Consider the following 137679-nt stretch of genomic DNA (forward strand, 5'->3'; position numbering starts at 1 on the left):
GGAGGAAGACTTAAATATTACTATATGTCTCATCCCAAGTATCAATTGTTATTCAAATTTTGTATCTGTACCTTGATTTACTGCTACAGTAATTTAAAAAAAGAAGTAGGGGAGATAACTGTCAACTCTTATTAAATAATAAATTAGAATGTTTGACAAAATACACTGTATAGTAATTTGTAATTTTTTCATGGACACATTTCTTTTCAACTGTATGTTTGTATCACATTAATCGGAGATATGTTTGAAATTAAATTTATGTCTTGATTTGTTGAAAATACAGTTATATTTTATTATGATTTGTTAATATTTTGTATATTTTAAAGTTAGATAATGATATATCTATACATGTATAAAAAACTTACAGAGAACTAATATGGCTGTGACAATTTACCCTCCATGAGGGTAAGAATGGTTACCACATACACACAACCAGTTTGTATTCATTTTATAATAAAAATATTTTCTATGTGATGGTCAGTGCGAATGAAAGTTGTTTTATTGCTGGAAGTAAATGTTGATTTTGTAAATCATTTTCATTGGTCATTCTTTCACAGGGTCAATTTCTATTATTTTTCTTTGTATATGTTGGACTCAGATCAATATCCAGTCTCTAATTGATGTCTGTTCTTCAAATTGAAGTCCACACTTAAGTTTGGTAAAGTAAGATTCCAATATGGCAGTTAATGATACCTCTGCTCCAAAAATATCCTATCAAAATTTGGTTGCTCTTTTCTGTAACTAAATATACCAGTTTCATGAATTATATCATCAAACTTTGTGTAGGAATGTTGTACTGTGATATATTGCATCATATTGACAATTCATACTGATCTCTTTTCACTTTGTATTCTAAATACTTGTTAAATTCTAATTCATAAACTCAAAAGAATATAAATTATTAATCATTAGGCAAAATGCTACTGTACACATTGCAATGGCTAGAATGACTTTAAACCACCTGAGTTCACTCATGCATGAACTCAATATTCCAATCGAACCAACCTTCCTATAACTAACCAAACATGTGTCAACTATAAACAAACCACATTTTACATGTTCAATTTTCATGAATTTGTGCAACTTTGATAATACAAAAATTTATTCCAAGAAACTACACATCCAGTCTTTCTCAAATTTTGAATTAACCTTCATATGAGTATCATATATTCTTTAGGCTTTCATTTGGTGTATTCAGCCTATTCAGGCAGAATAAAACAAGATAACAAAAACTACTTTAGATGTATTAAGATACAACTGTCACACTTTATTCTTTTATGATGTTAAGGTAGGACTCAGATTTGAAGAAGGGACGTTTACAGTTAAATTGTTGATCTGAGTCTAACACTTTTGATTATTATAAGTTTTTGTCGAGCCTGCAACTTTTGTTTCCAGCGGCGGCTACGGCGGCGGCGGTGTTAGCTCACTTCTTAAAAGCTATATATTTAAGGTGTACATGTCTAGCGGGCAGATGTCATCTGACCTTGACCTCATTTTCACGGTTCAGTGGTTATAGTTAAGTTTTTGAGTTTTGGTCTTTTTATCTAATACTTTATGTCATAGGTCAACTATATTTGGGGTATGGAAATATTTTATGATCTATATGTCAGTCGTGCAGGTTTTATTTGACCTTGACCTCATTTTCATGGTTCATGTTAAGTTTATGTGACAGTCGTAATAAGTATCAACATAATATCAATGATTAGTAAAGAAGGCGAGACATTTCAGTGTGTGCACTCTTGTTAAAATCAAAAGATGGAGCTTATTTTTTTAGAATTGGTACCAAGTTATTCCTAAATGGAAAAAACAGTAAATTATGTTAGTAGTGGACATAAAATATTAGGAAGTTGTTTTACTAGCACGCCTCTGAAGTCTAAAGTATGCCATTTTAGATCTATAAGGAATATTTATAGATATACTTTTTGTAGTATTCAATATCTACATACTTTTATTTTCTGAATTTTTTTAATGTGGCAGTCGGGGAAATAACATCACTTTTTTCATTTATCTCATCCGAAATTGATGTCAGTAATAATTGGATTAAAATAAATCAAATACAAGTGTTATTTTCATGTCAGTCATTGAAACAAGCACCTGCCATGAAAGTTTAAATAATTTAGGGCATCATTTAAACTAGAAACACTTCTGCTGCTAGGCCACCATGGACATTTGTTATTTACTGAAAGTGAGGCTTAGTTTCTAAGAGTATCAGTCTTACCTTCTGCATTAAATTTAATCATGCTAAAATCTGGTGTATAGAAGGAAAGATGAATGTTTATGTCAGTTCAGATTTTTTTTTTTTTTTATCTCCTATGATGTTTATAAATAAGTTGCAAAACAGGAAGAACTTCATTTAGTTACAGCGGATTCCATTGAGTGTGTAGCCAACGGTAATATCTGTGGTTAGCTTCCTTGTTAGCTGAACCGTGAAGTCATTGTTAGGTTAGGTAAATTACCCTACTTTAAGAATAGACTAGTCCGACAGAAAACCAATTGTTCTGTCTGTTGGACTATGCTACTTTGATAGGAGGGTAGTATACCTGACCTAATAATGACTTCACGGCTCAGCTAACAAGCAAGTAACCAAAGATATTACCTTTCACTACACACTCGATGGAATCCACTGTAAATTTTACTTGTGATACATGTCCATGTTGAATACATTTCTTGTGTATTTCTCGATTTTGCCCAACAATATTTAAAGTGTGAGTTGTGCCATTTTGTTTTTCAACAATTCCTAAAAATTTGAAATTTAACTCATTATTTCAATTTAGAAAGGTCAAAAAAAGATATATTTTTCTCTTCATGGCACTTGAAATTATTTTAAAGCACATTTTAAAATATTCTATAAATTCAATCGTTCCTGATGATGTTGAAAGCACAAAATGTAATTGTATCTTGACAATATTTAACCACCTTTTTAACATCTTTGTTCTAATAACCACAATAGGTCAATTCCAATTGCACAGAAAGACAGTGAAACAAAAAAAAACTAAAAACCAAAATACTTTAAAAATCTATTCTTTTGAAAATGTCATTATATTTGTTCAAGTCTCAGGAGTAATAGTAGATATTAAGAACAAAAGTTATTCTATGTTTATGTTTGCTAGTGCTATAATGTCTGGTGCAGGATATATGTATATGATGTTGCTATGTTGTATTTGTTATCCTATTGTTGTAATAAAATCTAAAAATCTAAAGAAAATAAAAGGATAGAAATTTATCTTGTCATTTAATGTATAGTGTATATGCATTTGTTTATTGGTCTGTAACCTATGGGTGACTTGACCTTGGGTACATAAACTGGAAAATGTTTTTCACACTCATATTGCATATTCAAGTCCTTTTTGTCCCTTTGATGCTTGTGTATAATTCAGTCGACAGGATTCAGATATTTACCAAGTTTTAAAGGATCTCCTTCAAAAATGCCTAAGATAAACTCCCTTTTGGATATTTCAGTTGACATGCTATTGTGACTGTCTAAGATTAACTCCCTTTTGGATATTTCAGTTGACATGCTATTGTGACTGTCTAAGATTAACTCCCTTTTGGATATTTCAGTTGACATGCTATTGTGACTGTCTAAGATTTACTCCCTTTTGGATATTTCAGTTGACATCCTATTGTGACTGTCTAATTTTAACTCTCTTTTGGATATTTCAGTTGACATGCTATTGTGACTGTCTAAGATTAACTCCCTTTTGGATATTTCAGTTGACATGCTATTGTGACTGTCCAAGATTAACTCCATTTTGGATATTTCAGTTTACATGCTATTGTGGCTGTCTAAGATTAACTCCCTTTTGGATATTTCAGTTGACATCCTATTGTGACTGTCTAAGATTTACTCCCTTTTAGATATTTCAGTTGACATGCTATTGTGACTGTCTAAGATTAACTCCCTTTTGGATATTTCAGTTGACATGCTATTGTCACTGTCTAAGATTTACTCCCTTTTGGATATTTCAGTTGACATCCTATTGTGACTGTCTAAGATTAACTCCATTTTGGATATTTCAGTTGACATGCTATTGTGACTGTCTAAGATAAACTCCCTTTTGGATATTTCAGTTGACATGCTATTGTCACTGTCTAATTTTAACTCCCTTTTGGATATTTCAGTTGACATGCTATTGTCACTGTCTAATTTTAACTCCCTTTTGGATATTTCAGTTGACATGCTATTGTGACTGTCTAAGATTAACTCCATTTTGGATATTTCAGTTGACATGCTATTGTGGCTGTCTAAGATTAACTCCCTTTTGGATATTTCAGTTGACATCCTATTGTGACTGTCTAAGATTTACTCCCTTTTGGATATTTCAGTTGACATCCTATTGTGACTGTCTTAGATTAACTCCCTTTTAGATATTTCAGTTGACATGCTATTGTGACTGTCTAAGATTAACTCCCTTTTGGATATTTCAGTTGACATGCTATTGTGACTGTCTTAGATTAACTCCCTTTTGGATATTTCAGTTGACATGCTATTGTGACTGTCTTAGATTAACTCCCTTTTAGATATTTCAGTTTACATGCTATTGTGACTGTCTAAAATTAATAGTATGACACATGGTAAGTTTCATAACATTGAAAACAAACATTTATTGATTCAAATTATTGCAAACTTTAAGCAAGTTAACACTATGAGTTTGACACTTTTCTGTGTGTTGGGGTGAAGAATAATACATGTGTGTTTAAGACTCAAAATACCCACACCACAATGTTATTTTGTTAAGCCTGCGACTTTTGTCGCAGAAAACTCAACATAGTGATCCAACAGCAGCGTAAGTGAACTTAAAAGCTTTATATTTTAGAAGACCTCGATGCTTCACACTTTGTATATAGATGCCTAATTTTAAGAAGTTTCTGTCTATCACATGTTCATTGTCCTTGACCTCATTTCCATTATTCTTTGAGTAAAAGGATTAACAAATTTAGTATGTGCAAACATTGCAAGGTTTTCATGCCCATCATGTAATTTTCGCTTGACATCAACCTTACTTCATGGATCATTGAACAAAGTTAATTTTGGTGGTCAAGTCCATTTCTCAGATACTATAAGCAATAGGTCCAGTATATTTGGTGTATGGAAGGATTGTAAGGTGTACATGTCCAGCTAGCAGGTGTCATTGACCTCGTATAATTTTAGTGGCTAAGTGGTTATAGTTAATTTTTTGTGTTTTAGTCTGTTTTTCTTATACTGTATGCACAATTCGTAGGTCTACTATATATTTGGTGTGTAAATTGATTGTTAGGTGTACATGTCCAACTGGCAGGTGTTATCCAACCTCAACCAATTTTAATGGTTTAGTGGTTATAGTTAATTTTTTGTGTTTTAGTCTACTTTTCTTATACGGTATGCAATAGGTCTACTACATTTGGTGTGTGCATTGTTTGTAAGGTGAACATGTTCAAGTGGCAGGGGTCATGCGACCCTGACCTCATTTTTATGGTTATATGGTCAGTGTTAAGTTTTTGTGTCTTGGTATGTTTTTCTTAAACTATAAGCAATATGTCAACTATATTTGTTGCATGGAAGGATTGTAAGCTGTACATGTCTGCCTGGCATGGTTCATGTGACCATGACCTCATTTTGATGGTTCATTAGTCAATGTTGAGTTTTCTTAGTTAAGTCTATTTCTTAGAAACCCTAAGCAATAGGTTTACTATATTTAGTGTATTGAATGAGTAAGGTGTACATGTATTTCTCATTTGGTTTATATGACCATGACCTCATCTTCTTTGATCATGTTCACTTTTATATGAGACAGTTGTAATAAAGCTTTATATTTAGGGCCATCAACATAATATCAATGGTTAGTAAAGAAGGCCAGACATTTCAGCGTGTGCACTCTTGTTTTATAAAAATCTTTCAAAAATAAGGTTTTGAGGAACAAGACAGAAATATTGGTCATATTAATTTAATAATCTATAAACAGCACTCCAGTATAAACAATGAATTTAAATGTCTTATTCCATGGCTTTTTGTACAGCTGCATAACAATCTATAGCTACTTGTGCTTCAGCTTTACCCATCTCTGTTGATGCTGCTGCTAAATCGGCCTGAGCTTTATTTAATCCATCTCTTACAGCCTACAAAATATACAAGGTTTAATTTCAAAATTTCAAAACATTTAAAAGTGCTTTAAATCTATTTCAGAAACGAGTATTCAAGAAGTTGTATAAATGTTTAAAAAAATTACTGGTCTATGAACATTTTACATCAACTCTGGGAAATATTTTTGTATCCCATTGTATGATGAACTGTCAACCTCATTTAACAATCTATCTTTTAAATAGCAAAAATGTCCGCTTCATCTGAACATTAATATTAAATTTCACAGTTGTGAACAAAAGAGAAGTTTAGTGTATCAATAGACAAACTAAAAATCTATGTTGTTTGTCTCTGGTGGAGCATTGTCTAGTTGGCAATCATACCACATCAATTATATTTATATTAAAAGATATATATGTCCCAACTTACAATCTCAAACAAAGGTTAAAATCTACATCCCTAGTGTTGACAAATCAAATTAGGTCCTTTTCTTGATAAAGAAAAATGAACAATGTTTTTTTTGTTCGTTTATTTTTTCATTTAAAGATGAAAACGAATCAAGAAAAGATTTTTATAAGACGGTACATGAACACGATCCTATAATGATTACTCACATCTCTATCAAATCTATCTATAGGATGAGCTTCTTCAGCTAGAACCTGTACTGATGAGTCTTTGTTTACAGTCACTGAACCACTACTCACTGTAAATATAACCAAAACAACATGTTTTTACAGCTAATCATTGTAAATATAACAAAAAAAAAACATTTTATATAACAAAACTCATCATGTACCAGGTAATTGTTATAAAAATAAATAAGAGACTTGGATCAATGTGCATTTCAACTATTTTGTCTAACTGAATTTATAGTTCTCTACTTTATATTTGGAAGGAATATTAACACACAGAGTACTTGATGACAAGGTTCAAAGGTAAGAATTCACTTACAGAACCAAGACCCAGATATTCCAACTTTGATATTGCTCGAGTACAAATGTCCTTGGAAGCTATATCATGTATATGAAATTTATATGAAAGTTGCATGTGACTATTGCCAGTAAAAAAATCAACAAACCAAAGAATTTCTTTTTCTCTCCATTTTCCTCTGTGACAATAACAACTCCTGGTTGAAGTACTGCTATTGTTGGTACATGGTTTGCAAGAATTCCAAAACTTTGGTTAGTAGCTGGTACATCTACTTGTTGTATAGTGGCATTGGCATAGAACACCTGAAACGCATAAATGTAATCAATACTTTGGATTTGTTGGATTTTTTTAAATTTTATTTGAATACAATTTTATATACACTGATACTTGGGAACTGGTCAAGGTGGTGAGTGGTATTTAATATAAAGTAAATTTTACCATTCCACTTCAATGAAGAAAAAAGGCTGATATAATTTAATATGGTTTTTGTATGCAGATTGTGATTTATATAAAAAGAAGTGTTTGGGATATGGATATTTTATTGTATAGCAGCATTGAGATTGCACAAAAAATGTAACTTTCTTGATTTTTTTTGTTCCCTCAGAAGGTGCCAAAATAAAGTAACATTGGAATTTTTTTTTAAAGATGTTACCCTATATGAAATAATATTAAAACTATAAATTCATTTATTTTCCTGGGTACCAATTTTCATGGATTGCAGAAAACTATTATTTTCCTTGATATTTGATTTCGTGGTTTTCCAAAAGTCTGCTTTTAATACTACAGCAAATTTGCAATTGGTTGAACATTTTAATTTGTGGTTTCCCTGTACCAATTAAATCCACAAAAATTGGTAACCGACGAATAATAATGAATCCACATGTACAGTAGTGAAGATTTTTTTTATTGACATGTGCAATATATGGATATCTTCACAACCTATGAATGGGGATTTAAACTGTGTTAAAATGAGGACCCTGTCAACTGGTCAAATGAAGTTGAATGTTTGTTAATTTTGATACCTTACAATTAAATGTAATGTATTTAAGAATTGAATGCTTTTTTTTGTAACTTCACTGTGGTGTAAAAGCGTTGACCCAAGTAGATTTGGGATGAAGCGCTTCATTTTTAAAATGTGTGCAGTCAATGCATTTACAACCCTATGAAGTTACAAAAAGAAGCATTCAATACTTATAATTTTTTTAGCTAGGATCATGAAAACTCTTTTTTATAAGTTTTTATTTAAATTACCTGTGCACTTGAATGTTGGACATCGTGTCATCATAAATGATATATTTTATTGTGTAATGAAGTTGATTAAGGAATAGCTCAAGATTGCAGTTAGCCAATCAGAATAACGTAGTATAATGAAACATACATCATATGTAATTATAAGCAAATGAAACAAGTCTCAAAAACACAGTAAACACAGTAAATATTTAAATTTCTGAGACATAAAATGCATTTCAAACTTGTTTATCTAATTCCTGTAATGCCTTAAAAATTAAACTGAACATTAAATAATCAGATTTGCTATCTGTAATCTACAATGTTTAGGTGGAATAGGTGTGGCTTTAATCCTACTAATTTTTTTTTTTTTTTTCAAATTAGAAAACTTCACAGGCCAGAGACAAAACAATATGACCGTCTACGGAATGATAAAACTATACTTTTAACAAAATAATCTAATCACCTTTAATATCACTATTTGGAAATCTGTCCTTCTTGGCCCAAGAATCAGTTTCTTGAACTTTTAACGTCATACAACAATCATTTTTACATTGTGGTGTCAGATATTTTCTTTTATGCTGTCAAAATTTTACAGGAACTTTTGTGATGTACCATAATATTGGACAAATAGTTTAAAGGTGTAATCATTAAATTAATGTAAGGTATTTTCAAATTTTACATGTGACAAACATCATTCAGTGCAGTCTGTGCCAAACTGTTTTAGGGTTTGTCTGACCGAATGATTTTTTGTTTGACATTTTGTCGGTCAGACAGAGATTGGGATATACTGCAGTGGTTGTAGTTTGTTGCTGTCTTACATATTTTTATTTCATCATTATTTTGTACATAAATTAGGCCGTTAGTTTTTTCATTTAATTTTTTTTTTTTACAATAATCATTTGGAAGCCTTTTATAGCCGACTATGCGGTATGGGCTTTGCACATTGTTGAAGGCAGTACAGTGACATATAGTTGTTAATTTCTAGTCTCTTGTGGAGAGTTGTCTATATGGTAATCATATCAAATTTTGGTTTGATTAGGTGGCAGTTTGAACAGGTTCTGCAGTCTGCACCATTAGCCACTAGTCCGATACCCCAGACTTGTAAATATTGATTTGGACTAGTGAAAATTTTCAAAATTTTATTTAGTCATATAGCATGTATAGGGACCAGTTTTGATATTTAGTGTCTGGACTAGTAGACAAATTTTTTTTTTGGCGCAGACTGTTTCCAAAATGAATATAATTTACTCAGAAAGTCAGAATACCAAAACTTGGCAAAACTTCAAAGGGATAAATTATGACTGTGTAACTCTTGTCATAGACACTGCTTGTGTATTTTGAATAGTCTAGCGTGTAAAAAAACCCCATATTTTCTCACTTGCAATTTCCACACATGTATTTATAGGTGGCAACAGTATGTAAAATTGATTAAACCATATTTACTGACATTTATGATTTACTTTAGCCGGTTCAAGGTTAAAAATTTAGTGTTCGATTTCATTGAATACTTACATCAGACGGGCATGCAAAAGTGAATGCCATTTCAGCATATCCTCTGTGTTGTTGTGGGACAGCAGCAACTCTGCTACACTGTCTTAGTAAGTTGGTACTTCTGAAAACTTGCCGAAACAGTGCCATGGTTGTAGAAAGTATGGGCGGAAGCTGACCAAGGGGGAGACAACGACGTTTGGTTGATCAAAATACCGTAAAAATAGTTTATTTTTCATAGGAGAGAACGGACGTAAATTTTATTTATAATACCTGACATACCTAGATTGGTTACGGGATTTTTTGTTAGATATTCATGATGCAACAAAAGACTTAAAAAAATATATTTTAGTTTACAAAATTTAAACTAATTTGAATGACACCTGTTATTCTATCATAAGGTTGTCACAGTGAAGTTATTCCGTACATATGAGACTACTATAACGCTGTTATAGTAGTCTCAGCGTACATGTATCAAAGAAAACTGAAAAAATGTATTTCAAATATTGTAAAGAACAAGGTAAGTTTTTGTGAGTAGAGGAACACTACTAGACTGTAGTCGAACATGTGAGATTCGCACTCACTATCTTGTATTGACAGGCTTGTGTTACAATAGAAAGACTACTTAGACCACTCGACTACACGGAAACTATCTTGATATGTTAAAAACAAAGATTAGATATTTTATTATTTAATACTTACAATATTACAATTAAATTACATTACATTTGTTCATGTAGCAGTGTGATGATCATGATCATCATATTTTAATTATATAGTAAAACTTATTTATCTAATCACTATATTAAGTATAGTTTAGTTTATAATTGAGTTCAGGAACATATATATTGTTCCAAGTTTAGTTTAATAACAGAACACTTGAGATTACTTATGACTATTGTTTCTTTCGTCGTCTTCTACAGTGGTTTTGTCGGCCTCTCTTCGGTTTCTTCTTCCGCAGTTTTTTTTAACAAATAGATTAGAATGCCAGAAAACATTTAATAATGATTGTGTTCATGGATACACATATCATGAGATAGCTGAATTCAAGTAACCATGGTAACATGTGTAACGAGGTAATGTTATCATTTCATTTAGTAAAAACAGAAAAGCAGGGACTTTGTGTAACAATCTTCGAATTGAACAAAGTGCTATAATGAACCAGATGGATGTGCTTTTAAGAAGCTATATATTCTCAGATCCGGACATCCTGGCATTTAAATAAACTAAAGAGATCGTAAACATATCCGAGTAAGTATGCAATAATAGCGACAGCCTGTTTGGTAACTTAAGAAAGTAAAAAAACATTTAACGAATAATCATGTTTCTTAATTATTTTCCTTTCATTTTTCAAAAGAAATATATGTAAATATATATCTCTGGGTTTTCAAAAAGATGGCCGTTACATTTACACACTGTCGGACAGAAAACCAAACTTATATCCGATAAACAGGACTCAGTTTCTTTGACAATGAGCGAACAGACATAGTTTGTTGAAAAGGGATAGTTTCGGGTTTGATCGGACTATAGAATACTGTTATTTTTGTTTAAAAAGAGTGCTCCGGTATGCGAGTAAGCAGATAGGGCATCCGTCGTGTTACTCTTTCAAAATATGTGTAAATAATATCAAGTGAATAGGTATCCAATAATCAGGTGTTTTCGATTGTTTAGTATCCAAAACTCAGCTATTACAACATATGGGGTGATCTCAGATGCCGTGGAAGGGTTAGCATACCCTGTTCAACGTTTTGCTCATCGGGAAGTTAAGACTCCACAACAAGTCTTATATATGTCCCCTTCGCGGAAAAACGAAAATGATTACTACAATTCAGGGCCGTAACAAGGGTTCTAATTCAGGAGAGGCAGGGGTTTGGGGCCGCTGACTGAGGCCCCCAAGAGAGGGGGTTGGGGGCACAGCCCCTCGCCATTTTTTTTCTCTCAGTAATATGCCTAAAAATCACCCTTTTTCCTTTGATTTCCTTACTTTAAGGATTGCTTGAACCTGGAAGCAAATTTTATGCAAAAACAAGCTGAGATTGCTGAGAGTGTTGTTCGGGGTGAGCCAAGGCTTCGTCTTGAAGGCCGTACTTTGACCTATAATTATTAACATTAAATACATTGTGACAGCGGATTTTTTCTCTCAATAGAATCAGTGGCTAAAAATGACTGTTTTCCTTCGATTTCCTTACTTTAAGAAACATCAGTATTGCTGGATCCTCAGGAAGCAATTTTTATGCAAACAATTATTATCTGTATTTAAAGATATTTTAGTTAGCAATCAAACTGGTAAGTTAAAAAAAAAAACATATAAAGCAAGATCATAGAACGCAAGATATTTTTTTTTATCGAGGACCTTGAATTTCAATATTGTTGACAGCTGAACAGACATGTATGTAACTACAACCAGGGACTTTCTATACTAGTATATACTTAGTATAGAAAGTCCCTGCTACAACGAATGGGAGTGTTTAACTACTAAGGCATTGACCACAATGTTCTCGTACGATCTGGAGACGTTAAAATAAAGAAACTGGCTACGGTTACATGGAAATGTAACAATAATAAAAATATTATTGTTACATTGGAGACTAAATGCCGGAATGCATGGTTGGGTAAGGACCTGTTTAATTACGAATGTAACAATAATTATTGAGGCTACGGTTACATTGCGTTATTGTTACATGAAAAAAAAGCAATGTACGATGGGACTAGTAATATGTACTAAATAATAAAAGTTGAGGACATTTATAACATACATTTATAACATACAATTTATTTACTGTAATTTTTTATTTACAATGACAATTTCTACAAATCCAGTAAGTTGTTTTTAAAGTCCGACACATTTTTGATGAACGAATTTACGTCCTCCCAGATACGTGTACATACAGAATTTCTTAGTATTTAACTTACAGTTAGCAAACTTTGCTTTTGATTATCAATTTGCGTCAAGTTATAAAGCTGTATGAAATGTATGTCTTGATATTGTTTCAGTTTCGTTTAAAACGCATCCTAAGTTTTATTTTTTTCGCCATAAACAAAATTGGTCCAAAGTATAATGACAGTAATAAGAGTAGGTGTGCAGTTAAATACTTTAAAAAAGTGAAACCATTGAACTATATGTTTCGCCTTTGACAGTCACACTCCTAATCTTGAGTAGTATCTTTAAGAACATCAAAACCATTAATACGTAGTAAAACTATTCAAGTTATACACCATTTGTTGAATAATAATATTTTATTATTTATCAGTATTAAATTACTAGTATTATTTAGTACATATGAAAGAATGAAGCAATACAACTATAGAAGATTTAAGTTTAATCAATCTAGCGTACATTGCTGTTTTTCATGTAACAATAACGTAATGTAACCGTAGCCTCAGTAATTATTGTTACATTTGCAATTAATCGGTTCTTCACCCAACTTTGCATTCCGGCAATTAGTCTCCAATGTAACAATAATATTTTTATTATTGTTACATTTCCATGTAACCGTAGCCAGTGCCTAAAATAAATGATCCAACAGCTGATTCAGTCGGTAACGAATTTCTGATATCATAAAAGATTCAAAATACAAAGGGAACTTCCTCTGCTTAATTGAGCCCCTAAAGAAATGTGAACAGTTAAGTTTTATTCAAAATTGTAGAAAGCAAAGTTTCATATGTGTTCTCGTACAAATACTGAATAACAGACGGACGGCCACACGAAAAAAACCAACAAATACTGAAACGTTTCACTATCGATCAAAAATCCGGAAAATGACATATATCACGTATCATGATAACACTGTTAAAACTGTAAACTTGTATTGTTTATAATACAAATTCAAGTTCTTCGTGTATATATTGTCAATATTTCATTTTATTACTTAAAAAAAAAAATTGGTGTAGAAAATTCAGGGGAGGCCTCCCCTGCCTCATAGGTAGTTACGGCCCTGCAATTGGAACATATCCGCCGTCATCTGCAAAACAGATATATTCCAAATCAAAGGGATGGCTTAAACTTCAACACTTGGAGTCCGTTGTTAATCCTCTATCACAGATCATTTCAGGAAATGCAAGGTCTGGAATATCGTATTTACTAAATATGCGTGTGGTGCTAGAATGTTGCTGCATAGAAAGGACCGGAAAGTCCACAATTAGGAAGCTGAAATCATCTGCTTTGTCGTAAATTTTTGTTCTCAACCAACACTCATTTTCAATTTCTAGATGCAAGTCAAGTAAGTATGAGACAGACCAAACTATTTTTGTTGCATTCTTTATTTCAAGTTTGATGGAACAGCATCTACATGTGTTCGCCGATCATCCAACTTTGAATTATTTAGTGAGAGGACATCAGCTGTAGATGATTCTAGATCCTGTATAAAGTCCGTCTCATGTGAATAAAAGACTGACAAATCAACAAGAAAAGGAGCACAGTTATAATTCCAATGGGAATGCCGAATGTTTACAGAATAAACCGTCCTCCAAACGCATGTAAAAATATGTTGTCAATTAAGAAATCATTCATCTGGGTTTTGTCAGTTTCAGAGTACTTTTTGTTTGTACCAGAGCTCTGGTAACGCATGCCTTTTTACAAAGTACGATTGGTTCCTCTCTGAAACAAGATCTTTGTATTTGCAGTTCGCCGTTCTTTTTATTCGGTAGCAAGAGTGCATGTTCATGGACCTGTTCAGTTTTTTTAAATTCGAATTTGGCATACGTTTTCCGTTTCAAGTTTAACACATTGTCTTGCCATTTCAAACTGCTATTTGTCATTTTTTTTTTATCAAATATGTTCTATTTTTTCATTTTTTGAAACAGAAAAACTTACAAAATAAAGATTCCTCTAAAAACAGTAGTTCCTATATATTCTTGGGGTTAACAGAAAAGCAAGTAATTTTGCTGCTATGTCTGAATTAGGAAGATTTCCTGTATATTTTTATGCAGTTAAGTATTATTCTGACCTTGATATGGTGAAAAAAGCAGGACGAAATCTAAGAGGTACATTTTACGGTGTAAACGAGCAGTTTCCACCAGAAATAGAAGAACAACGACGAAAGCTATACCCAATAGCGAAACAGGCGAAAAAAGAGAAATTAAAAGTTGTAATGAAAAGAGACAAACTTTACATTAACGACAAACTTGTTAAGCCAGATGAAATCGCAGACGATACCGAGCATAAAGAGCCTCAAAGATCAACCACCAGACCGAATAAACGTCCACGGGTGAACTCTACTCCTGAACGAGACGGTTCATAGGACAACCATGGAAGACATAAGTGTATTAATAAACCAATCGATAATGATTTGTATAATGTAAATAAATGTTTAGTAGACAATACAGTTATAAATATAATTACCCTTAATGTTTGTGGTTTAAAGAGGCGTATACAATACCCAGAATTTTTAGAATTGTTAAATGAATTTAGTATTTTGTGTTTTGTAGAAACAAAAACTGATGATTTAGACGTTATAGATCTGCCAGGTTATAAATTTGTAATGAAAAATAGATCTCACTTAAACAGAGTAAAATCAGGTGGAATTGTACTTGGTTTTAAAGAATCATTATCTGATCATATTTCTGTTGTTGAAACAGACAGTAAATATATTTTATGGTTTAAAATTGACAAACATGTAGTTAAACTAAAACAAGATATTTTGTGTGGTATTGTGTATATTCCGCCTGAAAATTCTGTATATTGTGTTGGTGATCCATTTAGCGAAATTGAAAGTGAATTTTTGAATTTTAGTACAAGTCATGACATTATATGTCTTTTTGGAGATTTTAATGCTCGAACTGCAGAAGAGTCAGACTTTGACGTCGTAAATTTTGAAGAATTTTCAGGAATGTTAGACATTGAAAATGAGGGTGTTTGTACTTTAGATGAGTTAAATATAAATCGATTAAGGAAAAGTATGGATCACAAAAAAAACAATTTTGGCAACTTGCTTCTTGAATTTTGTAAGAATAACAATATGTTTATCCTAAATGGAAGAATGTGTGAAGACAAAGGTCTGGGTAGTTTTACATGTAAAAACACTAGTGTAGTGGATTACAATATTGCTTCCCCAAATTTTCTTAAGCTGGTTCAAAATTTTTCAGTATTAAATTCTAGCGTTTTATTTTCGGATATTCATAATCCACTGTCGTTAAAGATTACTTGTTATGAAAAACAAAACGACGTCAGTCATGATGATGAAATGCCTGAGGAGAAGATTAAGAGATGGGAAAATGAGCAATTAGACACCTTTATTAGTAACATTGATAGACTTAAAGTAAATGAAATACTAGCTCAATTAACGGAAATGGTTGAAAATACAAGTGAAAACTCAATTATTAATAAAGTTGTTGAGGATGTATGTCATTTACTTACAAATGCGGCAAAGTCTACATTCGGCACATTTACTAAAAGACGTAAGCATACACAAAATATAAAAAAATCAAAACCATGGTTCGATAGCGAATGTAAGGAAGCTAGAAAAAAGTTTCGGTCTAGTAGACGAAAACTTAAGCGAAACCATACTGACGACAGAGTGAATGAAACAAAGAAACTAGAAAAGAGTTATAAGCGAGTAATGGATAAGAGCATTCGTAAACATAGAAAGAAAATTAGACACAAGATAGAAAACTTAAGATCGATTAACCCGAAAGAATACTGGAAGATTTTGAACGGTGGTAAAAGGGGAAACAATCCATGTGTACCTATTAATATTTTGTTTGATTATTTTAAGAACTTAAATTTAGGAAATTCTGAAGATGAAGAGATTGTTTTAGAAAATCAGAACAATGTAAAAGATTTAAATGTTATATTAAATTCACCTATTACAGAAGAGGAAATTGAAAAATCTTTGAGAAAGTTAAAAAATAATAAATCCTCTGGTGATGATATGATTGTAAATGAATATTTAAAACACTCTTTTAGTGTTATGTCACAGGTGTTTGTGAAACTTTTTAATATTATATTTGACAGTGGAACTATCCCTGAAAATTGGCTTTCTGGAAATATTATACCTTTATTTAAGAATAAAGGTAACAAACATGATCCTAGCAATTTTAGACCTATAACAGTTATAAGCTGCTTTGGGAAATTATTTACTTCTATTTTGAATTCACGTTTGAATAAATTTTCTGATGATTTTTGTTTACTATGTCAGAATCAAGCTGGTTTCAGAGAAGGTTATTCTACTACAGATAATTTATTTGTTATCTACATGCTTATTAGTATCATGAAAAATAAGAAAAAGAAACTATTCTGTGCATTCGTAGATTTTGCTAAAGCCTTTGATACTGTTTGGAGAAAGGGTCTTTGGCATAAATTACTTGTGAATGATATTAACGGTAAAATGTATAATGTAATTTTTAATATGTACACTGGTATTAAATCTCGTATTATGTATAATGGTGAAATGTCAGAATACTTTTCATGCAATATCGGTGTAAGACAGGGTGAAAATATGTCTCCTTTTTTATTTTCATTGTATTTGAACGACCTTCAACAGTTTATTCAAGAAAAAAATGTATGTGGTTTAAATTGTATTACTGATGAAATAGAGAATGAGTTTGATATCTACTTAAAACTGTTTGTGTTATTATACGCAGATGATACAGTGTTATTTTCGGATAATGCATCCGATCTGCAGTTGCAATTAGATATATTCTTTGAATATTGCAGTACCTGGAAATTAAAAGTTAACACAAGTAAAACTAAGATTATAATTTTTTCTGGTGGTAGATTACCCCAAAATATTAACTTTATATATGACGGAAATGCATTGGAGATAGTCAATGAATTGACATATCTTGGGTTGAATTTTTCAAGAACAGGTAGCTTTATGAGTGCTAAGAAGATTTTAGTTAGAAAAGCAAATAAAGCAATGTATGAAGTATTGAAAAAGGGGAGGTTGCACAACTTGTCAGTGAAATCACAATATGATCTTTTTGATAAAATTGTGAAGCCAATTCTCCTGTATGGGTGTGAGATTTGGGGTTTCAGTAATACTGATATTATAGAAAAAGTGCACCTAAAATTTTGTAAATTATTATTAAACCTTAAGAAGTCGACACCCAATTTTATGATTTATGGTGAACTTGGTATTTATCCCATGTCTTTATATATACAGCTGCGTATGGTTAATTTTTGGTCAAAAATGGTTAATGGGGATGATAACAGGATTGCTAAAATACTATACAAATACGTGTTCTTGAAAAATTCGGACAACCAATTTAGGTCAGATTGGTTGAAATGCATTAAAGATATATTAGATAAATGTGGATACAGCAATATATGGTTGTCACAAGGAAATTTTAATTCTAAGTGGTTGGGTATTAGTTTAAAACAAAAGTTATTTGATCAGTTTCAACAGAAATGGAGAGCTGATATTGACTGTTCGCCAAAAGGTTTGGCCTACAAATTGTATAAACAAAATTTTGAATTTGAGGAATATCTGAATATTTTAAATGATAAAGATAGAATAACATATTGTAGATTTCGTACGGGTAACCATAAGTTACCCATCGAAACTGGTAGATGGAATAAGATTGAGCGAAACCTTAGATACTGTAACTTATGTCATTGTAACGAGATTGGTGATGAATTTCATTACACTTTGCAGTGTAGTTCTTTGGCAAATTTTCGAGCACAATATTTAGATACTTTTTTCTTGCACAGATGTAACATACTAAAATTTGAAAAACTATTTCAGTTAAAAATTAAAAATAAGTTGAAAAAGCTGTGCAAATTTATCAGGGTTATAACTTTTCAAGTGAGTCTTCCTGGTTAATCACCACTCTTCTTTACTATACTGTTTATCATGTATTATTTGATATTTTCATCTCATCTTGTCATGTGTGTTTGTGTTATGTTATATGACTTTTGATGAACTTCTTTGTACCATTGTATCTTTATGGTGTTTAAGAAATAAAGAATCTTGAATCTTGTTAAGCTGCATTATGCGAGCACCCTAGATTTGTGTACTACCCAATAAATGCTGAAATACTTGCCATTGTTATTATCTAGCTTGCTACTATGTTATATATGACTAATTGAACACTTTTTTAATACTTTTTATTCTGGATTACAAAAAATATGACCAGAAAAACCTTAAATGATCGTCGATTTATCCAAAAGTTTTGAAGTTACACATAGGAAGTAGTGCTTATTAAGAATCCTTGTGTAGTTCATTATGACTTTTGCTTTTGGCCAAGATGTCAAAGAACAATTGTATGAAATATTTAATTGCCGAAAATCTCTTAAGACAAGTGGTTTAGATTTCCCAAATGGCAAAAGTCGTAGGAATATCGTTTGTCATTAATACGTAGTACAACTACGTCAGTAGTCTATTATATAATAAGTTCAACTGTACATGCTGTTGGCGGCAATTTCAAATTAGAAAAAGAAATTTTCGTATCTTTTCAATTTGGAGGCAGGTGTGCAAATTAGCGGTGGTCCGAGGTCCGCGACCTTCCACTTTTGCAAGCGGAATTTCGACTAGGATAGTTGGTTTCTAGCTACGCCCGACGTAGTCACCTTCCACTTAAAAGATAATAAGAATTAACTTTGCAAACCTTTTCACCATGTTCACCAAAGTCTCCAATTGAACGAGCTAAAAACTTATTTTATCATTATTATTCATGACAGCGATGTTCATTTTGTTCAACCGCTAGCTTTATACAGAAAATCGCCGACAAATATTGTATAAATTCGAGTAAAATCGTATCTGATTGACAAAAACAACATTGTAAACACAACAATGGCGGCCGTGAAGGCAAAATTTTACAATATCGGATCCGATTCCGGAAGCGGATAAGGGTAATTCCGGGTTTGGCGATCAATTACAAATTAATCCAAACAGGTGAAAAAATACATCTATGCATGGTAAATGAATATAAACACTAGAATTGTAAACCAAAAGATATATGTAAAGGAAAGAAAAAGCAGAAAAATATTTTATACAGAAACTCAAAATTCTTTTTGACAAATTTTAATTTAAAAATCCAATACAACGAGACAGCTGGGAATAGTGTATATCTAAGAATATACATGTTCATGGTCACAGTCTAAATTTTCTTTATCAGTGATAAATGATGATAATGCATGTGAGATGCTTTTAAAGTGTAAACATATTACTGCAATTTCGAAGGGTTATTTTTTTATCTCAATTTTGAAGGGTCAATTAAAGTAGCTGAAAGTTTCTTTCTTTATTTACTATATTATATATACCTAAATGTAAGTAAATCATCATAAGATATATAGGTGGCATCCTTTGGGCCACTCTACCCCCTCCTGTTTAATAACTTTGAAACGGTCGAGCTCCCCACCCTTAAACCATATGAGGGGCAGATCCAGGATTTTAGGTTAGGAGGGGCGCAAACTTAAATTTTCTCAGAGCAGAGTGAGGCTAATAAAAATATGAGGTAACATTATTCTTTATTAAGAATATTCTTTAGAATAAATGAGAACAACTCATAATTTTGCCCGCCCCCCCCCCCCCCTTCCGCCTGAATCAGCCCCTGCATATATTCAAGTATAGGACAATATAATAAATAAAATGAAATATAGGGGGAGTCCCTGGAGTTACCCCACCCCCTCCTGTTTGAGAACTTGGAAACGGTCGAGATCCACACCCCTTAACCGTATACATTCATGTTTGTGACAATATGAAAAATCAATGAAATATAGGAAGAGTCGCTGGGGGTCACCCCTACCCTCCTGTTTTGGAATTTAGAAATGGTCGAGATCCCCACCCCTAAACCATATATATTCATGTATGGGACAATATAACAAATCAGATGAAAAATAGGGGGAGTCCCTTGGGTCACCCCACCCCTTCCTGTTTGAGAATTTGAAACCCGTTGAGATCCCCACCCCTTTACCATATATATGCATGTACGGGACAATATAATAATTCAAATGAAAGATAGGAGAGTCCCTTGGGTCACTGTACACCCTAGGGCTCCTGTTTGAGAACTTGGAAATGGTCAAGATCCTCACCCCTAAACCATATATACTCATGTATGGGACAATATAACAAATCAAAAATGAAATATAGGGGAAGTCCCTGTGGTCACCCCAACCCTCCTGTTTGAGAACTTGGAAACGGTCGAGATCCTCACACCAAAACAATATATATTCATATATGGGCCAATATAACTAATTAAATGAAATATAGGGGGAGTCCTTGGGGTCACCCTAACCCTCCTGTTTGAGAACTTGGAAACCAATGAGATCCCCACCCTTAAACCATATATATTTATGTATGGGACAATATAACAAATAAAATGAAATGTAGGGGAAGTCCCTAGGGTCACCCAACCCCCAGTGGGGGATCCAGAAACTTTCATAAGTGGGGGCCCACTGACTTACCTAAGAGGGGGCCAGCTCCAGATATGCTTCAGTGATTCCCTATATAAGCAACCAATTTTTTTTTCACAAAAAAAAGGGCCCCCCCCTAAATCCTCTGCCTACCCTACCTGTTTGAGAACTTGAAAACCGTTGAGATCACCACCCCTAAATTATATATATATTCATATGTATGGGACAAAATAACAAATCATTTACATTTACTATGGGCAAGTCAGTCAGACCTCACCTTTGATCCCTGTTGTAGTGAACATTTGTCTGATTTGTGTCTCATAACTTTTGTACTATAGAACACAAATTCAGTTTTCTTTCCAGGGAAACCAGTCCATTCATACTATTACATGTTCATACTAAGTCAACTTGAACTTCTAGCATTCAAATAAAACCAAGGTTAACTACCATGTAGAACAACTGCAATCATTGGGAACTTGTACCACTGCAGACTCACCATAAAAAATATACATTGCTATATGCATTGCTTTTGAAACCTTGATAGCATATAGATTATTTGTCTTAATAAATAAATCATTAGATAAACATAAATGTACTATATATGAATGTTTAATGTTGAGGCAACTTTGCCACAGTTTTCATAATTACGGTTGCCTTGGTTTTTGGTTAACTGCCTTCAGCGCTTACAGCGCTTTGATTCAATTTTATTGGCAATGTTAAAATATGCTCATAGGTTAGAGAACACAAAGGATGGTTTATAATATGATGAATATATTTGTAATAAACAGCTGCGCCATGAGTGCATGATACGCCCGACGTCTTGTGTGGAAGTTTTATGCAATAATCATAAATAGTTTCTGAGAAAGTTTTAAGCAATAACCATATATTGTTTTTGAGACACGGCGGTACATGTGAAACCCCCAACCTTGTTTTTTTTTTTACAAAAAACTAAATATCACTAAAATAAAATTTTGAATCAAAACCAAAAAGTATACAGATCTTTAGATTAATATAAGAAAGAAGTGTGTAAAGTTTTCATAAATCATTTTTGAGATACGGCGCGACATGTAAAAAGCCCTCCCCTGTTTAACAAAATACTCAATAACTCCAAAATAAAGTTTCGAATCATCAACAAAAAGTATACAGATCTTTAGATTAATATAACAAAGAAGTGTGTAAAGTTTTCAGCAATAATCATAAATTGTTTTTGAGATACGGCACAACATGTAAAAAATACCCTCCCACTTTTTTACAAAATACTCAATAACTCAAAAATAAAATTTTGAATCATCACCAAACAGTATACAGATCTTAAGATTAGTATAACAAAGACATGTGTAAAGTTTTAAGCAATAATCATAAATTGTTTATGAGATATGGTGCGACATGTAAAAAAACCCTCCCCCTTTTTTTACAAAATACTCAATAACTCAAAAATAAAATTTTGAATCATCACCAAAAAGTATACAGATATTAAGATTAACATAACTAAGAAGTGTTTAAAGTTTTAAGCCATAATCAAGAATCGTTTTTGAAATACCATCATACGGTGCGACATGTGAAAAAAACACACCCCTGTTTTAGTAACAAAGTGCCGTAACTCAAAAAGTTTTAATCTTATTTTCACCAAAAAGTATACAGATCATTTGACCATCGTAGAAACAACTATGTTAAGTTTCATGAAATTTGGATAAGTCGTTCTCAAGTTACGGTGCGACATGTTTACGCCGGACAGACGGACAGACACCGGACATTTGTATACCATAATATGTCCTGTCAAAATTTTGACGGGCATATAATAAAAAGTTACATGTTAACAATATGACTACATGGTTTTCTAGTATTGACTATTTAATGACAGAACTATAGATCTACCAAACTTAAATGTAAGTGTTGGTCGTTTATGTACTAATATAGTTAAGAATACATTATGTAAGAGTTTTCATAATCAGAAAATACTATTAAATCAGGTAGAGGTAAACTCTTGACCTATTTTTCAATTAAACATTTTTTTTGGTACAGAAAAATATCTGCAATTAAAAGAATTTAAAGATAGACATTCACTGTGCCAGAATAAGTGCACATCCCCTAAAAGTAGAGATAGATAGATATGCTAAAATCTATATAGATATATCACAAGGATTATGTAAAAAATGCACCTTAGATAAAGTTGAAGACGAAGAACATTTTATATGTCAGTGTCCCCTTTATTACTCTTTAAGAAAAGAATTTTATAATATTTCAATAGGTTGTAAAAATTTTGAAAAGTTAAGCACAAGTGCCAAATTTAATTGGCTTTTTATTCAAGAAAACCTAGAGGTATTGAAAAATATTGCTATTTATATTAATAAATGTTTGGAACTGAGAAAACTATCAATATAGTATAGATATTGTTTTATTTAAGACGTTGAGAATATTTGCCTGTTAATAATAGATATATTGTTATGCCTTTTAATGTATATGGCTCTGATCTGATGTAGATTAACATATAAGAAATAGTTAAATTCATATTTATGATTTATGTCAACATTATTGTAACTTTGCTCTTCATGGGCCCTTTAAGGTGGTACCTAACACTACAGGGAGATAACTCTGTAAAATCAGCTAAACGTTTTAATTACGTTGTGTTGTAAAGGGAATATAAGCTTCTCAATGATCAAAATAAGTGTTTGTCAAACTGCTATATAACCAGTGTAATTTTTCTGACAAAACGGTTGGTTCAAAATTTTTGAAATTTTTATATTTTTGTTAAAGGGTTAAAGTAAATACTTTGACAAAATTTTATGAAAATTAAACGAGCCAAATTAATTTTAGTGAAAGTGTTGGGTACCACCTTAATTGGAATAAAAATATCTTATTCTTATTCTTATCTTATTCTGTGTATATAATTATTCGAACTAAGAAGTGCTTGTTGATTTTGACAATCATATATGACATTGAAGATGATGGGTTTTATGGTGGCATAGAGTAAATTTAACGATAAATCATAGTACTGTATTTGTCTTTATTCTATTGTTCAAAGATGAAGAACTAGTTATTGTTGCACATATCAAAATGACAACAGAGGTTGCCCCAAAAACGAAAAATTCTCAATCTTTGTACAACAGAGTAAAAACGAACATTGTAAGGTTATGAAAACGAAATGTTCCGCAAGACACACTGGAAGGTTTACTGATTTGTTTATACCTTCTTTTGAAAAATAGTCCTCATTAATGATTTTGCTGTGGACAGAAACAAGAGTTGTCAAAGGATCTTTGTGTTAATTTTTTCATACATGTATTTTCCAGAAAAAACAACGCTTTTATCACCAAAAAAAAAGACTGATTTTTGTTTGAATCCATTAAAGGTCTGATCTTTAAATGCCTCATAAAATACATACCTAAAGATTCTGTTAAAAACAGTGTCTTGGAAATAAACACATAATCTTGTGATTTAATTTTGCTTAGGTTTATAGAGTAATGCAATTTTCTTTCAAGCAATTCACTAATAATATCCTTAGTTATGGATTGGTTATAGTTATAAATCTTGAATGGCTCAGATTCTTACAAGTAAAATAGATCCACTAGCATTTATCTTTATTCAGATTTCGTATTCTTTTGAAAAATATACATCTTATTCATCCATCAATATTTTTTAACATAATTTAATTGCAGAATAATTTTAAGTGGTGAAAAATGAGAGAATAAAGTTAGAAACCAAATCTACAATTTTTCTGTTTCGAGCTAATACCATTTAGGTAAAGAATTTTTGTTGAGTTGTGTAATAAAGTTTCTGGTAAGTTATGGAACTCAAAAGTTAGATATTTGGTCAATTAAGATTGGCACTGTAGAGGGTCGGATTCCAATTAAAACTCCACCTTCATGTTTAATGGTTTCTTGATCATGAAAGTTGTCAAAAATACTGATATCACTACACTATTTGTACTAGTGGTATACACTTATAAAATATCCCAAGAATTTACCACAATATGGCATTCATACTTGACGTGGTTGCTTAAACGATAGAATCCAAATACTTTTGAGTTTCTTTGTGCATATTAACACAGACAATGAGGAGCATTGAGAACTGTATTTCAGTTTTTATTGATTTACTGGCTAACTAGAATACATCCTGTTTAATGGGGCAGATGTCTTAAGAAAGAACTGGAACAACAGTTTATTTTTTTTCCAAAAAATTGATAAACGATACAAAAGATCTCAAATTGTCACTTCTTTTTAAGATATGTTCATGGAATTATAGAGTACTTCTAATTCACACACTTCCATTTTTAATGCAGTATTTATAATGTGGAATGCAGTTGTCAAAACTTTCTTCCAAATTTGTAGATGCTCATTCTATAGGACTATTTATGACAATGGTTCACAAGTAGACATACAATTGCCATTTTCTATTGTTGCAATCTATCAACACCAGCACTTTAATCAAAATATCTTCTGAAATGTTAACACATTAAGTTTCATCAACTGATAAAGTATTTTAATCACAGTAATTGCCTTATAAAATCTGCTCATTCTCATAAAGGGCAACACATCATGTTTACTTGAAAAATGCCATGGTTAGTAAAATAGAATTAAGTGCATTCAAGATTGTCCTAAATGTACCTGATACTGATGTATACCCACTCTCCTTTTTTTCACAGGTACAAGGCAATATGATGGCATCAGCATGGTCAATACATTGAATCACTGAATGACTAGAAAACTGGCAAACAGAGAATGCAACAATATATAAAACTATTGTCTGAATTATGAAAAACCAACCAGAATTTCATTTCACTGAAAAAACTGACCAATACTTCAACATAATAAATGTATATCTAAAACACCATATAATTCTTTTATGATTGACAATTTACCAGCTAATCCACTACTACTGTTACTTGAAATGAGCAGCAGTAATATAGTCAAAAATATTTCTATAAATACTTTAGCTAAAAATAAATAAGACAAAACACCTAGATATTTTAAAATCTTTATATGAAATGAAATAAAATGAAGGAACATAGAACAGTAAAAATAATGCATTTCCTGAATAATATTGCACTCAACCCATACAAAATAAATATAAACATGTAATATCTTCTAGGTCAAATTCTAAAAAATGAATTAAAGGGTATATAAAAATAAGAACATGTGGTATGTTAGAATGTCTCTCATTTTCATATTATTAGTATAGGTCCTCATTTCAGATTTATAACTTATAAAAGATTTTGACAAACGTGTGAAAGCCATCCTACAAATTTGAAACAGACGGGATAAAAATAAAGGTTCTATCCCTGCATTAAGAATTAAAATTCAATATTCAACAAAACCCCCTCCTTTTCTGTATCAACACTAATTTCAGACAACTATAATATTATAACTGTCATTACTATTTTAAGATCGTATTCAGCTGGATATGAGCATAGTTTTAACATATACTTCGAAATATTCTTAAAAATGAACATATTTCAATGAAAAGTCAATTTTTAACTAAAACGTTTTGCAGTCCTTTATTTGAATTGTTGCTTATAGGACTGAGGTATGCATTGTCATGATGAGTCATCTTACAATGCTGAAAATGCTAGTGATTCCAGGAAATTTGAACTAGAGTCAGATTCTTCAATGAATTATTTATTATCATTAATGAGTTCCATATGCATATCATCAGATCTTATTGAGTATTTCTTATAAAAGTACATGACAAGTGCTCCCAATATAAGTCCAGGTATAAACACACCAAAGGCCAGTCCTACCATAACACCTGAAAATGAAGAGAAAAGTCAATAAAATTGTCTTTACACTTTATATTCATGTCTTTGTTTGCTGTTTATATCAATATTCATAGATTCATGAGTTTTAAGAAAAAATATACTTGTAACTCAACTACTTGTGTGACAAAAAGAAAAAAACATATAGGGTTTTGTTAAAATTATTCTAAATGAAACAGAAAAAGTATGGAAATGATTTATAAATCAATAGGAAAATACGGTTCATTTATAAAATGAAATTAGGCAACATCTTAAATGCAGATACTCTTAAACCAGAACTTTCTTCTTCTTATTTTGTGCTTAGCTCCATTCTGATGAGTATAGCTTGTTCTAACTAATTTTTAAAGTTTGTTTTCATGTTGTGCTGTTACACTACAGTCCCAGATTAGGGAAGGAGTGTTTAGTGCTCACAAAAATGTTTATCACTCCTACATTCTTTATGTGCCTGTCCCAAGCAAGAGGTGTGTAAACTAGTGGTGTTGACATGTTTGTTTTTCAAAGTGTATATCAGGGTCTTGGTTTTCACTTCTGCATTGTTTCACCTTTCATCATCCCATTACATTTCGAGGCTTGTGGTAAAAGTTTTGCTCATCGTTGAAACCAATGGTTGTCATATTGAAAATCATACAATCATACAATATGATCTCCTTACTTTAATTTGGTTGAAAACATACATTTGGTACACTCAAGGAAAATGGACAGCATGGCTATTGTTGTTTAATTGTGTTTTTTGTGTGTGTATGCGTTTTTTAATTGGGAATTAACCTATTAAACACATATATATTTGTACTTGACAATTATGAGATCAGATAGAGCAATCCTCAAATACATACATACATACATGTACACTTTTTATAAAAATAATATTTATTAGCTATTTAAAGCATTGCATCAAAGACAAACTATGAAACTATGAATTGAAAAAAAAGATGAATTTACCTGGATTATTTTTAGTATCTACTTGTTGCTGTGGAGAACAAATACTGTTGTTTCGTTTTGATGCATTATTTGTATTGGTTGATTTTGATGCAGCATGTGTACTGGTAATCCCCAGTCTTTTAGTAATGACAGATGTCTGTGTACCATGAGATTGTGCAGGGTTGGTAACTATACGTGATGTAAGTTGTGGATTTGTTGTCCATATGGATGGAGGTAGATTTGAATTATTACATCCCTGTGCAGGTCCTGGCAAATCTGGATTAAAACTTCCTGCCAAAAAATAGAAAATTTGAAAAAGTTTTTTGTTTTTAATATTCTATTTATTGACTTAACTGGTGACTGGCATATTTTATTTCAATACCAAAAACACAAAATTTTCCATCTTATCTTGAAATTTTACACACTGACTTTAACTATAATAAAGTCACAATATTGATTAAGAAAGATAACAAACTACCGTAATCGATATAATTAAAATATGCAAAACTAAAGCAGACATAAACTTACCAGATATAAGTCACATTATTAATTATGGAAGATGACAAACTTAAGGTGGTACCAAACACTTTGACTAAAATTAATTTGGCTCGTTAAATTGTCTTTAAATTTTGACAAAATATTTACTTTGACCCTTTGACAAAAATATAAAAATTTTAAAAACATGAACCACACTTAATCGGAAAAATTTCAATGGATATTTAGCAGTTTGACAAAACACTAATTTTGATCATTGAGAAGCTTGATATTTCCTTAACAATAGAACATGATTAAAACATTCTTTCAGAGTTATCTCCCTGTAGTATTAAGTACCATCTTAATAAAATTTTGATCATTATACTGACTAATGAAGGTAAAACTTACTGAGATATAAGTCACAATATTGACTAGCTACCACTGCCTGTTTAGACGGCATTGACTTGAGTCGACAGACAGTCTGGTTGCCACAGTATATAAATGACCTACAGTTACCAGCTTCCTGATCGACACACAGTTTGGCACATTGATCAGCTGTTATACCGATGATCTCCTGGCTGGAATCTATCATCATATCTCTACCAGTCTTTATAACAAAATCATTTATATATTTACCTAGAACACAAATTATATTTATTAAATTTATTAAAGTATTTTATTCTTTTAAGTAGAAACTACTTTTACATACTGATGAATCTCACCTTAAATATCAACACAATATCTGTTGTTGGGATAAAAAAATTAAACAAGTGCAATCAAATTCCTAAATTGTAGTTTGGTTAAACTCATGGTAACTCATCATTTGAAAAATCTGTTCTATCAGTGCAAGCATAAAATAAATAAATAGCTGAATCTTTCACTGGACTTCATATATCTTTGATAAACATATCTATGCAAAATGATCACATACATAGTATAAGTTATCTACTTTCATATCCCTAGGAGCTATGGGTTTTGTAACGGTGTGCATTAACCTATCAAAATCCTCTTCATGTTCTAAGCAGGGAATAACGTGTGTTCATTCATAGTTGGTTATGTGTTATCCTGCAAATCTTTTTGTTATTTTATTTATCCTTTACATTAAGTACCACTCTACAAATATTGCTTTCTTTTACACACGTGAAAAGTGATTACATGTAGCCTTAAATGTCATGGTGTTGTTAGGCATTTCTTTTACTTACGTGAATAGTGATTACATGTGGCCTTAACTGTCATGGTGTTGTTAGGCATGTCTAGTTTGTGAGTCCTTCTCAGCTGACATGATAAAGTGTTGACACAATAGTCAAATGATTTACAACCAGGATCCTTAGAACATCGCTGAGCACATAGATTGTCTGTCTGGATACCTGTTATAGTTTCATACCCTGGGGTTGTGTACATCACACCAGGGGTCTTATCATATCTGTCTAAATACAACCCTGTAAAGTAGGTACATAGTTAGAACATTAGTAGCAAGAAAGGTAAGGAAGATTATACATAACTTTGGAAGCTATCTACAGTTTCATAACTACAGCTTGTGTATAATACCTCAAATTTCTTACCATATCTGTCTAAATGAAGCTAATATATATTAAGTTTAACAACAAATGACAAGGTACGATAAGGGCCATTTTTTTTGCCCCCCTTTTTTCTCATTTTTCTCATTTTGTTTTGGAAAGCTCCTTATCACTTTAAAATATTCCCTTAGGTTTGAAGTTTGTTTGGATGAATTTCAAAACTATTAATTTCTGAAAAAGGGTGAGGTGAGGGGGGTAAAAGGGCATCAAAAACGCCAAAAGAAGGAAAAATTACGATTTTTGGCCATTGTTTCTTTAAATTGAAGAGCGTGCGCCTACATATCCCGTAGAAAATTATGGTGATTTAGATAGCAAAAGTAGTTCTCATGACATTGGAATAAAATAAATCCTGGGTCACGTTGGCGCAGGCACTTTAAAACTAAAAATTTGTTGTACGGAACCACCTGCAAAGTAATAATAATTACAATATTTGAATAATAACAGAAAGTTTACCCCCCTCACCTCACCCAGTTGCTAAAATTGGGGGTTTTAAAGTTTATCAAAACAAACTTCAAACCTCAGGGTATATTTTAACATAATAAGTAGCTTTCCAAAACAGAATTTGAAAAACGGGAAAAAAGGGGGGTCAAAAACAGGCCTTGTCGTACCTTGTCCTTTGAAAGTGTATTAGACTGCAGAAAAATTTCTCTCTGTACATTCTAAAGTTGCATGGATGTTCTGTATCTCTGTATTGTAGTACTCACTTGAATAAAGATTACATGAATCACTGGGCACCAGTAATGTAGTATTGATATCTGGTTGTACTTTACTGAGATAACACATCTCTGTGCCTTGACAGTATTCAAATGATTGACAATCAAACAGCTCTTCCAACAGACAGGCCACCGCACAATCATCCACTGCAACTCCTGTCAATGTCTCGTCATTATGTTGATAAATTACATTGTTTTTAAACAGACTAAAATTTTTTAGTGGTCTCCCTGAAAAAAAGAAAATTTCCTCTGTTAATAACATTGTTTAAAAATAACTGATTTGTTTAAAACTTTCTATATAGAAAACTACTAACACTATTAAAATAGTTTGCCTATAAAAAACTGATTTTGCCTAATCTATGTATCAAAATAAGGCAGTTTTTATATTAAGAGTTTACATTGGAGGAAAAAAATCAACATTAAAAGTTAACATGAGTACACCTCTCTTAGTACTCTTGACCATAAAAGACTGAACAGTTATATTTATTTATAAAGACCCTTATATTTTTGGCAAAGCACTCTAGGCCTGCATGCATTTCATCATTGGAAAGGCTCAATATTCACAAAACAAAAGTGCCATTAAAACAAAATAAAGCAAAATTATTATTCCTTTTTAATTCCTTTGACATTATTTAATTAGAATCGTTATGATTCATTGAAATGTTCAATATAAGCTATTTCACAAATAGACATTATATATGAAAAGAAGTAATTCTATAAGTCATTGAGACAGCAACCAAACAACACAAAAAAAATCCTTATATACCCTCATCCCTTCCTAACAGTCTAAGTATGAAATCAAAGAGAAAGAGATATAAAATATAGTTATTTATTCCTATTTGACCTTCAAATCTATTTTTGGTTTTGTTGTTTTGTCAGGTTTCTATTTCACAAACATATATGAGACATAACCTTTTATCTACTTTAAAATACTACTAATAAGATATATATACAGTTAACTCTCGTTGTCTCGAACTCGGTTGACTCAAAATTTCAGATGAGTCGAAGTTTTCACATGGTCCCGAACTTTGTTCCATATAAATGTATGTATTTCGACTCCTGATGAGTCGAAATTGGATGAGTCGAAACTTCGGTTGAGTCGAACTAGATTTACAGACCCAAGGTTAACAAAAGCATTCAAAATTCATTATTTATCTCGAACTAATACTCATATGTCAAATCATGACCTCCAGGATTTAAATGGATTGAAGAGTAGATCTGACAATACACATGTAATTAAATTTCCGTTCACTGACCACTGTAATTGATTTATGACATGCTATTTCCACGAGTGATTACCTGAGATTATCTTTTATAGAATTTTCATAAATAATTAGTGATACATTGTTAATGTTCATGACAAAGTATTTAAAATGTTTAAGCCTCAGTCACACCTTACCGGATTGCACAAACGGACTTAACAGATGAAAATAAAAGTTGTCCATTGACAAAATTGTTATCCATTGGGAGTCCGTTGATGTACTTACTGAATAAAATGGACGTGTAACGAATGCATAACGGACACACACCGGATATGCAAAGTACGAGAAACAGAAACATACTGGACAGAACGGATGTCGAACGTACATCCAACCGACAAGTACCGCATTAAACAGACACCTAACAGAAGCGTACCGGATAAAACGGATGAACAAGATATACAGAATCAAAGCCTTAAAGGCTGTAAAAGCAATTGCTGCCATGTTAATGTTTGGGGACTTTTATTTTTCATCCACATATATACAAGAATTAAACCTGACATGAGTGTTGTCTAGTTAAAAGTAAGAAGGTTTTAACTTTATATAAATAAAAAACTTTAGCAGAAAGTCATTTTTAATATGTTTTATATTTCACAAGGAGACAACACGTTTACCAGGCTAAAGTTGGGGTCAAATATACATGTGCTGAAACATATAACTCAAAAAGAAATCATCATGGATTATCCCCTGGTAGTGTTTGTAACTTCCTTGGCAATAATTTCCTTTATTGATTTAATTTTAACAATTTTCATTATTAATTTATATTTAACCATTAACACAAATGATTAAGTTAAAACATTTCAACTTTCCAGACACAAATGTTAAAAAACGGGAAAGAAACAAAATATCTTACAAGACATAAACATGTAAAGAATAAATGTATATTTCAGCTTAATGTCATCATTTTTAAAACTTAAGTTCCAAACATTATTGCTCAGTTGATATGTGTCCTTCTGATGCGGTACGAGCACAGGCACTTGTTTCTATCCATAGGAAGGTCGATTATCCATATAAATAGTTTTATATGGATAGTCGACCTTCCTATGGATAGAAACAAGTGCATGTGGGTACGAGATAACTACAATTCTCATGCAATCCCGAAAAGGGGGGTCATCACAGACAAACATGACATTAAATCGTTATCACTGAACTAGTTTATATTGTATAGGGGCCAGCTGAAGGACGCCTCCGGGTGCGGGAATTTTTCGCTGCATTGAAGACCTGTTGGTGACCTTAATTCTGCTGTTGTATGTTTTTCTATGGTCGGGTTGTTGTCTCTTTGACAAATTCCCCATTTCCATTATCAATTTTATTATACGAACAAGAACAAACAGCTCTACGTTGCTTTGATATTTATCAATTTTCAGGAAACATTGCGAAAAATGATCTTCAATATTTCGAAAACATGTGAAATAAAATTGCTAACACGGTGGACCGTCGAGTGTCAACAAACGTAGTAGACTTGTTCACTGAAAAGACGAGGATAATGGTTTCATCTGACATAAATTTTATGCAAACCCAGTTTTGATCATGATATTTAAAAAGACGTACTTTTTTTCAATCTATGTATTAATAAACTAGAAAATTCCAAATTGTAAATATCTCTTCATCTGGACCGACTTTGCATCTACTACGTTTGGACGGGTCCATTTCATTAGTAAGGTGATCGATAAATATTACGGAGTTTTGACAGAAAAGGAAAACAAACTTATTGTTACGGTATGTGTTTTCAACAAGGGTTTCGTTCCGCTAAATTATTTGCGCAAATAAAGTTTGTCTATTTTTAGATTACAGGTAATAATTTGACACTACGCATTAACCTGTGTAGTGATTTTGATTTTACGATAAATGTATGAATGAACGATAATTTTATGAATGAACAAGAGCACCTGACCTCTTAAAGAAACACAAATTAAACATAAAAAACCGTATTTATTAGGAGATAATTCAGTTAAATTTTCAATACTAAATCAACAACTGAAATGAATCCATATTTTGTTGAAACATCGTACGAACGGCGGAAAACAGAATCGCATTTATAATAATGTACTTTTTTTCACTCGGACTTCTATGTTATTTGATAGTCAAACGGTTGACCCTTTAAATACAAAAATACATCTACAAGAACATATTCTGAAACTTCTTAAATCCACTTACTTTTTTTTAAAGTTTCAAGCTATGTATTGCATTAGAAAACATACATAGATGTTAAAGAATGACTGACCAGGAGCCTGTTTAACAAAATACTATGGCTTGATCTGGGCGGAGTCTCTGATCTGGGTCACAAAGTTTGCCATACGCGACGGCATAAAAGCAATTGCTTTAAAAATTATAGGCGACAATAATAATACATGTGAATCGCATAAATATTCAAAATGTTTCTGTGTAACTGGTTTTGGTTTGTTCTTCAAAATGACGCCAAAGGGCAGTGTCTGGCCTGAATAAGAGCTGCTTGATTGTGAAGACTTGCCCTTACTCTAAGATCGATTATGAATAATAAGAATTCATGAACCTTAAAGAATCTGACATACCAATAATTGGCATTTCTGACGCGAAATTTTCAATTGGCCTTTATCCGTTTCAGATCCGTTCATCATCCGTTTTATCTGTTAAACGTCCGGTGGAAGTCCATTGGTGAATTTATCTGCTAGACCTCCAATGGATGTATAACGACACGTAACGTATACAAAACGGAAACGCATCGGATGAGTACCATACAAAAACGGACGCCTTCAGGACGTTCAACAGATATTTCATCTGTTGGACGTCCATTCAAAGTTTTGAACATGCTCAAAATTTTCCACCGGACAGAACGGACGTCGACGGATAAAAAGTACGCTAAACGGACATGCAACGGATATGGACGGACGTCTAACTGATAATAACGAACGTCTAACGGACATGAACTGATTGAAAAAAAGTTATCAGTTAGGCATCCGTTCGAGCTATCCGTTAAGGTGTGACCGAGGTTTTACAAAACAATTAATCATGAGTTACACTAATGAGCTTGGGTGTGTATAAAGTGAGGATTAAGACTTCTGTTCATGATCACCTAAAACTACTCAATCGGCACCTCTTTTATCTTGTTGTATTTTCTATTGAAAAGAAAGAGTCAGATGAAACAAAATGAAGAGAAATCTAAATTTTCTAAAATCTCTTGTATCGAGAATAAACAATTTTGTCAACTTTTAAGGGGTTACAGGTGTAATACCACCATTGATTTTCCCCTATTAGTCTTTGTTAAATTTGCACTTTTCAAAAAATTGTGCAGAATTTATCTTTGTTTCAAATAAAGAAATACTTGGCATGAGTAAAGTTTTATCCTGTCCAGTTCTATAGAAAAAGTTTCACATAACATTTCATTGTATATAAGAAAATAACCATCATTGTAAGTTAACCAATCAAATTTCTCCCCTTATTCTATCTGTGTACAAGGTTTAGTCACCATGTAACCTCAAGATTACACAATTTTCTATAGAAATCACAAATAAAAAATAATGGTGTTTTGAAATACCCAAGACATATGTTTATGACACAGAAATAGTTTTACTGCAATAAAATGTAGGATTAATTACCTACAATGGTCAAATTCAAGGGAATATTTTTTTAGACCTACTTTCGTATGCAACCGGATGTGACGTACCCTGATTTGGTGGTATTACACCTAAAGAAGACCTTTTTGTTCAATAAACTGAATGTGACTTTTTCCCTTTGTAATACTGGTTATTTCAAGCATTTCTGTCAAGTTTTGTCATAATCAGTTCAATAGTTTGAGAAAAATATAGTATATTGAAAGACGACATCTACAGCGATTCGAGCAAAATTTCTTCGACAAATCCAAACCAAGCCGCATCAAGATAGAATAAAGTGTAGACCAATAAATGATCAAATATCTATCTTATCTGCCTACAAACAGTTGAAAATGATACAAAAGATGATTTTAGGAACATAAAATACCACTAATAAACCTCTTTGTCTTCTTTATAAGGTCTCTTTGGGTCAATTTATACCTCTCATTTCCTCAAAATTTCACCTTTTCAGGCCAATAAATAAAAATATTGGGGTAACTTTCAATCATTTATGGTGGAAATGTTATAAGAAATGAGTAATTGAAGCATTTTAGCAGAATGAACCATCCATATAAATGTTTACTGTCTCCATGAAGGTTTCAATAAGTCCTTACGTAAAAATTAAATTTACGCCGCGTTCTAAAGAGGGACATAAAAGGCTTCTCTTTTAGTGAATAACTTGTCGTTACAACATTAAAAATAATTTCATCTACTTATAACTATATATTTATTTAAGTATTACCTAGGAAAATGTTATATCATAGCAAAATATAAGAAATAAGGAGAAAAAGCCCACCCCCCTCCAAAAAAATAAATATATGCACTTAGTATGGCTTGTTCTGTAAACTGAATATTCATGGTACAGTCCTATTTCAAGACAATTTTCTCATAAAATGTGTTTTGGAGACTCAATCCACTCAGAATATTTCATTTTTTGTATTATTTCACTTAAATAGCAAGAAATTTTAACACATGAGATTACTCACAAGGCCATAGGTGCATGTACAGCTTCCCATATTAGGTGTAATACCACCATTGATTTTCCCCTATTAGTCTTTGTTAAATTTGCACTTTTCAAAAAATTGTGCAGAATTTATCTTTGTTTCAAATAAAGAAATACTTGGCATGAGTAAAGTTTTATCCTGTCCAGTTCTATAGAAAAAGTTTCACATAACATTTCATTGCATATAAGAAAATAACCATCATTGTAAGTTAACCAATCAAATTTCTCCCCTTATTCTATCTGTGTACAAGGTTTAGTCACCATGTAACCTCAAGATTACACAATTTTCTATAGAAATCACAAATAAAAAATAATGGTGTTTTGAAATACCCAAGACATATGTTTATGACACAGAAATAGTTTTACTGCAATAAAATGTAGGATTAATTACCTACAATGGTCAAATTCAAGGGAATATTTTTTTAGACCTACTTTCGTATGCAACCGGATGTGACGTACCCTGATTTGGTGGTATTACACCTACACTAATGACTGGACCGAATGACAGGACCGAATGACAGGACCAAATGAAAAATGCTAATAATTTTTTCATTTCTCAAAGGATTGAACTCAAATTTGAAATATAATAATATTTCATCATTTGATAAATAGATTTAAGAAAAAAAATTAAAAAATTTGTAAGATACTTTAGAAAACGTGACATGACCAACTCTGATAATGACAGGACCAACATCAAGAATGACAGGACCAAATAAAAATGCTAATAACTTTTTTATTTTTCAAAGGAATTATCTCAGATTTGAAATATAAAATGGTATGTCATATTTTGAAACTAAAATGTTATAAAAAATATAAATTTATTTTCAAAAACTTTCGAAAACGTGCATGACCATCGCTGAATGCCAGGACCAATCTCGACAATGACCGAACCAGATGAAATTGCTAATTTCTCTTTTATTTCTCAAAATATTTCTCTGAAATTTGAAATATAATAAGATTTCATCATTTTATACATAGATTTAAGAAAAAAAATTAAAAAAAATGTAAGAAACTTTAGAAAACGTGACATGACCAACTCTGATAATGACATGACCAACATCGACAATGACAGGACAAAATAAAAATGCCAATAACTTTTTTATTTTCTAAAGAATTATCTCAGATTTGAAATATAAAATAATATGTCATATTTTGAAAAATAAATGTTATAAAAAATATAGAAAGTTTAAATGCGACATGACCATCGCAGACTGACAGGACCAACCTCGACAATGACAGGACCAGATGAAATTGCTAATTACTTTTTACTTCTAAAAAATATTTTTTCTGAAATTTGAGATATAATCAGATTTAACCATTTTATACATAAAGATAGGAAAAACATAGAAAAAAATATTAAAAGCTTGCTGTAATGTGACCTGACCAACGCTGACAATGACAGGACAAACCTCGACAAGGACAGGACCAAATAAAAATGCTATTCCCTTTTTATTTTAGAAAAGAAAATTATGTCAGATTTAAAATATAATCTAGATTTTTTTTTATTGCGAAAACGTGAAATGACCATAGTTCCTACTATAGAAATCCTGGTTGAAATTAATAATAATAATTAAAAAACACACATTAAGATTGAATGATTTAAAAGTTTTTAGAAAATAAGGGAAAAAAGCTAACTGGGGGAAAACATTAGGTCTGCGAACGCCCACCGCGTTATTTGATTTTTTTATTGGAATATTGTATTAAACCGAGTTGTAGAAATATTGCACTTCTCAGCCTGAGAAACTTTGTAGCTTTATCAAATCTATTTTTGCGAAAGTCTATGATCCTCCTGGTTGGTACAACTATATGTTTATTTATCTTTGGTGTAAATATTTATCATATTAATTGATATTTCACACATGCTATATCTTATACTAGTATATGTTATATTTATCATTGTAATATCTTCTCTGTAACAATGTATTTGGTTTGATGAGAATAAAGATCATTCATTCATTCATTCAAAATATTTTGTAAATTAATAACCGGTCATAATCTGACACGTCTGAAAATAATTATAAGGTAACAAACAAAAGGTGTGACATAAGCCATAAATAAGTTGATAAATCCAATAAAGATTGTGATGACAGTAACTAAAATCACATAATAGTTCATGTCGTTGTTTTATTAATATTTTCAGAACAGTAAATAATTATTTCCATGTATGTTTGAGTATATGCAGGGTCTATCTTGGTAGTAATAATAAACAAATAAACATTTCTTTAGTTCTTGGTAGTTTTAAATATTTTCATAAAATACACTGAATCAAACATTTTCACGGACTACTTTAAAAGGTTTGATACCTTTCCAACGTGGCTTAAATTGGGCTTCATTATGTCAAGAAATATTATGATGATAATTCAATAAATCTGAATTTATCTATAGTTTAATGAACTGATATATTATATAAAATGATTATATGTAATAACATATAAATATTTCAAGATCTCTTTCTTAAATATAGTGATAATTCATGTCTTTTTGACCTGTGACTCTCTGCCAACATACGTTAAGTAGCTAGGTCAAGATTTTTAACCACCATAGAATATATTTTCCTGTATTTATAAGATATAATCTTACTAATTATGGATCAGAACTGAACAATTTCATTAAAATAAGAAAGAAATTTTGATTTTTTCATTGGCCAGATCATCAGTAGCCGATGTTGGTCTGAGGTCACACAACTGCAAGCTTTCAATACGTTTTTTTTATATATTTTTCTAATATGATGTGCAAAATGGTCTAAATTGTCATTATTTTAAATTTGAGAGGAATATTCTGACAAATGTTATGCATAATTAGCATTTTTATTTGGTCCTGTCATTAATTGTCGAGGATTGTCCTGTTATTGACAACGTTAACCATGTCACATTTTAGCAAGCTTTTTATACCTTTTTCTTATATTTATGTATGAAATGGTAATTTAAAATTTCAGTGAAATATTCTGCGAAAAAAAAGAACAATTAGCAATTTCATTTGGTCCGGTCATTGTCGAGGTTGGTCATGTCAGTCAGCGATGGTCATGTCACGTTTTTGAAAGTTTTTGAAAATAAATCTATATTTTTTTATAACATAAATGTTTCAAAATGTGACATATCATTTTATGTTTCAAATCTGAGATAATTCTTTTGAAAAATAAAAAAGTTATTAGCATTTTTATTTTGTCCTGTCATTGTCGATGTTGGTCATGTCATTATCAGAGTTGGTCATGTCACGTTTTCTAAAGTTTCTTACAATTTTTAAATTTTTTTTTTCTTAAATCTATGTATAAAATGATGAAATCTTATTATATTTCAAATTTCAGAGAAATATTTTGAGAAATAAAAGAGAAATTAGCAATTTCATCTGGTCCGGTCATTGTCGAGATTGGTCCTGGCAGTCAGCGATGGTCATGCACGTTTTCGAAAGTTTTTGAAAATAAATTTATATTTTTTATAACATTTTAGTTTCAAAATATGACATACCATTTTATATTTCAAATCTGAGATAATTCCTTTGAAAAATAAAAAAGTTATTAGCATTTTTATTTGGTCCTGTCATTCTCGATGTTGGTCCTGTCATTATCAGAGTTGGTCATGTCACGTTTTCTAAAGTTTCTTACAATTTTTTTTATTTTTTTTTCTTAAATCTATTTATCAAATGATGAAATCTTATTATATTTCAAATTTGAGTTCAATCTTTTGAGAAATGAAAAAGTTATTAGCATTTTTCATTTGGTCCTGTCATTCGGTCCTGTCATTCGGTCCAGTCATTAGTGTAACCCACTTTTAAGGACCTAAATAACTCTAAGAACGATTGGAAATTACCCTCTCTGATAAAGGCCATAGGAAAAAATTGTAACTGAAACAATTGAATAAGTAAAAATTATTTTATTATAATAATGACAGACCATTGATCTGATACCAGAATATCGATCCCCTTCCCATATTCATCCGGATTTATTTTAGCTTTACCAAGCTAATCAAGCGTTGTGTCCCTTGGTCTGTCAAACTTCCGGTTTTCGTTTGAGTCGAACTAAGGTATCTCGAAATAATTCTCTGGTCTGACTGACTTCGAGATCTCGAGAGGCGACTGTATAAGGAAAAATGACATAAACTCTTCATCTTATGGTACTTACCACCTTGTGGTACATTGGTCTGTTGTGAAATTGTATCCCTTATTGTCAACGCTGTGTAGGTTTTTATCTGAATCAGAAAAAAACCTTGTCATTCTTTCCTTAAATTATTCAGTGAGCTACTGTTTGAGTATAAGTATGTTGAACAAATATGTAACTGTGTGCGATAGAACTTTTATCTATATGTGAAAAATATGTGTGGCAGACCTTATTACTATGTGTGGCAAAACTTATTTCTATGTGTGACAGAAATCGTTTCTAGTGTTACAGAACTTAACCATGTGTGACAGAAGTTTAAATACAATGAAAAACAGAATTTACCACTATGTGTGAAAGAACTTATTACTATGTGTGACAGAACTTATTACAATGTTTAACAGAACTTATTACAATGTGTGATAGAATTTATCACTATGTGTGACAGAACTTATTACAATGTGTGGAAGAACTTATTACTATGTGTGACAGAACTTATTACTATTTGTGACAGAATTTATTACTATGTGTGACAGAACTATATATACTGTGAATTCAGAAATTATTGCGTGCATTTATTTTAGCAATTTTGTCATTTTCGACTAAAAAGCGATTTTAATTTTTGCGATATATAGAAAAATCCTGTTGAATTCATATAAAAAATTTCAAAATGTGAGTTCAAATTATTGCGATTATAACCTTGTAGCAATTACGCAATAATAGAAACATCGCAATAATTTCTGAATTTACAGTAACTCAACTCAACAAGTACTTACAGTATCATTTATAGTAGGTATATTAACTTTTAAGATCCCTGAGTAAATATCATTTTTCAGGTTAATATAAGCTGTATAAAGGTCTGGGGTTGGTATGACTGTAGCATTTTCTGTTCCTGTAATGAAAGAATTAAGATTAATTTCAATATTCATGTCAATATAGGTTGTAAAAAGGTCTGTGGTTAGTTTTATTATCAGGTTTACTGTTCCTGTGCTGCCAGATTAAAGATGAAGTTTAAGATTTAGGTGGAGTTTACAGACCTGTATTTATATTATGTTAGTCTCTAGCATAATGTCTGATTATGATATACTTAAGTTATCATTCAAAATCTATGTGACTAGTCTAGAACTACTTGCTCCAAGGAGATTAAAACTTCAGATATCTAGAAACAAAAATTGTTTTCAATACTTTTAAATCAAAAGAAAACAAAACAAAACATACTTACTTGAATAATGATCACAAATTGTTCCATTACTAACGAGTTCTCCAAATGCTACATGCTCTGTACTGATAAAACAATAATGTACTGACGAACAGATGTCAAAACTGTTACACGGGAAACTCTTTGTCTGAACACAGGCGTGAGCACAATCATCGGCTGTGGATATGTCTGTGAAAAAACCTGCAGATTTATGTGGCATTACCTTTCCTGCAATCTTTGTGAATTCAGCTAAAATGTAGAAATTAAAAAACTGTTATCACAGAGATATGTCTCGCTTTTTTGTAATTTCAATAATGCAAATGTTGAAATTAAAATAGCAACACTTTAACATGTAAGTTTTGCAAATATTCAAAGACAATGAGCCATGACTGAAGGTACATGGCAAAACAATCTCCAGGGAAATAAGATGTGCCAATGCTAATACAACTGCATACCAAATATCATTGATTTATCATTAGAAGTTCCCTTTGAAAAATCCTAACCACAAACTAATAAATGCAAACTAAGCAAAATTTCAAAGTAAATAAACCCTAAAGTGACGGTACCCAAATTGCACCTATTTTGACAGTTTTTTCATCTACGGTTTTTTATGATGAAGACAAATATGTCCATTCTGTGTTTATTTTGTAGCCCTATCCTTCTTCATTATAAAGGTACACCAATTTGATTTTTATTCCATATGGAATCATAGAAAAATTGGTCTAAACTGACCTCCAAACCATCAATGATTCTGAAATTAGGAGTACCCAAATTGCTTCCATGCTTAAATTCACATAGTCGAAAGTCTAATAACAGAGCTTTTGTTTAATTTCTTTATTGCGAACCCTATGATAGTTTTCCATAGATTCACCTGCAATCTACCTGTCGATTTAAACTTTTGTAAGTTCTATTGTCCCATCTAACAAATACAACAGGTATTGTTCTCTGTATAGTTTATTCACCAGGACCTTTAAATTTCTTATAGGAGAAATATATCACTCATTGATTAATTTACCTGACCAAAAAATTATCTTCTTTTTTATTGAAATACTTCTATAAACTCACATAAACTGTATGCAATATTGTATTTATTCAATATATCATTAATATATTTTCAATCTGTTCAATATAAAATCTGGTTTAACAATAAAAAGTTTATTTCAGACACATTTTTTAGTATTTTCCAATGAATTTGCATGCTTTTGTTGTTGTTCATTTATAGACTTATGTTTATGAAGACCTAGTTAATTTAAAAAAATTTATTTATCAAACACACAAAAATATTGAATATTTGATCAGAAATCAACTTTTAATTTTTGAATCAGTATCAATATTGACCACATTAAAAACGAGTTATTGGTATTGAATAAATACAACACCACATGCAGTTTTGTGAGTCCTTACTTAGTATTGGTATAAGTATTTTTTCATCATTGACAGTTCAATTTTTTGTTCAGGTAAATTAATCAATGAGTGATATATTTCTCTTGGAAGAAATTTAAAGGTCACAGTGAATAAACTACACAGAGAACAATACCTGTTGTATTTGTTAGATGGGACAATAGAACTGCCAAAAGTTTAAATCGACAGGTAACTTGCAGGTGAATCTATGGAAAACTATCATAGGGTTCGCAATAAATATTTTGAACAATTGGATATTAGTCCATGCTTACTCTTCATTATTTTTTAAATGGATACTTGTAACATTACATATTGTATTTGCTCATTTTAAAAAGATGACATTTTGATGACGTCGCATGGCGACGTTTCAGTACATTTTGCTTTTTCAGTAAATACTTCATCTGTTGATAGATACTGTGAACGTTTTGTGCATATCTAAATAGTTTTACCTATGTTGAAAGATGTGCTTAGTGTCAAATCATAAAAAAACAAATTGCTTAGTCTCTAGAAAATCTTGTAAGATTTTCGCTGCTAGTTTTGCTAAATAGGTGCAATTTGGGTACTCGGTGCAATTTGGGTACCGTTACGATAACTGACGGGGGCGGATCAAATAATCTCCATGGTAATGAGATGTGCCAATACTAATACAACTGCATACTAAATATCATTATATTACCACTAGTGGTTCCCCATAAACTGACCTAATCTCAAACTAGTACATGAAAACTAAGCAAAAGTTTCAAAGTCAATAGACTATGACTGAGTGGGCGGGCCAAATAATCTCCATGGAAATGAGATATGTCAATGCTTATACAACTGCATACCAATTATCATTAAATTACCACTAGTGGTTCCCCATAAACTGACCTAATCACAAACTAATACATGAAAACTAAGCTCAAATTTCAAAGTCAATAGACCATGACTGAGGGGGCCGGCCAAATAATCTCCATGGAAATGAGATATGCCAATGCTTATACAACTTCATACCAATTATCACGGACTTACCACTAGTGATTCACCATAAACTAGACCTAATCACAGACTAATACATTGTTGATGCTACTGCCAGAGCTGCTGATGTCGCCGGAAACACCATACCTATGTCTCTCTTTTTGCCTACGTCAAGCGAGACAAAAAAGGGATACCGCAATTAAGATGAATACAACTATCTCAGCCCTTTTAAGATAAGAAAATTATTAATTATATTTTTCACATTTAGGAAAGACTTCAATTTGAACTACAGACTGATGATAGAGACTCAGAAGAAATTCGTTACCACGAATTTGCTTATATAATTAACATTCAATTAATGACTTAATGTTAACAATACTTGCTATCTTAGGAATTATAAATCCACATTTACCAGAAAAACAGAATTTCCTATTCAGTCAATGACAGCAAAAATACCCTCTTTTAACAATAAGCAACTGCACCTTCTGTTTTTACATGGGTTCGTCAAACAAGCTTTTTACACAATTAGCCCACAATGTGTCATTTTTTATCGAAAATTCATCACAAATAAACTTAACATGAGACAGTTTTGAAAGAATATTGTTACCACCATTCTGTAACATCAAATATTTTATAAGAAAATACTATTTTTCCTTTCTGTTTATACCCTAATGTATTTCCTATAACATCTTTATTTTATAAATACAAAAATTAATCAACAACCATACAAAAAACATCAAAACAAGAGAAAATCATTGAGTAAAATTCAGTTTAAACCGAACAATTTTCAAAGTCCCACAAAATATCCCTATCAATTAACGTTAATCTAACCTGAAAAAACCAAACCCTGTCAACACCGAATTCCGAACGATTTTTGAAGGCTCGTTAGTAAATTTGTATTTAAAAATTACCTGTCAAAATCGATCAATACCAATCAAAACAATAAAATATAATTAATTATTTGCATGATTTAATTACACAAACACAGGATGGCAGAGTATCCCTGAAGGTATTTGAGGTATAATGAACTTGTGAGTTGTTATTACAAACTAATTAGCATGTCTGAGTGCATGTATAAAGTGATTTTTTTGTAAAGAAACGTTAAACTGGTCAGCTACCCCCATCGCCGATAATGACAAGAAAAAAAAAGCACAATGATGAGAAAGTTGACAAAAAAAACAACATCAGGATCGACCTTAAAATAGGTGATTGAAATGATGTTTCAAATGTGTTTTTGCTATAGGAATTTTATTACATTTAAGTTTTAATCTATTTTTGACTCTATCCTTTGACTTCTTTCTTAGCAATTTTATGTATACACAACTAAACTAAACTCAAATCTTTTATAACCTGCTACTTTTTATATTTTGTTATGTTAAATTGTGTGCTATTGTTTTACATATGATCGTTATTTTTTCTATAAAGTCAACAACAATCTGAGTGATATAGAAAAAAAAAAAAAGAAAAAAAAAAGAAAAAAAAAAAGAAAGATAATGACAAGGAAGGAACTTTCCCTCAGATCAATTAAATGCACCTTAATCAAATAATTACGGCCACATAATCGAAACTGCCATTCTGTAGCTAAACTGTTTAATTAAATAATAGTTTTAAAGCCTTTCACCAGATTAAGAAGTCGTGCAACACAACAAGGTCAATGGATTTCGATTGCTGGATTCCCATTAGAGGCCCTATATATTTGATTCAAATGCTCCCGAAGACTTCCGTTAGCTATTTAGCAACGATAAAGTCAGAGAATAAACTGGACCCCTGCTGTTGTTTCACTGTTATAGTGTGCCGAAGTATCAATCAGCGGGTGACCAGTTTAGTCCGAGAACTCGTGTGTACAATGACATTCCCGATTCAACTACGGAATCGTCATATGACAGTGACTGTGAATCTGAATTGGTCAGTGAATTAACGGATGAGAAAATAATTATAAAAAGCAAAATCGCTCCACGTCGGACATCTCCCAACAACGAGCGTGACTGACAGAGTGGCGTTTGGTTTATAAACAAAAATGTAGCAAAATGTCTATCTTTTATCTTCTTTTATTTTTACATTTACATCTAAATCAACACAAAAATAAACTGTTGGCTGTTGTGTCACCTATTATTCCTGCCAAAATTATTTTGGAACCGACTTCCGTCTACCTCTACAATCCGAACACCTGTGAAAACCGAACAAAACTCAAAGTCCCGTGGGTGTTCGGTTTGGACAGGTTTCACTGTATTTTATTTTACTGTTACATATGGAGGTAAGGTTTTTGTTTTCTTATCATTCTGCTGCATATTTTTTTTAAAACTGTCTATTGACAAATTCTAAGATTTTATAATCTCAGTCTTTAAAATGATTCCTACCTAAAAATGGTGGTTTGTCCATCAGTGTTGCTGTGACGTAAATATTATCATCATCATGATCAATCCTAGCTTCCTGAACTCTAAGTGGAGAAACACCAGCAGCTTGACTGGTCTCTAATACTGATAACTCTGTAAACATCTTCCTATTGATGTCAATATAGGGGTGGAAAGGACCTATTATGTAAAAGTAACACTCAAATATAAACTCCTTCATGATCTTTCAGATTAATTCATTTTTCATGGATACCAATTTTTCGTGGATTGAGGAAAACTTAAATTTTCATAAATATTTGATATATTGGTTTTGCTTAAGTCTGCACAAATGTCTAAAGAAAAATTGTATTTCGTTGAACATTTGTTAGTGGCTCAACAGTGGATTTTTTCAATACTCATGGCTAGGAATAAGTAAAAAGGAAAAGTATTGACAGGGTATCGTCAAAATAAAAATATAACTCACCAGGAAATTTAATTTGGAATCGATGCTGCTGTTTGTCTGTATAACATTTCTGGATATCAAATACCATTATATCAGGGTGACTGACTTCAACGTTGAAAAAATTATAGGTCAAGAAGAGACCTTGCTAAAAAAATGTACATACTCTTAGACCTTCTGTTAAATACAATGAAATTGAAATTATATTTGGTTCTTTCCATTAGATTAAAAACAAATTTTCTTTGATGCTGTTTTGCGGTTAGTTATATGTTATGTTTTTAACTTTGTACATAATTTATATACACTCACTGTAGGTGACAGCAAATTCTAGTTGTATGTTTATTTTCATATATAAATATATTAAATATTATCTCCGGAGCTACCCTACACTTTTCATCATATAATAGAAAAAACAAAGGACATGGAGCATCTTATGTTTGTAATAAGCAAAACCTTCAACCATGGACAATAGTTATCTACATGAATAAATCTTATTAAAAAGTGTGGCTAATATAATGGACAACTATTTTGTGCAACAAGCTAGTTAACCCTTTATTAAAAATTCCTGCAGAAAAATCAAGAAATAAGTTTACAGTCAATATGATTATATAGTGGTAAAAACACTAATGAACAAAAAATCAAATAAAAAATGTACGAAAAATGGTTAAAAATTTACTATAAAGGGCAATAACTCCTAAAGGGGTCAATTGACCATTTCGGCCATGCTTACTTATTTGTAAATCTTACTTTGCTAAACATTATGGCTGTTTACAGTTTATCTCTATCTATAATAGTATTCAAGATAATAACCAAAAACAGTAAAATTTCCTTAAAATTACCAATTCAGGGGCAGCAACCCAACAACGGGTTGTCTGATTCATCTGAAAATTTCAGGGCAGATAGATCTTGACCTGATGAACAATTTTACCACATGTCAGATTTGCTCTTAATGCTTTGTTTTTTGAGTTATAAGCCAAAAACTGCATTTTACCCCTATGTTCTATTTTTAGCCATGGCGGCCATCTTGGTTGGTTGACCAGGTCACCGGACACATTTTTTAAACTAGATACCCCAATGATGATTGTGGCCAAGTTTGGTTAAATTTGGCCCAGTAGTTTCAGAGGAGAAGATTTTTGTAAAAGTTAACGCAAGGACGACGACAGACGCCGGACACTTAGTGATGAGAAAAGCTCACTTGGCCTTTCGGCCAGGTGAGCTAATAATATAGAAATAAAAAATGTGCAGAAATCTAATAAATAATATAGAAATAAACGACGGCCATTCCTCCAGTTGGTTACTTACAGAAGAAATTGCATAGAATTCACAAAAAAACATAAAGCAAAGAAAAATGACTTATTTTAATGTCTACTTTATAACTGGCATATAGTCTATAAAAGACTTTGATCAATGAGTTTTGATTTATTACAAATGCAACATCAAAACTGTTTTTAAGGTTAGTCTGGTTCTAACCTCCATGCTTTAAAATGTTAAGGTGAAAAAACAAAACTAGATCAAAAGAATTGTCAAACATTCCTGACACTACCAAGAACCCAATCAAATGCAACAATACCATGCAGTCTTTCAGTAGTATATAAACAAACATCACTTAATTATTGAAATATAATAATACTTTACATCTACTATTGTAATATCTAATTTAACAGGAACAAATTGATTGATATCCGCATCGTCTTTTCCTACTTCTGTCCAACCACCCTGGAAAACAAATAATGTATTAGTTCTGTCCAACCACCCTGGAAAACAAATAATGTATTAGTTTTTAAAATAGCTGACTGAATAGTTTTAGTGTGATATCCACCAGAACTGCAAGTCTACTATTATTCACCTTACAAGATTTTATTTACAACAAAATTGTGTTAAATTAAAGTAAATTCTTCTTCAAATTATGCTTCATAATCTTAACTTATGTATTTTTATAATTGTCCTTATCCTTTTATTTATTGTAATTAATGAGATTTAAATCTAACAATTCATTTAATCTCTAAAAAAATGCTAAAAATTGCAAATTTGACAGGTATGCAGTTCTCTTCTTAGTATTGAAAGTCTGATTAGTCTTCAATATTGAGTCAGACATACATATACTTAAAACTAATGCAACATGTTCGAAACTACAATAAATCCAAGTGAGTGAAATATGGAGTTACACCTCGGAGTTCAGTATTTATGTGAATTTACTTTTTGATAATGATTAAATTTTATTTAAATTTTTTATAATCCCTATGCATTGCAAATTTTTTAATTTGCAGAAGTATCTATAATACTAAAATTACGAGGTCCAATTTGTCAGCCGTCATCACGTAAAAACGACGAATCAAAGAATTAAACTTTATATGTAACTAATAATTAGTACAAAGGTGTAGATTAAAAATTACACCACTCCAGGCCCTTTTGTTTTCCACGTAATTAATATTGCCAATAATTAAGAAGTTCCGGGTCGAGTCCGATACCAATAGTATATTCACCTGTTACCGATTACCTTATCTGTACGTTACGCATCTGACAGGCGCACCACCAAACGGTGTATTCAGGATTAATATGCTATATAGTAATACACGGGTCATAATCACAGGGTTGACACTACTGTCAAATTGTTACCTATTGTAGTATTTTAATCAGTAAGACTTTCTAAGATAACAATACGAATACTAAAAATCTGGACTAAAGTAAGGCGTATAGGTACAGTTTTCAAATTGTTAGCGGGCATGACATAAAACAGCGAATCAAAAAATTCAATATTTATAACTTATATACAATTCTGTTGATTAAAAAATACTCCATTCCAGGACCTTTTGTTTTCCAAATAATTAATATTATCAATAATTGATAAGTTCCAGTTCGACGGGTTCAAACAGAAAGATTTGAAAGCAGAGAAAACTGTTTATCTTATAATCAGCATGACTTTATCAGATGACAATACTAATACTAAAATAAGGCTTGCGCATAGTTATATACCAGGGGAGTAGCAGCCGGTACGGCAGGTACGGCAGCCACCATACCAATAATTTTTGTTGGTACGGCATGCCGTACCAATAATTTGCATAAAAAGTTTTTTTAAAACCCAAGGTTTTTGCATGAAAATAAAGAAAACAAGGTATTAAAGGAAATAAAAAAGATAGAAAATCCATTTATGAGTCATAAGTAATTTGCCGTATACATTCATTAATACCGGTACAATAGAAATAAGAAGATGGAGTATGTATGTACTTCGAGATTCCGCCAGTTGAGACGCACACCTTGAGTGAGTGCAAGGGTACAGCGGATCCATGTACACTCCCTAAGGATTAATGGAAATGTGTCATTTACAATATTATCCCATCACCAGAACAATCCCAACCCAACACCGCCCAAGGGATCGTGTAGGACACCGGGAAGTCTGTTATTATGGTGGAGGAAGCCGAAGTACTCGGAATGAACCACCGGACTTCTCGACGGGAACAAACAATCCGAAGAGATTTCAGAAGATTGATCTCCAGGTTAACCTGGGAACAATTTTGACCTACCGAGGCCCCGAAGTATCCAATCTAGTTTTAAACTCCGGTCTGGATACTAGAGATGTGTGTGGGAGGGTGAAAATCGTACTCAGGACCTTCAGTACTGTAGCCATCGGTCTTAACCACTAGACCCTGAACCCACATTTTTTTATTTTCAGTTTGAGCGTCAATGAAACAACTCTCAATCCAAATCACAATGTGTTAAAAAGAAAACAATTATAGGTAAAATTACGGTCTTCAATACGGAGCCTTAGCTCTGCCACATCGATCAGCAAGCAATACAGAACCCCATCATAATTGACTAAAGTAAAACAATTCAAAAAGACAAACGACAAAAGAGAACATGTTAGCTTCCAAATTGTGAACTTTCCATTTCTTTGTAGCAATATTACAGCATCGCCTGCATACGGAGTATATGTCTCCCAATCGATACGATATTCCCGGGGTTGTATTTCCTATAATGATTTCCTTGATAGAGGGTTGCTGCTTAAAAGGAAGCAATAAAACCAAGAGTTCCAAATGGTAAAGTTAAAATCATCCCTTCTTAAATTTTACGGATGCTATCACGAGTTGGTTGAACGTAACGGACTTTCCGGAGCACCTAAGTTTACATCCAGTTTTTTTGAGGGGTTGTGTTGTTTCGTCTTTAGTTTTATATGTGTCTTGTGTACTATTAGTTGTCTTTTTTCAGCCATGCCAGCGTTGTCATTTAATTTTCGATCTACGAGTTTGAATGTCCCTCTGGTAACTTTCGCCCCCTCTTTTCTACAATTATCCTGGCGTAAACATTTCATAACAACACTTGCATGACTTTTTTGTATGAATACTATGCCTCAGTGGCATGGAAGAACTTACGTTATTAAGTACTCGGCTTCCCAACTTCGCTGTTTAAAGAGTTTCTGCAGAGAAATTATCGAGCAAAACATACGAAAAACAAAAAGCGAGTTAAATTTCTCTTGTAATTTAACTCTTTCCTTGTAATATAACTCTTTTTTATTGAAAATATACGGATTTTACGTCATTACACAAAAGGTGTGAAACTGGAGGCAGATTTTTTTTTTTAAATACTAAAGATGCAAAAGTTCAGTGAAGCAAAAGATTAAATAATATTTCCCTAATCTCGGAGTTTCACCATCTACAAATTTACAATCTACTGTGTGATATTGAAAAAAAAATGTAAGCATTCCATGACGATAAAACCTGTAACCATGCGTTACAAGTATACACCCTGGATATAAGTCCAGCAGTCACATTTACATGTAGTCGTCGATTTGATCCCTACGCCTTGTCCTTAGAATGGTACATTAAATGATAGACATCATTAACTCATTTTTTTAATTTTTTTTTTTAGTCATGATCACTGTCACTGACAGAAAAAAATATAAAACAAGAATGTGTTCATAGTACTCGGATGCCCAACTCGCACTATCATTTTCTATGTTCAGTTGACCATTAATTGGGATTAAAACTTTGATTTCAAAATATATAGATAAGAAAACTATTACTTTTGGGAGCATGTGAACAAAGTTTCAAGGTGGTTGGAATTCAACTTCATCAACTTCATCAACAAACTACCCTGACCAAATACTTAACCTGAAGCGGCCACTATCATTTTTTCATTCAGTGGACCGTAAAATTGGGATTAAATCTCTAATTCGGCATGATCATTAAAAATATCATATCAAAAGGAACATATGTGCAGTTTCAAGTTGATTTGATTTCAACTTCATTAAAAACTACCTTAATTGACAAAAACTTTAACCTGAAGCGGGACAGACGACCAGACGAACAGACACACAGACCAAAAACATAATGCCTCTAGGATTGGCATATAAATAAAGAAAAAAAAGAATGATCGCTGAAGCCATGGTGTTTCTTATGCCAGTTACAAACCCGTTTATTAACATTTAATAAAGGAAATGTTATTACATTACTAGTATATTCTCAAAACACATCCAACTCCCTGCATTTCTTTCCCAAAACCAACTTTCCCCCCTGAAATCGGGTTCTATATCTAATAAAAAAAATTGAGAATGAAACGTTAGCCTGCAAATTACAATATGTTTGTGCAGCTGAACTTTATGTGAAAGTATTTTTTAACCCTATAACCACTGTCTTTAGAAACGATGATGAACGAAAATGTTCTACAGTCGTTTGTTCTATGTTTAGAGGAGGACATCACGAGACTCAATTCTATGTTATTTGTACATTTTTATAATTTCAAAGCAGCATGCCAAGACCCCTTCTGCCCTAGCCAGGTGTCCAACACAAATTTAAAGTATTAGTTTTAGCTAAGATATTCCGTTTTTCCTATCCAGTTGGATTGTGAATTTTTTTGACACATATATCATGCACGGTTGAATTATTTATTTATTTTTTTTTTTTAATATTTTGAAGTTTATAACTTAAAAAATGGAATTTTCAGGAGAAAAATTTCAGTGTCAGAAAAGGGTCAGAATGCAGGATTTTGCACCAATTATCCAAAAAATTCTCGGGGCCTTGAGCGGCCCCGAACCCCTGCCGAGTAACCGCCTCTACGAAACGGGATGACTCGCTTCGCGACTCATAAAATTTTCTGCCGTACCAATATAAATTTGGGTGCTACGCCTCTGTATACTTGAATTCAGTCACGGACCCGCGATATACGGGTGTGTTCTAGTAATTATTTAACAATTTGATATATCCTCAGTTTTGAATATTATATATGCTTTGACATACTGTAAAACAAGTAATTTTTCGTGGATCCAATATATATAGTGTTTTACCCTTTCTAGACGTTGTGGAAGTGAATTGTTTTCCAGATTATTAGTTTTCTTAATGCATTCATATAATGTAAGATCCAATTTTGACATATTCACAACAATTTATATTTGAGTTATTATTCTACTCACAACAGTCACAAAAATAAATAGCTCACAAATATAAGTTGGTCTACAGTATATCTGGTACTTACTGTCAAGAAATAATACTCGAGTATAGCAGGATGTGAACCATTGAGTCCAGGCATGGTATAACTCTGTATCATTCCCAGAAATACATCACATAATAAATTCCTCACAGTTTTCTGTGAAGACATATTGTTACAGTAAAGCAAACTTTTGCAAATTTTTATCATAACAGTTGGTTTTGTTCCAAAATATGTTTTCCTTTTGTAAAAAACACTAACTGATTTGTACTTTTTTGTATGTCGACCACTACAACTTCTATTAAATGTAATATATTTTATATTTATGGATACATGAATAAGAATGTTGAATGATAAATTCATATCTTTTCTTTTTATTAATTGCCAAAACAGCTTTATCCAAAAAAATATATATTAGAAAATTGCAACAATAAAATTTATACCTGTCCTACATATCTTGTTTTTGTATCTAAGTGGAATAGTTCTATTGGACTTTTCATTTTAATCACATAAGCTTTGTCTTTCATGTACGCTTGTGAATTCAGTTCTGAGTCGAGTTGGCCTGGTGTGATTGGTGATATAGTACAGTTCTCATAATACTTGTCTATTACATACTGGAGACCTATAGAAAACATATATCAGGTAAAATTCAAACAAGGACATAATGTATCAAGTATTTCTAAATTATCTAGGAAACAAATTTAACAGGATTTAGCACTTGAAATGTTTCCAAAGAATACTAAAAATGTAGTTATATTCTGAATGTTTACAGTCCCTTATTTCAAGGAAGAATCCCAAATATGCATACAATCTCTAAATATGATATAGTAATGTTGTTGCTGGAGATATCAAACAATTTCTATCATATTCCAATATTTCCAAGGTAGGAGTTGATCCCTGTCTCCTTCAAATAAAATAAGTCTATGATTCTAAAATAGATATGACTGAAATATATGCATGCCCTCAAATGATATTATTGAATAAGTAATTTGGCAACATATAGTACACATTCCCTCCCCCCCCCCCAAAAAAAAAAGTTGAAACAATAATGTGTCCAAAATACACAGATGCCCCATCCGCACTATCATTTTCTATGTTCAATGGACCGTAAAAATGGGGTAAAAACTCTAATTTGGCATTAAAATTAGAAAGATCATATCATAGGGAATATGTGTGCTAACTTTCAAGTTGATTGGACTTCAACTTCATCAAAAACTACCTCGACTAAAAAGTTTAACCTGAAGCGGGACAGACTAACAAATGGAAGGAAGAACGGACGAATGGACGCACAGACCAGAAAACATAATGCCCATAAACGGGGCATAAAAACTTAATGGTGATTTTATATATAGATGATAAAATTACCTGTGTTAAAGTCATGTATTATAGTCATTGGGTTGATAGAGTAGAATGGTGGCACACCTTTAGAATCATGGTAGTCATATCGAGCCAATTTGAGGCTTGAGTCATACCATACCTATAACAATATAAAAATATGGTGTTATTGTCAATCACCCATCAGAAGTTGCAGATTTCACATAAATTTTGAAGTTGATATACTGGTGGCAGAGTCATAACAGTCTCAGTTTTTCAATTTCTACAAATGTTATGACAGACACAACCAGATTCTATTTGAGTCATGCTATATCTATAACAATATAAAAACTAAAACAGTGAGTGACCTGATGAAAGGATCCAAACTAGAAGGTCTCCAGGTCAACAAATAACTGTTGGTTCAGAATTCAGTTATTTACAGAGGCAACACAACTTTTTAAATGACTGATAAAAAATGGTAAATATATTGGAAACTGAACATGATTTTATAAATTTGATGACAAGATCAAGTAATAACTTATACCAGTCAATCCAAATGTAAAAGTAATGGCTAAAATTACCATTAACTGTGATATTCACCTTGCTGACATAAACCTGGTTCAAATTTGGAATAACTACTTCTTGAGTATACCAGACCTGACCACTGATCTTTGGCATAATTGTAGGTTTGGCGGCACCTGAAATTTTAAGATTTATATTAAAATATACCCTTGCACAGTAATACTATAGCTTTTTTGCAACTTAATTTCATCTAGAATTATGTCACTTCAATCCTTTATTTATTCATTTCAGTTTTTGCCAGTCACTTTAATTTTCAAATTTTCAAAGGCCTGTTATTTAGTATTTTATATATTTGTTGAACAATTTTTAAGATTTGAAGAGCTACTGGAGTTGGGTTTATCATTAACACTCACCAAACTCTACAGATGTATCAACAGCAAGATAGTACAACATCTGAAAAATATACAAACACCATTCATTAACTTGTACATGTCTTAAATTCTTCATTATCTGTCTAAAGTTTAACAATCTAACTCATAACCTCCCTGTATTTAACAATCTAATTCTGCATACCAGCAAAGCTGTTTCATATTATATCTTACAGAATGTTTGTTCAAGTTGAATGTAAAATATTGTGTTATATGCAGAAGGACATTTCAAAGGATGTGAGTAAAATATTTTCACAAAATTCATAGAACAAATGAATTATTATTTCTACCTTCATTCAAACCACATGTCATGCTAGGCCTCCATATAACTTATATTTCCAGGGGGCATAACTCAATAAATTTGTTTGTTTGGAACAGATTTTTGAACTTGTTTTGAGACTCATATAATTTTCCTAATATCTGGGTTGAATCGTATGAATGAAAGAATTTAAAAGAAAGGACACACTGATACATATATAGACAGACTAATGGTATTTCTATGTCCATTGCTCTGTACTGCTCAGGGGACTTAAGTATGTTAAAAGGGAGATCATCAAAAATCAAGAAGACAAAAAACTTCATTCATCCTTTGTAAAAAGACATTTGACTATTAATACATCCATACCTCCTGATTATCCATTTCTACTTGTATTTGAAACTTTTTACCATAGACTGCTAATCTTAATGCCTGATAAGCTTGTAGTATGGTCTTTTCTGGTATTCTGGGACCATTCACTGTTCCTATAAATGAAATCTTTACTTACATTTTAGACATAATCATTCTATTTCAGTTATGTTTGGTGAAAGTGTTGCTGCTAATCAGTTTAGTTTTAAGTTACTGATTTGGCTTGAGATAAGTATTTCAACTGGGATAAAGAAAAAAAGAAATAAAAAGGTGAACAGTCCACCAGATGCTGACAAACAGCAAATGAGATAAAAAAAACATTGCAAATACTAAAATCTACAATATTGTAACCCAAAGAAATCTTTAAACTATTTCATCATTTCAAGGCAATGCAAGTTGCAGTACTATGAAACAGTAGAAGTGATACAAAAGTACGTTCCTTTTGATCTGTGGTACAGTTTAGAAAATTTATTGATTTATGTGAAACAACTCAGCTCAGCTAATTTTTCATTTTTTTCTTTTTAAAGCATTCAACAAGATACAGCATCTCATATTTATTTCAAACTTTTATAATTTTATTTTCTAGTCACACTTTTAATACATTTTTTCCAATTATATTACTTACAAAATATGAGACTTTGCACAACAAAGAATTGAGATTGTCTTGGTGATATAGAAGAACATTAGTTTACTTTAAGGAAGTGTTAGAGTATAAATAAAAATTATTAGAATTGTGTATGCTAAAACGCTAAAATGTAGTGTATGTCAAGCTCATAAATGATAACAAGTATCAGTCACTTTGTTAACAAATAAAAAAAAAAAACAATAACAATGAATAAAAAGACGTACTTGAAAAGTGCCCACACACGTTGCTTGTTTGTGTCTTTAATCCATCAGAGACATGTTTTTGATTGAGTCTACACGTTTTCTGTGGGTCTTGTTGACAAAAGTCAAAGCTGTTACATGTAAAGTTTACATTTATACACAGATCAGCACATTGCATTGGAGTCAGGACATTACCAATATACATAGTTCCTTGATCTATTACTTCTATATTACCAACATAATTAAATTGAGCTGAAAAATAAAATAATGAAATGTTTTAGGATGTATAAACTAAAGGCTATCAAGAGCCTGTGTTGCTCACCTGTATCAACTGTTGTTTTAGAAACCATGTAAAATAAGGTTAAAATCAAAATAAATAGTATAAGATTTTAGAGAAGATTTTTGTAAAGATTAACAGACAAACACCAAGTGATGAGAAAAGCTAAATTGGCCCATTGAGCCAGGTGACCTAAAATTAAAAATTATTTTAGATTATTTGCTTTTCTGTTATACGAACAGAAAGCAGTAAGAATTTAAAAAAAATTTAAGTGACCTCAAATTGTTGGTAAATAATTAGATTTTCTATTTGGACCTGCAGAGGGCATAGCATCATATATGATTCAAATTAACAAAAAAATGCATACAAGTGATGTTATATTATAAAGCATGATTTCTTGTAAAATAAAATCATTTTATGTCTAAATTAGACTGAAAATGATTTTATTTTATAATGACCTAAACTATATAACAAACCTTACATGTGGCAGGAGTACGGTCAAGTAAAGAAGCATGTATATACACATCAGCATAATCTATATCGATCCTTAAATTCTGTAATCTGGTTATTTCTATTCCCATAGTCTCTGCTAACTTTACGCGGGCCAACTCTAATGTTGCTGTATGTCTGTCTATAGCCAATCTACCTAAAGTTAAGTGATAATAATTGTATCATAAACTTCAAATATAAAGGGTTCCTGTTTATTTTGTATCTAGAATTATATTGAAAATACATTAAAAATATAAGAGTTTGATGACAAAACTGAACGTTGAAAGCTTATTCAAATTGACTTTATAAAAACTATCCGCATGCCAACCTTTAAGCATGTTTTGATCTTCATTTAGGATCAAATTTACTTGGAAATACAAATCATCAGTTATCCCTTATGTCATCAATCATCAGTAATCCCTTATGTCATCAATCTCCATGAAGATTAATATAAACATTTACCTGGCAATCTGAGATTAAAATTCAACTTGGACATATCATTGTAGCATGAAGACACATCAAATACAGAGAGATCAGGATTATTATCATCAAAGTCATAAAACTGTATGGTCTCTGAAAAACCAACCTGAAAAATAACATGTCATAAAACTGTATGGTTTCTGAAAAACCAACCTGAAAAATAACATATCATAAAACTGTATGGTCTCTGAATAACCAACCTGAAAAATAACATATCATAAAACTGTATGGTCTCTGAATAACCAACCTGAAAAATAACATATCATAAAACTGTATTGTTTCTGAAAAACCAACCTGAAAAATAACATATCATAAAACTGTATTGTTTCTGAATAACCAACCTGAAAAATAACATATCATAAAACTGTATGGTTTCTGAAAAACCAACCTGAAAAATAACATATCATAAAACTGTATGGTCTCTGAATAACCAACCTGAAAAATAACATATCATAAAACTGTATTGTTTCTGAAAACCAACCTGAAAAATAACATATCATAAAACTGTATGGTCTCTGAATAACCAACCTGAAAAATAACATATCATAAAACTGTATTGTTTCTGAAAAACCAACCTGAAAAATAACATATCATAAAACTGTATTGTTTCTGAATAACCAACCTGAAAAATAACATATCATAAAACTGTATTGTCTCTGAATAACCAACCTGAAAAAGAACATATCATAAAACTGTATTGTTTCTGAAAAACCAACCTGAAAATTTACATACATTAAAGACTCATTGGTGGCCTTCAGATGTTTTCTGCTCTTTGGTTGGTTTGTTGTCTCTTTGACACATTCCCCATTTTCAGTCTCAATTTTATTAACACTGAGCCTACTTCATTTTTAGTTGTTGTCTTTATCAAACTTTACTTTATTCATTTTGTGTGATACTAACTCTTTAAACTAAAACTAATTGCACAGGTTACTAATTCTAGAAAATAATAAAGAAATATAGAAATTTAAATCTGGAGTTATCTTTCTTTTCATTTTCTTAAGTTTCAGGAGTTACAAAATAAGAAATATATGTTTTAAAATAGGAAAATGGTTCACATTACAGCCTGTAAATGCCTTCTATCTGTATTGAGAAAGCATTTTTTCAACACAAAAAACACAATTTCTCCATTAAAAGACAAGTTAAGGAATCCTTTAATTAATGTAGGTCTAGATACTTAACCATTTCATGTCATTTTCATATGTATCATATTATCATAGCTTACTGAATCAGCAAGTAATGTCATCATAACTGGTACAACTGTTGGAACATCTTGACCATTCTCTGGATAAATAGTTAAACCACAATCAGTCTACAAAACAGGGCAGAAAACCTGAAAATTTTATAAACTATACACAAGTCATAAACAAGCTTCTGGCCAAGTTTTGTACAATTCCAGGATAGTTTAAGAAAGTTATTAAAATTTTAAAAACTTTAACCACAGAGTGAATGTAATGTTTTCTGGCAGAAAAAACTATAAGTATAATACGGAAAAAATGTAATTTTATTTTTAAAAAATTACTTCTGGATACTATCTTCTGATCATAAACAAGCTTCTGATCAAGTTTCGTACAATTCCAGGATAGTTTAAGAAAGTTATTAAATTTTTTAAAACTTTAACCACAGAGTGAATGTAATGTTTCCTGGCAGAAAAAACTATAAGTATAATACGGAAAAAACGTAATTTCATTTTTAAAAAATTTACTTCTGGATATTATCTTCTGATCATAAACAAGCTTTTGGCCAAGATTCGTACAATTCCAGGATAGTTTAAGAAAGTTATTCTCTGAGAATGATTTAAATAACCAGTGAAGGATATCCCTGCTTCTGCATAGTGTGGCATTCCAAGAATGACGTCATTATACAATACAATGTAGGTTGGATATATTTAGAATATCTCGTCATACTGATTTCTCCGGATTGTAAAAGAAACGTAAATAGTGTAAAGGAGAGCTCAAGATACGATAATTTCGCCAGAAACAGAAGGGAAATGTGTAAAAAAGTGTTTAAAGTCAAACTATTCATTTCTGGGTCTCCTTCTCTTCAATCCAAGTAAGATTTGTTGTGGGTTTTCCACACTATAAAAACAAAATGAATGATGTGAAGGAATGTCTTTCCCCAAAAATGGAATTTTATTTTTACAAAATTAACTCCTGGATACTATCTTATGAACATAAATAAGCTTCTGTCCTAGTTTGGTAGAAATCCATGATATTTCAAGAAAGTTATTAACATTTCAAAAACTTTAACCACAGAGTGAATATTTGTGCACGCCACCAGAATGTAGGAACGCTATGTCTCGCTTTTTAGACTAAAGTCGAAGGCTCGACAATAAATCTTAGAATACTGATAAGGATAGATATCAATAAAAACTCATTTTTTATATACATTACAAACTTTTTGTGACAAAATCACAAAATCTAAATGTTAGACATATTTGTAATAAAGACAAAACTTTGCATAATTTACCTAACATTTCTTTTTAAATGAATTTCTTTTCATGCTGTTTGGTTGCACATAAATGTCATGTGAGCACAATAAATGCAAAGTATAAAACACACATCATAACTGATGGTTTTCTAAGTTTATTTCACTTATCTAGAAATATATCTAAAAATTCTAGGATCTCCATTGTTTCTATCTATTATGAAATCTAACTTACACATAATATAAATACTTCAATGGTTGTATTTGCAGGATCCAACTGTCCATTTATTACAAAATTGCTTTTGATAGCAGAAAATACATCACAAGTCAGTTCTCTACAAGGTCTCTACAAAATCAAAATACAAGTTGTTATAATTAGCTATCTAAGGGTTTTCTTCTCTACAAGGTCTCTACAAAATCAAAATACAAGTTGTTATAATTAGTTATCTAAGGGTCTACAAGGTCTCTACAAAATCAAAATACAAGTTGTAATAATTAGTTATCTAAGGGTTTTCATGCAACTTTCCTTAAAGTAATCTTTAAGGAGGAAATTCAAGTACCCTGTGTGAACAACAGACATATAATATGAGCTAAATTGCTAAGATTCTATCCAGTATCAATAAACTTAATGAACATTTGTCTGCATCAACTAAGAGTTGTCTCCCCTATATACAGACATCATCATTATAAATTGATACAGACCAACTACATGGTTAATGAACCAATCTGCTACCTAGGTCCTCTTTCAACAACAGTAAACTTTCTATTTAGTATTACTTCTTCTTTGACATAATATTTACAGTAGTAAATGTTTTTAAATATCTGCAGTTTTGAAATATTTCTTAGAAATCTTTACCTTTATTAATGATAACAGATATTTATGTAGGAGAATGGTCTTCAGAAATTTTTCTTAACAATTCATAATGAAACAACAAATAAATTCATATGTTGTTGGGATGACAGTATTTTCACAAATTGGAGAGACATCATGATAAAAAAAAATTGAACAAATATTATTACCGTTCCCACAAAAGTATAGCCTTTATCCAGATAGAACAATTCCAATGGGTTCTGCATACCCAACATAAAATCTCCTGTATGATTTGTCAATGGACGGTTTAATTTGGCACCAAATGAGGATTTCTTCAGAGGTAATATTGTACAGTTACCCAATATATTGTCTTTATAGAAATATACACCTGGAAGAAAAACAACGTTGAAGACCAAAAGTGTATGCATTGTCTTTGTGGAGAAATGACTTATCATAAAAGTGTTTAACAAAATAGAATATCTGCCTATTAAAATAGAAGAAGAAAAACAGAACTGAATTCCAGTACATCATAGCATAGAAGTCTTTTAAATTGTTAGCTTAGTTGTTAATAAGGCCTCATTTTGTTTTTGAAAAAATGTTTCCCCAATATGTAGAGGTTTCAGATAAACATTTGTATACTAAATATGGTTTGAGTTGCATTGATTCAATACAGTGATAAGGGCAATATAAGAAGGTGTAGATCACATGACACTAAAACATAATGACAGAAGTTGCATTCTTCATCTTTTAATTTCAAAATGAACCTGTAGCAAGCTTAATTTATGTATGTACCTGTCCAAAGTCAGGAGCCTTTAATTCTTTTGTTTATGTGTTACACATTTGTTTTTCGTTCATTTTTTTTACATAAATAAGGCAGTTTTCTCGTTTGAATTGCTTTACATTGTCTTATCAGGGCCTTTTATAGCTCACTATGGGGTATGGGCTTTGCTCATTGTTGAAGGCCGTACGGTGACCTATAGTTGTTAATGTCTGTGTCATTTTGGTCTTTTGTGGATAGTTGTCTTATTGGCAATCATACCACATCTTCTTTTTTATATTAAAGCTGATCAACTATATCTACCATTCTATACCTGTATTATAATCCAGTATTTCTGTCACTGGGTTAGTTGTATAAAAAGCATTAGTAGGTCTTAGTGGACGGGAATCATATCTTAAATATTTATACTTTTCTATATACCACACCTGAAATATGTCAAGTTAAATTAGTAGGATAAACAAATAGTCAAATTTCATGGCAAATTCTTAATATTGACCTAAATAATAAACGTGCATACTCTGGCTGGATGTAGCTGATTCAAGAAAAATAGATACGATGGCAGATAATGATAAGTTAAGATTTATTTGCAGGATTTAACAATCACTTTAATGAATAGAAGTTCCATGTCACGATCTCAATCCCCTTCCATTTTCAACCTGTGAAAACTGAGCAAAATTGTTTACTATGTATTAAGTTTTACCAGGGTATGAACTCACTTTCAAAATGAAATAGTAACAACTTCACGGAGAGCTATCCCAACCAATCAGTAGGTTTCAAGATAATGCAACAACAACTTCAAGGTAAACTATCTTTACCAAACACCGTACCCTGATACAGGACAAACAAATGGATGAACAATAAACACTGGACACTTTAAATTTGCAAAACACTCATTTGCAAATCCGCCGCCGCCTCAAATAAGAGCTACAATGTCATGAATATAACCAAAATGTGCGGAATTACATGGGATTCAATAATTTCATTGGTTTTCTACTGTTACTATTATATTTATTTTTCTATTTGATTTATAAAAACATGGGATTTTCAATATCCCATGGGACAGGGCAAAATCCCATGGGATTTACCATTATCCCATGGGATTTTGGTTAAATCCCATGGGATTCTTTTTGGTCCCATGGGATAATTGTAGTCCCATGGGATATTTGTTGTCCCATGGGACAAAAAAAATCCCATGGGATTATTATTATCCCATGGGATTTTTAATATCCCATGGGACAAAATAAAATCCTATGGGATTCAAATTATAAATATATAGATATAAATATACAGTAATGTGTATGTTACAATGTATTCTATTTGGTAGTAAATTGTTATAAGATGAATCTTTTTAATTGAATATCTTTTTTCTTTGGAAATGTTAATTCAACATATTGTTCTATAACTGTTCAAAACTAAACTTTTAAACAACAAAGTAGATAATGTAAGTATCTATATATGTTTATTTATGAATTATAGAATACTTTCTTGAAACACTATTATTTACCATTTGAAATCAATGAAACACTCTAATATAAGGCTGAACATACTAGTACTGTAAATTCAGAAATTATTGCGAGCATTTATTATTGGATTTTTGTCATTTAAGACTAATATGAGATTTTAATTTTTTACGATTTTGTGATCAGTTTAATTCATATAAAATATTTCTACATGGGAGTTTAAACTATTGCGTTTACATCTGTGTTGCAATTTTTGCAAATATAAACCCTCACAACAATTCTTGAATTTACAGTAGCTATTTAAGTAAATCTATTTTTTTCACAATATCTCTCCACACAAAACATTAATAGTTTCTTATCATCCAGCATTGTGTGATCTTATAGTCCACTTTTTGGTCATTCAGCGCACAGAACATTGACATTATAGTGGTTTCAATATCTTTGGTATTTAAAAGAACTTCAAATCATTGACTGAGTGATGAAAATAATAGCTGATCCAACTTTTGTCTTTGAATTTATTCTGGTCTTGTTTCTATGTTTTCTTCATTTATTCTAGATGATGAATTTCAATCCATCTGAAAAAGAACCAATAAAATCTGAAGTATTATATAAAATTTTTTGCATACATGTAGCAATAATATGATTTTTAATAAAAATAGCTATGCGGTATGGATTTTACTGATTGTTAAAGGTTGTCCAATGTCATCAGTTGCTAACCTCTTACATCCTTTGGTCTCTGGTGGAGAGTTGTCAAATTAGCAATATATACCACATCTTCCTATTCTAATACTACCGGTATATAATAATCAATTAATTTATTCTTCTTTATAACGTTTGGGTATTTTCCCCAAGTTATTTATATCATATATAAAGATCAATGTTAAAACTTTAGGCAATTATAATAACATATTCCATTATTCACTAGAATTTCAATATATTATACAAAATGCAGACAACAGAAACAATATATCTTTAAGCTTTTGAAGTTCTGACAGAGTTCAATTTGTGTTTTATTTCAATGTAAAAATACCTTGAAATCTTCGGACATATTGGAAATTATCATGACCAGTGGCGGATGCAGGAATTTTCGAAAGGGGGGGTGCTAGCCCAGGGCAAAGGGGGGGGTGCAGGGGGGTGCAAAACATATGTCCCGATTCAAATGCATTGATCGGCCAAAATAAAGGGGGGGGGGCCGACCCCCGGAACCCCCCCTCTGGATCCGCCACTGATGACTATAACATTGATACAAAAAAATATATTGTTTCATACTTATTTTTTGTGTTGTTGGCTTGCTGTCTCATTTTACAGTTATACATACATCAATAATCTTCTTCTTTATTAAAAGGAAATATGGGATATTTTTATTTTTATAATCTGAAAAAATTATATTTCTATCGAATAACTTATTACCAAGTTCACAAACACCAACGTGTTTGTCAGATACTAATTTTAAGACATGTATAAATGTTTCAGACCATATAAGTATTTGGACCGTACGTTTATGGTCCGAAACATATAAGTATACTCTTACAGTCCGACCATATGCATACAATCAGACCATTTGAGTATACCTGGTACTTGTACTGTCTAATACCAGAGCTCAACCAAGCATGTATTTTTATTTCTACTGCAATTAAACTTTTTGTATTAATCTATTAAAGATTTCAGTTATGTTGATCTGTAATGTATATTTGTTTCTAATAAACTTGACCAACTTCTTAAAATTGGGCAGACTGTACTCGTAGTCTAAATACTCATATGTCATGTATGTTCTGGAACATAAACATGATTAACAAGCATTCGACAGGATGTCATGCTAAAATCCCTTAATATTAGTACTAAATTTTGAGTATATATATGTAAATCCACAGGCTACTTACTGAAATTAAAGAGGATACAATTTAGAGGAAGGACTGGACAGATGAATGCACAAACACTATTAAAACAGAGCATAAAACTTACCAAAAACAAGATGTTTTACATTTATCCTTCAGAAGCAGGAAAATTGAAAGTTTTTCTTTCTTTCTCTGCTGTCCATGGTATAAACTTTAAATTCATTCATGCAAAATATGAAAATCTGCAAAAGTAGGACCTTGAACCTCAGCTTATCCACATTTTGACTTTAGAGCTGCATATTTTTTTTTCTTTTCATCTTGCTGACAATCTACACATAAAAAAATGATAAAAACATAATTCTAGATTAACTTTGTGTTTTTATTTTTGTTGATACAAATGTACAAACAATTTTTCCCAGCTTAAAAGGAAAACATCATCACAAAAAAGGAGGTCATACTAACCTCCTAAATATTTAAACAAACCAAAATAATTACTTGATTAAGATCTTGTCATAAATTAATAGCATTGATACTCTTATTTTTGAAGACCATATATATATATATATATGTCTTTTGCATACTTATATTCCTTTGTACAACAGTATGCATATTAAGATTGATTCCGAGGACTTAAATGTTAAATTAGCATGATTAATTTTACAGTTTCTCAGCTCCATGTGTACAATATGAGAGTATCTTGCAATACTGTATATTCTGATATTCAGAACATATTGTGAGGTTTTTATTAATGCAAATGAGAGCTGTATATCATTCTCATTTCTGAGACATATTTATGAGCTGAAGACCAGTGCCAAAATTTCCTCACTGCATTGAAGACCCATAGGTGACCTTCGGTCGTTGTCTGCTCTTTGGTTGTCACTTGTGTTGTTGTCTCTTTGACAAATTCCCAGTTTCTACTTCCCATTGTATAACATGTATGCAGATTTTTCGTAAATTACAATAATCAATCACGCAATTCTGTCCATTATTTTTTTGTTATTGAAAATAAGCAAAAATAAATGCACACAAAATTTAACATTGTTAATAAAGGCTTTTTTTAAATTCAAAACAGTTGCCTACACCGTTAATTTCCTTGTTTGATTTATTTCATATTTTTAAAGCCTTAATAGCTAGCTAGATGGTATGCCTGGATGGATCCAGCCATTTTAGAAAGGGGGTTCCCTGTTCCCAACCCAAGATTTAGGAGGGGTGGTTCCAACTATATGTTCCCATTCAAATGCATTGAGTGTCCAAAAAAAAAGGAGGGGTTCCAAGTTGAACTACCAACCCCTAGAATATTCCCCCTGTGATCTGGATTTTTTTTCACTTAACCACTGGGGATCTCAACCATTTAAAAGTTTTTCAAACATGTGAGGGTGGGGGTGACCCCCCATGGACTCTCCCTATATTTCATTTGATGTGTTTTATTGTTCCATACAAGAATATGTATGGTTTAGGGGTGGGGATCTTGACCGTTTACAAGATAATAGCACATTCTCAAATTGAACGGGGATGGGTGACCCCCAGGGACTAACCTTTTAATTTTAATTGATTTGTTTTATCGTCCCATTCAAGAATATATATGGTTTAGGGGTGGGGATCTGGACCGTTTACAAGATAATAGCACATTCTCAAATTGAACGGGGATGGGTGACCCCCAGGGACTAACCTTTAATTTTAATTGATTTGTTTTATAGTCCCATTCAAGAATATATATTGTTTTGGGGTGGGGATCTAAACCGTTTACAAGATAATAGCACATTCTCAAATTGAATGGGGTGGGGTGACCCCCCAGGGACTTCCCTTTAATTTTAATTGATTCAATTTATTGTCCCATTCAAGAATATATATGGTTTAGGGGTGGGGATCTAAACCGTTTACAAGATAATAGCATATTCTCAAATTGAAGGGGGTGGGGATTACCCCCGAGGGACTCACCCTCCCTTCTTTCTTCCCCAAAAATACCTGATACTACCCCCCCCCCCCCCCCTTTCCTCATTTCAATCACCCTGATATGATCTGATAGTTTTATCACTTACAATAGGAATTGGTTTAAATTCCCCAATTAATTCTAGTCGGTCAAATATATGAATAAATTGATTTAAATTTCATTTTTGATAAAGAAGGACAAAAGTTTTCTATGGTTAATAGAACTTGATAGTTACTAATTTGGGAAGCTTTCAAATTCATAGCATGCCGGTGGCTGTGTTCAAAGTGCTGGGTTTTTTATCACCCTCGTTGTTTGCGGACTAACGATTTAGGCCTGTGGTGGATAATAGTGTGCGTGCATTAATTTTCTATACCTTCTTAATTAATATTTTCAAATACTGACGGCAAGTGTTGTAATGTATTAGTGTCTTATTTGAGACCAACGTGCTATTTACATGTGCGATCGAAAATGCAGGGGAAGGAAACTTGTCAATTGTGTTTATTTTTAATCCAAAATAAAATAAGCCGCCGTAAAATTAATCTTGGGTAAATTCCTCAAATTGATGCAACAGGCTTCTTTTTTTTTAAGCTATATTTTTAATGACTTACACTTTTTACCATTTTTCTCTTTCTTTCACTATTCTTTATTCCTTTTTTTCTTTGCCCGTTATTCTCTATACCCTCTTATGATCTCTTATGTGGACTTTCGGTGGTTTATTTTTTTAGTTCTGTGATAAGTCAATATTTCATGCAGGTTCATGAAATAATGGTTTTATGCATATCAGCCAAGATTGTGCGTGGAATTTTAATAAACAATTCAACACCACATGTTATGTGAATTTGATTAAAATCGATGAACATGAATTTGACAGCTAGTGACCCTTTTACAGGTAAAATTCAATTAACAAATTCTGACCTACTGGCATTCAACACCAAATTACCTACTTGCTACATATATTGATAAATGTGATTGTAGGTCAATACCTCAACATCGTGAATACGCCATGTGAGGTGTTGGTTATGTGTGCTACGGGGTCACTGGTGGCGCCTTCAAAACAGAAAAAAAAAAATCCCAGTAAAAAAGTGTGGAATTTTGTTGTTGAAAATTTAAGTTGTAAATTCCCGAAAAATGTACTTAATTCCGTTCAACTGCTAACATGCAAGTTCGATAAGAAAATAGGATAAAAAGCATCCGAAAAAATTTGTGATCAGTAATTGAAGAGCAATGGGTAAAAAAAACTGAAGAAGAAAAGTAAAAAGTAAAAGAAAGTCGTTGAATTAATTATTTTACAATTGTTTAAATATATGAGAGAATGTTTTAGGCAAATTTTCTTTATTTACAAATAAATGTATTTAAGTTCAGGAAATGATTTATTCTTCTGGCGGCTTCAAATATTTTTTTATCAATAACTTATACACAAGGAGACATTTTTTACTTTTGACAGCATGAACCGCAGTTAATTAGCAAACACAAATTAAGACACAAAATCAATTACAAATAAATTTTATAGAAGGAAAAAAAAGGGGGGGGGTAATACGCTCACATACTTCTAAAAACATTTGCATATGAAAGCTGTCTAAAGATAATTTTAAATTATTTCAGGAGTTTTGAAAAAAGAATATATATATAGAGTTTAATTTTCGACGTCTATACTGTTACAAAAAAAGGTGATTCTTTTTAAAGATTTGGTACTTCAGTTTCGACTCAAAATTTCTTTTTGAATTGTTAGATGGCAAACTATTTAGGATAAGATTGTATCTGTTCTTTAAGTATTTATGGTGATATTGGCGACAAGTTTCATTATATTATAGCAAGGGCTTGTATAATGATGGAAAATTGTATGTTGCAAAAGGAAAATAATATAAAGTAAACTTAGAGAAATAAACTTATAAATAAAATGAAATTGAATTATATTGCATTGCTTAAGCTCTAAGACAAAGTAGGTGACGTAAGATTAAGTTATAAATAGTTTCGTCTTTTTGTAAATAACATATAGTTAATCTCAATTCTAGAGGTCTTTTGATCATAGCTATTAATCTGACGTTGAGAAATAAATTAAATAAACTGTCATCTTTTAAAAGAATAAAAATGTTTGTAATTTGCCGTAGGAAAATAACCCTAAAGTGTTTCTATTGTTCACTTAATAATTCTGTTAAGTAAGTAAAGATTTTGATAATCCTTTAATTGATTTTACATAACTAAATACAATATATGTCAATCAAATAAATCTATAACATAAAAAGAGAATAGTTGACCAATAAAAAGTAACTTTAGAAAATTCAAAATTGACGCTAAAATTTCATAGGTGAATAAAATAATTCCAATCATGCAGCACGTGATGTTGGGGTTAAAAAGGGAAGACCGCAATCTCCCAACATCACATATCACACTTAAATGTAGATAGCTGTTTGGAATAAATAATTGAAACATCATTGTATTTTATTCACCAGGTATGTAAATTGTTAAAGTATAAACTATTTCAAATAAATTTTAAAGTATAAGAATTTATCTTCTGATCTAATAACTTAGTTTCGTATTTAAAACTTAACTTAAATTCATAAAAGATTTTCATTAACATAAATAAGTTGAAACAAAGTTTACTATTTAGATCACAAATCACACTTAAATGTAGATAGCTGTTTGGAATAAATAATTGAAACATCATTGTATTTTATTCACCAGCGCCAGGCCTCGAAAGGAGAAAGTGTCCGGGATGAGGGACACGCCAGTAGAAGGTATTACATAGACCTGAATATGAGCGAGCTAGTATTCCCCAGATTCTCCGAAAGAAGATAGAATACCCGTATAGATAAAAACGAGCGAGAATAGTCCCCAAGTGAAAGATGCCAGTCCCCCGATATATAACTTTATAATCGTTTTGGAGGGAAAGGGGAGACAACCCGACAGAGAAGCAATTCTTCCCCCTTTTCCTGCATTACACTTGTATAAGTTTTTTATTAAAGAATTTCAGCAATATAAATAGACGAAAGTAGGCAAACAATTATTAAGATCTCCAAGCGGGCCAAATTGTACATCGAAAAAGATCTATATTTCGAAACGTTTTTAAATGATATAACTTGAATAGAAAATTTCCCAACTATGTGAAGATTCTTTATATTTCTAAACGTCTTCAATTATTACATACCAAAGAAAAATTTATTTAGCATATTCATATAATTTTATATTTTTTTCCAAGTAAACTTTTTTTTGTAAAGTTTACTTCTATGTGTTTATAACCATCAACAGAGACACATTCTTTGTCATCACCAATCAGTCCTTATCATTAAAGATCAATTGACAAAATTCAAATGATGATTGGTGTTGAAAATGATCATCGGTCATCCGTGACGTATTCTAAAATCCTAAATAACGGCGCATGTCGATAGATAGATAGTTTATTAATTATCGTCTCGCCATTTAAATTTCACCAAGGGGTTGAAGCAATGAAGGACTTTATAAAACCAAGGATGTGTATAGTTACTATACAAATCCTTGATAAAACCAGAGACATATAATACAGTTATATTATATGTCTCTGATAAAACTATGTACATGTACTTATTAATATTTCTATAACAAATTATAAAAACGTTTAGTGTAAAAATCATCGATTTATAAATGTCGCTTTTTGCCTAAAATATATTTGCAGGTTTTGGCATTTTTGTAAATAATATTAATGTTTTGGCATCCCAATGCAAAACACAGGTGACAGCCGATTCAAACTTAAATAACTTCTTTAAAGTTGGGTTTATTTTATCAGAGACATATAATACATGTATTATATGTCTCAATACATGTATTTATGTCTCAAATTTTATCAAAACAAAAATTACAAGATTATGAAATAAGTTATGAATCGAATGAATACCCTGAACACTAAAATACATGTCCTAAGTGACTTTTTATGTCTTGCGTGCACCGAGGAGATCCTTAACGGTTTTTAGACGTACCATTATTATTTATGCATATATTTGAAGCATTTTGTACAGTATAGGTATTTATATGTGTGTATCAGACAAAATGACTTCCCAATTAGCAGAGGCGGATTTAGGTTTTTTTCCAGCCCCACCCCCACACACTAATCTTGGAAAATGGGAGATTATATAGGGAATCACTGAAGCATGACTGGCAGGGACCCCCTCTTAGGCAGTCAATGGGTCCCCACTTATGAAAATTTCTGGATCAACCACTGCTTAGTTCTAGTTATCTAAGGTCCTAGTGTGAAATATAACCAATAGGAATTGGTCTTTTTAAACACTTTTACATAGGCCTACATGTATACGTTTTGTCAAGGGTTGGTTCATTACCGACCGTGCAAGGGCTGTATAGCCAGTCAAGGTCGTTAAAAACTTCCATTTGTTGATTCATGCAATATTGAAGTTACTAGTTACTGAAGGTGATATTAGCTACTTTTCTTCTTTATTTCATATAATTGATTTCTTGATTTTTTTTCTTCGAAAAATTTGTGGTGTTGAAATAGGGAATAGACACAGATACCTAAGCACATTTAACAAAAGAAATTTTGTGTAATGTCATCAATCTGTATTACACGTAGACAGGATGTTCTCTAGAAACTTTACGTTATACACACCGGAGAGTACACGCACTGTCGTAATGGAAAATTGCTGTATGTTATAATTACCTGTAATCAGCTTTGCAACAAATCAGTTGACTGACCATGTCATTACAGTTCAAACAGATTTCCCTCACATCAAAATGGATATATATATATATATATATTCATTTTTATATCTTTAAAATTTAAAACTTTAAAAAGTACACTTTGACAAAATTATGAGATATAACGAATTGAACAATTTAAAATAGTATTTTAACAAAGTTCAAGATATATAATTTTACAACGATCCTAAAAATATCCAAACAAACGATAAATCTAATGATATGAACCTACGCAGTTTTATATTATAAGACTGACACACACCAGTTTGCTAACTCAGTGTGCTGGGCCAGGGTGCTGGGTGAGGTGTTGGAACTTGATATACATGTATCATTAAGTTACAGTTCTGTTAAGATTTGACTGCCTTTTTACAGGGAATTTCTATTCTTACAGTTTGTATATACTGTTCCTGGCTTAAAAAGATTCTCTTCTCAGCAACTGGTGCGTAATTAGCATTTTTTCACGTGATTTTATTCAAATATCTTGTAGCAGTAAAAAACACAAATTAATGTATTTTTCAAATAGCTTTATTCAGCTTTAAATAATTATAGCGAAAAACAGTGAACATGGGAAAATGAAATGTTTTTAGTAGCCTCATTATTAAATCTCCCGATGAGTGTGATCAAATAAAGAGGTTCTCCGACTCCGTAATACTTGGAAAATCTTATCTGATTCAGGATCAATTCATCGGTTACACTCCCCTATCACCAGTGATTCTTTGTTTTTAGCTGACATTCTGAAAAAAGGTGTGTAAGTGTTGACTCGCAATTTGCATGATTAATAACAGATATCGGCTCGTTACCCGGACTACTGCAAAAACAATTATTCAGTTTACTGATTTAGATGGAAGGTAAACGGACAGAAAGTCGCAGGACAAAAAGTCACAGGACATGAAGTCACAAATTTGATAGGAAAAAAAAGTCACAAAAAAATTGTTGACAATTGGTTTGAATATATTTGAAAAAGATCTTGAAATATTTTCTTTTTATTACATATATTCATTTTTAATTTAAGGAAATTGCTCATAGAGCTGGATAAACACGATAAATGGAAATGTATTAGATTTTAATCTTGCAAAGGATATATTTATGGGGCCATATTTATTGGCAAATTGAAGCCATTTAAGTACCAAGCCACTTTGAAATTTTGTTTTCATAACAATTATTTGATTATTATTGATATTTATTGAATAAATTTTAATTACTAAGTTGCTTCTTAAATAAAACTTCAAGAAAAATACAAAAAAAGTGTTTTCTTGTTCAAAGAAAAATAATCTCTAAACTGAATTGTGACTTTTTGTCTGTGACTTGTTGACCGTGACTTTTTGTCCTGTGACTTTCTGTCCTACATTCAGATTGAATAGGGTTTGGTTGACCCTGTCTCCCTCTATCTGAGACTACTATCTCAGTGATGAACTTAATGTTTTATGTATTGTGCTTGTCATAATATATATATATGTTGGATAAAAGCTCTAGAGCTTATGTTGTATTTTATGTATAACCAACTTTAAATAAATCTTTTTTGTTAGCCCATAACAACTAACAAGTAAGATTTAGGTTTCTTCTTTTTGTAATACAAACAATTATTACACCTTGAAAGGATTTTTTTTTACTATGACGGTGTCCAAGAAAAAAGTTGAAATAGCTAGACACTAACTTTATATTGGACCCTAGTAGCTTTATATGTGCTTGTGGTTGCAAATGTAAATGCATGGATGCCTGCTACACTGTAGAATACATAACAAGGAAGCTTTGCTCTTCATGGAGTACGAACTCGTCTTTCATAATTAAAAACCTTCCGCCAAGCAAGCGTAAGGGTCTTTGACAGTAACCAACACTTACCCACGAGGCGTACCTAGTATGTCTTTTTAGGTATATATATATATATATATAAACATTTATTCGTCATTGTGCAAAGTTCTCCTTTGAAGGAGGGATTTTCTAAACCAGAACAGAACAGAATAGCCATGCAAGACTTTATTATCATTTGGACTAATATTATGGCACATTTTGTCTTACCACAGTGATTTTTTCTTGGTTTTGTCATTTTATCAGATATTATAAGCATAGGTCTACTTGTTGTACGAAATGAATGTAAGGTGTCATATAAAAAAAGAAGATATCTGTTTGCCAAGGTTAATTTTACTAAGACCTCATTTTCATAAAACAATGATAATATTAAACAGCAAGAATGAGAATCAAGTCAAAGTTGTATACAAATGAGGCAAAATTTTCAGTTGCCTACTTTTTATTTATTAGTAGTTATTTTTGTCATTAAATGATATTGTTTACCCTTTTATGTGTAGGGCAAGAATATTAAAGATATAAAAGGGAAACTATAAACAGAAGAAATTATCAACAAAAATAGATTTACAAAGGTCAACAAAGCCTAAATGGTAAGTCCACTGTTGAAAAAAGTTTTAGCCCTTGAGTAATGATTAAATATTTATTAAAATAAGATGTGGTACGATAAATGAGAAAACTATCCATCAGAGTTCAATTAAGTGGATGTAAGCATTGTAATTACTTATTAGTAGCCAATGATGACCTGTTAGTAATGAAAAAACTCATACCCTATACATGATATAGTAATCTATAAAAGACAACGCTAACAAAATTTGAAACAAAGCATCAATTCAAACTTCAAATATACCAGACTAATTTATAAAAAAACAAAATATTATGAAAAACAAAAATGACGGATATGAACCAACATCAACCACTGAACTATGTACAAGCTCCTGATATTGGACAGGCATAATATGGCTGGGTTGATATAAAAATAAGAAGCAGTATGATTTCAAATAAGACTTTTCTCCAATAGAGATAAAATGACATTTAACAATGTTTAAGGAGGCTCGAGGGTATAAAAATTTCAGAAAAATATTAAATATTTTTTTTTCATAACTAATTTTATTTATAACTTTATTAGTTTTTACTTTTTCATATGGTACAGAAATCATTCTAAAAAATCAATTCGTTTTGGCCCCATACAACTTTTAAAATGTATATATCATTGAAAAAGCTCCAAATTATCTCCCTTTGGTGCAGAAATGCCATTTTTGGGCATGAAAATTGTAATATCTTTTTTAGCTCATCAGTGACCTATATTTTTTATTATCATTTTCAACTAACTTTACTTAAACTAAACTATTATAAAATTTAAGCGATTTCTGTAATTAAGTTCTTTTTTCATTTCAAAATTACCTCTATTGATCCTATTAGTTAAACAGAAAAAAAAGTACATTTACAAAAATGTATATATATGCTTCTTTCAAAGGCGAATTGTGAGTGTGATTGAATGGTGTCCCCATTTTTAGCTCACCTGGCCCAAAGGGCCAAGTGAACTTTTCTCATCACTTGGCGTCCGGCGTCGTCCGTCGTCGTTAACTTTTACAAAAATCTTCTCCTCTGAAACTACTGGGCCAAATTGAAATAAACTTGACCACAATCATCATTGGGGTATGTAGTTTAAAAAATGTGTGGCGTGACCCGGTCAACCAACCAAGATGGCCGCTTCGGCTAAAAATAGAACATAGGGGTAAAATGCAGTTTTTGGCTTATAACTCAAAAACCAAAGCATTTAGAGCAAATCTGACATGGGGTTAAAAATGTTTATCAGGTCAAGATCTATCTGCCCTGAAATTTTCAGATGAATCGGCCAATCGGTTGTTGGGTTGCTGCCCCTGAATTGGTAATTTTGAGGAAATTTTGCTGTTTTTGGTTATTATCTTGAATATTATTATAGATAGAGATAAACTGTAAACAGCAATAATGTTCAGCAAAGTAAGATCTATAAATAAGTCAACATGACAAAAATGGTCAGTTGACCCGTTTAGGAGTTATTGCCCTTTATACTCAATTTTTAACCATTTTTCGTAAATTAAAGTAATCTTTTACAAAAATCTTCTCCTCTGAAACTACTGGGCCAAATTAATCCAAACTGGGCCACAATCATCTTTGGGGTATCTTGTTTAAAAAATGTGTGGCGTGACCTGGTTAACCAACCAAGATGGCCGCCACGGCTAAAAATAGAACATAGGGGTAAAATGCAGTTTTTGGCTTATAACTATGAAACCAAAGCATTTAGAGCAAATCTGAAAGGAAGTTAAATTGTTAATCAAGTCAATATCTATCTGCCCTGAATTTTTCAGATGAATTGGACAACTGGTTGTTGGGTTGCTGCCCTCCAATTGGTAATTTTTAAAGAAATTTTGCCGTTTTTGGTTATCTTGAATACTATTATAGATAGCGATAAACTGTAAACAGCAATAATGTTCAGCAAAGTAAGATCTACAAATAAGTCAACATGACCTAAATGGTCAATTGACCCCTTAAGGAGTTATTGCCCTTTATAGTCAATTTTTAACATCTTTCATTAATTTGGTAAATTTATGTAAATTTTTACCAAATATAGTTCTCTGTTACTAATGGGCAAAGTTCATTATAGATATAATTGTAAGAAGCAAAATTGTTCAGTAAAGTAAGAACTTCAAACACATCACCATCACCAAAATACAATTTTGTCATGAATCCATTTGTGTCCTTTGTTTAATATGCACATAGACCAAGGTGAGCGACACAGGCTCTTTAGAGCCTCTAGTTTTAATTTAATTTTTCTATTTTTCTATAAAGTATAAGATAAAGTTCATTTATAGAAAAATATAGCGTAACCCTATATTACATGTATTAAGAAAAAAATTGATTGAAACCTGTGAGCCCCCTTAATTTAACAAAAATAGTTCACTGTACAGCCTTTGACAATGAGCAAACGCTATACCGGACAGTGGTTTTAATAACAGCACAACATTTGAACAAATTGTAAAAATTTGTTGCAATGGGCTTAACTCAAAAGACTGCAACAAGGAACCAAACAATAACCAGTAATATGTAAATCATAGACACAAAGCACTGAAATAAGAGTACTAACAATAGATATTTAAATGAAAGTTTATTAAAATGTTCATAAACATGATAAAATAGTCATTTTATTGCTGTATTTCTCTTCACTGATAATTTTTGAGTTTTGTGTATTTGTAGGTCAGACATCTCGGTTTTCATGGTCATCATTTAACAGATCAATACTGAACAGAAAACTTGGAAGATGATATTTTTCTCAACAGTGCGACTTTTTTTATTAATTTGAAATGGAATGTTTTTTTCTACATTTAATAGAAAAAGGAAATTTCAACATAATGACTATAAACAAAAAGGAGTCATATCATCACGATCATAGATGCTCAAGAACTTGATCTTGTAAATGCAACAATGTAATTATCAATTGAAAGAAGGAACGAATGAAAAAAATATTAGTATGTTGTTGTCCAAATAAACCTGCTTTGTCTTCTCATTTGAATCGCTCCATCCAATAAAGATGTACCGAGGAGGATCTTTGAAGAACAGATTGAAAAATGTTTTGTCTAAGAATTGCAGGAATATTCTAGTGGATGAAATAATTTATTGACTTGACTCTTATATAGTGGACTGAATAATTGTACATAGCAAACAGCGAAAAAGAAAACTAAAACTTTAACACAAAAAGTGTTTAAATTATAAATTTGCAAATATAAGCATAATATTATGTACACCACAAAGGTATATAATTCAAATTGTTTGCATATTCAATCATGTATTGCAATGAAACTATAACAAAGAAAACCTTACTTCATGAAAAGAGTAAACTATTCAGTCAGAATATGAAATATTTTTTTCAGTTCTATTTTTCATTATAAAATAAACAAGACAAAGATTTCAAAACAATATTTTTTCATTTATTTAAACATGTCATCATTTTGTTTCAGTGAAAGAACTTTACTCTTTGACCTTAAATTTTATTATACATTCCAAAATCAGAATTATACTCTTTATTGTCATATTAACAAATAAAAAACATGTTTATGACAAAATGAAAAAAAATTTAATGAAATATAAAAAAACTTGTATACATTTAAAACTTGTTACTACCAAACAGCATTCATTGCAACATACACATACTGTATATTTATATCTATATATTTATAATTTGAATCCCATAGGATTTTATTTTGTCCCATGGGATATTAAAAATCCCATGGGATAATAATAATCCCATGGGATTTTTTTTGTCCCATGGGACAACAAATATCCCATGGGACTACAATTATCCCATGGGACCAAAAAAAATCCCATGGGATTTAACCAAAATCCCATGGGATAATGGTAAATCCCATGGGATTTTGCCCTGTCCCATGGGATATTGAAAATCCCATGTTTTTATAAATCAAATAGCAAAATAAATATAATAGTAACAGTAGAAAACTAATGAAATTATTGAATCCCATGTAAATCCGCACATTTTGGTTATATACATGACACTGTAGCTCTTATTTGAGGCGGCGGCGGATTTGCAAATGAGTGTTTTGCAAATTTAAAGTGTCCAGTGTTAATAGCACAAACTTGTTATAAGGAAAAATAGATATCTATCATAAATACATTAATATACTTACATCTATATATGTAACAATTCCTGACACAACAAGTTCTTGTCTGTAGTAAAACTGTTTAGGGAAATCTGGTACTGGCTTAGTCTTTTTCCTCCCTTTACATATTACACCTGGAGGTGTCTTTAAAAATATAAGTTTCTAATAATTAGGTTTCCAATAATTATCTATCATTAATTATTTATTTCATCATTAATAAGAAAATCTACAAGGTCTGGCTTACCCAAAACAGATTTCAAGATCTCTTTCATATACACAATTGTTTGTGTGAAAATTTTATAAAAGATTAATCAGTAAATACATTATTGAAATGGAACACTATGGAATTAACAATTCGATCACTTGACATTCACTTTTACAAAACTTGATGGTCTTGTTATTCTCCTAATTGTTGCACAGACTAAGGGGTATGGGCTTTGCTCATTGTTGAAGGCCGTACAGTGACCTTTAGCTGTTAATTTCTGTGTCGTTTGGTCTCTTGTGGAGAGTTGTCTCATTGACAATCATACCACATCTTCTTTTTTTTTTATATGGACATAAAATAATAAAATGTAGGCTATGAATGTACAAATGCCAAAAGAAAAGCCCATAAGAATGAAATACCTCAAATACATCTGGATTACTATCAAGGTCTAGACTTCCTGTAAAGGCATGGTATTCATAAATATGGTGGATAGCTTTAGTGCTGCCATCTGCAGTAATATATGATCCTGCTACGTCTGCTCTAACAGGTACAGTGAGGAAATCTGAAGATGTCTTCCAAGAGTTGGGTTCTACAAAGTCAAGAATAAAAGATACCAGAAATAAAAAGTATATAGAGGCTTATTAAAAACTTGAGCTTATAGTCATTGTTCAAAATGAAATTTTCCAAGTTTTAAGTCTTGATTCAAGTTATTCAGAGGTCATCATACAGTCTTCAACAATGGGCAGTGTTAACATTGATATAATTTGTAGTGCAAGTTCAAAATTTAAATTTATCAAATGGGGAGATCTAGAATATAGCATTGTTAACAAAATCATATCAAAAACAATTTTGGGTAAAAACATTTGAAATAATCTATATTATTTTGTAGAAAACCACAGATGAGCAATCGAACGTATTATTGCATAGCAAAAGCTGCAATATGATATTTTCAACAGAAAGTAACCAAAAATTAGCGTGCAATAAATTCTAGTATTGCACTAGTGCAATAAATCATCAAAATTCATGACGTCATCAACTACAAAATCTTAGTTTAAACCAATTTTTACTTGCAAATATTATATGGCTATACAATAAAAGGGTTATTGCATGAATATTGGGGAATATTGTCCCTCGTAGCTTGTGCAACATTAAATTTTACTCAGGACAATATTCCCCAATATTCATGCAATAATATTGGGGAATATTGTCCCTCGTAGCTTGTGCAACATTAAATTTTACTCAGGACAATATTCCCCAATATTCATGCAATAACCCTATATTATAAATGTGGATAAACGTTACACTTCTTTCATTATAATTTTGTCTCAATGGTTAGCACAGAAGTAAAAAAACACATTTAATCAGTTATATTTGTACTGAAACCAAGAATGCATCTTAGCAATCATACTTCAAAGTATAGTTAGGTCATTGCAAGATAGTGTCTGAAAAAGATCCAAATATTTATAGAAAAACTAATCGAAGAATTCAAGTAGTGAAAAATATTCAGCATGTGACCGAACAACACAATAATTTAAGAATTCACAATTTGTTTTGATTCGCCGTTATCAATGTCTTGACAACACCTATTGTTGTATGACATCAAAGAGTGGAATAAACACTTTACAAGCTTAGTATCTATTTCTAAAAATAAAAATAAACTAACTTGAGAAGTAATAGTCAACAGTAAAATTAGCATTAGACCTATTCCAATGTAAACATGATCTCCAGTGATCAACATTTATTCCTCTTATTATATCTGTTCCCATGTAAGTCTGAAAAATAGCATACATGTATTTGAATTTTTGTTTATTGTCACTGTGTCTGTGTGGATCTTCTTTGTTTGATAGATACAAGATTTAATTATCTCTGACGCAGTGTTCCCAAAATAACTGGTGGTCTTGTTAGTCTCATAAACCAAATATCAGAAAGGTCTTATGAGTTTAAATGTCCCTCTGGTGTCTTTCACCTTTCTTTTTTTTTTTTTTTTAGGTCTTTCTATTTAGTGTAGCTCTACATAACAATGTAGTATATATGGAACCATGTATATAATTGGCCTAATCAAAATTATACCTATATATATGGAAATAATATATTACATGTATATGATTTTTTTTTACTGCTTATGGAGGGCCACCAGATTTATAGTCATTCAGGCTTAAAAGAATTGTTGAACTCTGCTGATGATATATCATATAATCTCAACAGCTTTTATATGATTTTACTGAATGCTTCTATCATGTTTATAAGGACAACTTTTTAGTGAAGTGTTGTTTATGTGTATTATGTGTCATTCTGCCAAGTATATACATAATAGTATAGCTATATTAATTACTATATATCTCATGTTCTTTAATATTGATAATATCTGTACTAAATGTTGGAGCATTCTCTTCAGCATTAATTTAGAATTAGATACACAAATGTATTATTTAATTACTTCCAAGACAAAAAACTCTATGTGAAGATTTGTCCAAATACCTCATTGTATTGCTGTCCAAACTTGAGGGCAGTACTGCTGGACATAACATGCAAGAATCCATCCGACTCAGTCACTCCAAACAAGTCAGCTTCTGGTCTCTGTGTTATGTTAGCAACCAAACAAACTCCATCTATTTAAAAAAGCAATTGTTTGATTAATAAAATAAAAGATAAGCTTAAGTAAAACGTCACCACACCTGAACCACATTTAAGGAGTTTGGAGTCGCTGCCATGAAGTGAGAAATACCTTTATCAAGATAATTGTTTGTAAACTGTCAAAACCAGTCATAGTGATCTACATGTATAGCATTATTTTACAGTCATGTGTGCATGTATCATGTGTATATATCATATCTTCCAACTTTTCAAAAACTCCATTTTTAGAGCAAGAGCACCCAATTCTCCTTTTGTCATGTTAATTTTGTTGTAAGTGTTTCTAATCTTCTTCTATATTGTTTGAACACTGTTTTGAGGTGTTAAAGTTTATACAGCAAAGAATTTAAAATTCAGATCAACGCTTCCATGACTTCTCCATGTTCTCTTTCAATTGGTGAAATCCGCATACATGTAAATTATGAAGGATACTTTCAGGATTGTTCAGGATAGATTTCACATTGGATATAAGACGGTTGTAGTGGGGGTTCTTTCATGATAATTTAAAGATAGAAAATCTTGCAAAAAGACATTTAAAGTAAATTTTTGGTGCATGACAATATAATGTTCATGCACTTTCTTGTAACATGTGCGACAAAGACAATTTTTTTTTACCGATTTGGAGGAATCATGTTAATTGTTTTCCAAAAATAACATTTTACGATAATTATATGAGACCTCTGACGAATCAAAATAAGTGTATTTCGACAAAAGACTATAACATTTTTACCTATTTAATGCTAACTGTAGACTTAAAAGACTGTTTGAAGACTGATGGTAAAGGACACTCTCATACAGGTCATATAAATTCCTACAATGCATGCTCTTTTTTTAACATGATTCGTCAATATCAGTCAAATTTTTTATTGTCTAAAAGAAAGCTAGTACTTATACATTTATTTTATGTCAGGCACCAAAAAAATTACTTGATTAACATCATTTGCCAAGAATTTTACTGTTATTCTTCACGAAGATACCCCCATTACAACATGTATAACACTCCTATATTTCATTGTTTATTGTCTTTAGTCTTTAGTAAGTGTCCCAAATGACACTGTAAACACTTGTGTACGTTTCCTCTTTTGTAGTTTCTTCACATATGTAATGTTCACTCATGTACTTAATTGAAATTGTGGCTGCTGCTTCAAAAATTTTGACTTAATTTTGATATAGATTTATAGTGTTTTTTGCTGTATAGTGTTTTTGAATCTACCAGACTCCGTTAAATAATTTTCCAGATGGCACAATATCTCATTTCGATTGTCTCTATTAATGTCTTCTTCATCGATTCCTAATAAGGTGTCTAAATCCATGTGTATATTTCCTGTAATAAAGTAAATAGATGTTCTCATCCTCTCTCTAGCCTCCTCATAGTTAGAACAATGTAAAAGGTAGTGTTCTACAGTTTCTGGCTCTCCACAGGAACAGTTTTTGTCTGATGATGGTATAATTTTGGATTTATAATCATTTAGATCACAATAACCTGTTCTCAAACTAGTATCGTCTTGGTACCTGTTTTGACGCGGACCAGAAATGACGCACCCATTTAGATTTGGGTTTTATATTTCTAAACAAAAGCTGTGACGTCATCGATAATTACTATTCAGAACATGATGGTGAAGGTCATATGACTACAACATAGATGCCTCAAACTCTGTCCAGAAATGTTATTATTGCTTGAATTAGTAAAGATAATGCAATTTCCGCCATTTTATTAAGGTCAAAAACAGTCTACCCTTCCCAGAATGATTATCAGTCCTAAATCCACTTTGGCCGGCAAAAGTATGTAAGCACATGCTGCCCCAGTTTGTGTTTTTCAAATCATATGACTGTCATGTGACATGGTTTTACATTTAAGCGGGAATCACTGTAGAACAAATGATCGTCGCTTATATAATTTTCTATTGTTTATCGATTTTTTTCATTCATTGTACGAAGTATACATTGATAAATGTTTTAATGTCAATGTTGTTTTATGAATGCAATTACTTCTTATTTTCAAGTATATGAAATATATATGTCACTTTGATAAATTTTGAACAATTTTATATAAAATTTGAAATAAAATATAGGTTACAATTAAATTAATGAAAAAAATTGTGTTGCTATCAACATGATCATAAAAGTGACTGTAAATGTCAAAATTTGTTATTAAAATTAAATTTGCTGAATAGTGTTAACTACAAAATAGTCTAAATAAAGTTTCCATGTTTTGTGAAAACTGGCAGCTTTCTCTAAACATAAATAAAACAAAAAGTATGGTCTTTTCAACAACAAAGCAAAAGCCTGAAACATCTATACTTGTATATAAAAACAAAAAAATAGAGAATGTTATGGAATATCCTTACTTGGGTCTGCTAATTAAATCAAATGGTAATCTCAGTCATAGTACAGCTGAATTAACAAAAAAGGCAAAAAAGGTTTTGTTTTCTATTAAAACATATACTAATTCTCTTGGCAGCCTTCCTATCAGAGTGTCAAATAACTTATTTGACACCTTAGTGAGACCTATATTAACTTATAATTCTGAGATAACATATTTGGACTCATATATAACATATTTCAAAGCTAAAAAAAGAGCTTTGGTTTCTGGAAAAAATGTGGACCCATTTAATTTTATTGACAAGACTCCAATAGAAAACTTGCATCTTAGTTATTGCAAGTTTACCCTTGGCACTAACAAGAGTGCCTCAAATTTTGGTACAAGGAACGAATTAGGAAGACTGCCTATTGAATGTCATATAAAAACCCAAACTATTATGTATTTAGCAAGGCTTTTCACCTCAAATTTGAATCCCTTATTACATGAATCTTTTCAATTAACTAAAACTTTGGATTCTAGTGGCTCCTATTCATGGTTCACTTTTGCAAAAGATATTCTTTCTGAATCTAACATTGATATAGATAGACTAAAAACCTGTAATAATTTAAAACAATTAAAAAATATTAAAAGCTATATTAAACCCCAAATAAACTCATATTACAACAACCTGTTGATGGATAAGTTGAAATCTATTGATGATAAAAGTAAATTAAATTTTTATAAAGGACTTGAGCCAAATCTATTGATCAAACCTTACCTCTCTAACCCAAACTTTGAATTTAGAAAATTAATTACAAAACTTAGAATCAGTGACCATTCATTATTAATTGAAAAAGGAAGGCATTTTAAAATTCCTCGCGAAGAGAGACTTTGCAAAAAATGCAAAGTACTAGATGATGAGAAACATTTTTTAATAAATTGTTCTCATAATTCAAATATTAGATTAACATATTTCAATTGCATTAACAGAGAAAGTAATTCATTTGCTAATCTCACTGACAATGACAAAGTTATATATATACTTAACCCATCAACACCAACACAAGTGAATAAACTAGGATCCTTTATAAAAAAGTCAATGGAACTGAGGACAGGGGACCCTTTAATATTTACCTGAATTTGTGTATATATATTGAGTTACTTAGTTATTGTCTTTATTTGTTTTTGCTGTTGTTATATGTCACAAACTGTATAGTTTATATGGCAATAAAACTTTGAATTGAATTGAATTGAATTGAATTGTTAACTTTAAATTATCTGGATTGAAGCAATTTTTCGAACATCAGGTACACTGCAAGTGGTTTTTACTGGTTTGTTTATAGTGCGTCATTACTGGTACCCATCATAAGTTGACAGTCCGTTTGTAATGTTAGCAAACATGATTTTTATTGCTTTTACTGTTTCAAAAATCAACTGTTTAATGATTGAAATACATTAACAAGTGATCAATCTTTCATTCTATTCCATGTTTCTTTTTCTTTTAAATGGTAGATTAAATGCAGAGACAAACACAACGTTAGGTGCGTCATTACTGGTTCCTCGGGGATAGTATAGATTTTTGATGATAGTTGTAATAATTTCTGCCACGTTGACTTGATTCCCATTGGTTCTGCCATTTTCTTAAAACACTTTCTCTTGCTGCACGTTTTATATCCTGCCTGGTCCAGTGGCAAATATTTCATGCATGTCAGTCAGGCCGATATTTGTTTGTGTGTTTATTATGTATATTTGTGTTGTGTAATGCATATGGGTATATTTTGTACCTTTTGTCGAGGAAAAGCTGTTACGAGCATATATTCAATTGTTACTGACACAAAATGACAAATTATATATATGTCCTGTACTATTTATCCTTCGAGCAACTCAGAACAAAAGTCGGAACCAGGTAAACCAGTTTCCCGCAATTTTTCAATAAAAAACGAAAAGAAAAAAAAACTTTAAGGAGACGCATATGAATTAAAATTCCGGAATACAAAGAGTCCAAATCAATGAACTGCAGTTTTTTTTACTCACAGTAACTGTTAATAAAAAAAAATTTGTCAAGGTTTTCAAGTCATGACTTCAATAATGAAATTATTTTTATTAGCCTTATGTTTTCAAATCAGAAAAATATCTTGACATTACATTACTACACTGCTAATTTTGCATAGGTACTTTTTCTGTACAAAAAATCTGTAGTACTGGAAAATTACTTTTAAAATATAGTACTTTTTTAGTACTTTAAATTTATTGTAATATTTAAGTACTTGTTTTTTACAGTACTTGATTTGTACTTCAAATTTTAAGTACTCAATTTGTACTTTAATTGTGTAGTACTAAATGTGTACCTCAAATATTAGGTACAAATCAAGTACTGTAAAAAAACAGGTACCTAAATATTACAATAAATTTAGAGTACTAAAAAAGTACCATATTTTAAAAGTAATTTTCCAGTACCACAGTTTTTTTGTACAAAAAAAGTACCTATGCAAAAGTAGCAGTGTAGGAAGCGATTTTTACGGCATTGCCATTTCTTTTCTCTAGGAAAAGTCTTGAGAGATATCTGCACCACGTTGTTTAATGAACCTTTAGTACATGTATGCCCTGCTGACTGCAAATTTTGGGGTCGATTAGACTTGTAGTTTCAGAGTATAACTGAGAAGAAGGATGTGGATTTTTTTTTCAGAAGAGATGTAAGAACAATATTGAAATTCAATTCTTCTTGAATAATTGATCTTAGGACTTTCCTTCCATATTGTTTTAATGAAACTGTCATAAATAAACGGTCATACATATTGATTAATTGCTTGGTTGGTTGGTTGGTTTGATTATTACTTAAACACTTGGGATAGGGTCTCTTGAAGCAACCGGAAAAAACTGAGATCTTGGACCCCGTATTGAACACACGAGACGGAAACATGCACTGATTTTTTTATTGATTGATTGATTGGTTGGTTGGTTGGTTGGTTGGTTAAACATGTTGATTGGTTGATTAAACACGTTGGTTGGTTGGTTAAACACGTTAGATAGTGTTTCTCGAAACAAGCGAGAAAGAAACAAATGAGATCGTGGACTCCATATTAAACACATGAGACGGAAACATGCACTGATTGATTGATTGATTGGTTGGTTGGTTGGTTGGCTAAACATGTTGATTGGTTGATTAAACACGTTGGTTGGTTGGTTAAACACGTTGGAAAGTGTTTCTTGAAACAAGCGAGAAAGAAACAAATGAGATCGTGGACTCCATATTAAACACATGAGACAGAAACATGCACTGATTGGTTGATTGATTGGTTGGTTGGTTGGCTAAACATGTTGATTGGTTGATTAAACACGTTGGTTGGTTGGTTGGTTGGTTAAACACGTTTGATAGTGTTTCTTGAAACAAGCGAGAAAGAAACAAATGAGATCGTGGACTCCATATTAAACACATGAGACGGAAACATGCACTGATTGATTGATTGATTGATTGGTTGGTTGGTTGGTTGGCTAAACATGTTGATTGGTTGATTAAACACGTTGGTTGGTTGGTTAAACACGTTGGAAAGTGTTTCTTGAAACAAGCGAGAAAGAAACAAATGAGATCGTGGACTCCATATTAAACACATGAGACAGAAACATGTACTGATTGGTTGATTGATTGGTTGGTTGGTTGGCTAAACATGTTGATTGGTTGATTAAACACGTTGGTTGGTTGGTTGGTTGGTTAAACACGTTTGATAGTGTTTCTTGAAACAAGCGAGAAAGAAACAAATGAGATCGTGGACTCCATATTAAACACATGAGACGGAAACATGCACTGATTGATTGATTGATTTATTGGTTGGTTGGTTGGTTGGTTGGACACGTTGATTGGTTGATCAAACACATTCATTTGTAAGTGGGGGTACAAAAAAAAAGGGGGGGGGTCCTATGGAATTTTTTTTTATATAAACGGAACAGAATGATTAAAATTGTCGTTTTACAATTTAAATCAATTGCTTCTAAAAAACAATTGTAAACGGTCTTGCCCCCCCCCTTTGAAACATGATTGATTGTTATGTGTGTGTGTGTGTGTGTGTTTGTTTGTCTGTTTGTTTGTTTCTGTAAGGGGTCTATATTATTCCGGGGAAGTTTCATGTTTAGTTCGGAAAGTTTTTATTTTATTTCAGGTCCAGCGCGCGCGCCAGATTGAGGAGACATCACGTGACGCGGGTTGATAATAACGAAAACTCAGTCTTTTTATTTCTTTTCAGGTGGAGACGTTGAACAGGCAACATCTATAGAGATGGAATATACACAATGTAATTTCTTTTGTCCTTGTAGGAAATTGACATTTCGGTCACAGTTCACCAGCAGTGCATGATTTGGATTTTATTGATCCGGTGTAACTTTAAAACACGCGTTGCATGCTTATTTTCTTGTAATGTACATTTTTCAGCACCAGTTTGTAACACAGAGAAGTATTTTAATCTAGGAGCGGACATTTTATTTTAGGATTTCACTGAGATTTACGGCCCTGCACTGCTAATTTTGCATAGGTACTTTTTCTGTACAAAAAATCTGTAGTACTGGAAAATTACTTTTAAAATATAGTACTTTTTTAGTACTTTAAATTTATTGTAATATTTAAGTACTTGTTTTTTACAGTACTTGATTTGTACTTCAAATTTTAAGTACTCAATTTGTACTTTAATTGTGTAGTACTAAATGTGTACCTCAAATATTAGGTACAAATCAAGTACTGTAAAAAAACAGGTACCTAAATATTACAATAAATTTAGAGTACTAAAAAAGTACCATATTTTAAAAGTAATTTTCCAGTACCACAGTTTTTTTGTACAAAAAAAGTACCTATGCAAAAGTAGCAGTGTATATATGTGACTGAGACTTGGATTGAAACAAACAAAAATCAAGAACAAAAAAGGACCAAAAATAAAAACCAGAAAAAAATAGAAATTGAATACCAAATAAGAAAATCAGATATTTATCAGATATTTATTCCAACAGCGCCGAATAAAAATTTATAATAGGAATGGTTTAAACGTTAGCTGTCAGCCGGAATGTAGGAACTGCTATTGTTACGACACTTAAAGTTAACTTGAGAAGTAAAGACTTAAAATAGATATGTAACAGAGTATAAGACCGAACACCTTGAAAAAAGACGAAACCTCAAACAAGTCACCTAACACGTTAAAGGAAATTAAAAATTAGCTAAACAAACCTCGCCTAGGTGCCACAGTGGGGGTACCGGTAGCACTTTCTGCTTCATTAGTTAAACCCGTCGTGTTTCCCCAGCTGAAATCTGTCGTTGGCCCCTTGCTACTTTTTATTTATCATATAATAACTCATTGATAACTGCCTTTTGTTAAAACACAAGAAATTACAAAAACATAAACCATCTGCGCATACAAATTCTCTGACCTTTAATCAACACAAAATGGGGACATTTCGAAATAAAAAAACACACACCTTTTTAATCATAATGAGACACAAGACTACAACGGAAATAAACTACACTTATAAAACTATACGACAACAAAATACTTGAACACTCAATCTAACTTTAGCACATAACAAAAATTTCATTTCATTTTATAACATTTATATAAGACATAATCTTACGTGTCACATAGAAAACTTCATTAGAGGGGAAGTCGTATACAGCTACTCCATCCAGTCCTTCCTTTGTTGTATGTAATGCTACCCTATTTCCCAAGTTATCGAAATATTCAACTGCATCCAAAGTAGAGCTTTCTTCCAGCATGTTTATCTCTATATTTGATTTGAACGAATTTGGGAGATCTGGAAGCTTGGGCCATTTGGAGGGATCTGGAAAGAACATATAAGTAAGATAGTTATTCATCCAGTATTACTATTATGCGGGAGATCTGGAAGCTTGGGCCATTTGGAGGGATCTGGAAAGAACATAGAAGTAAGATAGTTACTAAAGTATTACTATTATGCATAACATATCATAACTATCATAATAATTAATGAATTTAGGGGGACCGTGTATCAAATCTTTTCTTTTTTTTTTTGCCAGACAAATAAATCTATAGAAAACTAACTAGAGCGATAAAAATCATCAGTGATAACCCGTCAAACTTTTTGCTCTAATAGTATGACTATGACTTGCAAAAACCCTACAGTACACATCATCTGTTTACAATGACATGAAAGATCTAGGACGAGGACGTTTAAAGGATATTTACAGGTACAATGTTATATCTCAAACATAATTTCTCTGTCCTTAACGCGGTCGGTACCGAAGCATACAAATCTACCTATGGTTCTATGAAACCACGACGAACGAATTTTTAAATTCCTGTAGGTATAATTATTACAAAAATCATTATTAATTTGTTGAAATATCTTAGTTGATATCTTTTATCTAGTTGTTACACACGCTTATATCATAGAGAACCTTCAATTCAATTAATATTTATAACAGCCATCATGTCTGCAATGATAAAAAAGGGGTTAAAGAAAATCTGACTAGGAAAGAGCACCTGACAAAAAGAACGTACATGTAAATTGTGTCGTACAGCGTTTGATTAAATCGACATGATATACGTCTGACCGATGTCGTACAGGACAATGAACTTTGCAGAAAACAAGATTACACGATATTTAAAATATCGTCATTAAAATGTTAGGGGTTTTACTATATACTTTATACTTAATGGTTTTAATTATTCACGCGTATAAGTGCACCTTACATCCGCCTACATTAAGAAGGAAACGCACACTCCACTCACAAACAAGTCTTGATATCCGTATCATAATGTTTTTACAATATTAAAGGTATTTATGTTTTGAACATATCCGTTTATCTTTAAAAATAGACGACAACTTTACGAGTTAAGTGACTGTCTGTGTTGTTTTCGATGATAATCTTATGACTGAGTTGTATACTTTTTTAATCTTACCATAACGAATTTAACAAAGTTAAACTAATAGTAGCAATAGTGGCATAGCTTTAGTTTGGATACATACTTGACTGTTTGTATAAAAATCTACAAGCTCTCAAAATTATCCACGCAACATCGCCATAATTTTTATAAGTTCTGTAGTTGGATACATAACTGATTTTCTATGTTTTGCAATCAAAATATATAACGCAATTAATTGAACGCATACAGTCTTTTTTATATATTATATGTTTAGCCATTTAAAATGATGTGCGGTCGCTGTATATTAATCATTTACCTATTTTGATATGAGTAATATGGCTATTGTTAACAGTGGGTGCTGATCCTTATGAAGCACATGGGGGTTAACATTTCGTGTTGCTCAATTTTTTGTTTTCTGGACTTGTTTTGTTACTTTTTGTCAAGTTATTGTATTTTTCTTTTATTTAGTACATATTTTGGTTATTGCCCCAATTGTTATCTTAGCCCTCTTTTATTGACCTACCTCCTCCAACACTAACATTACAATAGTACGATGTGCTGTCACTAAATAGACTGGTAAATAGGATTGCCAAACTCAGTGCTGTGCTCTGTAAGAAGAATATGAAAATGAAAAAAAACCATCAAGGTCTAGGAAATAAAATCTATCAAGAACTTTTCATTCCTAAATTTCTTTGACAATACAAAAAAAAAGCTTAACAGACCTTTCAAACATAATGTATCCGTACAAACATCATTGGCCGCAATGCTATGACATTTTAGTAGACTTTAGGTCAACGACAAAGAATGGTAAATTAAAACATTCCCAGGGTATAGCAAAGACTTTTATTAAGACTGTTATTGTCATTGTGTTTAGTTTCTTTTGTTACCCATTCTGACATTGGACACGGACTTCTCTTAAACTGAGTTTTACTTTGCGTATTGTTGTGCGTTTGTTTTTTCTACATAGGCTAGAGGTATAGGGGAAGGGTTGGGATCTAAAAAAAAAACATGTTTAACCCCGCCGCATTTTTGCGCCTGTCCCAAGTCAGGAGCCTCTGTCCTTTGTTAGTCTTGTATAATTTTTAATTTTAGTTTCGTGTGTATAATTTGGAGTTTAGTGTTACGTCCATTATCATGCACTGAACTAGTATCATATTTGTTAAGGGGCCAACTGAAGGGCTCCTCCGGGTGCGGGAGTTTCTCGCTGCATTGAAACCTCATTGGTGGCCTTCAGCTGTTGTCCATGCTCTATAGTCGGGTTGTTGTTTCTTTGACACATTCCCTGTTTCCATTCTCAATCTTATTTATTTGATTCAGATATTTGGATGGCACTCACACCACATCTTCCTATATCTATATATGTATTGGTAAAATATCAAACTGTATATAACGAATTTTATCAATAACAAGATGGTGATGAAGGATAAGTCTGTAACAACCAGAGGACAATATTACATGCATTACAGGAAGATAGAATATGAACGTGTTTGTTTATCACGTTCTTCTTTTCCAATGCCTGTCCTTGTTATATCAAAATATGGAGCAAATAACATGTCTCTGTTTCTTTCCTTCAAATCTCAAGGGTATATAATAATTAAAAGTATTCACTGAAAAGCGAAAAGTCCACAATTTGAATTTAAATTTGAACGATATAAAGATAATCTCTATTTTCATAGCCATTATAACCGTCACATATTTAACAAGAACCCAAAATTCGTTTAGCCGAACATCGAAATATCAGTTAACATGTCTCTTTATACATATATATACCACGTGATATATACTAGAGATCAATAGAAAGCTTCATAGGCGAACTCAGCCCCCCCCTCTTTTCATGGGAAAAATTTGGTTGATTATATAGGGAATCACTGAAGCATGGCTGTAGCGGGACCCCCTTAGGTCAGTCATCGGGTCCCCCTTATGAAAAGTTCTGGATCCGCTAATGAGCTTTCATTGTCTTCAAATTTAACTCTTTTTTGTTTCACAAGTTTGTTTCATAACCGATATTCAGGAAACAGTCATTTCAAAAACTTAAAAAATAATCTTAATAAAACACATGTTATATACATCAACGAACGACAACCACAAAATTAGACTCTTTCCTGATTAGGGACAGACACATATGAATTATATATATCCAAGATATGCATCTTCAAGACTGAAAATTTCAATATATTTAAATGTTTTAAATCTTCGAAGCATAAAATTTGAAGTGAATTTCATCCCTTTTATTTGAACTTTATGTAACTTCAAATGGCCTCTATATTTTGCCTTTTCCTTCATTAAAACATACGTTGAGATAAAAAAAAAAAATAGAAATAAAAATTAGCTTAGGCAATTGTGTATAATATTAAATTTCAAACATATTTAATACTTATTTACTAAATAGTCAATCCTTAGCTGTCTATTTAAACAACTTGTTTTCAATCTATTATCGAACGATGATGTTATGACTTTTATCATGTAACGGAAATATAAGGGGTTGGTAAAAGAAACGTATTACTGCGTACCGTATACTTCAACATGTTGTATTCCATTATTTTTTATGTAGGAAAAACGAATTTGCTAATCTGCGTCTTCGGTTTTATATATAAATGTACATTTTATGATTTATGTAAACAAAAATAATACGAACCTTCATTTTAGATCCTTACACAACGTACCCTTAATAGACAGGCACTTTGAACTTACTGATTAAAAATTTTATCATTATCACAACGATGTAGCCAGCTAACAACGGAGTATAATTAAGTGCATTTTCACGTATATGGCGATCACCATGAAATCTTTGCTAATTGCGACCGATATATTTCAGTTTTTCTGTTCCTTTTTTTACTATAAAAATGGTAAAATATAATGAGCGCACTATATATTAGTCATGCGTTTTCTGGACTTGCATTCGCTTAATTGTTCTATTTAAAAATCGAAAAAAATAATGTAACGCTTATAAATGTATCCATAAATTAACCTTAAAGAATCATATCCAGTAAATTTTCCTGATAAGGGTAGAAAATCGTAAGTACATGAGAAAAAGGAAAACAACAAGGATGGAAAAACACTGGTAGCAAATATAGAATAACAAACATTTTACGCTTGACACCCGCTCCCGACCCAACCCCCTTATAAAATTAAATACACAGAGTTTTACGAAATACTGGAGTGGGTAAAAATCCAGTAGTCGAATGCATGCCTGTCTTATCTCCCTTTCGTAAATATTTGCCCTTAGATTACAGCTTTTTTTTATCAAATGATCTTAGTTTCAATAATGTAAATAATGTAAATTGTTTCCTATTCCCTTAGTATTAATAGGATATAAAAAAAAATACATACATCACTACAAATTTTGTTTGTCATAATTTTCAAATGAAATAAGCTTAAAACTAAATATTGTATAATCCTGGTTAATGTGTTATCTAATATAAGATACGACCCTTTATCTATCTTGTATCCTACTACAAATAACCCTGTAAATGCCCCACAGGTAAATCAAAACTACAGGTAATTCATTATATCAATTTTATAAAAATATGTCGGTTTTACGTTAAAAAATATAGCATAGATGGCAAAAATGGAATCGAAAGCATCAAGCATATGCGATTGATTTATTGACAAGGTCCACGTTGACAGTAGTGGATTATTTAGTTTTAAGAAAACAGGTAAGTTTCACACATTTTATCAAATACTACTGACTGTTTGCACATTCTAGCTACACGTCGTTTAATCACATACTGATATCCCCTTATGAAGATAAATTGTTGATTGCTTAACACCAAGTATGAACTATTTAAGACATTTTCTGTAAACAAAAAATTGGGATATTATGTAATGCTGGCTCATCAAAACATATATATCTTGTATCAATATTTCTTAAGGCAATCATGTTTTCTTTCGTATGTTGTTGTTTTGCATAACTATAGGACATTCAACTTTACATTTACATAACAAATAGAATATTAAATACCGTAATGTCGTTAAACAGTACATTTACAAACGCCCATGATAATGAGATTATTTTTATTTCAGATATAAAAATGAAAAGCAAACCAGGCGATAGAAATGCGGTTTGGGAGAAGAATTATTTATGTATTTGTCTCTGTATTCGCCATCATTGGCACTGTTTATCTCATTTGGCTTCAAAGTGACAATTCCGAGACACCCAAAGTATTGAGAGAAAAAAGAAGACCAAAAGATTTTATCGATCATCCCGTGTTCGAGCACAAAACATCCCTGCCAAAACTATCGTTTCCAAAACTTAAAATATTTAAAGGGGGAGCAGAAAATGAAAATAACAAAATCCCATGTGTCAAACTGAATACATTCAGAGGGCAGATACCAATATGTATATTCGATCCAGCGATAGATAGAATGATATCGTCCTATGTTAAAGACTATGGTACATGGGAACAAGATTTGATGAATGAAACAGGACAGGTGCTCCTGCAAAAACCCCATTTGACCTTTGTTGATATTGGATGCAATATAGGAACATTCACGCTATTTAGTGCTCAACTTGGAACTCGGGTTATTGCGGTTGACATTTTAGAATCTGCACTGAACCTAGTGCACAAGTCTCTCTTAAAAGGCGATTTGCATAAAAATGTAACCTTAGTATTGAATGCAATATCAGATATAAGAGAAAACGTCAAGGTTCGGGTCGTGAAAGAAAACCCTGGTGGAAGCTATATAGAGCAAAATAACACTAGTGATAAGTCCGTCGATGCTATACTGTTAGATGACTTGATAAGTCTTGTAGGATCCGGTTCTGTTTTCTTAAAAATGGACATAGAAGGCAATGAACTCAAAGCTTTGAAAGGGGGAAGTAGATTTTTCCAAGTTTTAAACGTGGAACATATCTTAATGGAATGGATGCTACATAGATACAGTCCTAATGGAAAAGAAATCGTCCAGTTTTTACTCAGAAATGGTATGTTGCCTTACGAAAGCTTATCAAGACAAACACCGTTGGACCTCAAAACACCATACCAGTGGCCAGATAATATATTCTGGAGCAAAAGATGAAAGAAAGAAATGCTGAACTGGGTGTTGATATTTCTTGTCGAACAAACACTTGACGGATCATTATGGATGCTGATTTATGACATGGACTGACCATTTTTGCAATTTAAATTGTGTTGTAAAAAATGGTGAATGAAACACACTGATTGAATCAAAAGTCCAGTGCGATGAAATGAATGCATCAAAAACCATTAATGTAGTCCATATATTAAACAGAGACAGTATTAAGCAAGAGTTGAGCGTTGCTTTGAAACAGACCATTCCTTTATATCATTACGGAATAGAGAAAATATTTAGTATTCACATACGTCTTACTTCCCTTAACAATAGCAAATATATGAAAAAAGTGATTAATTTCCTGTGATTTCATATCGCACTGAATAATTTAAGACATTGTAACAATGGCACTATACAGGTCCTCCACCGATTAAAAGGACAAACCAACACTCTGGTTTCAGATTACTGCATTTAATTTCAATCATTGAAAAAGATAACTGCTAACAAAATTATGCACGATATGTGAATAAAATATAAAGAAATCAATATCTGTATTTAAATGATTTCAACAAAACCCACACGAACAGACTAACATAAATGTTACCGGAATATATTTTTTTCTATTTCAGATTAAAACTATCCTACTAAAAAAAAAAAAATGAAAATATGTGGCATACTTACTAATGACACAACTCTCCACAAAAGCCAAATGACACAGATGTTAGCAACATAGGTCATCGTACGGCCTTCAACAATGAGTAAAACCCATTCGCATAGTCAGCTATAAAAGGCTTAATAATGACAGATGTAAAACGGATCAACTATCTTTTTTTAACATGTTTTTGTTATATTCAAATGCAATTTGTATATTCAGATAAACACATGAAATATGTTACGAACATCTAAAAGTCTTTGTTTTGTTTTATCGTCTTAATCAATTGACAGTTTGTTGATTTTTAAGTTAAAAATTTGTGTTTACTGAACGAATAATATACTGGTAACAAAAGACTAAAAAAATAGTCAAAATGTAACTTTTTATCAAAATATGGTCATATCTCCAGTACCACAGTTTACAAACCAGACTGAGTGTTGACCTTTTCATTTCTTCGATACAAGTTCTACGCACGTTTTTCGTTAAGATTTGTTTGGAGACCAAACGTTTTGGAATTGAAAACGCATTCAAATTAGAAAGATCTAATATAAACAAATTTACAACAAGATGACCCAATATTCTCAAATTTAAACTATTTCTTGGGTTATGTCTAATTAATTAAACTTGAGGAACTGAAATGGTCATTTTAAACTTGCCAGTAACAAATGATTTGGAACGATCGAGGCAAATGATATCACAGGGAACTGTCAAAAACACCGACTCAGTTGTTGTAATGTAGATATATGATATCGATTGAAGCCAAAAATACATTGAAATGTAGTGTTTTTAAACTTTTCTAATTATGTTGTGTTGTAAAAAGTAAAATCACAAAAATACTGAACTTCAAGGAAAATTCAAAACGGAAAGTCCCTAATCACATGGCAAAATCAAACACATCAAACGAATGGATAATAACTGTCATATTTCTGACATGGTACAGGCATTTTCTTATGAAGACAATGGTGGGTTAAACCTGGTTTTAAAGCTAGCTAAACATCTCACTCACACGACAGTCGCATCAAATTGAATTATAGTGACAAACAGACATAATAGGTAAACATTTAAAAAAAAAAAGGGATATAGCAATCAACATTGTGTTATAATCCTAATCACTATGAAAACAAACAAATATGTAACAAGGAAGCACAAAAAGGCATATAGACAAAGCCCATTAGCTACAATTAAAGACAAGAATACAAAAAAATTACCATAGTACACTTATACAATGACGAGATGTATAAGTTCAGAGCCTCTTGATATGTATAAAAGAAACACAACAAGGCATATAAACAAAGCACATTGGCATTAATAAAAGACAAAACAATCTACTATAATTGTATAATGCACAATAGCATAATGACGGATTGAATAAGTAAGTCATTTGTATTAAAGAAACACAATAAGGCACATAGACATAGGATATTAGCAAAAATGAAAGACAAGAATACAAAAAAATATCCGCATAGAAAAATATCACAATGACGGGATGTATTATAAAGATATATATCATATTATAATACATATTATTAAGATGACGTGATATATCTTTTAACATTACAAATAGATTTATAAAAACCTATGGATTTATAAATACATCTGGATTTATAAATTCATATAGATTTATAAATATAAATTGTGTAATTGCGTATACCACATTTCTTTAAATGCGAAAATGAAAGAAGAATTGTCATATGGGATTTCATCAATATATTTTTAAACTGTTCTCATTGAACTTTTATATTGTTATTTACACCCAAAGTATCCGTTCATATTCCGATCACTTTTGTTGAGAATTTTCGTTTGGCGAATAACCTGAGAAAATTACATTACTTTTGTACTTTAATATGACTAGAGTATTGCAAAGCCTGTTCACCATGTAAACCATGTACAAATAAATAAACAAAACATTGAAAATTGCATATTGATATATATAATAGATATAAATTGTTATGTACGTGCACCACATTTCTTTGAATGTAAAATGAAATAAGATTTATCGGAAGTAACTTCATATCTATAATTTTAAATCTCTTCTAATTGAAACAACTACTTCATTTCATACACTCAAACTCCCAGAGTCGTTTTCAAACAATTTTATTGAAGTACTTCTTTACGTGTTTAGGAATAACCTGAGAAATTTACATTACTTTTGTATTTTAATAAAGACTAGTTTTGCCTATGGTGTCTGCAATGTAAACTTGTAAGAGAAAGCAATAGATAAATCTTCATGAGAAGAGTATTACACGAAAGGAGCTAGAATTATCATCTATCTTCATTCTCTACTTTATGAACTTATAAAGATATCTGTATGAGAGTATTCACAATTACTAACAGTTAGTTCAATGCCAACAACAAAAAATACAATATAATATGGAATAATATATAAAACAATACTGGAGTGAAGAGTTGGAAAGCAGGTTATTTTAAATCTTTTGGTTATTCTGATATATGATGGTACAGACTCAAAAAGTTCTTTGTTTTGCTGAAAAGAAAGGTTACCGTCACCAGCCAATAAAAGTTCAATGGATATAGCTTTATAATTTTGAAAACAATGTTTCTCTTGCTACGTTATGAAAAGGGCACTAAAAACATAGTGAAAACTATCCTCAACAGGGTGACAACAGCTGCATGTGGGACTGGAGTCAATATTAACACGATGTATATCTGAATTTAAAGAACTGCACATATTTCTCAAAAGAGGGACGAAAATACGAAAAGGACAGTCAAACTCATAAACCAAAAATAAACTGACAACGCCATGGCTAAAAATTAAAAGGGCAAATGGGCAAATAATAGTACACATGATACAACATAGAAAACTAAAGAATGAACAACACGAACCCCACCAAAAACCAGGGGTGATATCAGGTGCTCCGGAAGGGTAAGAAGATCCTGCTCCACATGTGGCATCTGTCGTGTTGCTAAATTGAATGAGATAACAAATCCGGTAAACAGTATTATTCGGTAGGTCACATTCATGAAAGGGAAGGGGATTTTAGTTACGACGTAAGGAACATATCCGATATCATTTGTGAAACGGTTATTCCATAACGTTCAACAACTCGTGATGGCGTCCGTAAAATTTACGAAGAGATGATTTTAACTTCACAATTTGGAACTCTTGATTTAATAGCTTCCTTGTGAGCAACAACCCTCTATCAAGAAAATCATGATAGGAAATGCAAGCACGGGTATATCGTATCAATTGGGAGATATATACACCGTATGCTGGTGCTGCTGGAATGTTGCTACTTAGAAATTGAAAGTTCACTATTGGAAAGCTGAAATCATCTCTTTTGTCGTAAAGTTTTGTTTTCTATCAAACCTCATTGTTAATTTCTAGATGTAAGTCAAGATATGAGGCCGACTTAACTGTATCTGTTGTATCCTTTATCTCTAGTTCAATGGGATAGATGCGTTCGACATAGTCACCAAATTTTGAATTATTTAGTGAAAGCACATCATCTATATAGCGGAAAGTAGAGTTAAAGGATATTGCTAACTTCTTATATTTCTTCCTAAGAAGTTCCTATATGAAGTCAGCCTCATAATAATAAAGAAACAAGTCGACAAGAAAAGGGAACAATTAGTTCCCACTGGAATGCCGATAGTCTGTTGAAAAACACGTCCTCCGAACGTAACAAATATGTTGTCAATCAAGAAATCATGCATCTTGATAATGTCAGTTTCAGAGATTTTTTTGTTTGAATCAGAGTGATCTTTTACAAGGTAGGATTTATCCCTTCCTAAGACAAGATACTTGTATCTTCGTTGGCAATTCTGTTTTATGAAACAAAGCAATACCAAGTCTTTCAATTTGTCTTTTAGTTTGGGATGTGGAATACTTTTATAAAGTGAAGAAAAGTCAAATGTTTTAATACTTTTACAAGATGAAAGAGATTTAGATTGTATGTACTCTAAAAGATCTTTGGAATTTTTAAGTTTCCACATCTGATTCACGCCATCTCTAGAATAGGCAGTTTCACAATAACTTTGAAGCCCGTCTATGATTGCTGATAAAATAAATGTTAATAATTTAGAAAGAGGTTTCGTGGAGCATTTGAAAGACCCTGACGTGTATGAATAATATTAAGATTTCTATCCCCACAACTGAAATGGGACGGTGACTGTATCAATTAAGACTTCATCTTTCGTTTAAAAATATTTATATTTTTGGACGTACGTATTTCGGGATCATACAATTCATTCGATAGTAGTAGATTGAAAAAAGTATTTTTTAAAGTCGTCTATAACTGGGTACTACATAATTATTACTGTTTCACAAATCGTAATGATATATTTAACCAACAAATGGGGGCATTGAATCGCAGAGATAATCAGGGGCAGTCCCATTGTGTAAATAAAAGATTATATTGAGCTTAACAATTGAGCGATAAAGTTTAATTCTCCCTGTCGATATGACATAAGAGGGATTTCGTTTCCTATCATAATTTTCATAATGGAGACAATTTACTGTTTACCAGTAAAGCCATTACACGAACGGCTTTTCAAGGTTGAGTTAAAGTCATCACTTCGGAAGACTTACGACGCCATCGTGGTTGGGTTGACCGTTCTGACATATGTCTGTCACATTTATTATGAAACATCACTATTGTCTGAGCAGAAAGTTGATGAAACAGTGTTATATCAAAGAACGTCTTGTTTAAAAAAAAACATCGGTAGATACCAAGACCGTATCATCTGCACAAATAATGCATGGTGGCTCTTGGTTACAGATTCTAGGTACTTACGTTCTTATCATTTACGTGATAGTGTTCTTTTTATTTGTCTATCTTTTTCCTTTTTTAAACTTTACTGTTTTGTCCATATTTTGTAATAATTTTGGCGTGGCACTGTGCTGTAGTCATGTTTTGTATTCTTGTCTTTCATGTTTGACTATGTGCTGTGTCTATATGCCATTTTGTCTTTCATTGTTGACATATTAGTTTGTTTTTACAGTGATTAAGATTTCAACACAATATTGACGACTGTACCACTTTTTTATATTTAACCTAGCATATCTAATTGCTTTATTAACACATTGATTTCAATATAATGGAACTTTATGTGACTGTCATACAAGTAAGAAGTTTAGCTAGCTATAAAACAATGTTTAATCCACCTTTGTTTCACTTTAGGAAATGTTTGTACAATGACAGTTGTTATTTATTCGTTTGATGTGGTTAAGCTTTTGAATTTTCCATTTGATGAGGGACTTTCCGATATAAATAATTCTTGGAGTCCGATTTTTTTGTTATTTTACTTCTAAATTGTCGCAGCAATAATCCCATCATCTTTTTCCTAGATTATACAATCATCGAATGGGGTAAATGACAGTAAAAACAAGACGATGTCATTTGTTGAGCAAATATTTCTCACCCCATTCGGAGTTCACGCCCGGTTTTTTTTTTAGAGAATCGCGTGTGTCGCAATCTCAATTCCACAAAGTGCTTTCTCAGACTCCAAATAGAAACTCTATAGTACCTTTCTTCCTATTACTTATGTTTTAATTGTTCCCCTATTAACGTCTTCACATTTTTACAATACAGAGAACACAGGTTTTAACGCATAGTGTAGAAAGAAAAAATGTCTTACTTGAATTACATGCTTTTAAAAAAACAAATTGCTACAAAACTCTCGCTAGTAAATATTTTTAACTAGACTACAGTTTTTGAAGGGCTATTAAGTTTACATTACGTAAGATCGTAGGCGATACCGGAAGGGTGTCAGTTTCATCTGAAAAGTAGCTGTATTTATCAATTATCATATATCTTAGAATATTCAACGATACTGACTTGTTGATTCAGTGAAACGATAACCTTGCATGTAATGCACAAATAAGAGTAATTTTACACCAAAATTAGTTATCACATTACTAAGTTATATTGTTTCAATCAATATTTTGGTTTATTTTAAGTTCGAAGTGAAAAACGCCCTTTTTAGCAGTATGATTGGTATCTAAGAATGACGTGCGGATGATTCTTGAAAATATTGATTAATTTTTACGTATTAATTGATACCAAGTGTTTAGTAATTATAAAGTATACGTAAATAAGAGGATGCCATTTTGGGCCTTTATAACTATGAATATTCATTGATACTATTCTGTTCACAATATTGTGAAGAAAAGCATCACAAAATCATATGAAAGCGAAAGCTTGATGGCATAGTTTGATAGTAAAATCACACTCAGGTGACACCATAAAATGTTTGAAAGAAGTATAAAATTATTTTGTGTGCGAAACTAGGGAATCTTAGTCCATCTTACTAACATTCAGCACAAGTAATAGAACAATTTGTTCTATCATCGAGAAGGTTATGCTGCTACACAGTTCCATTATAAATATCGCTTTGGACGATCGCTGTGCTGTACATATTATTTCATATACGCCTTTATGATAAATAAAATTCAGCATTTTAAATTTTGAGGTTTTTATAATTAAAGTACATAGATTTACCCATTAATCATGTACATTTGAATAATATATATATATGTCATAGTATTGCCGCCTTTATGAATTCGTTAAAAATTTGTTTACACCCAGGATTAGGCGTATTACATATTAAATTGTGTTGTGGTGTCATTCATTTTACAACAATAGAGTAAAATCGAAACGAAACTATTGTTTGAGACAAAAATGTACTTTTGGTATACATGTAAGAATTACGTAAACTCAAATTGATTCTTCAACACGCATTCATCCGAGATAGATGTTTTTAATTTAAAAAAAAAAATTTTAAATGATATAAATGAAGAAGATGTGGTATGAGTACCTATGAGACAACTCTCTGTCGAAGACACAATGTTTTAAAAGTAAAAATAGAAATTTATCAACAAGGAGCATTTTTCACACCAAGCCTGCAACTTGGAGCCTTGGCTCACACCGAACTGCAAGCTATAAAGGTCCCCAAAATGACTAGTGTCAAAACATCAAACATGATAACCAATGGTCTAATCTATAAAAACCAGAAACGAGAAACACATAAGAACCACATCAATATGTATTATAGCTGAGACAACATAATTATGTTCATCATTTTGGAGTCTGAAACAATAACAAATCACAAAGACGACAGAAGTCACAAAACTTAATAATAAAACATAGATTTATAAAAAAAAATTGCAAAAATATGTGTAAAAGTCAATTTCAAACGTCGACAACTACCAAAAATGTAATTGCCAAGTGTACCTTCATAGATAATAAGTTCTAACTTTAATTTTAATCGATTGACACATTTTTGAATATAAAAATAACTTGATAGAAATATGTTATTTGTTCGTTTTTTTTTTTTAAAAACGAATAGAAAATTTAAATTGACTGACTGATGTTTGTGTTCATACATCAATCTTAAAATGTCGAGTTTTTAATTTAAGTACTATTGCACCGAAAACTACAACTGAGAATGTCAATCACCTTAATTTATCAGATATTGTATGACTGCCTATTAGGCAATTATCCACAAGAGTCAAAATGTCGTGAATTCAAGCTACTAAAGGTCACCATGCATCCTTTAATAATGAACAAAACACGTGGATCAATATAAACAAGAAAATCAGTCTTTGAGATGTTCAAATAACCTTATGTACAGAAAATATAATTTATTATTGTCCTCTGAAAGCAAGCATAATATAGTTATCAAAGGTATCAGGATTATAAAAAATTACAAAGCATTTTGATAAAATGTGGAAATATCTTAAGCCAGCAGGTTCTTCTACCCTACACTACCCCCCCCCCCACTTCCCATAATAATTATATGATTTTTTATTCAATAAGTTTTTCTATGGTTTCCTTCAATGTTATTCATTGAAGTATAAACTTGAGAATGGAAATGGGGAATTTATCAAAGAGACAAAAACCCGACCATAGAACAAACATCAGCAGAAGGCCACCAACAGGTCTTCAATGCAGCGAGAAATTCCCGCACCCAGAGGCGTCCTTCAGCTGGCCCCCAAACAAATATATATACTAGTTAAGTGATAATGAACGCCATACTCATATACAATATGTCAAACAATTCCAACAGTCATTCATTTGTCATACAAGTTAATCAAGAGACCTAGCTAGCTAAATAACATGGTCTTATCAACCATTTTTTACATGAGAAAATGCCTGTTCCAAGTTAAATATATGACAGTTGTATTGTATCTGCTTGATGTGTTTGAGTATTTGATTTTGCTATTTTTAAGGGACTTTCCGTGTCATTTTCTTTGGAGTCTATATTTTTGTTATTTTACTTTTAGATTCACATGCAGTTAAAGTGTAAATGTAAAGTTGGTCAAACTTTTTCTATATTTTTGTTGTTAAACGTTTAGATTCACATGCAGTTAAAGTGTAAATGTAAAGTTGGTCAAACTTTTTCTATATTTTTGTTGTTAAACGTTTAGATTCACATGCAGTTAAAGTGTAAATGTAAAGTTGGTCAAAAATTTTCAGGTCAGTTTATTAACTTGATTCACAGAAAGTTCATGTGCAACAGAAGAGGTCGAAGACTGACCATACAACAACAAGCCCTGTATAAACATATGCAGAACATTTCGTGCAGTCTGAATGGATGTGGATAAACCATGGATGAAACATATGGTTTGAAAACAAACTTCATCGAAATTTACTTAATTGAATAAAATCCACTTCTTGGTTTATATTTTCAACAGAGACCAGGAGACACTATTAAATAAAAATTGAGTGTTAGGATGAACACAATGACCATTCCTTCACTTAGGTTTGTCATAGGGATAATATTCAGTATATAAATACTTAATATCCGCAACAATAGAAAATATGTGAAGAAAAAAATATCAATTTCCTATGATAATGTACCGTAATAAATAGTATTATATATACTTTACAGTTATAGCACCGATTTAAATAACAAATCGAACCCTCTGGTTTCGGATTACCGCTTAAACAATGACTCAGAGAAAACTATATCGTCAATTATCGTCTATATTATGCATGATGTGTGTGCTGATTATGTTCTAAGAAATAATTCTTTCCTATATGTAAGAATATCCAAAAAAAGAAGTACTTTTATTTTGTTTAATTCATAAGCACTCTGTATCCTTTCTATATGTTGATATACCATGCTTTCTTTTTAAATAATTTGATTCTAGAAATTCTCTAACGTGACATTAGTACATCCGGTATTATTGACATCATGAAATTCAAAATGATAAGTTTTTGTTTCTTTATGAAGCTTCTAGACTAGATAGATTTAAAGCTTGACACATGATATGAACACTACTTGTTTTCTACCGTGTATTTACCCCTAAAGTAGAAATTTCTTAATTTATTTGTGTTGTTGGATTTATATTTCGTTGATGTTCATTCCTCATCTCATTTCAATATCATTATTTGTTTTCAACTGATATACTGATAACAAAAATTAATAAGTTCCTCTTAAACAAGCTATGATCAAAGCTGAAGTATCAAATGAAAACAAAATCTATATTTCTATTTTGAAGTCTTCGATACACAATACCCAATATATTTTCCAAAATTTTAAATTCGTCTTTGAAAAGTGAATTATGGTGGATCTTTCCTGTAAATTCAGCAGAAATATTTACGTGCATTTCTATTTCCGATTGCTCAACAATGACTAACAATGCGAAAGAAATTATTGCGACTGTAAGTAAACACAAAATAAACGTCTCATATTTTTCTAATAATAAAAATAATGTAAACATTTCTGAATTTTTCTGAATTTCATTGTTTAGATCCGAGCATTGCTTGCAACGTACAATTTCGGCAAAATGCAAAAGCTGCAGTAAAAATGAAAAATATGAAGGTATTAGTAAATATTTTTACATTGATTTCAAATCATACCAATTTCCGAATCATGTAGGGCAAAATTCTGAAACAAGAATAATAGGTTCAGCCGGAAACAAAAGCTTGGGAAGGGAAATGCATTTAAATTTTAAAGCAGCAATGTAAAAAAGTTTCAAAACATATAACTAATATTCGTACATGCAATTTACTTTCCATCGGGTTTTTAGTTCAGTAACACAATGAAGAACTAGACATAACAATCAAACCAATAATTTCAAACGTATATAAATAATATCCTGTCATTCAAGGCATCTAGATTTGGCGGTTTGTTGATCCTGTCTGTCCATTAGAATATGAAATACAGGATATCTTCTTCATATTGCGTTTACATTTAGAAACGCCATGGAGGTAGATCTATAACTGTATTTTTTTGTAAGAAAGATAAGATTTCGTTTCAGGGTTTAACATATGTATTTCTCGAAGTTAATAGTTTTTCATGGCTTGCCTTTACTGCCATGGTTTCCTTTTAAAGGGTTATTTCGCCAAAAATTACCATTGCTTTCGAATTTGAAAGGACCTCTACCAGAGTTGTAAATATGCCATCTCGATCGGCCGTTATGCAAAGTATCTCAGCAAAATATACAATACTGTTACCGGAAGTAAAAAATAAACTCATCATAGATACCAGGATTGAATTTTGTATTTAAACCAGACGCGCGTTTCGCCTACAAAAGACTCATAATTGTTTGTTATTCGCATCGGAATTTGTCTAATGCTTAGTTCGTTTCTGTGTGTGTTACATTTTAATGTTGTGTCGTCATTTTTTTGTATTTAATACGTTTCCCTCGGTTTTGGTTTATGACCCGGATTTGTTTTTGTCTATCGATTTATGATTTTTGAACATCGGTATACTACCGTTGCCTTTATTCATAAGTGAGGCACGAATAGAAAAAAGTTAAAAAGGCCAAATAAAGTACGACATTGAAGAGCTGTGAGAACCAAAATTCCTAAAAGTTTTTCCAAATACAGCTAAAGTAATCTATTCCTGAGGTAGGAACACCTTAGTATTTGAAAAATTCAAAAGTTTTGTAAACAGTAAATTTATGAAAATGACCATATCAATGAACCAGTGTCATGTATAACGTAAGTATCTAGACTAATCCTTATTTCCTAGAAACATACACCAAATATATTATTGTTTCATTGTAATGAAATCCCGTCAAAGACTCAACATATAACAAATGTTACGATTATCAAACAATAACACAGTGACGCTTGTCAACAGTTTGATTAATTATGTCTGTAACGAAAACAATCCAACTTTATGACAGGGATATTTTAATCAATCAATGAGGTGCGAGTGATTCCCAGAAGGATTGATTAATTATTATGCCATTTTTGAAACCAGATATTGTTACAAGAATATCAAGTTAGACCAATAGTTAAAGGGTTAAATTGATTCTATTATATAAATCCACCGAAAATATAACATTGATACTATAATGAATAATTTATGATATCATGATAAAGTTCTGTTGTGTTATTACATATTTATTTTTATATCATGAAAAGTACTAATCTCCAAAATTTTAGGATATTTCAAACCATCTTTTAAACAGAATTACTTTTTTTTTTAAATAAGGCAACAATACAATGTCACTGTTTAATAGTCGTAAATCGATTAGTCGAAAACAAATCCGGGACACAAACCAAAACCGAGAGAAACATAACAACTATAAGAGGGAAACAACGGAACAACACATACACGGAAGTACAACAAAAACAAACACCAACATACATATAAACGGACTATTTGATGATAACAATTGCCACATTCCTGACTTGGTATTGTGCATAAAGTAAAGTAAATTCTTAGATTTGACATTAAAAAAACAAATTAGACAATTAAATATATATTTGTTTGTCATAGTGTGGTCAAATTATTAACTTGTTATAGAGTTGTATACACCCATTTGTTAAGATGAATAAGATAAGGGACTTATCATTATTTACCTGGGAAAGGGGGGGGGGGCTGGTCATTTTGAAATCAAAAGTATAAAACTTTCTTGATCCCCCCATAAAATTAATCTGTTTTTATTTGACCCCCCCTGTAAAAAAAAATAAAAAATGTGACCCTCCCCCATCTATTAAACATGCCAAAATTTTAACATGCAAAACACTTATCATGTTATTTCACAGAAATATTGCAAACATGAAATATTTTCAGTGATTTGAGTCCAAACCCATATTTGAAGGAAAATTGCCTTGATATAAGACTCTTTCATGAATATTAATGTCATTAATGGGTAGAGCAAGCCAGTGCTTTGGGGAGCTATTTTTTTCTAATTTCCTTTATTGGGCTATTAAAGAAATATGTTGAGACAGTAACTGCACATTATTTACTAAGAAGGATCTATTAAAAAAGAGGGACGAAAGATACCAAAGGGACAATCAAACTCATAAATCGAAAATAAACTGACAACGCCATGGCTAAAAATAAAAAAGACAAACAGACAGACAATAGTACACATGACACAACATAGAAAACCAAAGAATAAGCAACACGAACCCAACCAAAAACTGGGGGTGATCACAGGTGCTATTAAATTGCCCCTCTCTTATATGCTGCATAAACTTAAGTGAATTTTGATACCTGTATGGATAGTTTATGCTTTCAGCTTTCAGAACAATTCAATTACTCATTTGTTGTCATATTTCATTTATAAATGTGTGATAGTAACCCCAAATTTTTTATTCATTAGCCTTAAAAGTAAAAACTTTGCAATGAGAGGTATAAATGGACCCAAAGGGATCTGATAATGAAAGCAAAAAGGTGCATTAGTGGTGTTGTCATCTCAGAATCATCTTTTGTATAAATATTCAACTGGTTTTATGCAGAATAGTTGGCCATTTATTGGAGAACTTATTGCTCTGCACTATATTCTTTCATGATGCAGTGTGATTTTATTTGTTTGACAAAGTTTTGCCCTATCGCTGTAGATTTCATTTTAATTTATACTTAATTTCTCTCAAACTTTTAGCTTATAACATAAGTTGGCACTAATGCTTGTTAATGTAGTGATCGAAGTGGGTGTAATATAACGACTGGATTAATCGGGTTATGAAAATGATGAAGCACCTATGCATTCTAAATGGGACAACATGACACAAAATGACAGCTTACTACATCACCACAAAGTCTTGTGATGTCTTACTTAATTGTATGAATGGTGGTAAAAATATATTTCCATTCAATTGTTGTAATGTTCTTTTTGGCATTTTGTCTGTTTAAGTATTTTAACTACTCAGTTTCATGTGCAAAAAAATATTGATCCCTCCACTTTGAATTTATATAAAATTTGAACCCCCCTTTTCCACATACATAAAAAAAACTTGATCCCCCTGTATTTTGACCAGCCCCCCCTCTCTACATATTCAATTTATATGTGAAAAAAATGCTATCAAACTGTAGACGGAAATCCAAAATGATTTTTTCTCAAATATACATCTTAAGATGTAGGCGGTTAAGTAATGAACACAAGTATTTCAAATTAAGTAGGTTTAAGTTGGCATGTACACAACTTCCTATGGCAACGACCTTATATATTTGTATCAAAACGTTTTAAATGCATTACTTAAAATTATTATGTTTAAATGTGGTTTGCACATGCAGAAAAATGATTTATATATATTAGTGGTTACGATTGATGATCATATTCTAATGTAATTATAGTTGAGATTCATGATCCTTTCGTATCTAGCTATTGTCCAGTATATTTAATCATGGGTCCTTTGCGATTTTAAATACGTTTTTTTCAGAAATCAAAGTTCCGAACTAATTAGTAGATGTATTCATCAAATGAACTTATAGTTAAAATTGATATTCTTTTCAGCTGCATGTACTAAATAATCTGTTTTATCATACAATTTAACTAATTTGCTTAGATACAAATGCTGCTGCCATTAAATCTATATTCACACGCAAGTTAACATATCCAGACGAACAGTTTTATTTAAACTATCCCTATTTACATAAACTAGGAAATTATCTTTTTAAAGAAAGATTCATAAAAAGTATAATCAGGCCTCACTAATTCGTAAACATTACGGTTCGATTTCCCCGATATTTTTGTAATTCCATCAATTTACAGTGTCAGAGTTCCATAAGTGTTCTTTAAGGGCAAGACTATATTCATTTAGGTAAGAACAACCTTCAATATCAAACTTTACAGAAACATTTAAAACGGTATTGTTGCCTCTAACAACAACTGGATAGGCATTGGGGAAGGTGCAACGGAAAACGATATATTGAACATCAACATTTTTTCAATAAAAAACCGAACTTTCTCCTTTAAAGAACTGCATGTTCCTGTCATCTCTTTTACTTTTCACGACTACATATCAACAATTACCGCATATTGTAATAATTGACGACTCCATGGCTAGTCTTAAACTCCTGATTGCACCCGATCTAGTTTCATATCGCTGAGATCATTATTACTAGCAGCCTAAACATTACCAACAACACAACTCCGCAAAACTTTTATGTAATGTATTCGTTTTAATTCTATAGCTAGTCACCACTTCAGTTTAATCATGTATATCTATTATATAGTCATTTAAAAAAAAATTACTGTTTGCAAAACTATGTATTATTCTTGTTAATAATTATGTTTTTGTCCAAGGCGGATACACCTGGCCTCACAACTTTTTGGAACTTTTGGTCCTCGGCGATTTTCAACTTTGTAGTTGTTCAAACTTTTTACATCTGAACATAGTTTTGTGTGGACGCAGCGCGCGTCTGGCGTGTAAGAATATTTTTTAACCTGTTACCTTTTGATGGCTATTATTCGTTTGTTTCTCAGTCCTATATTTTCTACAATTTATCTGTTTATTTATTGTAACCCTGTCGCGTAATGTTGTCATGTTAATTTATAATTAACAATGCCATTAAAGCGGGAGGTTTGGCATGCCACAAAACCAGGTCCAATCCACCATTTTTTCATAAAATGCCCTGTAAGTCAGGAAAATGGCCATTGTTACATTATAGTTCGTTTCTGCGTGTGTGTTACATTACGGTGCTGTGTCTCTGTTGTGTCGTAGTTCTCTTATATTTGATACGTTTCCCTCAGTTTTAGTTTGTAACCTGGATTTGTTTTTTCTCTATCGATTTATGAATTTTGAACAGTAGTATACTACTGTTGCCTTTATTTATGTAAAATTGTCTAAATAAGTTGATCCTACACCCACAAATTGGAAACACAACTTTATACTATTGTTGGATTTCGATACTATTTTTGGTGTGTACGCATTTTTTGTAGAACTGAATTAGACTTTGATTTTAAGAAAATTTGTAAAAAACGTTTTGATATTTGTTTCATTCATTAGCTGGAAACTCTCTTATCCAAACAGGTTGAACAACTAGACCCTTGTGAGTGAAACAAGCACAGGGAAAATTAGTCCTCTTCATATTGACAACTATTCCTGTTTGCATCGTAACGATGATTAAAATGGTATATGTGACCATAGTAGTTTAACACTGACAATATAATACTTTGTGTGTTTGCTTGGCTCGGTCCATGTTGTACATCCCGTTATTGTGTGTTATGATATTGTGCTATGGTAAATTTTTATTCTTGTCTTTCGTTTTTCTAATGTGCTTTGACTATGTGTTTTTTTTTCTTTGTTGTAATATTTTTTTCAATGTGATTGGAAATAACACAATGTTGATTGCTATACCCCTATATTTGAATTTTTTGACTATTATGTTTTGTGTTTTGTTTACACATCGTTGTCAATATAATAGGATTTGATGCGACTGTCATTCAATAAGAGGTTTAGCTAGCTATCAAACCAAGTTTAATCACCATTTTCTACATAAGAAGATGCCTGGGCCACGTTAGGAATATGACAGTTGTCAACATTCGTTTCGATGTGTTTAAGCTTTTGATTTTGTCATTTGTTCAGGGAATTTCCGTTTAGAATTTTCCTCGGAGATCGGTATTTTTGTTCTTTCACCTTTTTTCCATGGTGTAATAGACATCAAGGAGACAACTATCGAGCAATGTAAGTTAAAACTATATAGAGATAACATAAAGCATTCATATGAAAGACAGACAAGCTTGATCACGTAGGTCTAGCTCTTAATTTTCAACCATAACTAACATCAATTGATATAACTTGTGTACGTTAATTCAAAATTTATTAACATCGAAACAACGTATAAGCTTTAATGGCATGTAGTGACACACTTACTGCTTCAAATTGCAAAAAAAGATGTGAGATACAGGAAAACTATTCCCTTCTTTTTCAATTCATATAACTCTTTGATAATGCAGATCAAACATTTAACAGTTACCCCAGTTCCACTAAAAAAAAAAACCCAAATCTTTCACATTAAGTCGAGCTTTGTACTTTAATTTTTTTTTACTGTGGAATAGATTGTATTACATGTAATTGGCAAAACCGTTCGGAAAATTAATATGGATTTGAAATTTTTTGAACTACATGCCTCATTTGGGCTCTTTAATTTTTTTTTCGAGCATTATTGACTCTTTTGTAAACAAAACGCGCATCTTGCGTTCAAAATGTTAAGTCTGATATCTATGATGCGTTCGACCAGGCCTCTATAAGAAGTAGCTCTATATCTTAAATGCACAAATATTAAAACAACTTATTTAACGGTTTTAAAGACTATGCCCATCAACCTAAGCACTAAAAATATGTCACTACCTAAGAACTTAAAATATACGACTGTACCTAAAAGTACTTTACGATCCATTTGTATAAATAATTAAATAAAACAAAGAAAAATAGATATGCGATGTTTAATATACATAGAACGAAAGCTTTACAGAACTCAACACGATCAAAATCAGTTTGAGCTAGGTTATAAGGAAGTTAAAACTGAATATATCTTGGCATAGAAGGTAACATTAAAACTTCCCACGCATTTGTGTATGATAAAACCGCTGTATTTATTGTAAACAACTAACAACACTAATATGTTTTATTTACGATTTTATTTACTGCAAATGTATTATTTTTCTTTTCATATACATCTATGTTTATGTCCATTAATTCTGTCAACAAACGATCGAATCTAACACTGTTAACCAAGAATCCTTCCAGCTTATCGTAATTACAGTTTTTCTTCGGCGCACGGTTGACCATGCAATCAGTACGGGATCGGCAAATGTCCAAAGAATCTGAGCATATTTATCATTCATCTTCGATTTGTCTCTGCACGAATTGTTCATTCCTGGTATTATGTATCCTTATTAATTTCTTCCAATAAAGGCAATTCTTCAATCCATGTCTCCAGTATCCTGTCCTATCACCCGCCTTCCTTTCCCATAACCTGAAAAGCAGATTGGTATAATTATTTATTGTAAAGCTGCCTTTTTCTGCAACATCTTTAAAATATCAATTGATTTGACTGTCCTTTACCTTTGATATAAAAAAAAATGTGGCATGATTGTCAACGAGAAAACTTTCCACATTAGACCAAATGGCACAGAAACTAACAACTATAGATCACAGTACGGCCTTCAACAGTAAGCAAAGCTCGTACCGCATAGTCTATAAAAAATATATTTTGCTATACAAACATTTTTTTCTGAAGAAGTTCCATTGAAATATATATTTAAGAAACGCGTGTCGTGCACATTGAATATGAATATTCGTTAATGTTTCAACAACACAATAAACAAGACATAACTTCATGTGTTCAATATATTGTGAAAGTAAATTGAAAATTAAAATCTAAAAATATTTCAAATTAAATAAACTTACATGATCCAATAAACTGAAATGGTTTGGTAATGTAATGCACTGCCTCAATTGTAGAAACAAATACAATATACAGGAACATAAAAAGCACCATCAAACATTTAGTATCCATGCTAGCTTAGGCTATATCCTTATTATGTTTACAACTTCAAGGTTTAAATATATGTCTGAATCAACCGTGTAAAAACACAGTGTATTTATACTACTCATGTCACATGGAAATTTAACAACAAGATTTTTATCTATTTAAATGACACACCGGATTGATCATGCTTACAAAAAGTAGTCTCATAAGTAGTTTAAGAATACATAAATAAACATAACACTCGAGTTTATTGTTGTACTATGATTCAAGTTACCTTGAACGATTGTGTAAAAAGAAATATTAGTTTTTATGAAATAACACCATTATATAGTGAAATATTTCGAATTATCTTTTGAAAGGAATTTAAGTAAATGTTTTTTTTAAATTATGATTATCATAAAATTGAAATCAACAGTTTGCTCAAATGCCATATATGGTGCCTTTTAATTTTTATTTAAAAAAAATGTAATCATACAAGTCCGATACAAACTAACTAAATGTATGATTTTCATCTACAAAATGTATGAATTTAGAAAGATGTTAACGGAATGCCAAATAAACTGCTGAAGCAAAATCATAATGTTGATGATAAACACACTGACGTTTTTTTATTGTCACTAACAATTGCCGTTGACTGAGATAGTGTTCAATGAATTGTTTCTATATCTTTGGTATTTCTTTACTGGTTTATGTTGCAGCATATACTAACGGGTTTCTTGTTGTGGGTCGCAGACACGCTGTTTTTTCCTGCTATTCCAAACTGTATGTGTTTGGACACAATTATGAAAAAATACATAACTGAAAGGTAAATTCAAAACGAAAAGTCCTTTAACAAATGGCAAAATGAAAAAAAAAGAAAGGATAACAACTGTCATATTCCTGACTTGGTAGACAGTCATTTTCTACCATGAGAAAATGTTGGATTGAGCCTGATTTTATAGCTAGCTAAACCTCTCACTTGTATGACAGTCTCATCAAAGTCCATTATATTAACAACGATGCGTGAACAAATATGTATGTATCGTAATGGCAAAATATAGCGTGAAAATCCTTAATTAAAGACTGTTCTTATCATTTGATAGTTCATTTATGTTAGAATTTATAGCAGATTTCCATGTTTTAATCATAATCAATATGACTTATATCTGTATTTTCCCCCGATTCACATTAAAAATGTCTGAGAGGTTTTTCTTAAAAATCATTTTTGTCATTACCCGTTTGTCTTTTTGTTTTGTCTCAGCAGACGATTCGGAATTTTGACTGACCTGGAAAAGGGTGGGAAAAGGTGGTGTAGTAAAGTGCTTTTAAATTTGATCATTTGATGTGATGTTTAAACTATAATGTATAACCACATGCGAACTTAATTAATGTTAATTATTGCTTTTAACGTATATAATGTTCCTAATGAATATGTTTAACAATTTTCCTTACCACCCCCACATTCGTTGACATTTGTTAAGGTAGACTGATCTCTATAGATGTCAGATCAAAAGTTCAAGTTAGGTTATGTATTAAATTCTTGAAGAATGTGGTAGGTAGCGATTCATTTATATCTCGTATGACAATTTAAAGCAATTTAAGTAAAATAACAAGATGTGCAACGGAAAATATGTTATTCGATCAGTGCAATTCTGTTGTGACTAGCTTCATTAACAATTAATATTTAAACGTTTGTAGAATTTGTTGACTTGATTATTTAGCCTAATATGAATTAATCAATAGAAGTATTTTATTTTCTGGCCTTATGTTGGTCTTTCGTGTACAAACAGCAAGTGAAAAAAATAAACTTATAGGAGAGCTGTGATTTAATATAAGAGTATACTACATTTGCAATTTATTTATGAATAACTGCAACGAAAATTTTCAAAGACATTGAAATATAGTCTTGAGAAGTATTAAAAAAGGATCCCAATTTAAATAAATTTGATGAAAAACTTACGAAAATCGTTGGAATCATAAACAAACTCTGTTGGAAAATTGCCATTATACAATATTACTTTAATTTTTATAGCAGATATAATATAATTCTGATATTACAAATAACTGCAATTATCAATTTTTATCAATTTCCACGACCTTAGTAGCAATTTACTCAGACTTTATGAAACGTAACCAGTGTCTGAGCATAATATTGATGAACCAGGGTTATGTCACAAAACGCCCCGTCCCTTTCTAGAAAACTTATCGGAAGATACAAAAACCTTGTTGATAAATATCACAAATAAAAAATGATGGTCTTGATTTATTTAGTCTAGTAGCTTATAAGGCTTATCCTCTTGATTACGTGTTAAAGTGTTCTTGTCTTTGTAAATTATTACTTTTCTGTTTTAGTCTCTTTTTTGGTGATATCAATTTGACGTGGCATGGTAGTTATATATCCCGTTATTGTGTTATTGTAATTTTTATATAACTGTCTTTCGTTTCTGATTATGTGCTTTGTCTTTATGTCTTTTTGTATTTCTTTGTTACATATTTTTTTGTTTTTATAGTGATTAAAGTACAATGTTGACTGTTGTTCCACTTTATTTGACATTTTTTACCTATTATGTTTGTTCACACAAAATTGTCAATATAATCGAATTTTAAGCGACTACCATACAAGTGAAAAGTAAAGCTAGCTATAAAACCAGGAACAATTTAATGTAAGGGTATAATTTATTTTTTCTGATGTAGAAAATGCCTGTTCCAAGTTAGGAAAATGACAGTTGATATCCATTCGTTTGATGTGTTTGATCTTTTGATTTCTGCTATTTGTTTATGGACTTTCCGTTTTGAATTTTCCTCGGGCTTCGTTTTTTTAACATTATTTAAAATGTTAGTATTGTTGGCTATGGATGAATAAGTATTGTCGGCTATGGATGAATAGATACTACCGTTTTCCCTATACGCGTTTTCGTGATGTCTACACAATGGACAACATAGACTGATAAAGATCTGCCATTTGTTCCCAAGTTGATAAATAAGAACACTAAAACACCAAAAAACATGACATACAAGGGCAGCAGAAGTATTCCGCTGTTCAAAAGTCATAAATCGATTGAGAGAAAAAAAATCCGAGTTACAAATTAAAACTGAGATAAACACATCAACTATAAGAGGAAAAAAACGAAACAACAGAACACTCAAATGCAACAAAAAACAAAACGACAATGCAAACCACAGAAAACAAAATATAAGATAACAATTGCCATTTCCTGAATTGGTTCAGGACATTTAAAAAAAAAAGAGAAATAACAAAAATTTCAAAATCCCAGGAAATTCTAATGTGAAAGTCCCTTATCAGATGCAAAAATGAACCATCGATATAAGTCATGAATCTAACCCCAAAACATTGCCAAACTATGAAATTTGCCGATATGGACAAATTGATTATATCTGTGGTTGAATAATTATATCTTCAACAGGACAAGAACCGTAAACGACGAAAGAAAATATATAAATAAAGGCAACAGTAGTATACCGCTGTTCAAAACTCATAAATCTATGGACAAAAAACAAAATTGGGGTAACAAACTAAAACTGAGGGAACCGCATTAAATATTAGAGGAGAACAACGACACAACATTAAAATGTAACACACACAGCAACGGACTAAGCATTAGACAACATCCGATGAGAATAACCAATATAACATCAAAACCAAATACATGAATTTGGGATAGAAAAGTACCGTGACACGTCTTATAGTAATGTGAATTCACACTCAAAAATAGGAGAAAACAAACGACACAACGGAAACACAACGTACACACACAGAAACGAACTATGATATAACAATGGCCATTTTCCTGACTTGGTACAGGACATTTATAAAGAAAAAAATGGTGGGTTGAACCTGGTTTTGTGGCATGCCAAACTTCGCACTTTGATGGCATTGTTAAATATAACATTAAAATGACAACATAATAATATAGGACTACAATACAAATAAATAGCAGAACGTATAAGGCATCGAAACACATGAATAATAGATAACAAAAGGCATCAGGTTTAAAATTCATTACGTCAAAAACGCGCCTCGTCCAAACAAGACTTACCAGTGACGACCAGGTATAAAAGTTCGAAAGTCAAAAATAGGGGGACAAAGTTGTACAGCTCTGAGGATCAAAAGTTGAAAAAGGTTGTGCCAAATACGGCTAGGGTTTTTTGCTTGTGATAAGAACATCCTTATTATATAGAACAATTTATGCTGTTGCAAACAGTAAATTTTATCAAATGAATATAAAAAATTTACATGATCAAACTGACGTTATCTAATTACAGAAAACAAAACCATAATACACAATGCATTGAAGACCAACACAGAAAATAGACACACCCGACTCAGTGACAAACCAGGCCTGAACGCAAAAAGTCATAACCATGACGTCAAATACGAAGTGTTTTTAAAAATTAAAAACCAATTGTTCAGAGAACAATTGAAGGCCTTTCCACATCAAAGAAACTTTGAAAAGAAGCAAGTTTCTTCAGACTGATGTGATAAATAATGGTTTTGATATATTTGAAAGTGAACTAAAGTAAATAATATGCTACTCCGGTTAAGTATAAATGTTACTTTTGGTCTCATATGATAGCTTCTTTCATACTGATTTCAAAAATATATAGTTTCTATATACTTTTCCTGTAAGCCGGGATATAATTGACCACTTTCGGTTTACAGAAAAGCACTTCTAGTCTTTAGTGATTAGTAAATGTATTTAAATAACAAAATATATGGATTCTGAGTACTTTCATATGAAAAAAGTGCAACAATAGCTACTCCCGGTTTTCTCAAGGTCACTTCCGGTTGTCATTTTTCAAAGTCACCTAACCTTTTGTACAAGGTCATATGGTTTTATAATGAATTTAGTTGTAGTTATAATCAAATTACTATATTGAGTCATTTCAGGGGCACTAACTCCTATAAGATGCACTTTAATTATATCAGATTAAATGTTACATATCTTCATTACAATAAAGCAAACATTTTGCGCTTGTATTTTAATGTATATCTTTAAAACTGTCAGAGAAAATCTCTTAACAAGGTAAAATCAAAATTTAGAACTTGACCTTAACCTTTGACCTTGACCTCATTTTCTAAGTGAAGACCTCGGGCATAAAAAAACATTACAGGGTTATATGGTAAATAGTTGATGAGTTGAAAACACATACCGACAAATTTATTTTATATAAAATTTCATGGTATCGCTTCGATCCAAATTAGCCAAAAATTTCTGAGGATGTAACGAACAATTTGTAAAAAGAATTTTGACGATATCTTTTTTTGTTACGAAGGAGATGCACTCTGATGATAAACAGTAAATAGGGAGATAACTCTTACAAAGAAAATGGTTCGGCTTAGCAGGGTTAAATTTAAAAGTGCATAAACTATACGATACAATATGAGAAATATCTAAGCGACTTATTGCGAAACAAACATTTATCGCAAGAATAAAATGTGACGGAAAAAAAAATTATAATCAGAACAAATACAATAGGTCTTTCCACAGAAAAGTGGAAAGACCTAATAAGCAAACACAAATAGGAAATGCACTCAAACATTACTGTAAACATCAGGTTCTGTTAGTGTATTATCAACAATATTATTCTTTGTGATTTACTTATATTTTAATAATTGTTTTAAGATATAAAGCTGTACTTCATTTGAGGAAGTATGTTCCTTTTAAAAGAGAATACATATGTATCCAGTTCGTGCTTATGCATCAATACATAAATGCCGGATTCACATGCGAAAACACTTAATCCTTGAAAGAAAGGAAATAGAAGATTATTTTTTACATCACATGTCGTTGACGTAAACAAAAGGATCCCTGCATTTGGCAATATTTCAGATTGCACTTTACTCTAGTGATCTAAAGTAATGATTTGATGGTGTTATTGACCGAAAAGAATCTATCTCGAATCGATTTTGAGGATTTTAAAATGTTTTGAAATCCTATGAATGTTTATATCGCAATTCGTTGCTTATCAATTTGCTTTTCAAATAGATTTGAATTGGGGTATATAGCTGGATCTGCACGTTTTTAAAAACTATCAAGTTATTCATATTCTTTATGTATGACTGAAATCGCTTAATTTGTATACTTCTGGCTTTTTTGAATGAATTGTAGTGTGGCGTTTTTCAATGAGCCTTATTTTTAAAGATAAAAAAAATAATATCGAACCTGTTGTGTAAGTGTTCCAGTCCAAATTATGAACCCTGTCCGTGGTTGTTTTTCATTTTTGTTTTTAGATTTTTTTGCTTACTTTTCTTATCTGGTGTGTTTTGGTAATTTTTATCAAAATAAAACACAAAATATCGATCTTGGTTTTGAAATATGACCATTTGGACTTCACTTAACTAAATTGGCAGAAAAAATGAATGTTTTAGTGACTGCTTGTTTGGTCGTCTGGGATGTATAACTATGCAGTCCTATGGGCGCTAGATGGGGCCATTTAAAACCAATGTTTCGTCGAGGGTGAGTTCCACGTTTACAAAACGAACCAGAAAAAAGAAATAATATTATTTTCAAATTTTAAACTAGACTTTCCATTCTCAAATCATATTTAGTCAAGTGAACTATAAGTTGCATTTCTGTAAATATAGATAATGCTATTTCACATAGAAGACACTTTGACTATGAAAATTCGTAAACAGATATTTCCAACAATGGAAATTTTATATGCACTACTATTTTATTCGAAGTTTAAAATTATATACTCCCCCTACCTTGACTTTTTGCCTTCTTCAGAATTCATTTTTCACCTCAACAGTATGTTTTTATACTTGTAACAGTCCGAAGTTATGTCTCTATAAAATGAAACATAGAGATTATATATCAGTATGTCAACAAATGAAATTAACTATGAATATTATATATCTCCAGAAAAGAGCAGTTGTTTGAGAAACAACTGCATTTACAATGTGTAAAGATAGTTAAAACACCTTTAATCTACTCGTAGTATTTAAGGTAAATAATAATAAGTTAGTTTTATAATCGATTCGAAAATATGTACCAGCAAACAAACGTGATACAAACAACCATGATATTTAAGAAATGTATTAAAAACGCTAAAATTTATATGGAGATTTCATAGGAGTATTATGCAATCTAAAGTATAACCAAGTAAACTACGAGTACTGTGGACATTACGTCAACGACCTGTGATGTAAAAAATAATCTCATTTCCCTCAGATTAAAAGATAGTGACTTAAATATCGTGATTGTCATTCAACCCGGCATTGATGTTTGATGTACATATATGTATTTACACTAGGAAAAAACTTCCTTAAATTGACGTTGTTTTATTAATTTATATCTGAACAATGATTAAATAAATATGTGACACAGGTCAACATGTTGTTGTTTACAGTGCTAATGTATTGACTTTTCAGTGCTTATTTTTGTGTTTTCATCTGCTTTTGTTCCGGTTCATGTTATTATACGCGTAGTCTTAAATATATATTGAAATTCAGACATACCTCTGTTTCCTTAAAATAGGATTCTGAATTATGTTCTGTATTGTTATTTCAGCTCTCACCAAGAATGGGATCGATTCAAGAAAACTGATTCAGTATATTTCGGTTGAAGATTAACGTAAATAGACAAAGTATCGTCATTATAAGACACAATTGTTCCCCGAAAAAAATGTCCTTCGCAGGCCACAATGTAAAGGTATGCTTTACCTTTGTTCCGTACACGAGTTTCTTTAATAGAGTGTACAGTTCTCCGTACGTTTGAAATGTGCAAATTTTATGTTTTATTTCTAAAAAACCCTAATTCAATTAGTATTCAGATGATTTATGAAGTGAAAATAATCAATTATGTCATTTATTGTGACATTATGATTCTTTTTTATAAATAAAAGAGAACTTGATGCGACTGTTATACAAGTTTAAGGTTTAGTGCTATAAAACCAGGTTCAATCCACCATTTTCTACATTTGAGAATGCCTGTACCAAGTCAGGAATATGACAGTAGTCCATTCGTATGATGTGTTTTATCATTTGATTTTGCCATTTGATTAGGGACTTTCCGTTTTAAATGTCCCTCGGAGTTCAGTTTGTTTTGTTATTTTACTTTTCACACTTTCACAAGCATTTTATTGATTTAAACATTAAGGCTAATTTGACGTTGCCAATGCTCAATATTTCAACTACAGTTAAAACGTTGTATCGTGGCGTAGCTATTGTCACGAGTGTTTTTTTTAAACATATATGTATGTTTACAACTTTCCAAATATTGATTAATACGCCTCTGCATTACTGGAGAAGGGTTTTGGTTGTAAAACCGTACATAGTTGTCGACAGAACGGGCATTCAGTAATTGTTTGAAAATAAAAATAAATCTGAAAAATTACAATCTTGAAGGGGTAAATTCAGTAAAAATCTCCCATTCACTTTAATGCTAATTTATGTATTGAATTAAATTTATACCTGATTTACTTATAAAAATTAGAAACTTTCATTTATCATTCATGAAAGTAAAAATGTAGCCCTATATTTTGCAACAATAAAAACATAGGGTCATGCGGCATTTTTTGGCATTCACATAGACTTGTTTACAATCAATGTAGATTCGCACTGAATTCCTATACTGAGCCCCATTACTTTTCAACTCTGTAGTAAAAACAAATAATACATTCATCATTATTTTTTTTCAACTCTAGTTTTGATCCATCTACCCAAAAATGTGTATTACAAACATTATCTACCAATCAGATGAGCACATGACTTCAGTTTTACACAGAAAGCTCTCTCCCCCATATGGGAGGTCCCTGATGACGTATATTTATTTACTGAATTTACCCCTGAAAACTATAATGATTTTATTGTAAAGGTACTGATAGGTTAAGCGTTCAGGAAATTTAGTATTTTTCCATCTGTTACCATCTGTTGTTTGTCTTTTTGTTTTTTCCCTGGCAGTGACAATATATTTTCAACTTATGAGTTTCAACGGCCCTTTTGGTTGTCTTGCGCCTCACTTTTTTTATAATTGATGAACCCAATATTTTTCCTATTAAAACTTTGAAGGGGACAAGTATCAGTGAAAACAAATTATGAGGCATAATAGCTCTCTAAACATATATTGCTATTTCTCGAATGTGTATCAAAAGTATTCCCTAAAGAAAAATATAATAATAAGTAATCATAGATACCACGTGTTTTGTTTACGGTAGACTCGTTGAACTGCCAAGAAAGTATGAAGTTTGAGAGATTCATAGGGTCCTAAAATTCCAAATGAGGTTCTAAATGCCCCTAAGGTAATTTATTCATTGGGTAAAAACATACTACTATATCTATTGTGTTTCAAAACATTCACAAACGCTGTTTTACATAGGCATTCCTTTGTGAATTAAAAGCAACCAACAACTTTGTAAAAAAGACGATTTTAAATAATAAAAGTTCGTATAATAAACTATTTAGTTGACAATAGAATATGAAAAGGTCCAGGATATGTAGTACAATAAAAAAAAATAGAGGTAACAGTAGTTTACCGAATTCAACTAAAGAAGAGACAACTCAAGACTACAAACGTGTTTATCTACAGTCCGTTTCTATGTATGTTGGCTTTAGCTTTTGTTGTAATTGAGTGTCTTCTGTTCGTTTATTTCCCTCTTATAATTAAGGTGTTTCCCTCGATTTTAATATGTTACCCAGTTTTGTTTGCGCTTACAATAATATGACTATTCGTTCCTTTACAGATATTTTCTGGATTAACCTTCACCAGTAACACAGAAAAATAAACATTTATCGGCTAGGAATAAACTAAAAGGATCCGAAACGAAAGGCCTCATTCATCCATGGCGTACTTTGCTAGAGAGTGTTTTATCCTTATTTTCTAAGTCACGCAAGTTGAGCAAATTTAACGGGAGGTAAACGAAGTGAATGTTGGTCTGATGTGATAAATTATATATTTATCAGATGACAATTCATCATACATGGTTTCAAACCACTTTTCAATGTCAACGGTAAACCACTGGACTATTTATCACTGAGCTTAAAATGACTAAAATCAACATCCTGTCATCAACGGAAAATATAAAGATACAAATCCTAACAATATGTACACCCTTTGTAAATTCGTATGTTTTTAACATAATTACTAGCATATAAATTGTAGCATGAACAGGCCAGAGAACCCATTCCTCCAATTCAAAATTCCAGTAAAAGAATACATACTTCATCATCATTCTAGGGGACACATATTCTGTCAGCTTGCAAAACATAACAGTTCGAACTTAAAACTGTAATATGATTTAGTTTGAAGAAAACACGTGTAAACTGTGCATACTTGTACCAAAATATGACTAAAGATCTCCATTTAATATCAGGAATTGGCGTTTATTCATAACAATCATAAAGGTTTTTTATATATTGTAAACAATTGTCTTTTCAATTGCAATTTTGCTGTCTCCCTTTTTCCCCACTGATAGATAATAAAAGTGATGAAGCCCAACTCCTATGTCCAAGTCAGGTCACATGTCCAAGGTCAGATCCTATGCATATTATTGACTCTTATTTTTTGTACCAATTTACAAATTTGGTGAGCTAGTCCATCTATAGATAGGTGTTTTAGGATAAACTCATCAATGAAGTGTCCAGTCATTGTTTTGTAAATGCCTTTGATGACACTGATAGGTGATTAAAAATCAGTAATACTTATAACGGCAATCATCCTTATCACACACATCTTCAATAGACTGTCCCTGTGCAAATTAAAACGTAAGCTCCGCCCGATCAGTTGAAATAACGTTGGTAATACGAAATAGAAATATGGTTATGCAGATTTTTACTCGCGGTGAGCCCGATTTGTAATGCTGGTGTTGTTTGTAAAGAACCAAGCCACTCAAGTAAGAAAATTGAATTTCAAACCAGATGTCTCGCTGTATAGTGAAAGTACCAAGCTAATATAGCAGTTAAAATGCAATGCATCAAACTGGTGGCATATAAGAGGGATAACGACTTGACAATACGTGATGTAAAAAAATAATCTTATTTCTTTTTTGATTAAAAGATTATCTTAAAATATATCAATTCTATTCATTTTTTAACTGACGTATATCCATGTACTTCAACAAGTGCATTGCGTCCTGAAAATGACGTATCGTTTTTTTAAATCTTTAAACAATGATAGTACACATAAGTGGATAAGAAATGCAAGATTGTTGACGAACAGACACTAGATGCTCTTCACATTTTTGAATGTGTATTAAAAGTCTGCTTTTATTCCGGCAAGTTATGATTTTTTTTACTTTTACATTAATAAAAGCGTTGTCCCTGGCAGTGGTTCCTTTCAGTTTTTAAACAATTTTTGTGTCAACATATCTTACGCTTTATTTATTTTTTTCATGTCGTGTGGATGCCCTTTACAGTTCCAATGTATTTATGTTTACAGATAAAAAAAGTTATAATGAAAATACCATTAAAAAATGACAAAATTTAACGCTATCCATATACGAAATAAGTAAAAACTACAGTCATATTCCTGACTTAGGTAGCTATAAACGGGGAAAGCATTACACTCATAATTTGTAACCAACTTCTTTTCCTTGGTTTCTAACAAATAAAACTTTATGTTTGTTATATGCATGTGCATATATTTATAGTTTAAACGGTGAAACATAATCTCTTTTTGATCTAACCATGGCCTCATTCTGCAATTTTTCGATAAAAAAATGTTGCAAAAAGGGTAGTGAAAATAACATGAAAGTCCCTAAAATTTAGTCGAAAGGATAATTGTGATCAATTAAAGTGATACCGTTTCTGTTAACAGGTTAATGTGAAAATAAATTGGATCTAGCAGCCAAAACTAACTTAACAATTCATTTAAACATTCCCTTATATCATTTGTTTTTCTCTTATAAAGATGTCAACTTTTACATTCTTTACAAATTGACACCGTAAAAATTCTGGGTTTAACGCTTTCTATATTTATTTTCTTTTTTTCTTTCTTTCTTTCTATCGATTTATTTATTTATAAAACATTGTATTCTTTGATGACCTTTGAATAAACTCATCCGATTGCTTTGCTGTTTCATATAATCATCCCGTCTAAGCTTTCTAAGAATCACTTTTTATATGGTGGCTAATATCCCGTATCAACTTCACAAATGATACACAATAGTCTTGAAGTATATATTCCAGGTACTGGCGTTGTTAATCATCTTAATTATGGGTTATAGTGTTCTTTTATGTATCTTTGTAAAAAAAAGTATTACTCTTACTGTTAAGTCTAATTTTGTTAATATCCATTTGACGTGGCTCGTTACTTATAGTAAATGTATTTTTGTGCTAAAGTATTTTTTTTTTATTTCTTGTCTTTTGTATTGCTGGTAAGCCTTTTTGTTTTTCTTTGACATATTTGGGTTTTTTTTTATATTTATTAAGATTATAACTTAAAATTGACTGCTGTATCCCTATTTTTGCCATTTGTTCCTACTATGTCTATTTGTTCTGTTCACACATTGTTGTCAATATAATGGAATTAAGTGCGACTGTCATATAAGTGAGAGGTTTAGATAGCTTTAAAACAAGGTTTAATCCACCATTTTCTACAAATATAAATGTCGGGACCAAGTCAGGAATCTAACAGAATCTTATCCCTTCTTATGTGTTTAAACTTTTCATTTTGCCATTTGATTAAGGTCTTTCCGTTTTGAATTTCCTCGATTTTCGGTATTTTTATTTGCTTTCTTTTTCATGTTTTCCATTACAACATATGAATATAGTATGTTGAATTTGATGGAACAATCGTAACTTTCTTCTAACACATTAAAGTTCATTATAAATATGTATATTACTATTTAAGACCGAAAGAAGTATTACTATTCTGACAACCTCATGCTTCAATCGCTCTATTCTGTTGCAATAACCCACACTCATATTATTCAAAACCTTACAAGCATATTCAAATCTAGTATCGTCCGTACTAAATCAAGCACAATTTGGCCTCTCTAGTCCATCAGTAAAACTCTATTTAAAATCGACGTTCGATCAGAACATTCTGTCTGATATGATTCAAATCTTTATTATTTTTTCTTTGTTTAGTGAACAACAATTTCCTCTTTTTCTGTTTAACTCGGTTTCTTTCTCAGGAAAATTTTAACATCAAGGACATATTAATAAAAATGAAATTATTCAGTCTAAATGTTCCCATATGAATAAATGAAACAAACTTTTGTATGAAAGAATTTTTAATTGGACATTCAGAGGAATATAAATGAAAATGTAAAAAAGTCGTGAAACACTTTCATCTTCAAAATTTAAATTCTACGAAATGTAGATTCCTTGATAAGGAGCGATTAAACTCAACCAAATTTACATTTTCTTTTGCATACCATTCTGACTCATTTTTATGAAAAGATCCGACGAGATTCCGATATTTCAGTTAAATTGTTCGGTGTGCTATGAGCTTACAAGTAGGAGAAGATAAGTATTTTCGACAGGTAGATTCAACTTTCATGCCAAAATCAAAATTGGTGTTATTTAAGTGCAATTTTCACATCGAAATATTATAACCTATCATGCTAATATAGTATTTGGTAGCCCAGCACACTATGTATGCACATTTCCAATTGAAAAATAAATTCATCAGATAATTATATCACGTTTATAAGTGTCAAATCCTCTTTGCAATGCATATGCGGTTTAAATTTGAGGTTAAAAGTTGCAACATCGTGTATTTACACTTAATTTATAATTAAGTTTTACATGGTGTAATAATCTGCAACATCAATAAAAACATACATGCGTTTATCTAGACAAAACTTTTAAATTAAAGTGCATATTTTCAATCGGCAGAAAGTAATATTTGAAGCAGTATTCACAAGAGACAGCTTTAGCATGATTTACTTTAAATAAACATGGTAGCAGCCTGTTAATGAAAAGTAAGATCACAAAAATACTGAACTTAGAGGAAAATCAATTCGGAAAGTCCATAATCACATGGCAAAATCAAATACAAAACGCATCAAAAACGACTGGACAAGAACTATCATATTCCTGACTTGGTACAGGCATTTTCAAATGTAGAAAATGGTGGATTAAAACTGGTTTTATAGCGCTAACCCTCTCACTTTGATGACAGTCTCATCTAATTCCGTTATATTTATATTGATGCGTACACTAAACAGACACAATAAATAAAATAGTCAAAATATGGGTACATCAGTTATAGATCCGACATTATTGTTTATTCTCCCCTCTAAAAAAGGAGAAACATGTAGAGGAATAATCCTTATTGAAAAAATGGTTTAATCGCATGTGGTACATCATGACAAATAGAAGAAACCCTTGATATATTTTTACAAGAAAATGATATCATGATATATAAACTCAAAACCATTTTCACAGTTTTCTTTAATCGAGTACATTCTTCTTGGAAAGGATACATTACATTATTTTAATCTTTCTATGAAAACCTCATTAAAAGCTGTGGTTAATTTTACCAATTTTTCCAATTTTAAATCACTAAACTGATCATATAAATCTATTTTTGGGGTGTTCGTTGTTGGAGTTCATAGGTTAAAATGTGTTCAACATAATGACCAAAGTGTGAGTTATTCAATTAAAAGACATAACCTATATGACTATGCACTTGAAAAGCCACTGTATGACAATTGCCTGTTTCGAACAAAAGGGAAAAGTAAGTGAAGATAAGTTCAAAGACAAAACAGTTTATCATCTTGTTGAGCTCGTTGGTTTCACTTTCAGATATAATGATGATATATTGTAACTTCAAAACACATATTTCATTTTGTGCATAAATATTATATATCCAAGTGAAAATGATATTAAGGACTCGACTTATATTGAAAAAGTCGGCTTTATATCTTGATCTCTTCCTCGATATTGACCCAGATAGAGGAATTCAAACAAGTATTTATGAAAAATTTGATGATTTCAACTTTCAAATTGTCAAATTCTCCTTTTTAACAGAAACATACCATTTGCCCCATCGTGCGTTTCTTACACAAAAATAAATTATTTCAAAAGACTTAGGAAGAACTTTTGAACTTTTTGAACTTAAGAACGACTGAAATCATCGCTATAGAAGATTTGTGATCACAATCAATAATTGACCGATACGATATGCATGTGTCACAAATATCCACTTGAGTTGTTCGCAGTCCTTTTATTTTCATATAACAGTATAGTTGTCTTCCCTGCAATTTTACCGATTGTGTCCTATTCCAGAATGTATGTCACTATCGGTCATATGACACAGTTGTAGTAAAATTACATGTTTTCGGTCAACTGATTATGGATTTGTTTGGCAGAGGATGCATGAATGTGCGCCCGCAAAATGTGTTTAACCTCACCACCTATTATATGTTCCTGTTGCAAGTCATGAGCCTGTAAGTCAATGGTTATCGTTTGTTTCGGTACTATAACTATGTATTTGTTTATCGTTCATTATTTTGTACATAAATTAGACCGTTAGTTTTTTCTTTTAAATTGTTTTACATTTGTCATTTCGGAGCCTTTAAAATTTGACTATGCGGTATGGGATTTGCTCATTGTAGTTGTAAATATCTGTGTCATTTGGTCTCTTGTGAATAGTTCTCCATCAACAATCACATCGCATCTTTTTTTATATGGCAGGAGACACTTACTCAGTCTCCAAGGTTAAACAGCATGTGCAATTTCTCAATATTTGTTCGTTTCCTTGATTTGTCTTTATCGACTATGATATTGGAACTTTGTTTTATTACTAATGCCTTATAATTTCTTCTTAAGCTATACAAAGCTCAGAAAAAAAATAATACTTACAATGAAATAGACTACATTCAAAATGTGGTAGCATTTTTTTTTTAAAGAAGGGAAGTTTACATCCCCTCCCTTTTCCTCTCAACAAACACAAAATACAAACAAACAACACCCACGCAAAAAAATGTAATGTTTACGTGAACATATGCATAACACAAAATAATGATGAATTTTCATATTTTCTTTCAGATTAAACATATAAAGTTAAATCAATTGTACTTTTACTTTTATTTTCTTTATTCTCTACGTTATATTTAGCTATTTGCTACTAGCAACTCATAGTTATTCTATTCTATAGTTATATAAAACGACTCTTATAAATAAAATCTTATATCAGCAGAATGTAATGTATCCCTTGCATAATGTGGTTACTGATGTAGATTTTATGTCTCCCTCGATTTCACTGATGTGTTGCATCATCTACAATGTTGTAGAACGTCTTACTTGAATCTTCTATTAATGTTCACGTTCAACTATTTTGAATATATGAAAAAAAAGTATGCTTTAGTTCACACCCACGGTATATTGTCCTATTACTCTTTTACCTTTTCCACAATCTGAAAACACAAAATATTTTACACATTAATATAAGAGGAACGAAAGATACAAGAGGAAACTACGAACGACAAACAACAGTACACAAGACACAAAATAGAAAACTAAAGACTAAACAACACTAACCCCGACATAAACTGGGGTGATCTCAGTTGCTCTGGAAGGGTAAACAGATCCTGTCCAACATGTAGATCCAGTCGTGTTGCTCGTGTTATTAAAACACATTAAATTGTCTTATTCGGTAAGTTAACACATTTGTGAAAAAGGAACGTGATTGTAGTTACGACGACATAACCATATCCGATATTATCTGTGAAACGGATATTGCATAATGGTCAACTTCACCATTTGGAACACTTGGTTAAATCGCTTATATGTGAGCAGAAACCCTATACCAAGTCAATCATGACAGGAAAAATAATACCGGAATTACCGTATCAATTGGGAGATATACTCTCCGTATGCAGGCGCAGCTGGAATGTTGCTACATAGAAATAGAACCATCACAATTTGGAAGCTGAAATCGTCTCTTCTGTTGTAAAGTTTTGTGTTGAAACGACCCTCATTGTCAAATTCGAGATGTTAGTCAAGATTTGAGGGAGGCTTAACTGTATGTTTTTTTTATCCTTTATCTCTAGTTGGATGGGATAGATGCGTTCAACATAGTCACCAAATATATCGTAAAATAAGTATATTTTACATAGTTTTGAATTATCCGTTTCATTTATAATTATGTTTTTCATACTTATTCATCCAAGCAATGAAAGGTAATTTTTCTCGATAAAATATATGACTATCCAACATGATACATAAATAAAAGCAACAGTAGTATACCGCTGTTCAAAATTCATAAATCGATTGAGAGAAAAAAAAATCCGGGTTACAAACTAAAACTGAGGGGAGGACATCAAATATAAGAGGAAAACTACGACAAGGCTTTCCATCATTGTTGTCATTGTAAACTTAAACCAAATAGCCCAATTGATTAAACATCTCATATATCCAAGTGAACTTGAAATTAAGGATACCACTGATACTAGAAGGACTGCTTCATACCTTGATCTTTTCCTCAATATTGACGTAGATGGACGACTTCACACGAAAATCTATGATAAACGGGTTGATTTCAACTTCCCAATTATCAATTTCCCATTTCTCAGCAGTAACATACCCTCTGCCCCTTCGTATGGTGTTTACATATCACAATTGATACGTTATTCACGTGCTTGTTCACACTATACGGACTTCATATACAGGAGTGTGCTCCTTACGCAGAAACTGCTCCAACAAAGTTATGAGGAGGACAGATTAAAATTGACACTCCGTAAATTTTATGGACACCATCACGATTTGGTGGATCCATACGATGTTTCGTTGACCAAACTAGCTAAGGACATTTTTACCACATGGTAGATTGTGTTTTGTCATAATGTCGTCTAATCTTTTAATTACCAAACGTGACTTATTCCCGATTGTGACTGTTTTGCCGAGTGTGAACTCGCATTACTATAAGACGTGGTACGGTACTTATCCATCTCAAATTCATGTATTTAGTTTAAATGTTTAATGTTATATTTGTAATTCTCATCGGATTTTGTCAAATGTGTTGACGTCTTTTCTATTATATTTATGTGTTATGGTAAAGAAAATTAATCACCGCCTTCATTTATCAGATTTGATTTCGTTCAAAGTAATCAGTACGATATTTTACGTTTGAAGTTAGATTCATAACAAACCTGATATAGTTTTATAATATAGTTAATTGCTACCTCAGTTTTATATTAATAAGAATTAAAATGTGCTTTGTTATTAAATGCAATGTCAGTATTTAGTTCAAATATATAATCTTAAATTAATCCTAATTCTATCTTATTCATTCTTATGTGACGTCATTTTTCATTTTTTGATGCTCTGTTTTACTAATTCAAATGACGTCATTTTTTCGTCATTTTTCAGTTTCTAATAGGACGTCACTTGGCGTAGAGGTTTAAACGTATTCGGATGTGTCTACTTTTGTGTTTCAAATGTCTGGTTATATAAATGTATTTCAGTTGTTTCCTGTAATTAGTTAATACTTCAGCTTTATCATGTACATCTTTTGAATATTCATTTTATTAAATTTACTGTTTGCAAAAGTATAAATTACTCTAAATTATAGGGATTTTCTGGTAACTTAACAGAAAACCCTTGCCGTTTTTGGCACAACCTTTTTGATCTTTTGGTCCTCGATGCTGTTCAACTTTGTACTCGTTTCGGCTTTCAAACTTTTGTATCTGCGCGTCACACATAGGTCTTGTGTGGACAAAATACACTTCTGGCGTATTAAAATTTTGAACTTGTTGCCTTTTGTTGGCTGTTGTTTGTGTGATTCTTTGTCAATTGTGTTCTCCAATTTATTTATATTGTAGTCCTGTGTTGTCATTTTGATGTTATATTTCACATGGCCATAAAAGTGCGAGGTTTGGCATGCCACAAAACCAGGTTCAACCCACCATTTTTTCCTTTAAAAATGCCCTGTACCAAGTCAGGAATATGGTCATTGTTATATTATAGTTCGTTTCTGTGTGTATTACATTATAACGTTGTGTCGTTTGTTTTCTCTTATTTTTGAGTGTAAATTCACATTGCGATAAGACGTGTCACGGTACTTGTCTATCCCAAATTCATGTATTTGGTTTTGATGTTATATATATATATGTTATATTTGTTATTCTCGTGGGATTTTGTCTATATGTGTTACATTTTAGTGTTATGTCGTTGTTCTCCTCTTATATTTAATGCGTTTTCCTCCGTTTTAGTTTGTTATCCCGATTTTGTTTTTTGTCCATGGATTTATGAGTTTTGAACAGCGGTATACTACTGTTGCCTTTATTTAAGTGTTTCAAACGCATGCAATGTTGTAAATAAATGTCATTATTTGAATCGCATTGCTGTTTAAGGTATACAATCAAATTTACATTAATAACTTATTGATAATGAAACATTTCAGAATAACTTACAGCTTGATCCTGGAATATTTGATGATTCGATGACAGATTGCAGTGCATCAACTGTATACATAAAAACAGTATAAAGAGCAATCAAAAGCATAAGTAGATATTTAGTTTCCATATCAGAGTTTGCTGTATGTAGTCTTCAAGGACCTCTAAATGTGTATGTTGTAGACCTCAATGGCTTAATATGTATTTGGTTTAAAACACTTTATTTATACTACTTATATCACATGCAAATGAACATCAACAACTTATCCACTTACATGACGCACCGGATGGCTCTATTTCTCTTTTTAGAAATATGAACTGTAAACAAATATGTTTAAAACTACTGAATGATTACGTAACAGTCGGTCCTTGATTTGTCTTTTTAAAATTTAGATATAATAAGGATTGTATTACCTTTTATCTGTTAACCGTTATGTTTAGGATCACGAATCTGTATAATCATTTGCCAAGTGCTGTATATTTCTAATTTGTTACCATGTAAAACGTAGAAGTAAAAATGAAAATAGATCATAGTCATCCTCATCAAAATAACGTTGTGATGATACCACTATTTAATTTTAAACAAATTAATAGATCATGAAAGTCTGCAAAATAAAGGGAAATGTGGTACGCTGGACAATAAGACTAATTTGAACAGAACTGACATCTGAAATAGGCTTTTAAAATTTGATATTGATTAAAATACTGAAATTTAATACAAAAACAAATTAAATATGTTAAGATATATAAGCCACCCAATTTTAAAACATGCTTTTTTAAGGGAGAATAATCTTCCACTGTCGATGAAATTTTAAAAATGCAAATAGTTCAGCAGATATCTATTGAAAACTAGAATGAGCGAACACATTAGACACTACGCAATGTAACCAAAAACAATTAAAGAGGGGGAAATGCGTGCCACATAAGGACATTGAGAATATAGATAGCAAAAAAGTTAATTATATAATAAAACAAAACATTACAAAACGATCAAAAAGGCGTCTGTTTTGTAAGTACACCCAAAATCAGTAGACAGAAGTTAACATAGTAAACGAAGTTAAAATGTTATTCCGGTATTTTGATATTATCATATATCTGTACTTTTATAATAAAGAAACAACCCTTCCTGAAAATGACACATTTTTGAAGAATTCATGAAGTCCAAAGAAATATATCAGTCCAAATTTTAGTTTCTTAATAAGAATTATTCACACTTAACTGAACCGGGAAATATAATACTCGTGTCCATTTAATTGAAATTGCAACTTTTATAATGTGTATGAAATGGTAAATTTCAGCAAAATGCTTATAGAAATTATACTTCCCGTATAAAAGTTTTACAAAAGTATCGAACTACAACGCAAATCGAAATGGGGGCAAGTCCAGGAAACTAGACAAGACAAAATCTAACACTCGACAATATCTAACGGAACGAATGGAAAACAGTTGTCAAATTCATGAAGAAAATGGTTGGTTATACCGGGGTTCAAAGCTTAATCAACCTTCCACAAAAGATCAAATTTAAGTGTAAATGAATTAAAACCATCATTCTAATTAATCTTTTGTTATTTTAAACATCAACAATAAGCGCACGCAAAATTGAAGAACAGAGTCACAAAAAGGGATTAAAGTATAACAAACAACGCGAATGAGCATTGTGTGTTCTTACAATAGTTTGGTACCATTCGATAAATAATATGAAACCGTACCAATTAGTCTGCACCATATGCGCATTTTGACAAAGAATGCATCATGATTATTGTTCTAGATCAAAATATTTGTAAATCCAAATCCGTCTTCAGTCTTTAACGTTTCAGAACAGAAAAAGACAAACAAGAACAAAAAAAAATGGTTAAAGTATGACTAGAAATCAGAGCTGTGAATTCGATTGACCAATGCATTAATTTTATATCATTTTAGATACTTTTTTGATAAGGTTCTAACTTTAGTTTGTAACCCGGATTTGATTTATCCACGACGAAAACAATAAATCATAATTATCTGGTAACACCAAAAAAGAATTTGAAATTATGCTACAAGGCCCTTACTGAAGAATCACATCCGACAAACACAATTTAGAAATGAGAATTTTGATATTTGTGTACATGAAATTAACCTTAATCTGTTTGACAATTGATCAGATGATAAAGATAAAATAGTCATAACCACAAATAGAAAATAAAGCAAACAAACAAAAGGCATAAATAGATTGTTGGATTTAACCCATGAATGTACTACTGCTCATAATTATAATACTTTAAGATAGTAAACAATTACACATAATTATATTCTAATTGATAAAATGAGTAGTGTCGCACGTAACTAAAATAAAAAAATAGAATAAAAAAGCAAAAACTGAAGCAATTATCTTTTTTTTTAAATCTCTTTTCGGAAATATTATTGCATTAAGTTCTTCATTATTGGGTCACATTTGTAAAGAAATCTTGGAAATCGGGGTTCAACATTCTTTAAGATACAATAAAAATAAAATTGAGAATGGAAATGGGGAATGTGCCAAAGAGACAACAACCCGACCATAGAGCAGACAACAGCAGAAGGTCACCAACAGGTCTTCAATGCAACGAGAAATTCCCGCACCCGGAGGCGTCCTTCAGCTGGCCCTAAACAAAATATACTAGTTCAGTGATAATGAACGCCATACTAAACTCCAAATTGTACACAAGAAACTAAAAGTTAAAATAATACAAGACTAACAAAGGTCAGAGGCTACTGACTTGGTACAGGCGCTAAAATGCGGCGGGGTTAAACATGTTTGTAAGATCTCAACCCTCCCCCTATGCCTCTAGCCAATGCAGAAAAGTATATCTTTTAATTTTGTTCAAATTTTCAGTACCAAGAATGGCTAAATTGAGGCGGAATCAGCTTTAAAAGAGTTGTTTCTTTGTTTTTTGTATGTGTTTTGATGTGCTCGAAATGATTTTGTGTCATGAATGGATATACCATATCTTTAGTTTTTTTTTTTTTATTAAAATGTACAATACTGATAAATTACTAAAATCTTCGGCTTAAAAAACCCCACCTGAAACGACTTTTTTCTTACCATAATTATCTGGAAAACAAAGTGCATATACCAGTTATTAAATGTCCTTATACCAATATTGTATATGTATATATCTATAGAGAGAGAAAGCTGTCTTAAAAGTACATGTAAACGCGACGTAAGTTCCCAGTAGTGAAGGAATAACATTTATTTGATTATATACGAATGTACTTTCATTCTTAAAAAGCATCTTTCCCAAATATAAAACATTTCAAAGAAGTTTTTAAAGTGCTAAACATGAAACCAATTAGAAAAAGTTATAAATAAAATTGTATGTACGATTTCCGGGTAATACGATAAAGAGATTATGTATTGTCTACAAATAAATATTTGGAGAAAATACATGAAAACAGTGAAAAGAATCCATGCATATTAATAATTTTTTTTCTAAATTCAGTAAACAAGATAACGATATGTAAAGGACACAATTAAGTATTTTGTCCTTCCTACCTATTAAGCCGAACAGAGAAAATGTTGGGCATATCATTAGATTTTCGGTAAATTTCAAATATGATAAATCAAACCTACACCGAAGGATTGATTGATGTAAACTAATTTCTATGTAATTCAGTGGTTGTCGTTGGTTGATGTGTTGTATATATTTTTTTTTCATTTTTTGTACATAAATTAGACTGTTTGTTTTCTCGTTTTAATTCTATTACATTTGTCTTTTCGTGGCCTTGTATAGCTGACTATGCGTTATGGGCTTAGCTCGTTGAAGGCCGTACGGTGTTAATTTCTGTTTCGTTTGGTCTTTTGTTGTGAGTTGTCTTATTTGCAATCACACTTAATCTCCTTTTTATGTATAAAATACTTATTTTAATCGTTATGCTTTGTATGAATATAATGCTATTATTTCTTATTTTGGAATAAATTACGATAATATTAATTAATTAATTGTATGAGTGTAATACGATTTTTTACAAAGCTAACACACTAAGAAAGATAACTCTATGTTATATACAATGATAACAAGTGATGATGACTACCAATGAACCAACTATTATTCTCTACATGTGAATGGTTCAGGGCGTCAGATAAATGTCAGATTACTGATGCTCCGAGCTTTTAGTTTTTCTGAGACGAAATATAGCATTTTTTTTCCCAGTTTCCTAAACCCTTTAAATATATCATCCCGTTCACTCTATCGTTCATCCAGTGCTTTTTGTGTGTCTGTAGCAGATGCAATTTCTTCATCTTCAAGGCATTGGTTTGATAATTTTTATCATCGTTCTATGTGAAGTTTTGTCTATATAGACAGTGTTTCTTGACCGATTTTGGTTAAATTGAAACATACTGGTTGTTTAAAGCGAATTATTAGTTTACTTTTTTGCTTTCTTTAATGATTTAAAACAAATTCATATTTTAATTCTTTTGATAAATCTCGTATCGTCTCCTCTCCAAAAAGATGAACTTGCTTCGTATTTAAACATAACGCCTAACGATGGCACATTTCCATCACATGTCCAAATGTTTGACCGAAAATAGTTTATCAATATTTCTAACACCAGGAAACTAATACAGTTCATATCATTCTTATAAAGAATTCCTGATGAAGGTCAA

At 31.4% G+C, this 137679-nt stretch overlaps 4 protein-coding genes and 3 long non-coding RNA genes across 9 annotated transcripts; 3 read left to right on the top strand and 4 right to left on the bottom strand.

The window, feature by feature from the left end:
- Positions 1–5908: 5908 nt before the first annotated feature.
- LOC139499128 (ATP synthase subunit delta, mitochondrial-like) lies at positions 5909–9904 on the bottom strand. Its single transcript, XM_071287817.1, has 4 exons — positions 9731–9904; positions 7137–7290; positions 6673–6761; positions 5909–6096 (listed from the first exon to the last, which is right to left on the bottom strand). Exons 1-4 carry the CDS (start codon positions 9854–9856, stop codon positions 5974–5976), a joined length of 492 nt encoding a protein of 163 aa, XP_071143918.1. The 5' UTR covers positions 9857–9904; the 3' UTR covers positions 5909–5973.
- Positions 9905–14595: 4691 nt separating this feature from the next.
- On the top strand, positions 14596–17374 carry LOC139497241 (uncharacterized). The gene is made up of 3 exons (XM_071285423.1): positions 14596–14938; positions 15134–17026; positions 17361–17374. Exons 1-3 carry the CDS (start codon positions 14596–14598, stop codon positions 17372–17374), a joined length of 2250 nt encoding a protein of 749 aa, XP_071141524.1.
- An 8584-nt stretch (positions 17375–25958) lies between these two features.
- LOC139517158 (uncharacterized) lies at positions 25959–93209 on the bottom strand. Of its 3 annotated transcripts, XM_071307875.1 has the most exons (31): positions 93096–93209; positions 90984–91068; positions 89190–89396; positions 81128–81258; positions 80313–80421; positions 79069–79238; positions 78472–78588; positions 62398–62509; positions 61516–61694; positions 60731–60841; positions 59294–59380; positions 58054–58177; positions 57584–57748; positions 56850–57077; positions 56001–56116; positions 55361–55400; positions 55026–55123; positions 54477–54588; positions 53555–53733; positions 53160–53270; positions 48330–48410; positions 46719–46842; positions 46262–46435; positions 41574–41798; positions 41128–41243; positions 40379–40445; positions 30422–30658; positions 29343–29579; positions 28549–28776; positions 27688–27957; positions 25959–26741 (listed from the first exon to the last, which is right to left on the bottom strand). In XM_071307875.1, the coding sequence occupies exons 1-31, from the start codon at positions 93099–93101 to the stop codon at positions 26608–26610; spliced, it is 4380 nt and encodes a 1459-aa protein (XP_071163976.1). In that variant the 5' UTR covers positions 93102–93209; the 3' UTR covers positions 25959–26607. The 3 variants fall into 3 exon arrangements, with proteins under 3 accessions (XP_071163976.1, XP_071163983.1, XP_071163991.1); XM_071307882.1 differs by lacking the exons at positions 89190–89396; positions 90984–91068; positions 93096–93209 and adding an exon at positions 88789–89022; XM_071307890.1 differs by lacking the exons at positions 89190–89396; positions 90984–91068; positions 93096–93209 and adding an exon at positions 85367–85499.
- LOC139517176 (uncharacterized) lies at positions 72637–77926 on the top strand. The gene is made up of 3 exons (XR_011663101.1): positions 72637–72733; positions 74293–74382; positions 77027–77926. It is a non-coding gene; the product is annotated as an uncharacterized lncRNA (long non-coding RNA).
- Positions 93210–93982: 773 nt separating the features above from the next.
- LOC139517183 (uncharacterized) lies at positions 93983–96019 on the top strand. The gene is made up of 2 exons (XM_071307909.1): positions 93983–94116; positions 94484–96019. Exon 2 carries the CDS (start codon positions 94517–94519, stop codon positions 95477–95479), a length of 963 nt encoding a protein of 320 aa, XP_071164010.1. The 5' UTR covers positions 93983–94116; positions 94484–94516; the 3' UTR covers positions 95480–96019.
- A 16685-nt stretch (positions 96020–112704) lies between these two features.
- LOC139499137 (uncharacterized) lies at positions 112705–113900 on the bottom strand. Its single transcript, XR_011658126.1, has 2 exons — positions 113687–113900; positions 112705–113252 (listed from the first exon to the last, which is right to left on the bottom strand). It is a non-coding gene; the product is annotated as an uncharacterized lncRNA (long non-coding RNA).
- Positions 113901–129679: 15779 nt separating this feature from the next.
- Positions 129680–133358, bottom strand: LOC139517191 (uncharacterized). The gene is made up of 2 exons (XR_011663104.1): positions 133074–133358; positions 129680–130076 (listed from the first exon to the last, which is right to left on the bottom strand). It is a non-coding gene; the product is annotated as an uncharacterized lncRNA (long non-coding RNA).
- Between the last annotated feature and the right edge of the window lie 4321 nt (positions 133359–137679).

This window comes from Mytilus edulis, chromosome 1, assembly GCF_963676685.1.
Source record: "Mytilus edulis chromosome 1, xbMytEdul2.2, whole genome shotgun sequence".
Lineage (NCBI taxonomy): Eukaryota > Metazoa > Mollusca > Bivalvia > Mytilida > Mytilidae > Mytilus > Mytilus edulis.

Excerpts from the sequence above, each read along its gene's own strand:
- LOC139499128 (XM_071287817.1), bottom strand. The coding sequence starts at position 9,856 with ATGGCACTGTTTCGGCAAGTTTTCAGAAGTACCAACTTACTAAGACAG. Across the intron at positions 6,762-7,136 it reads AGAGAAAAAGAAATTCTTTG|TGAGTAGTGGTTCAGTGACT; the intron begins GTTTGTTGATTT and ends TTATATTTACAG. Across the intron at positions 6,097-6,672 it reads TAGATAGATTTGATAGAGAT|GCTGTAAGAGATGGATTAAA; the intron begins GTGAGTAATCAT and ends TATATTTTGTAG.
- LOC139517158 (XM_071307875.1), bottom strand. Across the intron at positions 61,695-62,397 it reads AATACTGGATTATAATACAG|GTGTATATTTCTATAAAGAC; the intron begins GTATAGAATGGT and ends TTTTTCTTCCAG. Across the intron at positions 41,244-41,573 it reads AATTTGTGATCATTATTCAA|GAACAGAAAATGCTACAGTC; the intron begins GTAAGTATGTTT and ends CTTTCATTACAG.
- LOC139497241 (XM_071285423.1), top strand. The coding sequence starts at position 14,596 with ATGTCTGAATTAGGAAGATTTCCTGTATATTTTTATGCAGTTAAGTAT. Across the intron at positions 14,939-15,133 it reads CTCTACTCCTGAACGAGACG|AAACAAAAACTGATGATTTA; the intron begins GTTCATAGGACA and ends TGTGTTTTGTAG.
- LOC139517183 (XM_071307909.1), top strand. The coding sequence starts at position 94,517 with ATGCGGTTTGGGAGAAGAATTATTTATGTATTTGTCTCTGTATTCGCC.